Genomic DNA, 144,179 nt, shown 5'->3' with positions numbered 1-144,179 from the left:
CGAAGGGAGAAGTTTTAGGCTTATTTTGCAGCCACAAAGTCCTGACCTCAACTCAACTAAAATACTGTGGCTGGACTTTAAAGGGGTATTCCAGCCAAAGACATCTTATCCCCTATCCAAAGTATAGAGGAGAAGATGTCTGATCGTGGGGGTCCCGCTGCTGGGACCCCCCACGATCTCCATGCAGCACCCGCATTCTATGTGGGGGCGACTGCTCCAGTCTCGAAAACCTCTGTGTTTCCAGGACTGAAGACGTGACGCCACACCACACCCCGTCCATTCATGTCACACCCCACCTCCTCCATTCATGTCACACCCCACCTCCTCCATTCATGTCTATAGTCTAAACCAATGCCACAAACCTCAATGAACTGAAACAACATTGTAAGGAAGAGAGTGACATCATTCCTCCAGGATGATGTGAGAGACTGATAAAGTTATACAGAAAACTATTGCTGCTAATGGTGTTTCTCGAAGCTATTAAACCAAACCATGGGGTGGACTTAGTTCTTTACATGGCTTTTTCATTTTGACTTTATTTTTGTTACATAAATAATGACATGGTGTACTTTTCTGTGTGCCGTTGTACATCTGAGATTGTTTTACCTAGTTTATAGACCTTCTAAGGATCAGATTTTTAGAATTGTCATTATATGTAAAACCACTGCATATTTAATGAGGCTTTTCACTTCTCAATTGACCTTGAACATGACGTGGTTGTTGGAGCCAGACAGACTGGTCTGAGTATTTCAGAAACTGACAATCTACTGAGATTTTCACTCACAAATTGGGCCTAATTAGCTATTTTCCCTTGCGGGCGTTATGTGACTCGTTAGTATTACAAGGTCCCAGGTGTGAATGGGGAGCTGGTGTCTTAATGTTGGTGTTATTGCTCTTACACTCTCTAATACTAAACTCTCTGACAATATGAAAAGAAAAACTGTTGCTCTACATAAAGATGGCCTAGGCTATAAGAAGAATGCCAAGACCCTGAAACTGAGCCGCAGCAAGTTGGGCAAGACCATACAGCAATTTCACACAACAGATTCCACTTAGAACAGGTCTCGTCATAATCGACCAAAGAAATTGAGCGCACATGCTCAGCGCCACATCCAGAGTTTTTCATTGGGAAATAGATGTATGTGTGCTTCCAGCATTACTGCAGAGGTTAAAGGGTTGGGGGGGGGGGTCAGCCTATCAGTGCTCAGACCATACGCTGCACACTGCATCAAATTGGTCTACATGGCTGTCGTCTCAGAAGAAGCCTCTTCTAAAGATGATGCACAAGAAAGACCACAAACAGTTTGCTAAAGAAAAGAAGGCTAAGGACATGGATTGTTGGAATCATCCCCTGTGGTCCTATGAGACCAAGATAAACTTATTTGGTTCAGATGGTATCAAGTGTGTGAGGTAGCAAATCGGTGAGGAGTACAAAGACAAGTGTGTCTTGCCTACAGTCAAGCATGGGGGTGGGAGTGTCATGGTGTGGGGCTGAATGAGTGCTGCTGGCACTGGGGAGCTACAGTTCATTAACCCCTTAAAGGGGTACTCCGCCCCTGCATCTTATCCCCTATCCAAAGGATAGGGGTTAAGATGTCAGATCGCCACGGTCCTGCTGCTGGGGACCCCGGGGATCGCCGCTGCGGCACTGCGCTATCATTACTGCGCAGAGCGAGTTCGCTCTGTGCGTAATGACGGGCGATACAGGGGCCGGAGCAGAGTGACGTCATGGCTCCGCCCCTCATGACATCACGGCCCGTCCCCTTAATGCAAGTCTATGGCAGTCGCCACGCCCCCTTCCCATAGACTTATATTGACGGGGCGGGCCATGACGTCACGAGGGGCGGAGCCGTGATGTAACGATGCTCCAGCCCCTGTATTGCCCGTCATTACGTGCAGAGCGAACTCGCTCTGCGCAGTAATGATAGCGGGGTGCTGCAGCAGCGATCCCCGGGGTCCCCAGCAGCGGGACCCCGGCGATCTGACATCTTATCCACTATCCTTTGGATAGGGGATAAGATGTCTAGGGGCGGAGTACCCCTTTAAGGACGAAGGGTTTTTCTGTTTTTGTATTTTCATTTTTTCCTCATCACTTTCTAAAAATCATAACGCTTTCAATTTTGCACATAACATTCCATATTATGGTTTAGTTCTTGTGCCACCAATTCTACTTTGCAGTGACATCAGTCATTTCACCCAAAAATCCACGGCGATACGGGAAAAAAAAATCCATTGTAGGACAAAATTGAAGAATTTTTTGTTATTTTGTAGCTTTTGGGGGCTTCCGTTTCTACACAGTTCATTATCTTTATTCTGTAGGTCCATACGGTTAAAATGATATCCTACTTATATAGGTTGGATTTTGTCGTACTTTGGAAAAAAATCATAACTACATGCAGGAAAATTTATATGTTAAAAATTGCCATCTTCTAACCCCTATACCTTTTTTATTTTTCCGTGTATGGGCCGATATGAGGGCTCATTTTTTGCGCCGTGTTCTGAAGTTTTTATTGCTACCATTTTTGTATTGATTGGACTTTTTGATCACTTTTTATTAATTTTTTCATGATATAAAAAGGGACCAAAAATACACTATTTTGGACTTTAAATTTTTTTTGCGCGCACGCCATTGACTGTGAGATTTAATTAATGATATATTTTTATAGTTCGGACATTTCCGCACGTGGCGATACCACACATGTTTATTTTTATTTACACAGTTTTTTTTATGGGAAAAGGGGGCTGATTCAAACTTTTATTAGGGAAGGGGTTAAATGACCTTTGTTAACTTTTTTTCCCCTTTTTTTTGCAGTGTTATAGCCTCCATAGGGACCTATAACACTGCACACACTGATAGCTTTGCACGGATCAGTGAGATAGGGGCTTGACTGCTCAAGCCTGTAGCTCAGGCTGGAGCAATCAAACCCTGATCGGACGCTGCGGAGACAGGTAAAGAGACCTCCGCCTGCGTCCCAGATGATCGGAACATCGCGATTTTATCGCGATGTCCCGATCAGCCCGACTGAAGCATTTACTTTCGCTTTCAGACGTGGAGGTCAAATTTGATCGCCGCGACTGAAGGGTTAACAGCATGTGGCACAACGATTGATGCTGAGCGCTGTTAGCCCAGGTTCCCGGCTACGATTTGCAGCCAGGACCGACCCGGTGTGATGTGGGGTCACGGCGTGACCCCGTTTTAAACACCGGGACTGGGCGTACACCCTACGTCCTTAAGGAGTTAAAGGGGTACTCCGGTGGGATTTTTTTTTTTTTAATCAACTGGTGCCAGAAAGTTAAACAGATTTGTAAATTACTTCTATTAAAATAAATCTTAATCCTTCTAGTACTTATTAGCTGCTGAATAATACAGTGGAAATTATTTTCTTTTTGGAACACAGAGCTCTCTGCTGACATCATGACCACAGTGCTCTCTTCTGGCATCTCTGTCCATTTTAAGAACTGTCCAGAGTAGGAGAAAATACCCATAACTGTCACACACAGGTACTATGAACTAAGAGACCAAAAGCAAAATCAAAAATGCATAAATCCAGCTCCCAAAATACGAATAAAAGTCCAAACTTTAATTCAAATCATTAAAAAAGCAAAAATCCACGTGATAAAGAAAAAAGTGAGATTGAAAGATGAGTAGAAACGCCGACGCGTTTCAAACCGTCCGGTTCTTAGTCATGGCACAAGTACTACTGAGCACTGCAAGTCTTATATACAAACTGAGGGTTGAAGACACACCTCTTTATTTATGTCATTTCCCGGAAACAGCATCACCCTGGAGCCGTTCAGAGACACAGTGATTCGATGGTAAATGTCACAAACACAGTGCTCTCTGCTGACATCTCTGTCCATTTTAAGAACTGTCCAGAGTAGGAGAAAATCTCCATAGCAAACATATGCTGCTCTGGACAGTTTCTAAAATGGACAGAGATGTCAGCAGAGAGCACTGTGGTCATGATGTCAGTAGAGAGCACTGTGTTCCAAAAAGAAAAGAATTTCCTCTGTAGTATTCAGCAGCTCATAAGTACTGGAAGGATTAAGATTTTTTAATAATAGTAAATTACAAATCTGTTTAAAGGGGTATTCCAGGATTTTTTTTTTATGTGCCTATGCTACAGGGGCTGTAAAGTTAGTATAGTTCATAATATAACAGAAAAAGAACAATAGAAAAAAACAGCTCACCGCCTTGTGGATGTATGAGGAGGATGATGGTAGTAGTCACGGAGCACAGAGTGAAAGTCCAAGCCGCATCTTGGCAGAATGAGACCAAAAGCAAAATCAAAAATGCAGAACTCCAGCTCCCAAAATACGAATAAAAGTCCAAACTTTAATTCAAATCATTAAAAAAAAAAGCAAAAATCCATGTGATAAAGAAAAAAGTGAGGTTGAAAGATGAGTAGAAACTCCGACGCGTTTCGAACCGTCCGGTTCTTAGTCATCGCACGAGTACTACTGAGCACTGCAAGTCTTATACACAAACTGAGGGTTGAAGACACACCTCTTTATTTATGTCATTTCCCGGAAACAGCATCACCCTGGAGCCATTCAGAGACACAGTGATTCGATGGTAAATGTCTGGTGTGCATGGACACTAGTATGGGTTGCTATGCACATTAAGCGGTTTTTGAATAAAAATTATACATCATTTCACCTAAAAAATGCAAAAAATAAAGATGTTAACAATGTGTGTGTATATATATATATATATATATATATATATATATATATATATATATACTGTATATACCTCATTGCCATCCCAGTCAAGCATAGAGAGAAAAAAATAAAATAAAAATAACAAGAGATACCATCACTGTAACAATCATGTTATTCCACATATTGTTAACCACAGACTATATCTATAAAAAATAAATAGGTTTAGATGGTCATTAATATACGTGAGCAGTGCAGTGATAACATATACCAATGATCAAAGGATACAAAGTAAGTGTTTTGCAAACTTGTATTAGTGAATGAACATACTCACTGTCCATCTGCATCTAACAGAGAAGCAGAAAAGCGCAGAACCGATTGCCGAAGCTTGAGGTGTGTCATATATATCCGCAAGCTGGTATCGCATGCAGTGTGAACAAGATCAAATGGTAACACCAGGTTATACCAAGGTAAGTTTGAGCAATTACCACATCCAGGCTAGGCTGGGGTGAAAAGCTTATTGAAAGATAGATACAGCATCGGCACCAGTTTATGATAAATAAACATGATTTTATAGCTTTTGTGTTTTCTATTATTTATATAGTTTGTTACCGTAAATGTAATTTATAATTATTAGATATAGTTTATAACTTTATTTTTATATTTTTTATTATTTTACTTTTTGTTACTTTTTTTGTAACTTGTTGGATATAGTCTATGGCTTTTATGTTTAATTGTTTTATGATATTACAATCGTGTGTTTATTAATGAATGTTTGCTCTTATTATTATTACAATTTCAACATGCTTGGGCTGCAATTACAATGTAAGGGATAATGAATGAGATTTATTAAGGAGACCTAACGCATGTTAATAACCGCTCAGTGGGAACTTTGTTATACTAAAGTGCAAGGGTAAAAACTCCCTATATTCTGAAAAGTATATGTTGCCGTGTGCGAATGTATGTTATCGCACCCATGCTAGGTGGAACCACCAGATGGACAGGAAAAAAAAAAAAAAAACTGACGAAATAAAAGGCCAGCAAGTTAACTGAAGTGTTACAAATGTAGAATAAACAACAAAAACAAAATAAAAATTGCAATTTTGATTATAAGTAAATTAGTATACAAAAAATGTATGAATGAAAAAATGATGAATGAAAAAAAGTAATGTGAAATCCACACCTATGGAAAAAAAAAACACTTGCAAAACACTTACTTTGTATCCTTTGTTCATTATGTTATGTTACAGTGATGGTGTCTCTTGTTACTTTTTTTTTTTTCCTTTTTCTCTCTATGCTTGGCTGGGATGGCAATGAGGTATATATATACATTATTAACATTTTTATTTATTTTTTGCATTTTTTAGGAGACTAAAAATGATGTATAATTTTTATTCAAAAAATGCTTAATGTGCATGGCAACCCATGCTAGCATCCATGCACACCAGACATTTACCATCGAATCACTGTGTCTCTGAACGGCTCCATGGTGATGCTGTTTCCGGGAAATGACATAAATAAAGAGGTGTGTCTTCAACCCTCAGTTTGTATATAAGACTTGCAGTGCTCAGTAGTACTTGTGCCATGACTAAGAACCGGACGGTTCGAAACGCGTCGGCGTTTCTACTCATCTTTCAACCTCACTTTTTTTCTTTATCACGTGGATTTTTGCTTTTTTAATGATTTGAATCAAAGTTTGGACTTTTATTCGTATTTTGGGAGCTGGAGTTCTGCATTTTTGATTTTGCTTTTGGTCTCTTAGTTCATAGTACATGTGTGTGACGGTTATGGGTATTTTCTCCTACTCTGGACAGTTCTTAAAATGGACAGAGATGTCAGCAGAGAGCACTGTGGTCATGATGTCAGCAGAGAGCTCTGTGTTCCAAAAAGAAAATCATTTTCCTCTGTAGTATTTAGCAGCTAATAAGTTCTGGAAGGATTAAGATTTTTTAATAGAAGTCATTTACAAATTTGTTTAACTTTCTGGCACCAGTTGATTTAAAAATAAAAACGTTTTCCACCGGAGTACCACTTTAAGAACCATGAATGCCAACATGTACTGAGACATACTGACGCAGAGCACGATCCCCTCCATCCAAAGACTGGGCCGCAGGGCAGGCTATACAGGCTGAGCACTCACTACTTTACAAGTAGTGAGTTGTCACATAAAAAGATATAATAAAATATTTACAAAATGTGTGGTGTGTACTCACTTATGTGAGATACTGTATGTAGAGTTTACAAATAAAATATATTAGCGGCAACTTGCTTAGTAAACTAGGAGCGTGGTGCGGGCAGACATCGCCCCTCACACATACACACAATTTCATTTCAAATAACAGCAAAATAAATCTCCGAGCATTGTTTCAATTTGCATACGTTAACAGGCTGGGCTTTAATAGCACATTTTGCTTTTTTATAGCTGAATTTGGCTTTCTTTTATTCCCTCAGGGTTCTTTACTCATAAGGTGCTTGATAACTAAAAAGCTATTATTATTTTTATAATATACTGCTGTCACGAGTGATTTAACTCTGCAGAGAGACATAAACATTCCCATTAAACATGTTGTTTTCTGACTGGCAGGATTGGTTAATTCCTTCTGGCTGTGACTTGTTATAAGTAGAGAAAAGCCGAGACTGTGCTCGGAGTCACTAGTTGTCTGAATAGATATTAAAGGGCTCTTTATGACTGCAGTGTTTGTATACAATGACTTGTAAAAGGGACAACTGCTTCACTTTACTCTGTGAGACTAACAGGTTTAACACCTAGGCACAAAGTACGGAAATAAAGGAGTTTATAAATGATACGAAAGCATCAAATATCACTTTGTGGAATGCTTACAATAGGGCACTAGATAAAAAAAAAAAAAAAAAGTAATAATTTAGCTTTTAAAGGGATTTAGATATAACCCAGGTACTAAAAACAGGGAAAATGTGACCAAAATATAATTTGGCTCCTTTGTAAGAGCAGAAGACATCCATCAGAATGGCAGTGGAGAAAGGAAAGGTAAGTACAGCATATTTTTCTACCATCTGCCTAAGCATAATTATATACACAAGATACTCCAGAAATAACCCTTAAAAAGCTTTATTATTTTAAAAGTATGGATTACGTCCCCTCTACTAGAGCAGGGGTGTCCACGTCATAAATGTATGTGCACGTGGACTGAGAAAAAAATATGGTCTTTTAGATGTTATTACAGGCAATAAGACTCCCACATAAAGGCTTCCCTCTGTGTCTCCATATAGTAGTAGGTCCCCCTACTGGCTCCATTTAGTATTTGGGCCCACCATATTGTATTAGACCCCATATAGTAGTTAAGCCTCCATACTGTCCCCTTATAGTACTTAGGCCACCGATACTGCCCTGTGGGGCAAAAAAACTGTCTTCTCTCAATTGTTCTCCCACAATTCCTGGTGCTCTGCTCCTCATGGCTCATCTTCCCATTGTCATAAAAACAGTGCCTGCGCAGGAAACCCTAGCTCAAGTGACAGGGTGAAACTATTGGCACAAAAAATGTGTAACTGCGTGTGCGCATCTTAAAGACACAGGTACAGTCCAGGGACCTAGTAGATGTGTGCCAAATCCCCATGAGCCGCCCTTCCACTGTAAGCCTGGTTGGCATTGTAAGAGGTGTCACTGGAAGTCCCAGCTCAAGTGACAATACAGGAGCTTTCACTGGTACAGGCTCTGTCCTGTCCTTATGACACACAGTGGAAAGACATGTTTATGCATCCGGGACATGTTTCCTGAATCCCCCTTTGCCCTTAGGGCCTGGTCATTACACCCCTGGGTGTGGTTACCACTGGAGATCTCTGGTGGGCCACATGTTGGACACCTTGGCCACAGAGCACACATCTCTTGTAAATGCTGCTGTCAGTCCACATTCTGGTGTAAAAGCTGTGGTTGATCAATCCCCAGTCTAGTGAAAATGATGCAGTTGGAAAGTCCACAATCTGGTGCAGCAATTTTTCTTCTTTTACTGTTAACCTATTTTGGCAGGAATGACGTTCCCTGTTACGATTCCTTCCCGTGTACAGAACTGAAATCACATCTAATTATTGTGAAGAGTTTAACCACGGGCATCAGTTTACTTTGAGCCTGGAAGTTGGGGCAGGTAGGGTTCTTGCACAACTGTATACAGGCAGAGGTTACAGAAGACAGCTTTTTTGTTCAACAGTACACAGATAGTGATGTCGCGAACATAAAATTTTCGGTTTGTGAACGGCGAACGCGAACTTCTGCAAATGTTTGCGAACCGGGCGAATCGCCATTGACTTCAATGAGCAGGCTAATTTTAAAACCCACAGGGACTCTTTCTGGCCACAATAGTGATTTAAAAGCTGTTTCAAGGGGACTAATACCTGGACTGTGGCGTGCTGGAGGGGGATCCATGCAAAACTCCCATGGAAAATTACATAGTTGATGCAGAGTCTGGTTTTAATCCATAAAGGGCATAAATTACCTATTATTCCTATCACCTATTATTCCCCCCTTTAGGCAGCACATAGATTCCCCCATATTAGGCAGCACATAGTTAGAGCCCCCCTTTATTCAGCACATAGTGGGATTTGAACCCAAGGCCCCAGCGCTGCAAGTCAGCAGTGCTAACCTCTGAGCCACCATGCTACCCTTACCATACATCTAATATGCACGGTTGCTAAAATGGACAAAGATGTCAGCAGAGAGTACCAGAAAAATTAGGCATGTACACATGGCTACAAAATTTGGTATTGTTGCAGCCGCAGCTGTAGCAGCACCCAGAAAAATTGCGGCAGCATAAAAAGTGCAGCACCAGAGGCCAGAAAAATTAGGCATGTACACATGGCTGAAAAATAAGAACAAGCGCATATCCAAGAGTCCAGAAGACTCTATAATGCAGGACGGAGAAACACACAAAGAAATTCTTTTCTAAATAAAAATTTTCATCAAATAAAGAAACAGAGTTCTTCCCTCTCTGTATTTTATTTTTGAAAATGTAAGTTTAAAAATCACATGCAACAAGTGTTCCTTGGTGTAATGGTTAGTACTCTGGAAAATTCAAGTTTAAATTATCAGAAAGTCCAGAAGACTCTATAATGTAGGACGATGAAAATCACAGAGAAATCCTTTTCAAAATAAAATTTTTCATCAAATCAAGATGAAAGCAGCAGCCAGAAAAATTGCAGCAGCAGAAAAAGTGCAGCACCAGAGGCCAGAAAAATTAGGCATGTTCACATGGCTGAAATATAAGAACAAGCGCATATCCAAGAGTCCAGAAGACTCTATAATGCAGTACGGAGAAACAGACACAGAAATTATTTCCTAAATAACATTTTTCATCAAATAAAGAAACAGAGTTTTTCCCTCTCTGTATTTCACTTTTGAAAATTTAAGTTAAAAAAATCACACGCAACAAGCGTTCCTATGTGTAATGGTTAGTACTCTTGAAAATTCTAGTTTAAATCATCATAAAGTCCAGAAGACTCTATAATGCAGGACGGTGAAAAACATGTTGTTTCGCCGCTGGAAATCTGACAAGTGCGCCATGGCCGTGTAGGAACGCCTGAAATGGCCACACACCTTCCTGGACTGCTTCAGGACATCCTGTAAGACTGGGTACTTGAGCACAAAGTGTTGTACAATCAGATTACACACATGTGCCATGCACAGCACATGTGTCAACTTGCCCAACCTCAATGCCGCCAACAAATTTGTTCAGTTGTCACAAACCACTTTGCCGATCTCCAGTTGGTGCGGAATCAGCCACTGGTCCACCTGTGCGTTCAGGGCCGACAGGAGTGCTGGTGCGGTGTGACTCTCCGCTTTGAGGTAAGTCAACCCCAGGATGGCGTGACACTGCCGTATCCGGGATGTGGAATAGCACCTGGGGAGCTGGGGGGGGGGTGCCGGTAATGTGGAGCAAGATGCAGCAGTGGAAGAGGACTCAGCCAAGGATGTTATGGAAGAGGATGGAGTAGGAGGAGTAGAGGAGGTGGCAGCAGGCCTGCCTGCAAGTCGTGGCGGTGTCACCAACTCCTCTGGAGAGCCACGCATTCCATGCAGCCGTCACCAGGTTTACCCAATGCGCAGTGTAGGTGATATACCTGCCCTGACCATATTTTGCAGACCAGGTATCAGTGGTCAGATGGACCCTTGCCCCTACACTCTGTGCCAGACATGCCATAATTTCCTTTTGCACAATGGAGTAAAGGTTGGGGATTGCCTTTTGTGCAAAAAAATTTCATCCGGGTACCTTCCACTGCGGTGTCCCAATGGCTACAAAATTTTTAAAGGCCTCAGACTCCACCAGCTTGTATGGTAAAAGCTGGCGGGCTAGCAGTTCCGACAAGCCAGCTGTCAGATGCCGGGCTAGGGGGTGACTTTGACACATTGGCTTCTTGCGCTCAAACATCTTCTTGACAGACAGTATTTTTTTTTAATTTGCACAACTGTCACACCTAATGGGATTTGCACTAGGGTGACACGATTTGCCATGCAGGCAAAAAAAAAATGGCAACTGTGACGTGAACTGACAGTGACGACTGGTTTTATTTAACCCCTTAAGGACCAAGGACGTACCGGTACGTCCTTGGTCCTGCTCTTCTGATATAACGCGGGGTTACACAGTAACCCCGCGTCATATCATGGCGGGCCCGGCGTCATAGTGAAGCCGGGACCCGCCTCTAATAGCGCGCAGCGCCGATCGCGGCGCCGCGCGCTATTAACCCTTTAGCCGCGCGCTCAAAGCTGAGCCGCGCGGCTAAAAGTGAAAGTGAAAGTTCCCGGCTAGCTCAGTCGGGCTGTTCGGGATAGCCGCGGCTAATCGCGGCATCCCGAACAGCTGACAGGACAGCGGGAGGGCCCCTTCCTGCCTCCTCGCTGTCCGATCGCCGAATGACTGCTCAGTGCCTGAGATCCAGGCATGAGCAGTCATGCGGCAGAATCGTTGATCACTGGTTTCTTATGAGAAACCAGTGATCAACATAGAAGATCAGTGTGTGCAGTGTTATAGGTCCCTATGGGACCTATAACACGGCAAAAAAAAAGTGAAAAAAAAAAGTGAATAAAGATCATTTAACTCCTCCCCTATTAAAAGTTTGAATCACCCCCCTTTTCCAATAAAAAAAAAAACACAGTGTAAATAAAAATAAAAATAAACATATGTGGTATCACCGCGTGCGGAAATGTCCGAATTATAAAAATATATCATTAATTAAACCGCTCGGTCAATGGCGTGCGCGCAAAAAAATGATCAATAAGTCCTATCAATGCAAAAATGGTACCGTTAAAAACTTCAGATCACGGCGCAAAAAATGAGCCCTCATACCGCCCCATACATGGAAAAATAAAAAAGTTATAGGGGTCAGAAGATGACAATTTTAAACGTATTAATTTTCCTGCATGTAGTTATGATTTTTTCCAGAAGTCCGACAAAATCAAACCTATATAAGTAGGGTATCATTTTAATCGTATGGACCTACAGAATACATATCAGGTGTCATTTTTACCGAAAAATGTACTACGTAGAAACGGAAGCCCCCAAAAGTTACAAAACAGCGTTTTTTTTTCAATTTTGTCGCACAATGATTTTTTTTCCCGCTTCACCATAGATTTTTGGGCAAAATGACTGACGTCATTACAAAGTAGAATTGGTGGCGCAAAAAATAAGCCATCATATGGATTTTTAGGTGTAAATTTGAAAGAGGTATGATTTTTTAAAGGCAAGGAGCAAAAAACGAAAATGCAAAAACGGAAAAACCTCCGGTCCTTAAGGGGTTAACAGCCAAAAAAGTTTTTTTTTTATTTGCACAACTGTCACACCAAATGTGATTTGCACTAGTGTGACAATCAGCAAAAAAAGCTTGCCAGCAGAGTTCCCCTTTTAAGCAGTGGTCCCCAGCCAGGGTGCCTCCAGCTGTTGCAAAACACACAGACTGATATCTTTCAGCCATTTGAATACTGTAGTAGTTAGTTGCTTGAAGGAACTTAAAGCGTACCTGTCATAGTGCAAAAAAAAGAAAAGAAAAAAAGTCATATGTTACTCAGGACCGAATCCTGATCATGTGCATATAATTTATATGTGTCTCGGACCTATATATCCAGAGATATAAGCATTTATCTGCTGGTGAGTAACTTTTTCAGTGTGCAGGCTGGAGGGGGCGTGTTAGTCTGTCTCCCTCACTGGAGCAAGCCTATGCAGTCAGCCAATCAGTACTCTCTACTCTGTAACCCTTTCCTCTCTGCACTAGGGTGACACAATTTGCCCTGCAGGCAAAAAAACTGGTAACTTTGACGTGAACTGACAGTGTCGACTGGTTTTATTTACCAGACAAAAAAGTGTTTTTTTTTTTTTTTTAATTTGCACAACTTTCACTCCAAATGTGATTTGCACTAGTGTGACAATGAGCAAAAAAGCTTGCCAGCAGAGTTACCCTTTTAAGCAGTGGTCCCCAACCAGGGTGCCTCCAGCTGTTGCAAAACACACGGACTGATATATTTCAGCCCTTTGAATACAGTAGTAGTTAGTTGCTTTAAAGAAAAAAAGGTTGCCAGCGGAGTTCCCCTTTTATGCAGTGGTCCCCAACCAGGATGCCTCCAGCTGTTGCAAAACACACAGACTGATATCTTTCAATACCTTTGAATACTGTAGTAGTTAGTTGCTTGAAGGAAGTTAAAGCGTACCTGTCATAGTGCAAAAAAAAGAAAAAAAAGTGATATGTTACTCAGGACCCAATCCTGATCATGTGCATATAATTTTTAAGTGTCTCGGACCTATATATGCAGAGATATAAGCATTTATCTGCTGGTGAGTTACTTTTTCACTGTGCAGGCTGGAGGGGGCGTGTCAGTCTGTCTCCCTCACAGAAGCAAGCCTGTGCAGTCAGCCAATCAGTACTCTCTACTCTGTAACCCTTTCCTCTCTGGTTTTATGCTGTGGCATGTGTCAGAGGAAGATACTTGGAGCTTGCCTGCAGTAATCAGAAGACATTATGGTGAATTCATAACAGGATAAAATGTATAAATATAAGAATAGGTCTTTATAAAATTAGTGCAAGGATTTTATAGATAACAGTACAGCATTTTTATGAATAAATGTTCTATCTGTTTTATCTTCTCCTAGTAAAGCTGGATGCTAATCAGCATAGCTGTCACTATGTGTGTCATTCATCTTTCACAGACTCCTGAATGATCAACTTCTTTGTCATTCAGGAGTCCGAGAAAGCTTTGACTATTTCAGCATGCTGGGAGTTATAGTTTAGTAACAACTGAAGCTGCAATGTTTGTAAATAACTGTGTTAGAGCAGTGTTGCCTCCAGCTGTTTTAAAACTACAGCTCCCAGCATGTCCACACATCCTTTATCTATAGTTTTGCATACACAATAGAAATCTCCTATACTGGATACCGGTATGCTTTACGGACGGTATCAAGTATGCTGTAAAATCTAGATTAGTCTGTCCGGCTAAAAGACAGGCGACCCCTAGTGGTGGCTATTTTGAGCTTGAATTTCAGGTGAAAAGTAAAACATTTTTTAACAGGTGTATATTGTGAAATGTCATATTATAATGAGTCCTGCAATATATGAAAAGTTTTTAACAATGACAGTGCCTCTTTAAGTTTTATACTGGAGTACCCCTTTTAACCAGCGGTTCCCTCCCAACCAGGGTGCCTCCAGCTGTTGCAAGACACACGGACCGATCTCTTTCAGCCCTAAAAAGAGCTTTTTTGGGTGCTGTCCATAAAGCAGATGTTACACTAGTGCTTTAGAAGTAAACTGGACCCTGAATACACCACCTAGCAGCAACCTAGCTATCGCTTTCCCTATACAGCAGGAGCAGCTTCTCTGTCCCTCCACTTCCTAAGCCTGCAGCATGCTGAATGAGGGTAAAATGGCGTCCGTGCAAGAGGTAGGAGGGTCTGGAAGGGAGGGACTGATGCTGATTGGCTGTAATGTGTCTGCTGACTCTGACTCACAGGGTCAAAGTTTACTGCAATGTTAAAGTATAGGGGGCGGATCGAACTTCACATATGATCGCCCGGCGATGCGAATGCGAACATGCTAAATTCGCCGGCGAACAATTTGCAACGTCTCTATACACAGGCAAAAGGTTACACAAGGCAGGGAATATGTACACTAGTAAATAGGCAGAAGGTTATGGCAGGAAGAATTCTTGCACAGCGATACACAAAAGTGGGCTGTGGTGGGTAAAAAGCCAGGTCAATGCCAAATGTAAAGGGAACATTAATCCTCTTTTCAAAGTACTGGGACCAAATGTACAATAGTGCACAAGGAATAAGTAATATATATTTTTTAAATCAATGGAATGAGAAAAAGCATCAAAAATGTCTCTTTATGGTCTATTCTGCATTGGCTGTTGAGACAATATCTGACATGTCACTGTATCATAAATAAGCAGGACAACGTGATTGTTTACTTTAGGAAACCGTCTATAATTAGAAGAATAGCTCGAGACAAAAAGGTCAAACATCATCTCTCTGGCCAATACAGATTGGGATTCATCACTAAATCTCACTTTCATCCAATCCACCACACATCCGTATCCTTCTCCTATAACATTGTGTTCTTCTGTTTTTGTGTCTGTGCTGATTTTCTTATGGATTTTCTACATGTACATCCCATTTATACAGCGGATTTCTTTCAGTTCTGTCAACAGACTCTTTTTCCTCCCATTTGTTATGGTGAACGTTTTCTACTTTCAAAGCATATTATTTGCGTTTTCTATTCAGACACTTTAATGTCTTTCACAGCTGATTGGGGACAACCAACATCTTCTGCCACACTCATTGTTGGATTTCCAGCTTAAAAGATTGTTATGATCATTTTTTTGATTTTCAATATTTTTATTCATTTTCCATAATACACAGTGTACACAATAAATAAAACAAGTAATACGTAATATTACTCAACCATTCAAAATATACATTCATTCTCACCTATCCAAAATATCGAACTCTGCCAGCTACTCACTTTCTTATCCCCACTCACTCTTATCCTGACAGAGAGGGGCTACCATATCTATTCCCAGCAAACATAATACTAACATTCTAAACTCTAAGATTCGGAATTCTTACATACCAACATTCTACCATTCTATATCCTTACTTCCAACATTCTTACATTCTGACCTCTCCATCTCCCCCCCCCCCCCCCCTCCCCAATACAGACTTCATTTTGAAATCTGACTTATTTTTAAGTTTCTACTCTTATTAACCTCCCTATGCAGCTCTCCCACATCTCCCGTTTCCTCAATTTATCTTTAGTATTTTCCATTCTTTCTACCAATAATCTTTATGATCGTTATGATCATTTTTTAATTGTTCAAACTGAAGGCTATTTTTGTATTTTTGTGGGTCTGTTTTCTCCTTCCTTGTCATGGGTGGGCTGTAAGCGGTGCTAAGTGGAGTCACTCTTCCACTATTGTCCCAGTCATAATCTTCATGTTGTGGAATGATAGTTCATACAGTGTTGTCATTTCATATGCATAGGTCTCCTATAAACAGCCGTTAATTTAGAGTGTGACTGTGGCCCAGAGTTATCAATGTGTCTAAGAACAAAAACTGTCTAGTTCGTCCATAGCAAACAATGTAACAATTGCACATTTGTGACCACCTGACTGTAATGTTTAGGGTGGACACTACCAACATGAACTGGATTTCTAAACAAAGAACTTGGAGGACAAGGAAGTGGTTACTATACGAAGCATCACTTAATGGGAAAACCTAAAATAGTCTAAAGCAGGCTTGGGCAATGTATGGAGTTGCAGATGCTTTCTCTTACAAAATGTGTGTGTATATATATATATATATATATATATATATATATATATATATATGTATATATATAGTCATATTTTATGTTAGGTGTAAACCATTGTACAGTACTTCTAAGGGAAAACAGGAAGCAGAAGTCTGTTTCAATATGATATTTACTCCTGATATCCTAATTTCACCATCTCTTCACTCCCTTACCTTAAATACATCAGCAGCCACTAGGTGGCATCACAAGATCATTGAAAATACCTTGGATAATAACAGCACAGTAAAAGTGGTAGTTTACAGCGACTGGCAGAAAATCACCTTTGATTTAGAGTGGCATGTCATCTGTGCGCATACCATGGAGTATTCAAGGAATTTATGTAATAAACCTACATAGTAAAAAATTAGCACAATAATTTTGTTTTATTAGTCTTGATGTTAAAAGATAACTTTACCCAAATGCATTACTTGACTATGACTTAGCATTAAGTCCAGCTGTGATCAGATGATCAGGAGATCCATTTATCTTCTATGTTAAATAGTAGCAGTCACCGATAGTTTATTAAGTTGTCACAGCCTTGATCCTATTCTTAGCAATAGTACCTGCATTTTAAAATTGGTCTTTAGGATAAGCAATCAATATGAAATGTTGGTCTGGTTCTCAGCACCAGAAACCAGGTACACCAGATATTGGACGAAACAGACAGGATGACACATACACAAGGAGATCTGTCCGTGGTCAATTTATCAGCTTCGATATTGAGTGAAAATCAGTTACAGGTCTTCTCCGTGGGGCTTAACATAGATGTGATCTATACCAGACCATTAAAGACATTAATAAAATTGTGAGAGCCATTACTGTCAAGAAACATTTTTCCACTTCTGAAATCTGTTTTGGAGGAGCCTGAATGTAACACAAATGACCACATACCCTGTTTGAAGAAAGCGGCCACAAGCTCTCTTCCGCTACATACATTCTTCCAAGATCAGAGTACACTGCTAAATCTCATTGACCTTCAGAACCTATCACAAGAAGATATATCTACAGAACAGAATAGCACTACAGATACATATAGAACATCTAATCCATCATTCTATCCAGTAGGTTCTAGATGTGACGTGATTGACACCTATCAATTGAGAGTGGAACATGACCTAAACGAATTAACGAACATGCATGTCCCTCTTAAACATAATCTGAACCATGCCCAATGGAAGGCTCTGGATGAACTAACCCAAAAAAAACATATAGAAATACAACAAGCGGATAAGGGGGGGGATCCATTGTAATACTTGATAAGAAATTATATGAAAATCTGATAGTGGAACAATTCTGAGATACCACCACTTCGCATCACGAAACCATTGAAGCAGTCGAGTACCACGTGTAAATACAGCAAATATACAGTGGCACTTAGACAGTATATTTTACAGGTTTTACATTTTGTTCTATCCAAAAATGTATTTTCATTTAATGGGCAGTTCTTTCTACAACTGCTCGGTTGCCCGATGGGAGCCAAGTTCTCCCCATCGCTAGCCAACCTTTATATGTCTCACTGGGATGAGGTCTACCTCTATGGGGCCGTCAAACCCCACCATTCTTTCATGGGGTGGTACGGCCGTTATATTGACGACCTCCTCCTTGTGTGGAGAGGCACCACAGCACAAGCAAAGGCTTTTAAAAAATACATTAATAACAATACATTTAACCTAATATTCACTTGCAGTTTAGAGGATAACATCATCAATTTCCTTGATGTCACTCTCATGGGAGACAATGTCTGGCAATACAATATTACATGCACACAGCTGCCATCCGCAACACACTGTCAAAAATCTGCCCATTGGAGAGTTTGTTAGGGCTAGGAGGGAATCCTCCTCCCTGGATATGTATGAAAACACAGCCAAGGAAATTGAAACATGTCTGCAAGATGAGGGAACAAACCCAGTATTCTCACCAGAGCAAAAACAATAGCAGATACGAAGACAAGGAATCAATATTTATCACAAACAACCGAAAAACGAAGAAAACACAGTAACTGCTCCTTTCAAGCAATTCCATTCTCTACACCGTTTTCAGTTGACTTTGATTCTATACGTAACATTATTCAAAATCACCTTCCAGTTCTTCATCAGGAACCCACCGTGGCAAAAATCCTTCAATCAGGTGTGAGATATGCGGCTAGGAGGGCAAGATCTCTTGGAGACCAACTGTCCCCTAGTGAATACCATGGCACACCCACAGAGGACACATGGCTTTCCACCACTGGGTGTTACAAATGCAATCAGCCTCGATGTCCTATGTGCAAGTTTGTGACCACAACTAAGCATTTTTCATCCAAAGTGACAAAGAAAACATTCCCTATAAAATGACTAATAAATTGCACCACCAGTCACGTGGTATACCTGGTCACATGCCATTTACCTTGTGGTTGAGGTAACATGTTAGTTTTATCCTTTAGGCCGCTTGGTTACAGCAATACCAGATTTGTATCGTTTACGTCATGTTTTACTAATTCTGGACTTTTTCTAATTTTTTTCATTGACATTTTTTAACCCCTGTAGCTTTATTTTTTTCCGCATACCAGGCTGTATGAGGGCTCATTTTTTGCGCCATAATCTGTTTTTTGTATCGGTACCATTTTGGTATTGATCTGACTTTTTAACCGCTTTTTAACTTTTTTTCTGGGATATTATAAAAATTGCAATTCTGTGGTTTGGTATTTGTTTTTACATTTACCGTACGGGATACATAATGTTATATTTTCATAGGTTGTACAATTACGCACGAAGCGATACCAAATATGTTTATTTTTATGTTTGCATGTTTTTATATAGGACAAGGGGGGGATTTGAACTTTTAACATGGAAGGGGTTAATGCAGCGGTCTTCAAACTGTGGCCCTCCAGATCTTGCAAAACTACAACTCCCAGCATGCCCGGTCAGCCAACGGCTGTCCTGGCATGCTGGGAATTGCAGTTTTGTAACATCTGGAGGGCCACAGTTTGAAGACCACTGGGTTAATGTGTCTTTCAAACTTTTATTAAAACTTTTTTTTTTCTTTTAACACTTTATTACACTTATATGAGGAATCATTAGATTCCTCATACAGATGAATAGAGTTCTATTGAACTCTATTAATCTGTGTGCTCTGTGATCCATTGATAGAGCCTAGTCCAGCCAGGATCTATCAATGACAGAGCGGGACAGCAGGGAACAGAGGTAAGTCCTCCGGCTACCTCTATAGTGGATCTCCCCCCGCGATCGCGCTGCGAGGGGGGGGGGGGGGCGATCCACCCCACTAGCCCACCAGGGAGCATTCACATGTCCCTTTAGACGCCGCTGTCAGCTTTGACAGCAGCGATCTAAAGGGTTAATAGCCAGCCGCGGCTATTAGCGGCAGCCCCCGGCTACTGAGAACAGCTGGGGGCTGCAGAGTATGGAGCTGGCAGAAATCCCGAGCCTGCTCCATACATACTGCAAAGCGCCGCATGCATCTCCCCGTGCAGACGTGCCTCCTTCCCTCAGCTCTCCGAAGCTACAGCTGGGGGGAGTGAAGGCAGAGGATGCAGGTCTGCACAGGGAGCAAGAAGCCACGCCCCCTCATCTCCCCCCGCACGTCTGCAGAGCAGGGGAGAGAAGACAAATACACAGCTTCTCATCTCCCCTGCTCTGCTTCGGAGGACACAGGTTTTTATAGCTGGGGGCTGCAGAGTATGGAGTGGGCAGCCCGCTCCATACAGACTGCAGAGGTTTGGGCGACTTGTCAGGTCCGGCCCTGCTTGCCCGAAGCAAGGGCCGGACAAATTCACCTGCCCGGCGCCCGGAACTGCTTGTCCCGGGCGTCGGGCGATAGGAATTCCACATCCCTGCAGGAAGCTCAAGACCCGCATAGCGGAACATTTAAGAGGTAGCACATCTACATCTACTATGTTTAACACAAGGTCAGTTTCTGGTCTTTCGAAACACATCCGTGACATACATGGTGGTGACAGCTCCGGCATATGCATTACTGGCATTGAGAGAGTGCAGCAGCCCCGCCGCAGAGGGGATTGGGCATGTCTGGTTTATACACGGGAGGCATTCTTGACCTTGTCTCTGGACTCAATTATAGAAATTATTTAATGTATATTTATTAGTCATTTCCATACTTTACCACACTCTTCTGTGTGGATCATCTGTTTACATTTTTGTACTTTACTCACTCAACTTTCTTCTGTTTGGGTGTAGTTAGGTATTTTTTGGTTACCACCAGCTAATGCAGACCAAGCGTATGTATATACATTTTACAGTTACTAAGGTATTTTCATATTAATATTCTGTTATGCTTTGTCCCCATGCTGTGGTCATACAACTTCCATTTAGAGATGACCCTCTGTCACACAGCATCAGTATTGTTTAACCATTGTTTGGGTATGATCTGCACATCTTTTGGTGTGAATTTCACACACAGACTGTGTGCATTTAATGCTCTATTATTTGGATTGAAGTGACATCTAACGTAATTTAGACACTCACCTTGGGTTCCTGGTTCTCTGCATAGTACATAAGATTATACAGTATATATATATATATATATATATATATATATATATATATATATATATATATATATATATATATATATATATATAACAGCTTATGCACTACCAATACTGTCACTACAATTATCATCTATCACTATTACTACTGTTGAATCCAATTGGTGTAGCCTGCATTTTGCCTCATCTTGATGTGTTTGAATTTCAGGTTATAGATTTACATTATATACATGAGTACTCGAAACCAAATGTTTTATACCATTGACCCAACATCATACTAATAGCAACATGGATATTTCAAAGTGCAGGGTCCCGTTTATTCAGATAAAAGTCATGAGACACAGATAATGGACATAGAATGACGTGTATCAGGCATTGCTGCCCTTAGTCATATGACTAAGGGCAGCAACGGCTGAAACGTGTCATTCTATGTTCACTATCTGTGTCTCATGAATTATCTGGATAAAATGGGACTCTGCACTTTTAAATACGGTATCCACGCTGGCTTGTGCCGTACACCTGTCGTGCTGTGGATGGAATACACCTGCGGTGAGCTGGCTTATCTTCTCTACTAGTAATAGCAACATGTGTTGACACTGATCAGTGTTCACATGATGCGTTCCCAGCCGGTTCGGTACCTCTGCATGTTGATGTGCGGGCCGACATCCATTTCATGTTTTAACAAGGCCTGCTCACTCATACAGCCGAATACTCTGGCTGCTATTGAACGCTGTCTATTCCCTGCACCTACGGCCGATCCGGAGTTATTATGTGTTGCTGTGTGAGCCGAAATCCACCCCGTGCTTTACCAGGCTTGTGCGCTCACATGACCGGATCTGACGTCAGACACTATGCATGACAGGGATACGCTGGTCTGGTAACTATTTCCATTTACACTTAGTGTATATAAACAAGCACTGTCCTCTGTATTATCGCCATGACTAAGGGCTGATCTCTAGCCCGAAATGCGTCGGCACGTGTTTTTATGTACCCAGTAATTTTTGGATTATGCACCCTGTTTTAAGGACCTATTAAAAGTCAAGTTTTAACTGCAAAGGCGCAAGAGATGGACTACCCTTCCTTTCTGCCTACCAAATGCTTGGAGAATGCCAAGACATTGGGAACCATACTGCACAACGCTATACTTTTAGTACTGCCTGTGCCCCCATTTCCCACCAATGTTATATTAATTGACTTACCTATATAATAGAGAAAAAAATACAAGAAAAACTAACCTAAAGCAAAAACAGACTTAAAAGGGGTACACGGGTGGAAAACTTTTTTTTTTAATCAACTGATGCCAGAAAGTTAAACCGATTTGTAAATTACTTCTATTTAAAAATCTTAATCCTTTTAGTACTTATCAGCTGCTGTATGCTTCAGAGAAAGTGGTGTTATTCTTTTCTGTCTGACTACAGTGCTCTCTGCTGACACCTGTCCATTTTAGGAACTGTCCAGAGCAGAAGCAAATCCCCATAGCAAACCTCTCCTGCTCTGGACAGTTCATGACATGGACAGTGGTGTCAGCAGAGAGCACTGTGGCCAGACGGGGGGCCGACTTCCTGTGGAGCATGCAGCAGCTGCCAAGTACTGGAAGGATTAATATCCTTTAGTAGAAGTAATTTCATTTTTTTTTTCCACCGAAGTACCCCTTTAAAATAAGTCTGAAAAAAACTGTGTGTGAACATAGCCATTGCCTTAAGGCAAACTGTAGTTTTTAAGTAAAAACGGTCACCCGTTCACCCACACTAAACCCAATACACCTGCTTATAGTGTGGGTGAACAGGAGACATGCGCTGATTTGTGTGCTGTAGGCGGGCCCTGCCGGCTAGATTTTAATATTCATGAGCACTGGTCATGTGAGCACTTGTGCCTACTGAGCACTCACGTGACCAGCGCCCATGAATAATCAAATCCAGCCAGCAGGCCCGCTTCCAGCACGCAATTCAGTGCAGAAAGAAGAGCATGTTCAGAGGGACCGGGTGCTGGACTGCAGGTATGTTTCCTGTTCACCCGCACTGTAACCCGGTGTATTGGGTTTAGTGTGGGTGAACGGGATGACCGTTTTCCTTTAAAAAACAGGGAGAAAAGTGCGGCTGACCGATACAATCCCATAGATTTACAGATTAAGTTGGTCTCGCTTAGTGAGTTCTTCTACCAGCTACTTCTAGCTATTGGTAATAGTCTGAACACTTCGCCCCAAATGATAATAAAAACGTTTGACATGTCTCTACAACATTTCATATTTTTTCAAGTGACAGTGCCCAATTTAAAAATACTTACAAGCACACAGATTTTTCTAATTTGCATGGAACTGCATTATTGCATATATATATGCAATAAAAAAAGAATGTACACTTTGGAAAGGGTTATCCATGAATAGAAAAAACGATCTAATTTCTTCCAAAAACAGCCCCACACCTACCCTTAGGTTGTGTGTGGTATTACAACTTGGCTCCAGTCACTTAACTGTAATCTGCTGATTATACATATGTAAATTAAATAAGGCAGTGTTTTTTCCCCCCCATGTGTACACATACAGGTACGGTGAACATTGAAATGAAAAGAAAAACTGAAAAATGTCTAGTATAAAAAAAGACAGTATTTTAGGAGTGATCCTTATGGTTATATCAGTGTTTCCCAACCAGGGTGCCTCCAGCTGTGGCAAAACTACAACTCCCAGCATGGCCAGAGAGTTGAAGGCACCCTGGTTGGGCAATAGAGGGTTATATAATGGTTCTGGTGAGCCGATGAAGGTATGACTCCTAAAATTATTTTGTCTTTCTGACTCATTACATCAAAACAAATACTATAGATACACAATTTAGGCTGCATTCACACCTCGTTTTTACATGACGGGTGTCGGATCCGGCTGGGGGAGGGGCAAACCGGGCACTCCCGTACCCCAGCCGGACCAGCTCTGAAATCCATTTACTTTAATGAGCCGACCGGAGTCAAACAGTGACTCCGGTCGGCTCATTTTTGACCGATATCCGGTTTTATGACCGGACCTAAAACCGTAGTATACTACGGTTTTAGGTCCGGTCAGGAAACTGCATACGGGTCAAAAATGAGCCGACCGGAGTCACTGTTTGACTCCGGTCGGCTCTTTAAAGTAAATTGATTTAAGCGCTGGTCCGGCTGGGGTACGGGAGTGCCCGGTTTGCCCCTCCCCAGCCAGATCCGGCACCCGTCATGTAAAAACGAGGTGAGAATGCAGCCTTAGAGGGACAGGACATTGATTCATCAGGGATTTATTCTTCCATATTGGAGTCTGGAAGAAATTTTGCCTCTATCATGGGGCAATTGGCATCAGCCTCATAAGGGTTTCCGGTCTTCCTCTGGATCAACACAGTAGGGACATAGTAAAGCTATAGGCTGAACTTGATGGACTCTAGTCTTCTTTTAGCCTTCTGAACTATTTAATATATTCCATAAAAAAATTTGTACATCCCCCTCAGACCAGGACGGTGTTTCTCATATAAGGTGCCTCAAGCTGGTGCAAAACTACAACTCCCAGCATCCAGGCATGTCTGTAGCCTTAGAGGTGCATTCACCCTGCAATGTAGTTTTGACTGTTTTCTCACAATTCTTCACCCCAATATTTATTTTTAACGGCATACAAAATGACTGTTGTCTCAGATTTTTCCCAGGTTGCAATGCGGCCGAGACCTTACCTCACTAGTCAGCTGATGACAGGGAGCCTGTCTGCTTCATTGGGTGGAGGGATCAATCTGCAACTAATGCAACAGCTGGAGGTACCCTGATTGAAAACCAAATGTCTTTTGAATGGATGCAGCTCATTTATGTTTCAATGGGTGGGGTCGCTGATGTGTGGGAGGGAGGAAAATTGAATTATGGGATTTGTAGGCAAAGAAGAAAAGTCAAACAGGAAATACCAGTTGACAAAAAGCTAGCCACAGTGTTATGGTAATCTTACAACATAGCCATTTAGCCCCAAGACAAGTGTAGATACTTCCTAAGATGTCCATTACTGCCTGCCAGGTACGTATTAAAATCACCTTATGGTGGATAACCCCTTTAAACCCCCACCTCAACCCCCTGCAGTAGCTGTAATATTTATATATTGCTATTGAAGGAAAGTCACAATACCTATCAACAATAGATGGATATTAATAAAATAAAATAGAATAAAAGTTAGGATAGATCAGAGCAATACATAACTAGAAACACTCAGATAAAAACATAAATATTTTATTGCACATAAAAAACACAGTAACAAAGGACTGAGGATATTGCTAATTGTAAAAATGTCACACAGAAGTTGAGAGAAAAAGTCACCCGTATCTGGAGTAACAGAGGAAGAGTCGTATACAGCTCACACGTGCACATTCGACAATGGGTTTTGGCACAGCTGGTGTCAACATTGGCAATAATACATGTGCTTTTTTTTTTTTCTAGGCACATCAATACTGGTTTACATATTTCATGGAAAAGGAACCTACGTCTCTAAAAACAGAAATGGAAGGAGCAATTAAAGGCAGAGAAAAAGTCCCGGTTTTATTTTTTGCCCCTGGTAATGGCTGAACATTGTTCAGATGCCAGTTTAAAATTTCCCTGATATTCTCTTGTTCTCTCAGTTTCCAAAATAAGAGAGCCAAGAGCCCTTAGTTGCCAGATCCCAATGGGGTTTGGCTTCTTACACTAGTCTTTCCTTCCACCCGCTCTATCCTGCTGAAATGGAATTGTGCAGCTGCTTGTGTGATTGTTGAGAAAAACCCACACCCACAGGCTAAAAATTCTCTATTACCCAGTCAGCTTCTGTCAGCTACTTGGCAAGAGATATGAATGTTGGATTTATTTAAAGCAAAGCAATCTGAAAGGTGCACTCGCCTGTGTGCTCTTCTTTATCTGTGAAGCCAGAAGTCCTGGGTTTTGCCCTCCAGTGTCGCTATGTCTTGGCTTTATCAACTCGTGTCCATATATCAAGTCCACAGGGCACAAATAAAGTGAGCATACTTAATAGCAGGGGCTGGAGAGGGAGTGTTGTTTACTCATCCATACTTCTATACGTCCATGGGGACCACCTATACAAGCACACAGCATATAAGTAGTCTTCCCCAAGTCTCCCGCTATGGTTATTCATAGGCTACTCAATTTTGATGCTGTCTTACGGGACAATATATGGCAACAAATACAAAAAGGTATACTTATTAAAGACAAAAATAATAGAAGTGCAAAAGTATACCTAGACCTGGCAGACTATAACACTAACACTAAGTCCAGTGTGGCACTAAACAGGTTTAATCATATGCACAGACTGTAGAGCAGTCTCTTTTTTTCCAAGGCGGCTGTGACAATACATACAAGTCCAGTGTTCGTTTATTCATTTGCTCATTCGCAGCTCTTCCTCCAAACCGCATAAGGCCTCAGTGGCTTCTTCCTATGGCTGCTCTATGTAAGACACAGAGCCGGTGCACTATGATGGCGGTGACCTTGTTTGCCAGTTTTTAGTGTTTTGTTTTTTGTTGTTTTTGATTATTCTTTTGTTCCTAGGTCACCTTAACTGTGGAAGCCCCGTTTATAGACTCCATGACGGCTGTGAAGCGATTGCACAGGTCATACGGGGAGTGAGGTCGTATCTTTGGTGGCTCTTTTAAAACAATGATGTCGCTAGAACAGTCCAGGAGCCGTGGAAGAAACTGCCCGAGCTTCTGCTGTAGGTTATCTGTCACACCAAGAAAAGAACAGACATGTAGTCACCATCATCACCAATCTAAATTATTCTAAAATACTGAAGAGCTATTAACCTTACAATAGTGCTTAAAGGGGTATTCTGGCTTTATACAGCCTATCCCCTATCCAAAGGATAGGGGATAAGATGTATGATTGCAGGGGTCCCGCGGCTCGGGACCCCCACCATGTCTGTGCAGCCCCCAGCATTCTGTGCCGGGCGCTGCCTCAGAGACAGGGATGTAACGCCACGCCCACTAGTGACATCACACCATTTCCCTACATTCATGTCTATGGGAGGGGGCGTGACAACCGTCACGCCCCCTCCCATGGACATGAATGGAGGGGGCATGGCCATGACATTACATTCCTGTCTTGGAGGCAGTTCACGACAAAATGCCAGGGGCTGCACTGAGATCGCGGGGGGTCCCCAGCGGCAGGACCCCTGAGATCATACATCTTATCCCCTATCCTTTAGATAGGGGATAAGATGTATAAAGCCGGAATACCCCTTTAATATCTCAAGGAGCCAACTAGTAATCCCTTCTAAACACATATAAGCAGCAAGCCAAAAGTGTAGTGCCATTTGTGTAAAGGGCTGCAAGGTGGGTACAACTGTACCCACCAACAATTCTTTGTTGAGCCTTTGTTGTGACACAACCTTACCAGGTGAGCACCTGCCTTTGTCCAGCCCTTCTCTCACCTGACATCCATACAGTATTACACTATGAGGCACTGTGCTTTTTTCTTTTTACATGTAAGCATCTAATCTGGTGACGTGTACTCTTTAGCCTGCAAACTTTCATTTCAGTCAGTTCAGTACAATAAAAGGATGAAAGCAGCAATACCCTCACCATGCTCTTAGAACCTCGTGTATAGAACCATTGTGAACGCTTTCGCTCAGCTGCTTTGCTGTAGACGCTTTCTTATTCCTAATTCCCTTACAAGAAGTGGATATTATTGTCTGCCATGTTACAGATATAGTGGAGCTGCAGCCACCACTAGCGGTAAAGGAATTAGTGTCAATGCTGCTGTGATCACAGGACTTAGTTGCTAGAAAGTTTTTTTTGTTTTTTTTTACCAACAGTTTATTATTCCATGTTTGGGTAAAATATTAAAAGTTATTTTGTCTCCATCTTACTTTCAGCAAGGAGGAAGAAAATCAGTATCTTCCTATTATGCCCTATATTGAGATTAATAAAGTGAATATAGTTAATAAACTGCAGCTGTCATTGCTGGCAACAAAATTAAAATATAAAACCAATCACACTCACCAACCTTGGTTCCCTGCAGTTCTTGTTCCAGCAACTTCCGGTTTCCTGCTCATCTCTGCTTGTTGCTACTTTGGTAGAGAATGTGTATAATCCAGTGAACTTCGTGGGTGGCAAGGGATTCTCTGGCGCTGACCGGGACAAAGAGGCTTCAGGTGTGTAGGTTCAGATAAAAAGCTTTATTCAGCCAAGAGGCAACACGTTTCACTGCACAGGCACAGCTTCCTCAGGCTGTCTGGGAAGCTGCGCCATGAAACGCATTGCCTCTTGGCTGAATAAAGCTTTTTATCTGAACCTAAACACCTGAAGCCTCTTTGTCCCGGTCAGCGCCAGAGAATCCCTTGCCACCCACGAAGTTAAAGGACATCTATAGTGCAAATTAACTTATACCCTATTTGAAGAATAGGGGATAAGTTATAGATCGTGGGGGGTCCGAGTGGTGGGGCCCCCAGCGATCTCTGGTACGGGGCCGCGGCAATGTACAGGAAAGGGGGCGTTCCGTCCCAGCATGATGCGGCGGCCGACACGCCCCCTCCATGTACCCCATAGAGATACATGGAGGGGGCGTGTCTGCCGCTGCTTTCTGCTGGGGACGAAACTTCACTTCCTGCAGACTGCCGCGGCCCCGTCCAGGAGATCACGGGGGCCCCAGTGCTCGGACCCCCCGCGATCTATAACTTATCCCCTATCCAAAGGAGTAATTTTGCGCTGGAGTACTCCTTTAACTGGATTATACAAGTTCATATGGGAAGGCTGCAGGAAGGAACCAAGTATCTTCCATTGTCTAACACGTGCTAAGCATTGTTGTGTATGTCGGTACACAACCGGTGCGGGTAAGAGACTACCCTACCCCCGTCCGATATTAGCACATGTGATCCTCCACAAGGAACGCCTCTGCTTTGTGTTTTTAGACTTTGGCTGAGAAGGCCTATTGCTAATCACTGACTGAGGCAGGACGCCGCTGTGGCCAGTAATTGACCTATGGAGAAGACTAATTTCAGAAGTAGCAACAATCAGATATCAGGGGGCAGGAAAGTCACCAGAACAAAGGATGTGGGGAATCAAAGTAGATATGTAGCATTGGCTTTGTATTTTACTCTGTCCACAGCAACATATGAAAAATGCTACTATACTGGAATACCTCTTTAGCTGCATTTACACTGAGAGGTACAAGTGGATAACCCCAAAAATACAGAGAAAAGTATTTGAAAGGGACCAGATGAGGTCAGTGTCTAAAATTGATGGGATTTAGTTTATTTCATCTTGCAAATAGGTAATAACTGGATACAGTAAAGCTAGCAGTCTCATTGTATAAAATGTGCGAATCCATTCTTCCCTAATGGTCAAGTTTTGTGCATCCAGACTGGAGCCCCTTCTTATATTCAGGATAACATTCTATTTAGGTTGAATTGGGACTTGAAAATATACTTACACAAAGAATGACTTTTGTTCAGTTATACCAGACAAGGTATTTTTGGCCATTTTAACATAACAAATGTAAAAGATTAAAACCGATTTTGTTCTGATGTTTGCCCATAAACATGCAGGTGCCCCTTTGTGCATTGTGTTGGGGTGCTGTGACTGTGGCTGGCATTGTACAACAATAAAATAATACATATGAATTCTTCACTGTCTAATAAGTACTGCTCAGTGCTAATTTGTATCCTACCCAGCGTGCCTGAGACTCTTATGTCTGGAATTCATTGCCGGCAGAGACAGATTTCTGACAGCCCATTAATCTCGCTTCGCACGGGCTTGGAGGGACAATGTGTATTCTAATGTGCCATAAACTGAAATCGTTATGCTTTAATCTTCCTTAGGAAGAGAGGAGTGGGGGCCGTCAGTCAATAAATATGCAGGGATGTTAAAAGTGACACGGGTTATTACTGCGTCAACCGCTCGTGCAGCTGAAAAAGGGGGCGATGGTGGAGGGGAATGAAGCTGCGTGAAAGTCAAATAACCAAAGGTCAAAGTTTTGTCTCTGCTGGCTCCTTATTCCTGTGCTGGCTTCTCATATTGTGAACATACAAACTATAGATCACGTATGAGACCATATAATCTCCAGGTATGATGTTTCTTCTTATTAGACCAACTGCCCCTTCAACATTCAAGGACAAGATACAACAGTAACATTACGTAGGGAAATGACACTAACAAAATCCCCAACTTACGTTGTCCCTCCATTTATATTGTAATATTTGTATGTCCAGGCTGATAGTCGAGGGTTAGTAAAGCCAGAGCCATTTATTCAGGCCTATGGGTTCTGGACAAAGCTCATACACTGGATTGTGAATAGTGCAGGCATTGAGAGGGGGCGTGATTTAGGGATTATGTGATTCCTCTGGCCCTTCACTAGGTATTATATCAGTGTTTCCCAACCAGAGTGCCTTCAGCGGTTTCAAAACTACATTTCCCAGCATGCCCGGACAGCCTTTGGCTGTAGTTTTGAAACAGCTGGAGGCACCCTGGTTGGCAAACACTGTATTATACAGTGTATTTGTTATGCAAAGAATGTTTCTGTAAATAATGGGCTAAAGAAGCACATCATACAACATAAGACTAGTGCTGGGCGGTATACCGGTTCATACCGGATTTCTTTTTTCCCCTCACGACATAAATTTTTCCCATACCGCAATACCGGTTGCCCCCCCTCGAATGACAATTATCAGCTGCAGTGCGCTGTCCCCATCGGGGAACCAATCATGTGTGACCTGTGGGCGCTGTTCTGCTTCTCCTCCCCGAACTCCCCCCCCCCCCCCCCCGGTTTATCAGACCAGCGCCCCACTGTCTCCCATATTGAGGAACTAAATCATATGTCTTCTCGTCCTCCTGTAAGTTGCGGGCCACCTGCGCTGGAAATCTGTACTGTACTATCTAACTCACTTTCCCACGTTGCTCCGGTAACAGCCTCGCGCTGGGGATGGGAACGTTACAGAGCAGTCAGCCTATCACCGGCCACAGCGATGTCCCGCCTCAGTCGGTGATAGGCTGAGCGTACTGTCATGTAATAGGCCGGCCAGCTCCTTACATGACAGTGCGCTCAGCCTATCACCGACTGAGGCGGGACATCGCTGTGGCGGTGATAGGCTGACTGCTCTGTAACGTTCCCAACCCCAGCTCGAGGCAGTTACCGGAGCAATGTGGGAAGGCGAGTTAAAGTTGTTTTGTTTATTTTTGCAGCCCGGGCACAAGGAACATGTAGTACAGTACAGATTTACAGCGCAGGCGGACCGCAACTCACAGGAGGACGAGAAGACATATGATTAGTTCCTCGATGTGGGGGACAGTGCAGCACTGGGCTGATAAACCAGGGGGGGGGGGGTGGGGGTTAGAGAAGCAGCGCCCACGGGTCACATGATTGGGGCGGGATGGAAAATACTGTTAAATACCGTGGAACCGCCATAACTTACAAAAATACCGTGATACACCTTTTTGGCCATACCGCTCAGCTCAAATAGAGCACCATCATGGCTTCCCACATCCTTAGCACTCACAGGTGATTTCCATAATATCACTGTACAATGTGTGTAGGTCAGACCCTAAACACAATGGAAGGAGGGGCCGCAATTTATTAAGCCTCTAAGCTTCCTATAGTTTGCTGAACAATTCCTGAGTTTTATTCCACTTCTATTGTCTTTGAGATTGATCCACGTCAACGTTTTTATTTGGATGAAATAAAGGTGAAGTTACTTTTACCACTGGATTCTACACCCTTTGATGCTAGATTTGTAAATTACTTCTATTAAAAAAAATCTTAATCCTTCCAGTACTTATTAGCAACTGTATACTACAGAGGAAATTCTTTTCTTTTGGGATATATTTTCTGTAACGAGCACAGTGCTCTCTGCTGACACCTCGGTCTGTTTTAGGAACTGTCCAGAGCAGCATATGTTTGCTATGGGGATTTTCTCCTGCTCTGGACAATTCCTGACATGGACAGAGGTGTCAGCAGAGAGCAATGTGGTCAGACAGAAAAGAAACCCAAAAAGAAAATAATTTCCTCTGTAGTATACAGCAGTTGATAAGTACTGGAAGGATTAAGATTTTTAATGGAAATAATTTACAAATCTGTAACTTTCTGGCAACAGTTGATTTAAAAAAAAAATCCACTTTAATGAATAGGCCGAATGCTATGGCCACCGAGGCTTTACTAAGGAGTGAAGTATAAAACACCTGTTTTCATAAATTTGCCCCTATGTGCTGCTTTATTAGGACAACAATAACATTACTTATCCTATTGGGAGGCAGAGAAAATGAAATATCTTTGATCATTGTTAATCATTATCTACAGAAATTCTTAGAATGCTGCAAATTTTCTGATACGGTAAAAATAAGTAATCTAAATGGACTGTAATAAGCACGGCACATGGCACAAGAAATAAGCAAGAGAAAGCACATTAGGGGATGATAAACACATTGCCTGTCTCCCCATCACATGACTATCTCATGATTATTAGCTCTGAATGACAGTGTTACCACCTTCCAGAGCTTCGCTCTAATACTGGTTCTTGGATCAGTCATTCAGAACCTTAAATAACCTTAGAGCACTGTGAATACTAATGTGTAGGTGGTGATCGGATGAGAAGAGGACCTGTGCACATATATGAGCCTGGGGTGTTCACAGCGACAGCCAATGTAAAGGGAGGAGAAACCTTAGCAAAATTAAGCTGCCAACCGATAAGAGGGCAGGGCAGTTCTCTGCAAGGTACAGTGGTCCCCGACATACAATGGCCCCGACATACGATCATTTCAACATATGATCGCAAAAACAGCTATCTGGCAGCGCTGACTGCTTCAGCTGCTGCCAAATAGCCGTTTAATGTGCCCCATGTGTCCGGTCCATGCCCGTCATGTCGCCGCTCATCTGCTGCTGCCCTGCGCAGTTGCTCTCCGCCACCATCATTACGTCGCTGCTCACACTGCTCAATAGAGGCTCCGTGAGCGGCGATGGCGCAGGGCAGCAGCAACGTAGTGATATGGCAGCAGAGGTTTGGCAAACTGACGGGCCAGAGCGGCGGGGACATGCGAGTATGATCCATGGTACGAATCCCTCAACATACGATGGTTTCAACAAACGATGATCTGCTTGGAACCAATTACCATTGTATGTTGAGGGACCACTGTATGCTTGATGGAGTAACCTGAGCAGAACAATGGAAGGCAAATAGCTCATGCAAGTAAAGCCACATTCATGATGCGTTATGCAGGCCATACAAACAACATAGCTGGTGATGCACTTGATTTGAGCCATGTGTATGAGTACATTTCGAATGGGAGGGGAGAAAAGTGGTAATTATATGATTTCAGCAATCTATAGAGGAACAAAGGAATCACCCACAATCTACATGGTAAATAATCTACACATAGGTTGTCAAAGTATAAACCAGAATCATCCAATATTTATCTAAGGTGTATGACCAGGTTAAGGGTTCCTTTAAAGTATGTGCATATAAAAACACTCATTTTTTTAAATGGAAATTTAAAATTGAAGGCCTATTCTTAGGATCAGCCAATGATATTAAATCAATGCGGATCTGATGCTCAGCACCCCCAGTGATCAACTCTCTGAAGGGGTCACTGAATTGCATCCCATGCACAGCCGACAGGGTTGTGCAGTACAAAGCAGCGTAAACAATAAAAGGTAACAACTACTTGCCACAGCTTAGATATTGATGGCCTATTAAGAACCAATTTGAATGACCTCCACATGTATGTTAATTAGGGACTTACCATCTATATCTTGGCCAAGGTATGAGCACCAGCGACTCCGCATTTCCTCAATAGCAGCCATGTCTTCCTCCGAGATCTTATTGTTGAATATGAGATGCACGCAGGGGATGATCAAATCATTTATTATGCCGATTCCTTCAGAAATCTGCTCATCTACACGACTCTCAAACATCCTGGCGGCCATATCATTCAAGTCCTTTTAGAGAAGAAAAATAATGTGTTCCGTCACATTTTGTAGAATTAAAGTATTACAATTCTTAAATCCGCCATCTGTAGGTGACTAGACTAAAGAAGCTTGAGTTTTATAACCACATCAAAGACCCAGACTGTCTGTAGACAACACTGTTCTTATTGGTACAATGTAGGGTGAGATGCCATATGGACTGACGCTTGAAGAGGTACATATTCTTCTTGTGGAGATCCAGCTGGAAGCCTTACAGGGCTAGTTCACACTATGGAATGCAGAAAGAAACATTTCCTCACTGAATTCCTCTTTGGAATAGTGTTCCCTTTCTGCTCCATGGTAAATGAAACAAAACTGATGAGAAATCGAAAACCGGAAATCAAAGTCCCATTGACTTATGGTCTTTTACTACTTTTACTGAATTTCGGTAGAAGATCAAGCACGTTCCTTTTTCTGCTGGAAGGTAGATCGTCAGAAATGTCTGCAACAAAATTGCTCATTGAAGTCAATGGGAGTGGGATGCAAGGTGGAATTCTCATGGAATTCCACCTTGCCTTTCTGTGGTGGGAATATACCCAAAGGCAATATTCTGCTGACATTTGGAACTAGATCACCACAACGAGAATCAGCATTTCCTGAGAGGCAGCACACTTGTGATAGCCACCAATAGGCGGCACTAGTAAACCAAATTAATTCCTTTTTTTTGCATGTTTATCATTAACCTTAATCTTTACCTTTCATAGTTATGGTTATTCTGCACTACAGTAGATAAAGTTTGGTTAGGAACCAAGGATTACACAAGCAGAGGGAAGGAATGGAACAAAATACAAAAATGGTCTGGGATAGGCAAAAAGTTTAAAATTCACACCTATAAATTCTATGCTTTGTTAGATTTGCTTTTGCTCGTCATATAGTACAGCCATTTCTGCAGTCACATGCACAACACATGAACAAAGCTTTCTTCACTTTTAGGGATGACATCTTCTTTTTGTTGTATAGATTTGCAATATCTAAAGGAAGTGTGTGTGTGTATCCTAAATCTCTGCTGTGAACAAAAGCTCTCTTCCCCAGTAAAGCCCACCTCTCATTGTCAAATAAAGCAACCATTTCATCTGCCTATGGGGTAAAACTGTATTCATTCCTAGAATGAGGGAGCAAAGGTCACCAATAAGCGACAGCAGATGCTACAGTACTGAATGGGAGCAAAGCGCGTCCTAAGGCTAAAACAGATGATCGATACCTTACACTGGAAGGAAGGAAAGTGAATAATAAGATAGAAAAATACCTTCCTTTTTATTAGCCCACAGTGATAATAAATGTTTTTTTATTATGATTGATCAATCAATAGGATACATAAATTTGTGACAGATTATAGACAGACGGACACTTCACTCATTGATTTACCGGCTCCAATATAAAAAGTGTTTGTGCTGGTGAGATACCCCGATGTAGTCTTTCAGACGTACAATATAAGGAATACGTACCAGGAGGCACTTCCGTCTGTACAGCTCGAGCAGTTTTTCTTCCACCCCACGATTTTCTCCTATGCTCAGAAGGGCACTATTGCTTTGATAAGCATATACCAGGTAGGTGAGGGCTTCCTGACATCTGACAAGAGTAAGAGATATTGTTACTGCAGTTCTGAAACTTACCAGTGTATCTAGATATGAGAGATCATTTATCTTGGATTTATAAAACTACAAGTGTGTCCTTTTACAAACAAATGTTGCCTAAGAGCCAATAGAAGACGTGCAGGAAGTTGTGGTCATCTGCTCGCTGCGTTTGGAAACATGACACTAATATATACATGATTGAGGCCCTGCAGAGAAGGGTTAAATATCCCATTCACAAAAACAAAATTTATTAATTAAAGGGGTTATCCAGGAAAAAACTTTTTTTTTATATATATATCAACTGGCTGCAGAAAGTTAAACAGATTTGTAAATTACTTCTATTAAAAAATCTTAATCCTTAATCTTTCAGTACTTATGAGCTTCTGAAGTTAAGGTTGTTTTTTTCTGTCTAAGTGCTCTTCGATGACACGTGTCTCGGGAACCACCCAGTTTAGAAGCAAATCCCCATAGCAAACCTCTTCTAAACTGGGCGGTTCCTGAGACATGTGTCATCATAGAGCACTTAGACAGAAAAGAACAACCTTAACTTCAGTAGCTCATAAGTACTGAAAGGATTAAGATTTTTTAATAGAAGTAATTTACACATCTGTTTAACTTTCTGGAGCCAGTTGATATATATAAAAAAGTTTTTTCCTGGAATACCCCTTTAACCCCCTCCCCTGTTCCAAATGGAGAATGTGGATTCCTGTTCCAGTGAGCTCACTTCAGCTATTGAGTATTATAATCCCACATCTGAGGCTACACACACCAGAGAAGAGGAACTGTGCAGTGTGGCATGAAAAACTACTAGAAGCAATAGGACAGTGTTTCCCAACAGGGAGCCTGCAGCTGTTGCAAAACTACAACTCCCAGCATGCCTGGACAGGCTTCAGCTGTCCGGGCATGCTGGGCATTGTAGTTTTGCAACAGCTGAAGGCACCCTGGTTGGAAAACACTGCAATAGGAGAACAATGGCAGTACTCCAAACAGCAAATAATACCAGCCTGCCCAGTGCAGAGTGAAAGTCATCACTTTCCCGCTGCTCAAAAACCTCAATTCTAGTGGGTTGGGCAGCATAAAAGGGAAGACGGGTTCCTTTAAAGGACAGGGCAGCTATCTGTTCATAAACTGCAATTTAAAGGGCAGCCATTAGTTAATAATCTTACAGAGCAGTGTTTTCCAAACCAGGGTGCCTCCAGCTGTTGCAAAACTACAACTCCTAGCATGGCCAAACAGCCTTCGGCTGTACAGGCATGCTGAGAGTTGTAGTTTTGCAGCATTTCAGCTACATGCAGCTCTAGCTTTACAAGCAAAATTCCACTTCTATTCACTCGAAAAAGTAGATTTTTTTTTTGCTTACTGTAAAAATCTCTTTCTCGGAGGATCCATTGGGGGACACATTGGGTATATGCTGCTGCCACTAGGCAAAAAAAAAAAGGAAGTTGGCCCCTCCTAGCAGGATCGACAGGGGAAGAAAAACAACAACAGGACAGGCAACCGAACCAAGGATACCAGAATAAATGGGTGGGCGCTGTGTCCCCAATGGATCATCTGAGGAAGAAATTTTACAGTAAGCATAAAAATCTACTTTTCTCGTTCGGCTCCATTGGGGGGAAAAAGACCGTGGGACGTACCAAAGCAGTCCCAAGGGTGGGAGAGAACCCAAGCAACTCAGGTGGAAGGCTGGGCCACAGCCACTTGCAACACCTTGCGACCAAAACCCGCATCAGCGGACACAAAAATGTGCACCTAGTAAAATTTAGTAAAAAAAAGTGTACAAGGACGACCAGGTGGCCACCTTACAGACTTGCAAGGCCAAAGCCCTGTTGCGGAGAGCCCAGGAGGCCCCGACTGAACAAGTGGAATGAGCTGAGACCCAGAAAGGCGGAGTCTTCCCTTTGCAGCGGTAAGCTTCAGAGATGGCAGAACGGATCCACCGCGAAACAGTCGCCTTTGAAGCAGGAAATCTCTTACGATGACCCTCTGTAAGTACAAAGAAAGAGTCACACTGGCTAAAGGATGAAGCGACCGAAAGGTAAAACCTAACGGCCCCTACCACGACAAGGCCATGAAGCAACCGTTCCCTAGGATGGGACAGAGCTGGACAAAAGGACAATATCCTCATTTAGGTGAAAGGCGGAGACAACCTTAGGCAAAAAAGATGGCACCGAACAGAAAACAAACTTTGTTCTTGTGCAAGACCAGGTAGGGGGAGACCAGGTAGGGGGAACTGCAGAGAGCTGCCAGCTCTGAAACTCTCCTAATGGAAGTGACCGCAATGAGGAAGGCCACCTTCCAGGAAAGGACATGAAGAGAAACGTCCCGGAGAGGTTCGAAGGGAGTACCCTGCAAAGCACTGAGAACCAGATTCAGATCCCACAGAGGAGTAGGGGATCTGTACGGTGGAGCCGCGTGAGCTACACCCTGCAGAAAAGTATGGATGCAAGCGTCGGACACCAGGGGGCGCTGAAAGAGAATGGAGAGCGCCGACACCTGACCCTTAACAGGTAGCGCCCTGCTCCTAATCCCCCACCTAAAAACAAGGAAATAAGAAGGAGATAAAAAGCTAAAAATACTTCCCTGAACTAAAAAATGTTAAAAGTAAAAGACCAGGTCTGCCTCCTACGAACACTAAGCTAAAACTGATAGCTCAGAGTCTGTAGGCGGGTTATATCCTGCTAGGAGGGGTCGACTTCCTTTTTGTTGCCTAGTGTCAGCAGCATATACCCCACGGTCTCTGTGTCCCCCAATGGAGCCGAACGAGAAATCACTTTGGCTTTTAGCAAGTCCAAATGAAATAAGGTGCATGGCCAACAGGAGGTCACTTACTTTCCATTCTGGTACAATTCCAGACCAGTCAGAAGGTAAACAGACACCTTACGAAACTGACTGTAATCCTCGTGCCACTTCTGTATTCAGAGAGAAAACAAAATAACATTTATTTTAGATATTACGTAAAACCTTTGGAATCCGTAAGTGTTTGATCTAAATCAACCCTACCGTCATGTTTAATTCCAGAAGCTTTTAAACTAAATAAAAAAAGTCTCATATAATTATTATATAAGATGTATATCTACGAGCTGGTATGTGTTAGCAACATACATGGACACCCAGATCATCATATAATAGCCAAAATATTTTATTACTGTGTATTTTTATCATTTCAGCCGCTCAAGGTCATTAAAGCAGGGTATATTTCTGGCACAGGTTTAACGCTAGCTGCCTGAGAGATCTGGCATAGGAATGTTAGGGCCTGGCACGCTAAAGAGAAGACATAACCAGTTTTCAGCACTCGTCTTCTCTGTTTCCACATACACAGCACTCAATGAGGGCATGTATGGAGGACATGCTTCAGCCTTTATTGCTACTCATTACTCAATCACTGGGATGCCAAAAGGCTGATGCTGTATCTAGACTAGTGTCTCCAAACTGTGGCCTGCTAGCTGTTGTAAAACTACAACTCCCAGCATGCCAAGACAACTGATCTAGACCAAGCTTCCTAACAATTATAATAGTCAACATAGCAGGTCTAATTCTAACTGTAACTAGGGCTGCTGTATAAAGTATATGTAAAGTAATACAGGCCCCCAATGGCATTTTTAAACCCCTGAGAACTAGACTGCACAAGAGAAAAAAATAGAACAGAAAAATAGATTAAAAAAATAAAATAAAAAACACATGAAATAATCTCTACAAAAGACCCTCCCTTACTAACCATTGTGTTACACTAGCCCTGACCCAATTACCTTACACAAACCATACACAATGCTGTGCTCTTCATTCAAATAATTTGCCTATACAGTCTAACAAAAATTATAATAATATTCTACTTTTATTACAAAGAAAACAGCTATACGGTGTCACGTGTTAGGCTTTGTTCACACGCCAGAATTTCTGTATGGAATTCTGCATGAAAATTATGCACAAATTTGTAGCCAATACACTTCAATGGAATTCAGCTGTCCCATTCACACAGCTAAATGTCTGCTACAGAATTTCCGCTGCAGGAATTCCATTAAAGTGAATGGGCAATTAAAGGGGTACTCCGGTTAAAACCTTATTTTTTTTTTTTTTAAATCAATTGGTGCCAGAAAGTTACAGATTTGTAGATGACTTCTATTAAAAAATCTTTCCAGTACTTATTAGCTGCTGAATACTACAGTGGAAATTCTTTTCCGTTTGAAACACAGAGCTGTCTGCTGACATCATGACCACAGTGCTCTCTGCTGACATGTCCATTTTAGGAACTGTCCAGAGTAGGAGAAAATCCCCATAGCAAACATATGCTGCTCTGAACAGTTCCTAAAATGGACAGAGATGTCAGCAGAGAGCACTGTACTCATGAGGTCAGCAGACAGCTCTGTGTTTCAAAAAGTTAAGAATTTCCGCTGTAGTATTCAGCAGCTAATAAGTACTGGAAGGATTAAGATTTTTTAATAGTCATTTACAAATCTGTTTAACTTTCTGGCACCAGTTAATTAAAAAAAATATATAAAAAAAAAAGTTTTCCACCGGAGTACCCCTTGAGTATCTACAGAATTTACTGCATAATTCCGTGCAGAAATTCTGCCGTGTGGACAAAGGCCCAAAATACCCCAGGCCGGAACAGGTTAAGCAAAAATATACCAACAAAGCAGTTTTTCTATCTGTGGAAACCTAACCTGATATTCTCTCATATCCATGTCATTTGGCCCAATCTCTTTCAGTTTAGCTCGAGCCACCTTCATAATACTTATCGATCTGGAAAAGGAGAGGAAAATAGCAACAATAAGATACTGAACATGTAGTTTTGCACACGTATAGCTTTATCACACAAGGCCCAAACATTTCTGTGCCCAGTACTAAGCATCAATATTATTTTATCATTGACACCCAACATTACTATTCACCAGTGGTCTTCAACCTGCGGACCTCCAGATGTTACAAAACTACAATTCCCAGCATGCCCGGACAGCCAACGGCTGTCCGGGCATGCTGGGAGTTGTAGTTTTGCAACATCTGGAGGTCCGCAGGTTGAAGACCACTGCTATACACTATACTATACAATACCTGGTGAGATGGTTTCCATTATGTGTCTGCAATCCTGTGCCCCTCCCCATGGACCCAGATGACATTAGATTTAAGGTGTAATATTTTGCACATAGCGTCACCTTAGTTTCTAGGTGCTGTCCGCTAGGTAGCTTAAGTTTGACAGCAGGGCCATCAATGATGGCCAGTTTAGCATTGATATGAGAATGGAAGAAGATTTCAGTGTTAAATCAATTCTTTCATGAAACAAAATGCATAAACTTTCCACTATAAAGATAGGGACACACATGCCAAATTGTGCTGCATATCTGCTGCTGCATATCTTTCTGACAATTGAAGTGAATGGGTGGCAAAATCAGATGCAGAAAATATGGCGCAAAAAATGGCACGTGACCCTACCCAAAGTCTAGATTTCCCCTTGGCAGTTTTATTTTTTGGGGAAAACTGCCACTGCAGTCTTTGAGCTAAATTCAGAAGTGGATCCATGAGGAAGGGGAAGTATAAGTCTTCCTTTATACTTCCCATTCCTTTTAAATCTGACGTCGGCTCAAAAACTGCCATGGCAGTTAGCCAAAAATCTGCCAAGTGGAAACATAGCCTCAAAGTGTATTCCCTGGAAACCTAGACATCCTCAGAATTCAGGCTGGTTAAAGCACTTTCCCTGAAGTCAGAAAAGCAGAGGTGCAACTAAACTTGCGGACCTTATACTTTAACCTGCACCATTCATACACAAGACTAATGTCAGCCACTGAAATGCTGTAACAAGCTTGCTCCTTACCGCTCATCATAGCTGAGATTTTTATCTGCAAACTGCTCCAATAATGTTCTTTCTATTACACGTTCGGGGGCTCTGTTCTGGAAGAAGTAGACCAGCACATGCTGCAGGCGAGGGTCATTGGACTGGGACGGCTGTTCCTTAGAAAGCTGGTAGAGACGGGAATACTCCTCTCGGAAGGCCTACAGAGAAGTCAACATGTTAGAGGGTTTATTATAAAGGCTAGAAAAATAAAGTGGGGATGCCAGACCAATTCCAGGTTTACCCCGCTGCATATTGTATTTGTATTATGACATAGAAACATAGAATGTGTCGGCAGATAAGAACCATTTGGCCCATCTAGTCTGCTCAATAATCTGAATACTGTCAATAGTTCCTGGCCCTATCTTATATGAAGGATAGCCTTATGTTTATCCTTAAAATGGCCACATGCAGTCAAGTTGGATTCAGGAGGCGGGGACCCAGGAACCATTGCATTTGAATCAGTGGAGAACACAGTTATTCTTCTTTTGTTTTTTTTCTTTTTTAAGTAAATATTTTTTATATTAAAGCTCCTGTGCCCTTTTTCCACCCACCAGACAACCCCTTCTTTACAAGCATTATGACCTATTTTCCCTTAACCCAACCCAACCCCCCACCCCACCCCTACTCCCTCTCATCCTCTTCCTGGTGGATTCAAAGTTACCTAGATCTGAATGAATGAACTAATCGTGTGAAATACTTTCATCTTTACATAGTTGAATGTGCTGACAACAAAATCACACAAAAATTATCAATGGAAATCAAATTTATCAACCCATGGAGGTCTGGATATGGAGTCACACTCACAATCAAAGTGGAAAACCTCAATACAGGCTGATCCAACTTTATGTAATGTCCTTAAAACAAGTCACAATGAGGCTCAGTAGTGTGTGAGGCCTCCACGTGCCTGTATGACCTCCCTACAACGCCTGGGCATTCTCCTGATGAGGTGGCGGATGGTCTCCTGAGGGATGTCCTCCCAGACCTGGACTAAAGCATCTGTCAACTCCTGGACAGTCTGTGGTGCAACGTGGCGTTGGTGGATGGAGCGAGACAAGATGTCCCAGATGTGCTCAATCGGATTCAGGTCTGGGGAACAGGCGGGACAGTCCATAGCATCAATGCCATCCTCCTGCAGGAACTGCTGACACTCCAGCCACATGAGGTCTAGCATTGTCTTTTATTAGGAGGAACCCCGGGCTGACCACACCAGCATATGGTCTCACAAGGGGTCTGAGGATCTCATCTCGGTACCTAATGGCAGTCAGGCTACCGCTGGCAAGCACATGAAGGACTGTGGGTTGTTGGCCTCCTCCACGTCTCCTGATGTACTGGCCTGTCTCCTGGTAGCGCCTCCATGCTCTGGACACTACGCTGACTGACACAGCAAACCTTCTTGCTACAGCTCGCATTGATGTGCCATCCTGGGTGAGCAGCACTATCTGAGCCATTTGTGTGTGTTGCAGACTCAGTCTCATGCTACCACTTGAGTGAAAGCACCGCCAGTGACCAAATCAGCCAAGAAGCATAGGAACTGAGAAGTGGTCTGTGGTCACCACGTGCAGAAACACACCTTTATTGGGGGGGTGTCTTGCTAATTGCCTATAATTTCCACCTGTTGTCTGTTTCATTTGCACAACAGCATGTGAAATTGATTGTCAATATGGTACACCGATATGTACATTTCCTACTTAACTGTTATTTTGTTTAAAAATTCAATAAACATTAGATTTCAAAAACAAAGCAAAACGGGGGAAAAAAAAAAATTACAAGCACATCAAGGAGAACTGTTGTACCCAGTTAGCAGCTCTAAAAGGAATCCACCACTTTTAAGAGAAGGATAAATGCTTTGCAAATACATCGTAAAATTATCCTGTAGTTTTATGCAGTGGCTATATTAAAATAATTTGGAATCTTAAAAAAAACTGGGATAAGAAGAGTGAGATGAGAATTTTATAGGAATGTTAAGATCAGGGGGACCTGCCACTTTCTTATAGGGCATCAAACAGTTACCCTGTGAGGCGCAAGTTACAGAGCAGATCCCCCTGCCACACAAGCTAACTCAACATCCTATATGGCCCATCAGCCTAAATATATATGTGTTCCCCATAAAACAACAATGCTGGAGCATCTTTCTTTAGAACTCTGCACTGTGCCTCTGTCAATCCTCCTGGCAGTGAAAGAATAAACTGATGACTGGGTGACACCATCACCCGTTAACAGGGTTGTCAGTGACCCAGTACGGACAACTGAAATAAAAAAGCACAAACGGATGCGCTTTGTAGTGTAACACCAAAGGTGAGTTGGTAACGCTAAGTGTGAATTGCGCTTACCACATGAAGTTGTACTCCAACCAAGCACAACAATGGAACAGGGTGTATCATCAAAGGGTCTCTGCAGCTTCGTCCCGCTGAAATAAAACCACGATAAAAACAAGCAATCTCCAGGTAGCAGAGCAGGATCAATGGAAGTGCTGAGACCAGATAAGAAGTTAAAAGGATTTATTTCCCATAATGCAACGCGCTTCACGGTCACCCGCTTCCTCAGGCATCCTGAGGAAGTGGGTGACCGTGAAACGCGTTGCATTATGGGAAATAAATCCTTTCAACTTCTTATCTGGTCTCAGCGTTTCCATTGATCCCGCTCGGCTACCTGGAGATTGCTTGTTTTTATCGTGATTCCAGTACGGACAAGACAGTGTCAACATGTAGGGCAGCGTTTTCCCAACCAGTGTCACTCCAGCTGTTGCAAAACTACAACTCCCATCATGCCCGGACAGCCTTCGGCTGTCCGGGCATGGTGGGAGTTGTAGTTTTGCAACAGCTGGAGGCACCCTGGTTGGGAAAACACTGGTGTAGGGACATGCCTCCCTGACAAAGACGGGTAGCACCCAATTGTCTATTTATTCTTACATTTCCACAAGGAAACACAATTCTCTACTTCAGTGATTTTGATCATTTTTAAAATCCCATTCATTACAACGTATCATTTCTCCTCCGCTAGAAATTCCGGTGGCGGTCAAGCTGCAACTAAAAGGTGGTACTCCATAATGATTCAAATGAGAACTACCATTAAAAAGGTCCTCCATTTAGTGTTTTATTGTTTATAACCTATATTAACGTACAAGAATACAAAGGAAGGCTGCAGGATTACAATGGACAGTCAGAACATACAGTAAAACCTTTCATGAAGAATATCAGTAACTAAACAGCCTCTAATCCCACAATGGATTTCATCAATTTCTCTTCCCTGCTGTCCGCAGATGATGGAGTGACGCATTAATAGAAGATGTGCAGCGGGCGGCACATGATCCGAGGACGGCACACTTCAGTGTCTTTAGCTTCGAGGTGTAGCTACTTAATTACCGGGAGCCGGGAATGAATATGTCTGTTTGAAAACGGATTTTGAACCTCAAAGTGAAAGCTGCTTTGAAAAAAAGCTACAGACATCATCTGCTACCTTTTCAGCACTGAAAACCAATTTACGTCAAGCGCAGGATGATTCTGCATGGTACAGCCTAAAATTATCTTGTTGGAACCCAAGCGGCTCTCTGCATATGCATGTGGTGACAAAAATAGATGTTCCACAAGCTCCAAAACAAATTTGCATGTTTTTGCAGATGGAACAATAGTGGCGCTGACAGTGCTTTTCACAGAACAAGAGCAGCTAAAAATTTCAAGCAAATGTAATCGCTTAAAGGTGGCATGAAGCCCACACATGTGCCAGCCTACAAAACCATACTTTTTCTACTACCCTATAGAAGCTGGAAAAAAACTTTGATTGCACCTCCCCCCCAACCCCCTGGAATCTGGGTAGAGTCCCAATGCTGCTCAGTTGGAGGAAAAATACTGGATGTAGGTCTGCATCTGCACAACTACGGGGGAGGGATTGATCTACAACAGTGAAAAACAAAAGGTGCCATCTATAAAAAGTTTGTTTTTACATATAAAAAATGTTTCCTGTTTTTTCAACAATATATAAAGAAAACAAAAACAAGTGCAATATATATATAATATATATATATATATATATATATATATATATATATATATATACACACATATACATACACACATATGTAATGTGTCCCCTTAAAATAACTCAATGAACAGCCATTAAAGGGGTAGTCCAGTGCTGAAAAACGTATTCCCTATCCTAAGGATAGGGGATAAGTTTGAGATCGCGGGGGTCCAACCTCTGGGGCCCCCCGCGATCTCCTGTACGGGGCCCCGACTCACTGGCCAGATAGCGGGTGTCAACCACCAAATAAAGCGGCGGCTGACATGCACCTCAATACATCGCTATGGCAGAGCCGGAAATTGCCGAAGGCAGCACTCCGGCTCTGCCATAGGGTTGTATTGAGGGAGCGTGTCAGCTTCATGCGGTGGTCAACACGCCACCTTGCCACGGGCTTCCGGGGCCCCGTACAGGAGATTGCGGGGGAGCCCCAGCGGTTGGACCCCCCGCGATCTGAAACTTATCCCCTATCCTTAGGATAGGGGATAAGGTTTTCAGCACTGGATAACTCCTTTAATGGAAATGCCCAAATTGGGCTCAGTTAGCCATTCTCTCTGCACAGTGTTATATGGCTTCTTAGTGTTACAAAGTCTCAGGTGTGAATGACGACCTCATGGCAAAAAAAAAAAAATTCAGAAACTGGGGGGGAAAAAAAAAAAAATGTGCAGTTTTACAAGAAAGGTCCTACTTAGAACAGGCCTTGTTGTGGTCGACAAGATGTCCAGTGCACATGCTCAGCATCATATCCAGAGGTTGTCTTTGGGAAATAGATTGCTGCCAGCAATGCTGCAGAGGTTAAAGGGGTGGGGGTCAGCCTGTCAGTGCTCAGACTATACTCCGTGAGTGGGGGTGTTATCTATAGGTATAAGTGATATCTTTTCCTAAAATCCTATCTGTGATAAAGAAGAGACCACTGAAATGTTTTTTTTTCTACAGAATTGTCAGCTTATTATTAGGTAGATGTCAGAGTAAAAACTGCAAGATTTCAGGATCATCTTAAAATATAGCAAGTCAAATTGAACATTAAAGGGGTTATCCACCATAAGGTGATTTTAGTACATACCTGGCAGACGGTGATGGACATGCTTAGGAAGGATCTGCGCTTGTCTTGGGGCTAAATGGCTATGTTGTGAGATTACCATAACACTGTGGCTAGCTTTTTGTGAACTGGTATTTCCTGTTTGACTTATGTTTTTTTGACTACAAATCCCAAATGCCATTTTCCTCCCTCTCACACATCAGCCACCCCACCCATTGAAACAAAAGACCTGTGGTCTTCAATCAGGATGCCTACAGCTGTTGCATTAGTTGCCGATTGATCCCTCCCCCCATTGAAGCAGACAGGCTCCCTGTCATCAGCTGACTAGTGAGTCAGATCTCGGCTGCATTGCAAGCTGGGAAAAATCTGAGACAACAGTCATTTTGTATGCTGGTACAAATAAAGTGGGGTGAAAATCACAGAAGAATTGTGAGAAAACCGTCACACACAGGTATAGACACTACAGTGGTGTGGAAATTTTATAAAAAACTACTTGTCCACGGGACTAAAATGGAGCAAAATCTACTTGTCCCTCATGACGATCTACTTGTCCGGGCCAATTTTCGCTTTTACGCTCTGATTTTTTCCTCCTTGCCCTATAATAGCCATAATTACCTACTATGATGATACCTTTTAATTTTTCAATAACATATATTCTCTGAACCAAAATATATATATATATTAAGGGAAGTGATATTGAAATAGTAAAAGATAATTTTGCAGATTTGGTGGTTTTCTTTTCTGCGCCATTTACCTTGTGGTTGAGGTAACATGTTAGTTTTATACTTTAGGCGCCTGATTACAGCGATACCAGATTTGTATCGTTTACGTCATGTTTTACTAATTCTGAACGTTTTCTAATCTTTTTAATTGCCATTTTTTAACCCCTGTAGCTTTTTTTTTTTTTCCTGCATACCAGGCTGTATGAGGGCTCATGTTTTGCGCCATAATCTGTTTTCTGTATCGGTACCATCTTGGTATTGATCTGACTTTTTAATCGCTTTTTAACTTTTTTTTTATGGGATATTATAAAAATGGCAAGTCTGTGGTTTGGTATTTTTATTACATTTACCGTACGGGATACATAATGTTATATTTTAATAGGTTGTACAATTACGCACAAAGCGATACCAAATATGTTTATTTTTATTATGTTTGCATGTTTTTATATAGGAAAAGGGGGTGATTTGAACTTTTAACATGGAAGGGGTTAATGCAGCGGTCTTCAAACTGTGGCCCTCCAGATGTTGCAAAACTACAACTCCCAGCATGCCCGGACAATTGTAGTTTTGTAACATCTGGAGGGTCACAGTTTGAAGACCACTGGGTTAATGTGTCTTTCAAACTTTTATTAAAACTTTTTTTTTTTTTACACTTTATTACACTTATAGGAGGAATCATTAGATTCCTCATACAGATGAATAGATTCTATTGAACTCTATTAATCTGTGTGCTCTGTGATCCATTGATAGAGCCTGGTCCAGCCAGGATCTATCAATGACAGAGCCGGGACAGGAGGAAGCAGAGGTAAGTCCTCCGGCTACCTCTATAGTGGATCTCCCCCCTGCGATCGCGCTGCGGGGGGGGGGGGGGGGGTGGGCGATCCACCCCACTAGCCCACCAGGGAGCATTCACATCTCCCTTTAGATGCCGCTGTCAGCTTTGACAGCGGCGATCTAAAGGGTTAATAGCCAGCCGTGGCGATCACCGCATGCTGGCTATTAGCGGCGGCCCCCGGCTACTGAAAACAGCCGGGGACTGCAGAGTATGGAGCGGCCAGGAATCCCGAGCCCGCTCCATACAGACTGCAGATCGCCACCGCACTTGTCAGGTCCGGCCCTGCTTGCCCGTAGCCGGGCTAAGGGCCGGACAATTTCACCTGCTCGGCGCCCAAAACTGTTTTTCGGGCCTCGGGCGATAGGAATTCCACATCCCTGTGGGGAGCCCCACCTGATGATGAGATAGGGGTTCCCAATAGGTGTACAGGTCCCCAGATATATATGACCCCTAGGGCAGGGCGGTTTACCTGTTCATACTGAATAATGGTAATTTTATATATAAAATTTTCACCGCCCGCACATAAGGATAATGGGGCATCTTCTATGTGCTGGGACCTGTGTGTCACAGTGGGGGAGTGAGCTGTGACACTCTGTGCAGCCAGTATACCGCTGTTTCTCCAACCAGGGAGCCTCTAGCTGTTGCAAAACTACAACTCCCAGCATGCCCAGACAGCCATTGGCTGTCCGAGCATGCTGGGAGTTGTAGTTTTGCAACAGCTGGAGGCACCACCTGGTTGGGAAACACTGTGCAGCCAGTATACCGCTGTTTCTCCAACCAGGAAGCCTCCAGCTGTTGCAAAACTACAACTCCCAGCATGCCCAGACAGCCACTGGCTGTCTGAGCATGCTGGGAGTTGTAGTTTTGCAACAGCTGGAGGCACCACCTGGTTGGGAAACACTGGGCAGACAGTATACCGCTGTTTCTCCAACCAGGGAGCCTCTAGCTGTTGCAAAACTACAACTCCCAGCATGCCCAGACAGCCATTGGCTGTCCGAGCATGCTGGGAGTTGTAGTTTTGCAACAGCTGGAGGCACCACCTGGTTGGGAAACACTGGGCAGACAGTATACCGCTGTTTCTCCAACCAGGGAGCCTCTAGCTGTTACAAAACTACAACTCCCAGCATGCCCAGACAGCCATTGGCTGTCCGAGCATGCTGGGAGTTGTAGTTTTGCAACTGCTGGAGGCACCACCTGGTTGGGAAACACTGTGCAGACAGTATACCGCTGTTTCTCCAACCAGGAAGCCTCCAGCTGTTGCAAAACTACAACTCCCTGCATGCTCGGACAGCCAATGGCTGTCTGGGCATGCTGGGAGTTGTAGTTTTCCAACAGCTGGAGCCCCACCTGATAAAGAGATAGGGGTTCCCAATTGATGTACAGGCCCCCAGATATACATGATCACCTAGGTAGGGTTCCTATTTAAACAATTATACCCCCTTAAAAATATCTCTATGGACGTTTTACACTTACTGCTGCCTGTAAAGATCGCAGGACCTTGCCGGGGGATGCACGATGCGCGGGCCGAGGGATGCGCGATGCGCGGGCCAGGGGATGCGCGATGCGCGGGCCAGGGGATGCGCGATGCACGGGCCAGGGGATGCGCGATGCACGGGCCAGGGGATGCGCGATGCACGGGCCGGGGAATGCACGATGAGCACGTCAAGTGACGTCATCCCAGGCGCCGCACGGGAAGTCAGCGTCACGCCGCTGCCTATGCGTCCCGGCGTCCTGCGCTTCCTATGACGTCGCGGATAGTGCGCACCGCTTCAGGAAGGAGGCCGCAGGTACAATACACACGCTGCGCACACATTTAAAATTCTTCCGGCATTTAGCGCTGCTTGCCCGAAGCCGGGCTAAATGCTGGAAGAATCCACCTGCCCGGTGCTCAAAACTGCATGTCCCGGGCGTCGGGCTATATCATTTCCACATCCCTGCACTATATTATGAACTACACTAACTTTACAGCCCCTGTAGCATAGTCAAAGGGGTATTCCAGGAATTTTTTATTTAAGTATATCTGACAGCAGCTGGTACTGCCCGATTATGAGTGACACGGATTACAAGGGTCTTAATTTTTTTCCTATGTGGGGCTGTTCCAGAGATGTCCCCAAAAATCCTGATATGTAAATGAGTTGGTGCCCTCAGGGCCCACTGGTAAGCCAGCCTGGCTGGTCCTTGATGCAGGCCCCATAGTAATTATTCATAACATTCCTCTTTTGCACATAGCTGCCGCTGCCGCCGCTGCAGTGCATGCATGGTGATTCGCTGCACTCCAGCTGTGCTGAGGATCTGGGCGCCCATGGGAGCACAGAACAGAGGCCTCATGCTGTGAGATCTGATGTGCCCGATCTTACAGAACGTAGTGGCTATATGTAGAAAAGGACGGTTATGTCTATTAGGGGGCATGCATCAAGGACCAGTTGGGTGGTTGTACCAGTGCCCCAAGGGGCTATGGAAAATCCAGAGAGCACCACAGACACTCATTTAACCCCTTAATGACCACGGACGTATATTTATGTCCGTGGCCGGCTCCCGATCTGTGAAGTGTGCCCAGAAGCTGAGCGTGCTTTGGTTCTGCTGGGTCCTGGTTACTAACAGCAACGAGGACCCGCGGCTAATACCGGACATCGCCGATCGGGCTATTAACCCTTTAGAGCCGCGATCAAAGTTGATTGTGGTGTCTAAAACGAGAGAAATCAATGCCGGTTAGCTCAGCTGAGCTGTTCGGGACCACCGCGGTGAAATCGCTGCGTCCTGAACCGCTGAGAGGACAGCGGGAGGTGCCTTACTGTGCTCTTTGCTGTCTGATCGGTGTTTGATTTCTCCAAGCCTTGAGCAATCAAGCGCAGATAACGATGATCAGTACTATGCTATGGCATAGCAGTGATCAGTGTGTGCAATGTTATAGCCCTCCATGGGGGCTGTAACACTGCAAAAAAATAAAAATAAAAAAGGTTAATTAACGTGATTTAACCCCTTCCCTAATAAAAGTTTGAATCAACCCCCTTTTTCCATTTAAAAAAAAACTGCGTAAATAAAAATAAACATATATGGTATCTCCACATATGTAAATGTCCGAAATATTCGTAAATTAAACCACATGGTCAATGGCGCGCACGGAAAAAAAAAATCAAAAATAGCATATTTTTTGTCACTTTTTATACCATAAAAAAAAAAATGAAATAATGACCAAAAATTCAGATTAAAACAAAAATGATACAGATAACTTCAGATCACGGTGCAAAAAAATGAGCCCTCATACCGCAAAATAATAAAAGTTATAGGGGTCAGAAGAGGAAATTTTCCTGCATGTAGTTATGATTTTTTCCAGAAGTCCGACAAAACCAAACCTATATAAGTAGGGTATCATTTTAATCGTATGGACCTACAGAATAAAGATAAGGTGTCTTTTTTTTACCGGTAAATGTACTGCATAGAAACGGAAGCCTCCAAAACTAACAAAATTGTGTTTTTTTCTTCAATTTTGTCACACAATGATTTTTTAGGTAAAATGACTGATGTCATTACAAAGTAGAATTGGTGGCGCAAAAAAACAAGCCATCACATGGATTTTTAGGTGGAAAATTGAAAGGGTTATGATTTTTACAACGATAAGGAGGAAAAAACTAAAGTGCAAAAACAGAAAAACGCTTGGTCCTAAAGGGGTTAAATATTAGAATTTTTAAGGCTCTCTCATGAACAGCACCATGTAGGAAAAAAAACACATGTAAAGACCCTGTTGATTGGCAAAATCAGGCAGTAAGAGCAGGTTAGAGCGGGTGACATTTCCCCTTTAACATAAAACTTGATATAAATAATAAGTCATTTTCTAATGACATTCTATTATCTTCGGTAGTCTTCCAATCTCTATTGTTTCTAATTCCTGGACAACCCTTTTAAATCTGGAGTACATAGGTGCAATGGGAGCAGTTGTGTAGGTCCCCTCCCCCTTGATGAGCTGTAAGGAAGCCTGACAGTAAGCGTTCATGCTCACAATTTTCCCTTTCACTATACATAAATGTTGTTATACTGTCAAAATAGATTGCATACTATTCACTTTAATAGTCCAAGCGACATCAACTAAGGACTCAAATGGACCTTCTTTAATTACTCTCTAGGAGTCTATTCACACATACAGTATCCTGTGCATATTTGATGTGCAGGATTTTGTTCAAAGTGAAATAACTGAACACAGATTCAATTCTGCAGGTTAAAATCCAGCAACATACATATGCGTAGGGTGCTGTACGTGAGAATACCACCTAATACAGGTAAAGAGGTTATCCAGGAATAGAAAACCAGAGCTAATTTCTTTCAAAAACAGCTCCAAGTCTGTCCCCAGGTTGGGAGTGGTATTACAACTTGGCTCCATTCACTTTAATGGAACTTAGCTGCAGAACCACACCCAACCTGGAGACAAAGGAAGTGTTTTTTTATTTAAGAAATTAGCTCAGTTTTTTATTATTCCTTGGAAAATGGGTGGTCTAACACATCAGACAAACAATGAAAAAATCCCGTTAAAGAATCCCCCTAAAAATAAATAGACAGCACTATATGTTACCAGACCATGTAGCAAGGTTCCCAAAACAGGGCCTCTGGCTCATGCAAGACTACAACTTCAAACTGTGCACACAATCGGGGAGATTTATCCAAAGTATAGTTCGGAAAAATCCAGCTCGCTCCACCAATGCGCCCCCGACACGGATCCGCACCCAGCCCGGTGCACATGGATTCAAACAAGAAGAGGAGATGATCCAGCGTGGGTCAATAGAAATCCAGACTTTGTTGGAACTCACAGTAAAAGCAGTAAAAGCAACCAGCAGATCAGACGCGTTTCAGGCGCATGCGCCCTTCGTCAGTGATGTCATCCATTTGCACAGGTGTCAGTTAAATACCGACCAGGTAGTGGGTGGAGAGTTAACCACCAATTGAACTACACTTGGACCGCTGACAACGGTGCAGAGGAGGATACTAATACAAAACATAGACAAAATGTTAGTAAAAGTACAAGAAGCTAAAACAATGCACTAATATGCAATTTTGCACAAATGGCTTGTACAACACAGGAAAATAACATGGTGATAAATGTACACCAGTTATAATCCGCTGTGAAAGTGGAACAAACGTGTGTGTGTGTGACTGCGGCGCTAATAATGGAACAGCAATGAATCCATGTGCACCGGGCTGGGTGCGGATCCGTGTCGGGGGCGCATTGGTGGAGCGAGCTGGATTTTTCCGAACTATACTTGCCAAGTTCTACAGCCATTCCGTGCTCACCACCTTCCAGAGAACTTCACAGGATCATAAGCAAGGTACTGTGTGCAACCCAGTTCACTATTGCGTTTTGCAGTCATGGCTAATTTGAACCATTCTGCCAAAGCAGCCAATTTATTTGCTGCTACAGGATCCCAGGAACCTAATCTGGTGAACCTTAAAGTATGCATGCATAATCTTGAACGCCTGCAATTCCAGGAAATGAAGTTATGGTGGGATCACACCACTCTCACGAATTATTTAACTAAAGAAATTATTCCGAGAGGTCTACGGATCCGGAAAATTCCTAATGTTGTCTATTGTGATGAAATGCTGAATGAGTGGAATGAGGCTCTTACCATTTGTTCCAAAAGTATCATGAGGACTATCACTAAATTTGAGTCTCTCAGATTGGAGACCCTCACAGAGGACATTGACAAATTTAAGAGTGAAGCTGAATTGTACAAGGATTTACCTGAATATAAAGATTTCTTGGATAAAATAAATGAGCGCATTAATAAAATGGAAACCCACATCATGGAAACCAAAAAAATCAAGTTACAGCGGGACATACGGGACTATGAAACCAATCAAGTCTATGCGTGGGGCAAATGGGAATCAAGTGAACCCAAATCCATTCTCAAAAATAAAAATAAAAATTATAGAAGAAGGAATCGCAACCGCAAACCGAAAGTTACATTCAGCTCATCTGAGTATGAAACGGAAGCCAATGGAGATAGCACAGAATCGGACACTTCACAGTCTTCAGCTGTTCAACAGCGTCATCTTTCAAAAAACTCCAAGCGCAAAGGAAACCCTCCCGGAGGGGGGGGAAGAAAACACAACAGACGTGGCCACTCCCAGATTGAGGAGCCAAGTGACGAGAAATTAACAGTGTTAAATTTATCTAATAGGACACTCACTCCTGACCAAATCAGTGTCCTTAGTAGGGGAATGAATTTCTCCCCATCTAACGATCTGCAAATTTTTAAAATGTTATGTGAAATTAACAAGTTTGTACGAAATTTGACAATCAAAAAACATTTTTTCGCAGATGTTGTTATGGATTATAATGTACCTATCTCTCGTAATAATTATGTTAACGAATTTTGTGGATTACATTTCTCGGAGCAGGTGGCTTTATGCACATTACAAGATTTAGCTGGAGAACAATCAGATGCAGTTACCAATAGCAACCCTGCTCATAGAAATGCTAACCCTTATTTTTATCCTCTTCAATCTAGAACCAATGGTATGGATTTATTCCAAAATGCAGTGGAGGTGGATTTAATTGCATTGGGTAACAGTCGATCAGGACTGCCCAACAAACATCGCAACCTTTCGCACAGTGAAAATGCCGCTCTCAATGAACTTAGTATTGCAGATGATATAGTCATTAAAATGTCTGATAAGGGCGGCACAGTCACTGTGATGGATAAGGCGATTTATATGCAACAAATTAATGATCTACTTTTGGATACAAATGTGTACAAAAAATTGGATTTTGATCCTACCGCCAAGTTTAAAAATGAGTTGGATAAACTACTGAGTGAGGGGGTTAGTTTGGGTGTCATTTCAAATAGGGATAGGGAATACATGCTGGTGGATGAACCCATTATCCCCATCATGTACGGCCTACCCAAAACCCATAAACTAATCTCACCCCCCCCTATGAGACCGATTGTATCTTCTTGCGGTTCCCTTTCAGAAAAACTATCCATATGGACTGATCAAATGCTTCAGCCCATGGTCCAAAGGGTCCCTGGGTATCTTAAAGATTCTAGAGATGTTCTTAGAGCTTTCGAACACCTAACATGGAGGCCAGAGCATAGTTGGTTAACTTGTGATGTTGTCTCATTGTACACCAGTATTCCCTGGCATGTCGCCATGGAGGCACTGATGTACCATTTGGACAACCACAGTGACTATACCTCTGATTTAAAAGAATTTATTAAAATGAGCACATGGTATCTCATGACACATAACTTTTTTTCTTTTGACCGCATGTTCTTCATTCAAACTAGTGGCGTTTCCATGGGCGCTAGACATTCACCATCTTTAGCCAATCTGACTATGTCATATTGGGAATCCAAGTACCTCTTTTCCACATCCAATCCATTTGTTTCCCACGTGCAGTGGTATGGCAGATTCATAGATGATCTCCTCCTGATTTGGAGGGGTGATATGTCTGCCATACCACTGTTCCTGGAATACATTAATGACAATTCCTACAATCTTAAATTCACTCACCATTCACACCCATCCAGCATTTCCTTCCTTGACCTTGAATTCAGCTCAGTACCAGATCATATCATTTCTGTTTCAACGTTCCGCAAACCCACTGCAGGTAACACTATTCTCAGAGCTGATAGTAATCATCCGCCACATACCATCAGGGCTATTCCAGTAGGAGAATTTACACGGATAAAAAGAAATTGTAGTGGTCCCTCTACTTGCGAGTCTCAAATCAGTGAGGCTTCACGTAGGCTCGCGAATAGAGGCTACACTAAACGTACTTTATCCAGAGCTAAAACTATTGTTGCTAAAAAGGACCGTTCTCGTCTAATTTCTCCACCTATTAACTGTTCACAACACAGTCGCTCTAATTTTCTGAACAAACCGGTCATAGCACTTACTTATTCTCCCCAATTTACACAGGTCAAGAATATTATCAATAGACACCTCCATTTCCTGAGACAGGATGAAACTGTAGCAAAAATATTATCGAAAGGTTGTCACATAGTCCCAAAAAAGGCAAAAACCCTGGGAGATATTCTTTCCCCTAGCTTGGTATTGTCCAACACAGTTAACAGAAATAACTGGTTGAGTAATAGAGGATTTTTTAAATGTGGCGGTAGGATTTGTAGAACTTGTAATTATGCTAAATTATGCACACAATTTTCCAATGCAGAGCAAACTAAAAATTATCAGATAAAAGATTATATTAATTGTAACCACCATAATGTAGTCTATGTCATTGAGTGTTCGCAGTGCCAACTTAAATACGTAGGCTCCACTTCCAGGAAACTTCGGGTCAGAGCACTGGAACATCTCAATGACATAACCAGCAATACCGTAAGAAACCGATCGGCAGCATCTTTACATTTTAAAACTGTACATGGTGGCCACATTAATTATTTTCAAATTTATGCTATAGAACGTGTTCACATAGGACCCCGTGGTGGTTGTGTGCGGCGAAAATTGTTGGAACGTGAGGCATTCTGGCAATTCACTTTGGGCACCAGTGCACCGAAGGGTCTGAATTTAAAGAGAGAATTGCTGTTCCATTATTAGCGCCGCAGTCACACACACACGTTTGTTCCACTTTCACAGCGGATTATAACTGGTGTACATTTATCACCATGTTATTTTCCTGTGTTGTACAAGCCATTTGTGCAAAATTGCATATTAGTGCATTGTTTTAGCTTCTTGTACTTTTACTAACATTTTGTCTATGTTTTGTATTAGTATCCTCCTCTGCACCATTGTCAGCGGTCCAAGTGTAGTTCAATTGGTGGTTAACTCTCCACCCACTACCTGGTCGGTATTTAACTGACACCTGTGCAAATGGATGACATCACTGACGAAGGGCGCATGCGCCTGAAACGCGTCTGATCTGCTGGTTGCTTTTACTGCTTTTACTGTGAGTTCCAATAAAGTCTGGATTTCTATTGACCCACGCTGGATCATCTCCTCTTCTTGTTAGATTTATCCAAAGCCATGCAGACAAAGAGTAAAGACATGGCACCCAGCAACCAATCAGATTGCTTCTTTTATTTTTAAAATATTTACGTGGATGGAAAAAAATGTGTCCTTTTTTTATATATTGTATGCACAGACAACCACTTTTCCATACACTTACATAAAGCACACTATGTAAAAAATAGGGATGCAATTTTTACACTATTTTGTGAAAAACATTAAAACAATTAAATACACTGTGTGAACCTAGCCAATGGCAGTCCAGACACGCTGAGAGTTGTGGTTTTGCAAACCTGGTTGGGAAACATTGACCTAGCCTAAAAGAGAAAAAAAAAAAAAAACTCCAAAGAAAGGATTTTTTAAAAATTGCATACAACAATGCTTTTTGGGGTTCCTCTCCCCTCACTAAATAATGCATGCCATATGGGCATGCACAATCTGATGAAGGGGAAGAAACCTCAAAATGCATTATCGTAGAGTACACAATTAGCAAACAGACAGGTAACGTTCTCTGAAACCTTTTCCTTACTTATGGATCAGTTTAACCAACAATTATATGTAATCGTAATGAAGGGCTGAAACAACTAACCTAATAATCGGCAACTAACAGATTATGAAAATAGTTGTCAACTATTTTCATAATCGTTTGGTCGATTAGTTGGTCAGCCAATTTCTAAAGTTCACATACACATAGCGATTATCACAATGTATATCTGCAACTGTGATCCCCTGCAGTCTGTATAGTGAAGAGAAAGTCCAGCACACCCCATCTCCTGCTTCCCGCAGCTCCTTTCTGCAGCTATCGTGAGTCCCCGGGATGTCAGGCTCTGTGCTAAAGGCCAGATTCACAATAGAGAAGATGCAGGAAGATTATGTGTGCTGACCCCTCTTCACTAGATGGGCTGCCGGGGGCATGTAGGCTGGACAACCAGGGAATATGCTGCCCCTCCTATCTGGCCACAGGAAAGAAACAGGGAGGGGGTATAGCCTTAACAAGGGGGAAAAAATTATATTTAAAAGAATTAATATAGGTATTTAAATATAGTAAAAAGCTATTCCTCTCAGCCTCCGCAAAGCTTAGCATTTAGCCGACCCCACAAATTCTTAACACACAATGCATTCCTTACCTGAAATACACAGAAGACCTTCAGTCCGATCCCCTCCCCAATCTAACTCACAAAGTCTCCTCTTCTCCACTATTGTTATTTTTATCAGATAAGTCGATGAACAATAATCGGCCAACTAATCGATTATGAATATAATAGTTGCAGCCCTATAGTCATGTCAGATCCATAGAGATATGTGGCGTTGTCAGCCTAACATTTCAGCAGGTAATTGTTTTGTGTCCAACATCACAACTGATTGTTTTGTACTGGAGTGGTATATAGGTGGGTTTAGTGCCTCGAGCAAAACCAAGATCAGCTCTAAAAAATGCATGACTTATCATAAGAGACATGAAATAGTAAAACCAGTTGCACACAGGTGCTTGCTAATGTAAGAACTAATAAAAAGTGCCCATGTAGTTTAGACCTGTGTTGGCCAAAATCTGCAGTGTCCTAATGCTAGTGACTATTAACTTAGTATTTTGGAGAGTCAATGTTTTATGTTTTTCACAATCTCTCTCTTTTAATCTGCTTGCTCATTGTTCTGCTGGCACATCCAGAACGTGAAGGGCCAAGTATGCAAATTCAATGAAGGAAATGTCCTGGAGCACAGAAAAAAAGACTGGTGCTACCACTGTGTTATAGAGAATGAGAAAAACCTTCCTGTCTTCTAACACAGCCAACACATTGTTCTATGCCAGCACAATCGGAGCTTTGTGCACCAGTGCCTGGTGTTTGTTTTATGCAGATCAATAACCTGCAGCATCCAATGATGTCCACCCAACCATACCTTACACCAGCCATAAAGGATCAAGGCTACATCCCCGACCCCCTTTCACAGTCTAAAAAGTTTTTCCCCTGTACATGTAATTGTGGCAGATCAAGTCAGCAATATGTGATTGTGCACAATAAACGCAGTTAAGTCCTCATTCACATCTTTTTCTTACAATTTAGTGTGTACATTGGAAAAAGCTCCAGACAAATATATTAAAGGGGATCTATCCTTATCTGTGTAGCGTTACTGCTCAACAAATTTGTCACTTAGTCAACTGGGCGGTCACCACTGCTTAATTCTCAATTATGAGTGTTTAACGGGCACTGTCAGAATGAAAAACTTTCTATATATTGTACATATATACCGTAATTTTTCGCCGTATAAGACGCACTTTTTCTTCCCCAAAACTGGGGGGGGGGGAAAGTTGGTGCGTCTTATACGGCAAATACACATTAAAACCCTGTCCTATCGCAGCGGTCCCTGCAGCCATCAACGGCCGGGACCCGCGGCTAATACAGGACATCAACAATCGCGGCGATGCCCTGTATTAACCCTTCAGACGCAGCGATCAAAGCTGACTGCCGCGTTTGAAGTGAAAATAACACTAACCCGGCTGCTCAGTCGGGCTGTTCGGGACCGGCGCGGTGAAATCGCGGCATCCCGAACAGCTTACAGGACACCAGGAGGGACCTTACCTGCCTCCTCGGTGTCTGCTCCGTTCCGGGATCCCCTGCATGGCCGGCGCTCTCCTTAGTCATCATCACGTCGTCGCGCACGCCGTCCCGTCATCCAATAGGAGTGGCGTGCGTAGCGGCGTGATGGCGGTGACGGAGAGCGAGGATACCGGGCAGCAGAGAAGTTCCGGAGCGACAGGGACAGCGATGGTGGGTGACATCCAGGGCAGCGGTGACTAGAGGTGACGGGTCCGGAGCAGCGGGGACACGTGAATACTACCTCCTATACCAGTGGTCTTCAACCTGTGGACCTCCAGATGTTGCAAAACTACAACTCCCGGCATGTCCGGACAGCCAACGGCTGCCCGGGCATGCTGGGAGTTGTAGTTTTGCAACATCTGAAGGTCCGCAGGTTGAAGATCACTGTCCTATACTTTGTATTTGGTTCAGAATCTTTATTTTCTAGATTTTTATCCTTTAAAATTGGGTGCGTCTTATATGCCAGAGCGTCTTATAGGCCGAAAAATACGGTAATTAAAAAAAAAAAGACCACTAGGGGTCCCAATACCATACAGAATAAATGGGGAGATTTATGAAAACCTGTGCAGAGGAAAAGTTGAACAGTTGTCCATAGCAACCAATCAGATTATTTTATTTTTAAAGAGGCCTGTGAAAAATGGAAGAAATTATCCGATTGGTTGCTATGGGCAACTGGCCAACTTTCCCTCTGCACAGGTTTTTATAAATCTCCCCCAGAATCCTGCAGCATCATCTTTGTCCCAGCTGAAACAAAAGTGAGGGCAGGACTAGCACTCCTCTGTACTCACTCCTGTCCTGTTATCAGACTCCTGTCTAAAAACAGAGAGAAGGTCACAACATAGCCTGCAGTGATTGGATGAAGAGATCCAGCACAGCACAGTAAACTCAGGGAGAAAATGAATGCGATTAGGATTAGTGCTTGCCTTGGACACGCCTCTTCCTGAGCAGTGGATGTCAAAATCAGTGAGCAGCAGAACAGAAAGATTTGTGAGCCAAATACAGAAGCTAGACATAAAGATCTGTAAAGCATATGTAGGACCTAATGAGTAACATATATAAGCATTATTTCTACTGCAATATGACTGGTACACTTAAAGGGTCACACCCTGTTGACGGTCTATGGATAGCACTGCAATGTATGAATTATGCTCTCAACAGCACACAAGCTGTGGTGCTCAGGCCATTAGATCTTCTAGGTCAGTGGTCTACAAACTCTGGCCCTCCAGATGTTGCAAAACCACTTTTTCAGTGCTGAAATTAAAAAGTACCTGTCATTAAACCATATTTTCTAAACTAACTCAGAATTATATTCCCTAATTACTCCTAACACCCCTCCTGCCCTTAAAATTTTTCCCAAGCTGTAAAAATCTCTGTATCATATATTTCCCCTTGTTCACATTGTGTGAGCTCCCAGCATGAGAAAGTGGGCGTTCCCCAGCAGGCGCAACGTCACTAAAGCCTATGAGAGCTGTGCCTCGCTATGCCCCACATGCACTTTCTTAGTTTGGTCTCCTGCCAGGCTGGGAGGAGACCAAACTAACTATTGCGCAGGGAACAGAACAGAGCCACCTAGTGGACGTTTTTTCAATCACATTAAAAACATATAAAAGTTTGAAAATTTTAACAGCAATTAAATAGCAAAGTTTCCTATATTAACATAAGAACAATAGATTAAACTTTAGTTTGGTGGCTAGACATAAATAAGAAGTGTCGGGGTATGAGGATCCACATCTTTACATGGCTGATGTTTTAGGAAGAGGCTACAGTTTCTCTTTATATAGGGGCTGTGATGAATGCCATACAGTGCCACCTATTGGCCATAGGCTAATACAAGAAGTGTTCAACAGATCCATTTTGTACAGCATCCCAAATATGGAATAGAGTAGTCTACTACACTATACTTAATTTTTTAGTGTACACCACCCTGATGGAGGCCAAAATTACAATCATCTGACCTCTTTTTGGCAATGTATACCAATATATACCAAATGTAGAAGAAAAATGTGATCCTTAAAAAGGAGTTTTTCAGGATTTGAAAATCAGAGCTGATTTCTTCTAAAAAACAGTGCCACGCCTGTCCTGAGGTTGTATGTAGCATTGCATCTCAGTTCTACTGAAGTGAATAGAGCCAAGTTGTAATACCACACAAAGCCTGAGGACAGGTGTCGTGAATTTTCTCAAGAAATACCTTCTTTAAGTTAAGAATTAGGCTGACCATACCATTTCTTAGTAAAGGAGAAGCCTGAAGTAGTTGCCATTAGCAGCGGATCAGACTTCCCCTTCATCAACCTGTTGGCTCGCCGTAGGTAACTGCTCCACTTTTCCCATATGACCCCAACAGTGGATTGTAAAACCAATCACAACATTAAAGAAGCACTCCAGGGTTTTCCTGTTTTTTGCCCATATCATACACATTCACCATCGCTAGTCATACAGTGCCTTTTGTTTTATTCCAGTAAAGCTACATCTATGCATGTTATTACCCTAACTTTGGCATGTGATTACCAGTCTAACTCCTACAAAAGTTACAATGATTGATGTGTGTCACAGGATGTCAGTCCTGGGTCAGCTGACTTCCTGTATATTATAGGATGGCACCATCACCTACCAGATCCCCCTCCTGCCAGCCCCCAAACCTCTTCCCACCCAGATCTATACACTCTTGCTATTTTTATGGGATCATGATATATAGTAGTTATATACCCCCTAAGACTGGGGAGAGCTACTCCTGTTGTAGTTTTCGCAACATTGTGGAAAAATTATACTGAACCGCATTTGTGCAAATCACAATAAAAATGTGTCATTTTTACTATCAGTTAAAAAGGAATAAGAATTTAACATGTGAATATTTCTCTAAAAAACCCCACTTTCAATAAGAAAACTCATCTAAACGGTACATAATGTGAACTGACTCAACCCACTTGTGCGTCTAATGAGTACAGCTGAATAAACTCCAGCACCAGAAACCATCATAAAACTCCATTCCCAATGCCAGATGATTCATGGGAAATATAGGCTGTATTACAGAAGAAATTCAGTTATGGACTTGCAAACCAACATGGAGCCAATCTTATACCTGCTACATCAGCTAAAACAGGTAAGTCCAAGCAGGGGTGTGGAATTTTTATAAAAAAACTACTTGTCCACGGGACTAAAATGGAGCAAAATCTACTTGTCCCTCATGACGATCCACTTGTCCGGGCCAATTTTCGCTTTTATGCTCTGATTTTTTCCTCCTTGCCCTATAATAGTCATAACTACCTACTATAATGATACCTTTTAATTTTTCAATAACGTATTCTCTGAACCAAAAAAATATATAAATATATATTAAGGGATGTGATATTGAAATAGTAAAAGATAATTTTGCAGATTTGGTCTTTTTCTTTTCTGCGCCATTTACCTTGTGGTTGAGGTAACATGTTAGTTTTATACTTTAGGCCGCCTGATTACGCAATAATAGATTTGTATCGTTTACGTCAGGTTTTACTAATTCTGGACTTTTTCTAATTTTTTTAATTGCTATTTTTTTAACCCCTGTAGCTTTATTCTTTTTCCGCATACCAGGCTGTATGAGGGCTCATTTTTTGCGCCATAATCTGTTTTTTGTATCGGTACCATTTTGGCATTGATCTGACTTTTTAATCGCTTTTTTACTTTTTTTTATGGGATATTATAAAAATTTCAAATCTGTGGTTTGGTATTTTTTTTACATTTACCATACGGGATACTTAATGTTATATTTTAATAGGTTGTACAATTACGCACGAAGCGATAACGAATATGTTTATTTTTATTATGTTTGCATGTTTTTATATAGGAAAAGGGGGTGATTTGAACTTTTAACATGGAAGGGGTTAATGCAGCGGTCTTCAAACTGTGGCCCTCCAGATGTTGCAAAACTACAACTCCCAGCATGCCCGGACAGCCAACGGCTGTCCTGGCATGCTGGGAATTGTAGTTTTGTAACATCTGGAGGGGCACAGTTTGAAGACCACTGGGTTAATATGTGTCTTTCAAACTTTTATTAAAACTTTTATTTATTATTATTTTTTTTTTTTGACACTTTATTAGACTTCTTTTGAACTCTATTAATCTGTGTGCTCTGTGATCCATTGATAGAGCCTGGTCCAGCCAGGATCTATCAATGACAGAGCCGGGACAGGAGGAAGCAGAGGTAAGTCCTCCGGCTACCTCCATAGTGGATCGCCCCCCTGCGATCGCGCTGCGGGGGGGGGGGGTGATCCACCCCACTAGCCCACCAGGGAGCGTTCACATGTCCCTTTAGACGCCGCTGTCAGCTTTGACAGCGGCGATCTAAAGGGTTAATAGCCAGCCGCGGCGATCGCCACATGCTGGCTATTAGCGGCGGCCCCCGGCTACTGAGAACAGCCGGGGGCTGCAGAGTATGGAGCGGGCACGAGTCCCGGGCCCGCTCCATACTCCCCTGTGAGCGCCGCATGCATCTCCCCGTGCAGACGTGCGGGGAGCGAAGGCAGAGGACGCAGGTCTGCACGGGGAGAAAGAAGCCACGCGCCCTCATCTCCCCCCCGCATGTCTGCAGAGCAGGGGAGAGAAGACAAATACTGTACACAGCTTCTCATCTCCCCTGCTCTGCTACACAGGCTGCAGAGTATGGAGCGGGCAGGAGTCGGGTGCCCGCTCCATACAGACTGCAGATCCCCGCGGCACTTGTCAGGTCCGGCCCTGCTTGCCCGAAGCCGGGCTAAGGGCCGGACAAATTCACCTGCCCGGCGCCCAAAACTGCTAGTCCCGGGCGTCGGGCGATAGAAATTCCACATCCCTGGTCCAAGACATACACAAGAACCTCTTCATAATTCTCAAATTATAGCAGCTCTATATAAGCAAATAAAAAACTTCCTGGAGTGCATCTTTAAAAAGAAACACTCATCTAAGCCAAGCTTCAATTCTGGTTAGTTTAAAGTACTACATAATGACAGCAGCACACGTTAGTATTCACAGCAAAGTATTATTCTGTCCAAAACATGAGCTTCACGCTTGTTAGCACACAGCAAACCTTCGAATACCTTAACAAGCCCTGCTTCAGGCCCATCGCGATCAAAGACCTGGCGGGCTTTGAGTATGGCCAGGATTACACCTTGCATGGCAGGGCACAGCATAGTCTAACACCGCAGTCGAATAAAAGAAGAAAATAAAAGACGTCAGAATGTGAAAGAAAAGGGTAGAAAGAAAGCAATCAGAGAACACAGGAATAGTTACCATGTTAGTAGCCCAAACCAGCAGCTTATGTTGTTGAATTAACAATGTATTATGGTCTCAGCCAACAGTGCACCCAAGACAAGGATTGTAATTGAAATAAGTATCATCATTACCCATTATAGAATGTATGTGCCAAGCACTTGTGTTAAAAAGCTGACCCTACTGTGTGACAAATGAATGGAGTTGAGCTCTCATGCTCTGTACCTCCTCATTATATCCGTCAGCGTCCGATCTAACAAGTATCTTTCCCACAGTGGGAATCTCCACTTCGGAAAGCTGGGAGCTGGGCTGCTGCTCCTTCTCTCCGGTCTGATTAGAGAGAACGGCTTCGGACTGATTGGCCTCCTCTGGCTCCGGTTTTGTGGGCTGTGACAGTGGAAAAGGAAAGTATAAAAGGTACAGGTAGGAAAGATAGAAGAATAGCAGGGACATACAAGAGAACAGGTGACAGGAGACTGTGAATCCAGGAAGGTACTATAATGAAGAGCTCCACTACACCATAACACAGTGGCCTCCAACTAGCTGCTCAGTCCCCTGCTGTGTGACTCCCATGGCAGTCCTGGGTTATGTCCAGATGCACTGGCACTATTGCAGACATGGCCTAACCACAGACAAGGGCCAATTTAAATGACATACTACTAGTGTCAATACTAAAATATGTATTAATAGGATATGCTAATTCATGGGTGAATTCACATGGGGCAGAATGTCTTATTTATCTGAAATGTACCCTTTTAGTTGAACTGATTTCTAGTCTCACTGTAAAAATATCTGCTGCGTGTTTATTCACCCAAAGAATGTAGCTCTGGACCATTACGGGGAGTTAAATGTGCTTCACTTTAGACAAAAAGTTCCTGAGGCACTATTGAATAAAGAGAAAATCATTCTATAAGAGTTTTTGGCAGAAGGAAAAAAATAAATAAATAAATAAATTAAGAATTGAATTGGGACTAATGCTTCAGAGTTGGCCTCAATTAACCCTTAAACAAGCTATAACTTTTTTTTTACGCTCCTTAAACTGCCATTTATAATGACAAAAAATACATGTTTCAATGATGCAAAATTTTATTTTTTAAAAGAATGACCCATAGTACCCCTAGAGGGGTAGGGGTATATGGGGTGATGCATTTGATCAAACAAATTTGTCTTCCATGATTAATCCATGAATTGTTTCATTATTAGTGACAGGTTTTTGTAGGAGTGTCAACTGTATGTGGGTACAGAAATATATTTATGCTTATGTAGATTTTTGTTATAAACTATTTTCTTTGCAGGCTTTTGGCACATTGGCATTCCCCAGCGTTACCTCAATGTACTATTTTAAAAGGGGTATGGCGATAGCTAGAGATGAGCGAACTTACAGTAAATTCCATTCGTCACGAACTTCTCGGCTTGGCAGTTGATGACTTTATCCTGCATAAATTAGTTCAGCTTTCAGGTGCTCCGGTGGGCTGGAAAAGGTGGATACATTCCTAGGAAAGAGTCTCCTAGGACTGTATCCACCTTTTCCAGCCCACCGGAGCACCTGAAAGCTGAACTAATTTATGCAGTATAAGTCATCAACTGCCAAGCCGAGAAGTTTGTGACGAATCGAATTTACTGTAAGTTCGCTCATCTCTAGCGATAGCTATAGAAAGCTGTGCACGGAAAGACCAAGGTCTTCCATTAGGTGGTGTCTTAAAAAGGTGCCCAGACTCACCTGCCTGCTGCCACCCACCCAATGCTGAACAGAGCTACTATTTCACTTAGTAAATGAATGGGTTCTATTTAATAAGAAAAGATAGACAGTATGAGAAACATGTCTGTATGGGCAGAGGATACACCAGACAAGACACAGACAGCTATTCTAATGTGGACCCACTACGCTTGTAATTGACTGGAATTTCTGAGAAGTCCAACTTTTACCTCTTCTAGTGCAGCCTCCACTCCGTTTTTCTCATAGGACTCAGCAGTTTTGGTAATGGCAAGAGCAGTCTGTTCTTTGGTGATCATGGCATGTTCTGATGACAAGGATCTATTGAAGTCCCCACAACACAGAGCTGTGCCTACAAGGTTGGTGAAAATAGACTATAATCTAAGAATGAAGAGACTAGAGGATCAGGGAGATGTGCAGAGATTACTTTGATATGGAAAGGATCTAATGATATAGTTACTATTGAAGCCCAGCAATCTACATCCACAGTTCACACCTCCCTACCAGGTAATGATTTTTCTATGTCCTATTACATGAACATTTCATCAGTAATAGCATATGTGGAGTCTTGATATCATTTTATAAAACGAGGCTCCGGTGAGATACCCAGCAAATCTTGAAAATTAAAGTCACAATCTAGAACAGCGTTTCCCAACCAGAGCGCCTCCAGCTGTTGCAAAACTACAACTCCCAACATGCCCGGACAGCCAAAGGCTGTCCGGGCATGTTGGGAGTTGTAGTTTTTCAACAGCTGGAGGCGCTCTGGTTGGGAAACACTAATCTAGAGCTAGTAATAAAGTAGGAGCATCAAAGAAGGGTAATATTTACCATCAGGTAAGACCTCCTCTTCTGAAGTCGCCATAGGCTCTATTTGTGGGATCTTGCAGGAATGAGTCTCCTCCCATTCTTCCACATCGTGCTCAAACCTTTGGTTATCCCCTAAAATACAGTGTGCCAAGGCTGGTGGGAGACTGCTAATTTTATCCTCCAGTTGTCCCGTTTCTAGGTCTGTAAAATAGTTTTAAAGATATAAAACTTAGAAATAGTATTGCATGTTGAGTTGCCCATACATATTAGATAAAAGTTGGCTGAACATGCTGATTTTAGTGGGATGCAATGTGAAGAAGGATCCTCAGATGGCAGATTTTAAAGGGTACCTCTCATCAAAAAAACTTTTGATATATTATAGATTAATGTATGCAGAATAACTTTACAATTGCATGTTATTAAAAAATATGCTTCTTTCTATTTAATTTTCCACTTTGAAGAAATGACCACTAGGGGTCTCCCTACCAGTCCTGGCAGCAAGCATTTCAGACTCATGCCGGAGTCCTAAACACTACGAGCTGCCAGTCTGCTTTGTTCACAAAGGAGAACACTCAGAGCTGCCAGCCTGCATTGTTCACAGCCTGTTTGGCTGTGAACAAAGCAGGCTGGCAGCTCTGAGTGTTTAGGACTCCAGCAGGAGTCAGAAATGCTTGCTGACAGGACTGATCGGGAAAAATACAATAGAAAGAAGCATATTTTTCATTAACATGCTATTGGAAAGTTATTCAACATTCATTAATCTAAAATATATCAAAAGTTTATTTGATGAGAGGTACCCTTTAAACGGAGAGAGCCAAGCCTTTGTTTCCCTTGTTGACAGCCAATTACCCATTGTGTCAGGGAGAGAGTAAGGTCCAGAAAACTGGTATACATCATTATTCAACATGCAACCCCATGTGTGATGCCACTCATCGTTCATATGTATATGGGGGAGGCCCCCCAGCATATACATGGAAACTGATAAAAGCAGGATGAAATCAAATTATCTCGGGCATTTGTGCAAAATAGCTGTACCCCAGTAAAGAGAAAGCGACCTCCTAAGTGCCATCTTTTGTACCTGGTAAATATGATTTTGACGGCTAATATTTCTAGTTGTGTTTAAACACTCATATACAATCAGACATTGACTTACCGGCTAGCTACCTAGAGGAGGCACCAGTAAGCTAGAGTTCCCAATGGAGCATTGCCTATAGGATGCCATACGCAGATGATCTCCTTCATGAAAACCATTATCCCCCACAAACATGAATAGGATGAACTTAAATCTTAAATGTGATGCATGAGAGGGGGGGGGGGGGGGACAAAAAATTTAAATAAAACACTTACCCTTAATAAGATAAGGCAGCTTGTTATTTATGTACATGAGGCAGTAAGCGCTGGCGTTTCTCACCCCTCCATAGGAGTCCCTTTCCAGCTCTTCCCAAGTGGCTTCTGTCACGGATATATCGTTGCACTTCAACCAGCACTGTCTTGAATGGCTGTAAACATACGCCCAGTAGTGTCCAGCATTCGCCTGGCCTTCATGAACCAGCACTGCATGAAGCCTGTATGGAACCTTAAAAAAAATGTATTATTAAATATACATATTCTCACCATTACTCTATAGAAAGAGGGGAAAAAAAAACAATTACTTAAAATCCATACACAGTAACTAATGAAAAGGGCATAAATGGGGTGCATGTGGCACTGAGGACAAATAAAGGAATGTGCCTATCCCCCAAGGGAATATCAAAGGAACAGTATATGAATAAAATACACAGGACAGGGAGACCTAGGTAAATAATATTTATAGAACAAATAAAGAAAATAACGTAAATAAATATTTCTACAGAAGAGAGTAGGAAATCCTGAAAACACACAAACACAATAAGAAAACCAATTCTCCTGAAAATCGTGCTGCATTACTATTCAGTTATAGGCTTGGGGTTCCTGTAAACCAACAGTGGGGATGCAACTTATCCAAAAATAGATCTATTGGATCTATTATTAAACTGTATCAAGGAATTGATATGATGCGGTTCCCTAAACCATATCTTTAGCACAAGAGTTACAAATGTGCAAAGGATATTATTTCAGGCTGGAGAGGATGTGACTGGCAGGTCATGACGCTAGTGATACAGTGGGGTGAGAGGATGGCATGTAATTAGAAAGCCTCGGGGCACTAATAATTGGTAGTCATGTTCCTGCACACTGAGCTGCTTATGTTTTCTGCTGTCATTATATATATATTTAGCTATATAAGCTCACTTCAACAACATGACGGTAGTGCCTCAGATTTAGCCATCTCCAGCGACATTCATCCCCGTCTTACGCAGACAGAATTCTCAGCTGTTGATTCCAGCCTAGACTTCATTCAAGTTTTCCTAAAGCCAACAAACCTCCCTCCTGTGCCCTAGTCCTTGGCTGTGTGTCCAAGCTACTGAACCATGACACAGAACATTTAAAGCCGCTGTCATGACGAACATTGTTATTTTAGGAGTTAATGCACTGCAAAGCTGTACATTAGTGTCACAAAAAACATGCACACAAGACATATTTGCTTAAATATTATCTCTATCTCTATAAAATGTATTGCCGAATGAAAAGATAGATGTCCAGTGGACAAAGACAGCAGTGGTATCAGTGCAAAATAACATGTGGGCCCCTTGCTACTTAAAAGTTTAAAGTTAAGCAACTAGGGAATCATTAAAAGCCATTAAATCCATAGCTCAAGCCCCTGTGTGGCAATAGACCAATGTTTCCCAAGAGTGGCTCAAGCTGTTGCAAAACTACAACTCCCAGCATGCCTGGACAGTCAAAGGCTGTCTGGGCATGCTGGGAGTTATAGTTTTTCAACATCTGGAAGAACTCTGGTAGGGAAACACTGTAATAAGTTGGACGCATGGTACATCTGCCCCTGGGTAAAACCATTTACTATCAACAACAAGCCTACTATGCATTTTTAAATTTAGATGTGTTCACACATTCATTTCAAGGCATTTTATAAAATAGTCTGTAGTCTCAAACCCACTCCGTACAGGCTTCTATGAAGAGCCGTATATGGACAATGGCCCTCATTTACTATTCTAAACCCGACTTCTTTTGGCGCATCTTTGTCTGCAACATGTCGCAGACATCGTGCGCCAGTCTGCGACACAACGCAACATTTTTTCCCGATGGACCCGATGTGGATTCTCCCAAACCCGAAAAAGGGGCGTAACCCGACATTTCTGAGCTTTGCCACGTATTTATAAAGGTTTACAACCCGAATTTGTTGAATTGTTGTGGATTTTTTCCCGAGGAGGAGTTGGAAACCAAAACCAACAAAACCCAGTGCGACAAACAGGATGCGACATAATAATAAATACCGGGGGAAAAAAGCAGTCGGGTAAGAAAGCAACATAGACTTACAACCCGATTTTCTAAGTAAATGAGGGCCAATGTTACACTATTTTGTCCAGTAAAATGCCGGACGCCATATCAATCTATAACTGGTCAACTTTTTAAAATTGTTTTGCTGCAATGATGGAACAGAACAATGGAGAAGGCAACACTGTCGTAAACTGGATTGTGCCTCCTAGTAACAGAAGCCTTTGAGAACATTCTATAGTTTAACCCCTTCCTGCTACAGGACGTATGCATACGTCCTAGTGATCTCCTGCACTGCCGCGGGCAGCGCAGGAGATTGGTGGCGGGACTCAGCTGTCAATCACAACCAGAGTCCCACCCCAGCTGCCGGGGCTGCAATCTCACCGATCCTGGCAGCATTAACCCCATAGATGCCGTGATCAATCCTGATCACGGCATCTATGGTGTTGACAGGAGGAGCGCGCTCCCCCTGTTCACAACGTCGGCACCGCAATACAATCGCGGGTCGCCGTTGGTTGCTATGGCAGCAGGAGGTCAGATTATGACCTCCTGTCTGCCTGCTACAGAAGCTTGTGAGATCCAGCGACAGGCTGGGTCGCACAGGCTGTACTGTGTTCCGCTGATCGGGTCATACTGTGCTTCAGTACAAATGTATTGCAGCATAGTATAACCTGTAAAAAGTGTATATATGTGCCCAATAAAAGCCCTGTATTATCATCAAAGATCAAAAACACTAATTATATACATAATAGGTATTGCCACATCCATAATTGCGTGTACTATAAAGCTATAATGTAAATTATCCTGCATGGGGAACGCCGTAAAAAAATAAAATAAATAAATTTGGTACAATTTTGGTACAAACCGCGGAATAAAAAAAGATCAAAAAGATCAAAAGGTAGAACGTATCGTAAAAATTACACCAATAAAAAGTACCGCTGATCCCGCAAAAAATAAGCCCTTACTCATTGGCGTCAGATGAATTTTGCTCAGAAAAAAAAAAAAAAAAAAAAAAAAAAGACATAGAAAGCTACACTGCTCAAAAAAATAAATAAAAGGGAACACTTAAAACAACACAATGTAACTCCAAGTCAATCACACTTCTGTGAAATCCCACTGTCCACTCAGGAAGCAACACTGATTGACAATTTCACATGATGATGTGCAAATGGAACAGACAACAGGTGGAAATTATAGGCAATTAGCAAGACACCCCCCAATAAAGGAGTGGTTCTGCAGGTGGTGACCACAGACCACTACTTAGTTCCTATGCTTTCTGGCTGATGTTTTGGTCACTTTTGAATTCTGGCAGTGCTTTCACTCGAGTGGTAGCATGAGACAGTCTATAACCCACACAAATGGCTCAGGTAGTGAAGCTCATCCAGGATGGCACATCAATGCCAGCTGTGGCAAGAAGGTTTGCTGTGCTAGCATAGTGTCCAGAGCATGGAGGTGCTACCAGGAGACAGGCCAGTACATTAGGAGACATGGAGGAGGCCGTAGGAGGGCAACAACCTAGCAGCAGGACCGCAACCTCCGCCTTTGTGCAAGGAGGAGGAGGAGGAGCACTGCCAGAGCCCTGCAAAATGACCTCCAGCAAGTCACAAATGTGCATGTGTCCACTCAAACGGTCAGGAACAGACTCCATGAGGGTGGTATGAGGGCCACAGGTGGGGGTTGTGCTTACAGCCCAACACCCTTCAGGACGCTTGGCATTTGCCAGAGAACACCAAGATTGGCAAATTCGCCACTGGCGCCCTGTGCTCTTCACAGATGAAAGCAGGTTCACACTGAGCACATGTGACAGACATGACTGAGTCTGGAAGCACCCTGGAGAACGTTCTGCTGCCTCCAACATCCTCCAGCATGACCTGATTGGCGGTGGGGTCAGTAAAGGTGTGGGATGGCATTTCTTTGGGGGGGGGGGGGGGGGCACAGCCCTCCATGTGCTTGCCAGAGATAGTCTGACTACCATTAGGTACAGAGATGAAATCTTCGGACCCCTTGTGAGACCATATGCTAGTGCAGTTGGCCCTGGGTTCCTCCTAATGCAAGACAATGCGAGACCTCATGTGGCTGGAGTGTGTCAGCAGTTCCTGCAAGAGGAAGGCATTGATGCTATGGACTGGCCCGCCCGTTCCCCTGACCTGAATCCGATTAAGCACATCTGGGACATCATGTCTCGCTCCATCCACCAACACTCGCTCCATGCACCACAGACTGTCCAGGAGTTCCACCTCATCAGGAGCATGGCCAGGCATTGTAGGGAGGTCATACGGGAACACACAAGCCAGAAATTTTCCAGTTTTTCACAATATTTTGGAGTTTTTCACAAAAAATGCTGCATGCGTCAACAAAAATGCAAGTACAATAGGTCACGAAAAAACAATCTCAGAATCGCTCAGCTCAGAAAAAGCGTTCTAAAGTTATTACCATTTGAAAAAGAGACATGTCAAATTTAAAAAATTAAAACATTTAAAAAAAATTACAAAAAAAGAGCCTGGTCATTAAGGTGAAAAATGGGTCCGTCCTTAAGGCCTTAAACTGTAACAACCAATCACAGCTTAACTTCATATCTTAATGAGCTCTAGTAAAATAAAAGTTGGCCTGTGATAGGCTGTTATGGATAAAACCAGATAGTTTTGTTCTCAGGCAGATTGATAATCAGGGACAATATTTAAGAAGACTGCTAGCCATGAAGAAGTCTTTATTAACCCCTTAAGGTCTAATTCCTCCTTGCCTTCAAAAAATCATAACTTTTATATTTTCATCCACAGACTAGTATGAGGGCTTGATTTTCGTGCAACCAGTTGTCCGTTGTAATGCCATCACTCACTTTACCATAAAATGTATGGTGCAACCAAAAAAATACGATTTGTGTGGGGAAATAAAAAAAGAAAACCGCAATTTTGCAAATTCTGGAAGGTTTCGTTTTCATGCCGTACAATTTACGGTAAAAATGACATGTCTTTATTCTTTGGGTCAATACAATTAAAATGATACCCATGATAACATACTTTTCTATTACTGTTGTGCAAAAAACAAACAAAAATCAACAAACAAAAAATACGCAAACTTTTTAACCAAATTAGTACGTTTAACCCGATAATGACCATGGACGAGTATAGACGTCCAGGTTGGTGGGCGTTCCGGCACCTGGACGTCTATACTCGTCCATTATTCTCGTGGGTGCTGCCCAGTGCACCCACGAGATCGCGGCAGGGACTCGGCTGTATCACACAGCAGGGACCCTGCTGCACTGCCGGGACTGAAGCTCCCTCTGTCTCTCCTGCAGCACCCCGGAGCATCGCGGGGTGCTGCTGCACACCTGGGCAGCCGGGGGTCCTACAAAGACCCCCAGGTCTGCCCTGGGTATTGCCTGAAAGGACGTGCCAGAGGCGGATTTGAAGTTGTAAAATCCAGTGGGTGATCCGGTGTGTTAATACGCCCTTAAGAAAAAAAATTTTTTGAATGATGTCAAAATCTTTACCTCTAATAGATGAGGATCATTGTAAATATCTTCAATAGTTTTTCTGATACGTGCAATTGAATTCTTCAAGTCTGAAGGAGAATGGAACAAATATCAATATAATTTTCAAAGCAGATCTCTAGTTATGGATTTACAGAAAGAAAAAAATAGAATGGGTAATCAGTGTTCCTGTTTGAAATTTATTTTTAATTTTTTTTTAATGCCCGAATTAACTACACTAAGTAACAACTATGATCACTGACTGTACAGGTCTCTATTATATGGTCAGTTTAGAACCGCTTAACACATAGTATAAACAAAAACAATTAATACATTTCAATAAAAATTATCACAGAAGACCTGACTGTTTGAACTATAACTAGTAGATCCTAGGCTTAGTTTACACAACTGTTGTGCTCCGACCCGTTCAGCTTTTTTTTTTCCCCCGCTGAACAGACCGCAGCCCAACTGACACTGCCGGGTCCCAATGACTGGAATCGGGTCCGCAGGGTGTCCGATTTACTACAAGAGTTAAGTGTGGGGGGGACTAAATGTGGTTTGTAAAACAGCTAAAGTTTTTCAATCAAGTTTTTAATTTATTATTATTTTCTTTTTTTAGATCAAACCAGGAGTGGATATAAAAGGAATGACTTATTATACATCTCATTTCCGCTGCATCCACTTCTGGCTTTGGCTGAAGAAATGGCATAAAACCTTGAGTGGTGTTTTTTCACTGTTTGTGACACCAGCCGCGCTCACCTTGAATGTCTTGTTCAACCTCAGCTCTCCATCTCTGTAAGCAGGCCCCCACAGACTGCAGTTCTTCCTTGCTAACAGTTCTGGGTGCTGGAGCCATGTAGAGGCACTGCTGAGAAGATGGCAAGGAAGCATTTTCTGCAGATGGGCTGCATACTGTTGAATCATCACTGTCCAAGTGCTCATTGCATCCATTGGCTACAGTACTAGACAAAAACAAAAGGATACTTGTTATACTTTTCAGAAACAAATAGCATGAAACATGCAGAATAAATGTTACATTATCTAAAAATCCATAAAACATGTATGCTGCAATAAAATCAGAAATATAATCAGATTAACAGATTATTTAGACATACAAAGTAATTAAAACAATTACAACTGACCTGCCATTGTCCACCATATCATTTTAGATCAGTGGTCTCCAAGCTGTGGACCTCAAGATGTTGCAAAACTACAACTCCCACTATGCCCGGACAGCCGTTGGCTGTCCGGGCATGCTAGGAGTTGTAGTTTTGCAACATCTGGAGGTTCCCAGTTTGGAGACCACTGTCTTAGACCCATCAAGTATTCTACCCAGTAATCTGGCATGGGATTAGGTTTGCAAATTGACAGATTATCCAAATTTGTGGACCATCAAGTGTCGGATTAAAGGAGTTTTACTGTACTTCTTTTAGGAAAGTGAATTTAGTGACAAACAGTGAAGTGAATGTCAAGTGTTTGATCAAGTAAATGTTTAATCTTTTTCATCAAAAGAAATGCCATATGATGCAGGAGAAACATTTGTTTTACTGTTGAAGAAGCATTTTTAACAATGTAACTCGCATATTGGCCTATTAAAGAAACACAAAATAAAAAACAAAAACAAAAAAACAAAAACAAAACACACACATAAAACAAAAACAGAGAACAAATGAAGATAAGGCTTTGTAATCCGCATCAAATAGCATTAAGAAAATTGCTTTTGGCTGTGCGGCACTTCATTTACAAGGTTAGCTAGAACATCTATTTTATAGGTTTGCATTTTACCATAAATGAAATTACCCATTTTCCTGTGGTTGAGTATCGGAGGAACCAGAGTCATCTGCTGAAAGCACCGAGATATCTGTCACATCCACAGCATGGCTTCCTGCTGCAGACTGTGTGTTTGCAAACTCCAACACATACTGTAGCATGTCGGGAAGGGGACAGCGGCTGGTACCAGAACCGTATTTTAGGTACCTGACGGAAAGAATGATACACAATAAATTAGTGACCTAGACACAATAAAGTAGTGAACCTGGACATGACAAGTTCAAGCATTGAATAAGGATGACCACAATTTTCAGCAAACTCTGCTTCCCTCTAGAGCAGTAAGCATGTAACTAAAGCCTCCTCAATCCTGCAAAGGCCTACGGTATCTTTTTTTTGCAATGACAGACCATCACTAGGTGACAACCTCTTTAAGGGTACGTTCAGACGAGTGGATCCACAGTGTATTTCACGCTGTTAATTCGCCGCCGATGGACCCCTACAGGGTGCCTTTAGATGTGCCTGTTTGGAGAGGCACTACGCCACTACGAGCAGACACACTGCTGCTATGTGCGAGTCCCCACGTATGCGCGGTGTACTCGCACACATCGCGGCCACTCCCCCTGCTCCCTGAGCTAGGCCGAGAGCTGCCGCAATATGCGAGTATACTGCGCATTGCGACTCGCACATTGCGGTGTGTCCGCCCGTAGCAGCATATTGCCACTCCGAGCAGGCACATCTAAGAAGGCACCATGTAGCGGTCCTTCAGTGGCAGATCTGCAGCGTAAAATACGCTGTGGATCTGCTCGTCTGAACATATCCTAAGGCTAGGTTCACAACATTGGGGGCTCCGTTCAGGGCCTCCATCACAGATTCTATTAGGCAGTGACAAATGGATCCAGCCGGCTGTCACGATCTCACCTGATTGGGACACAGGGGAGAGTGTGCTAGTGCAAGGGTTAATGCCACCAGACCTCTGGACATCTACTACTACTAGTCCCAGCAAGTTACAAAATTAACCCTTTTGTAAATATATAGACCCGAGCTTCTTTCAGAAAGGTGAACTCATATTTAGAGATCAAAAACCAGAGCTGAATTGTACAAAATATATTTTGTATGTATGTACAAAAATACAGAAAAAAATTACATACAGGTTACAAAACATAATAAACAAACAATGTACAGACAATTCAGGAAATCAACTTGGATGAACAAGATTCCTTACATATGATCATGGTTTCATAGCAGTCCTTGTGAGATTGTAAGGGCTGGTCCACATCACGTTTTCTCCCATAAGAGAGCACATACGGCAGGGGGAGCTAAAACCTCGCGCTACCGTATGCAATTCATTTTAATGAGCCGGCCGGAGTGAAACGTTCGGTTTGGCTAATTTTTGCGCCATATGCGCTTTTTCCCCGGACCTAAAACTGTGGTCAACCACGGTTTTAGATCTGGTTGTAAAAGCGCATATGGCGCAAAAATGAGCCGACCAGACCGAACATTTCACTGCGGTTGGCTCATTGAAATTAATTACATACGGGAGCACATAGAAAGTCATAGGGGAGCACAAGGTTTTAGCTCCCCCCTGCAGTATTCGCTCCCGTATGGGAGAAAACGTGATGTGAACCAGCCTTAACAAAGGTTTCTCTTTGCTGTTTCCAGGATGTTGTGTCCAGATTTGTAACACAAAACAAACTCTAAGCATCTAAGTTATATAGCTGAATTCATAGGGAAAAATCCTCCCTCCTAGTTTTATCAGGTGGGGGTCAGGACTATCATAGTTCTCCAAAGTTTCTTTAGGCATGGTTTCCATGGCAACCCCCTGTTGTGCGCTGCCATTGGTCAGAACTCAGCACTGCAATCTCGCTCCGATCATCCCTATTTTCTGGGTGATTGGGTCACCAGAGACCTGGTCAGCCCAGAATAGGAGAAAACTGCATGTCTGAATTGACATGCGATTTTCTCAGATTGCCGACATTGGGGGGGGGGGGTCTCAGGACCCCCCCTCGGCGATGTGCCGGGATACCTGCTGAATGATTTCAGCAGACATCACGGTCCGGTCCCCAACCGGCTAGCGGCGGGGACCGGAATTCCCACGGGCATATCCATACGCCCTCAGTCCTTAAGAACTTTAAAACGGGGGCGTATGGATACGCCCGCCGTCCTTAACAGGTTAAACATTATACACAAATACATAGAAGGATCTCTCTCAAGCTCAGGCCTTGGGCTTGACACCGGCCATGAATGGTGCCGGACAGGCTTTAACCCCTTGGGGACTCAGGTTTTTCCGTTTTTGTACTTTCGTTTTTCCTCCTCACCTTTTAAAAATCATAACCCTTTCAATTTTGCACCTACAGACCCAAATGATGGCTTATTTTTTGCGGGACCAATTCTACTTTGTAATAACCCAAAATTACCCAAAAAACAACAGCAAACTAGGAAAAAAATTATTGTGCGACGAAATTGAAGAAAAATAACGCCATTTTGTACATTTTGGGGGCTGCCGTTTCTACACAGTGCATTTTTTGTAAAAAACGCCACCTTATCTTTACTCGGTAGATCCATACGATTAAAATGATACCCAGCTTATATAGGTTTGATTTTGTCTCGAGTTAAATCAATGGAGCGAGGTTAATGTGGTCTGTAGGGTATTCCCATTTTGCATGAGTGTAATGGGGGAAAACATACTGCATTCAGTGTTCTTTTGTCTTGTTATTCAAACAGAGGCCCCAAACAGAGCCTCACGTGTCTAACACCACCTTTGCCATATACACAGTTCGAATTATAGAACCAATAAATGAGGCAAAAGTTTAATTTCTGTACTCACCGTAAAATCTCTCTTGTAGCCTTCATGTGGCGACACCGCACCCACCCTTTCTTCATGTCTTTTCCGGATAATAATTTGCGGTTCTGTTTTTTTTTTGTTTTTTTTATTAGAGTTTTCCTTTCTGGGGTCCTTTGGAAACATCTCTTGTTGGCTTCTCCTACTGCTTTGTGACAAAACTGATTACCTCACTTCCAGTGGGAGGGTATATCCTGCCATGGAGGAGCCAACTTTTTTTCCTTAGTGTCAGTGCCTCCTAGTGGCAAGAGCATATACCCATCAGTATCTGTGTCCCTCAATGAAGGCTACGAGAAAGATTTTTGGGGGAGTAAAAAAAAAAAAAAAAATGAAAACTACTTTTCTCGGTCGCTCTTCATTGGGGGACACAGATACTGATGGGATGTATGAAAGCAGGGGAAAGCAGTGGGAAAAACTGCCAGAGAGAGAGAGAGATAGAGTCAGTCCAGAGACTGAACCACAACCGCCGCAAAGCCTGTGGGCAAAGCCCTGGGCTGAGAGGCAACAGGAGCAAGAATGAGCATCTGGAAGCCCCCACAACCCATGGAATGGGCAGGAAGCCAGGGAAGAAACCATTCTGTGCACAGACCAAAGACCCGATGGCCGCATAGAGGAACAATAATTGTCGTCTGTCGCACACCATCCTGGAAGGCAGGAAGAAGCCAGGTCCCAGAAAACCCTGGAACCAGCCAGAGAACTATCCTGGCAGGAAAACGCAGTGGAAAGTGAGAATGACAAGAGAACTTCAGCCAGAGAAACAACTAATACAAGAGAATCTGGCAAGAAAACACGAGGGAAATCTGCATGCACTTGGGAAGTAGTAAGGTGGAGGCTCGAACCTCTGGAAAACAGGGCCATCTGCTGAGAGGTACAGTGAATACTAAAATAAAGAGAACCAAAAGGCTTCAGGTACCAGAACCACCATCCCATGAACACACCATGGGACCTGGGAGGAAAAGTCTCAGAGAACATGATCCAGAGCCAAAACCATAGTCAAGAGCAGGACGAGGGAAACACGTCCACACAAACTGAAATCTGGCCAGACTGGTGTAATTCAGCTGAACAGAACACCATCCGTGCTTGGTGACACTGACCCCGAAGGAGGAGAAGGGGGGAAAATGGCCAACAAGAACTGGAATGCCTTGAGAAGGGGCATCCCTGAGCACCGGGGCGGAAGACATGGGAACTAAAAGGTTCCCAGGACTCCGGAAGGTCCCACACCTGAAGTGTGCGAGCAAAGCCAGCCACAGCGAAAAGCACCGGGGAATGTACTTCTGAGACAAGACTAGAAGTAACGCGGTTCAGCAAGACCACCCCCAGGGAAGGAGGAAAGGAGCTGGGCAGGAGTGCCACAGATGCCCCAGGTTCCAGCCCCCACTACGGCTCCAAGAACAGGAAATCTAAAAAAAAATTAAAAAAAAATCAGAGCGCTCCATTAGTGCAATTAAACACGGGGGCATAAAAATGAAGGCGATAATATCAAACCGCTCGCCCTTAAATGTTGTGCAGCCCAATACACAACAATGGTAATGCATATAATATAAAAGTCCGCTGCCCTCTGGCTAGATGAGGTATATAAAATCAAGGTAGCTTCAACAAGGATGCCGGCTCAGCTTGGCGCAGGAACAACTCGCAGTATAGTCAATGGGTAGAGATAAAACCTTTATTACCAAGATGCAACACGTTTCACTGCGATTGTGCAACTTCTTCAGGCTCTATAGAGGCCGACAGCAGCAGACGTGATCGCAGCAATAGTGATAGCGGGGCGCTCCGAGACCATGGTGATAGAAGTAACAAAACCAAAAGTGCCCAAAGGTGGGAGAGGGTGTATATAACTAAATACACCAAACCCCAGTCACCGAGTTACCTAGGCAACGTGGTAAAAAAAACAAAAAAAAACATTTTAGAAAATAGCCCGCCTTATTAGTGTTTATTATTAAAACTTCACTTTTATTGAAAATACTGTTATAAAAAGGTCCCAAAACAATAATGAACACTCCTATATGGAATAATTTTGACTGCCAGTGTCTGCAGTACGCTGTATACTGTGGGAACTAGGCTGCGGTGATAGAACTACTCTGACGGCAGCTAGGGAGGACCCGGGTCCCTCCAGTACAGAGAGGCTGTATTTTTTTTTTTTTTTAATATATACACATTTAGTAGCTGCTGAGGCACGCCCATGTGTTGACAGCAGAGCAGAGCATGAACCATTCCTTGCAGCATGCCAGGGCCGCTCTGAGTAGGCACCTTTTAAGCCCCCAAAAGATGACAACAGAGGAGGGTGTTCAAACCCTCAGTTTGCAGGCTGCGGGGGGGGGGGGGGGGAGAGAATAGAAGAAGGGGGCAGGGCCTAATGCCAACAGTGTGCGGTGCAAAATGGCGCAGAATTAACTACCCGGAAACCAAAAACCATCTCCGCTGAGCAGGCAAGGGGAAGGAAAGGGGCCACTGGCAAAACGCCCTTGCAGCACAACAGGCCTAACTTGGTGTGGGTGCACAGAGGTGAGGTGATGGCAGCTCCAGGCACATACTAGGAGCGCAGGGAGAGCCGCAGGGATTGCAGCAGACCTGTGCACATGCAAGCGGCTCCGGCGCTGACTAAGAACGCGGAGCTGCAGAAGTGAAGTGCTGGCGGCTCTAGGCGCCGCCTGACAGCGCGGAGACATAGGGGGCTGTCAGGAAAATAAAAACTTGCAGAGAGCCGCTGGGGGAAACGTTGGGAGTAGCTACCCCTTAACCCCTAGGCCACCACTGCTGCTGAAGTCAGGAGATGCAGCAGAAGCTGCATGAACAACATAGCGAGGGTTAACCCCTTACTGCCCAGACCCCATGAACCACACCTCCAGAAGCAGGGGACTACTACCACTGCTCGTTCGTTTGGGGGGGGGGGGGGGGACATACTCACCTCAGCTGTCCCCACATATTCACCCCTTAAGGTCTTCAGCCAGCATTAGGCCATGCTGCATCATGCCAGGCTGTCATAGCAGGGCAAGCATACTCACCTCAGCTGTCCCCACATATTCACCCCTTAAGGTCTTCAGCCAGCATTAGGCCACGCTGCATCATGCCAGGCTGTCATAGCAGGGCAAGCAGGGGCAGTGGAGTACCCGGACCCAGGGTACAACTTCCAGTCGCTGTCCGTTGGCGATAAGGGGTTGACGGCCCATACTGTTATGTTCCGTGCCCCTTTTTCGCATGCACGAGATCAAGTAGCGCCATGCTCCTGCCGCCCATCCTAGAAAAATAAAAGGAAAAAGAACCTAACTATACGTACTTAACTAGAAAATAATAAAATAATAGACCAGGTCTGTGGAACTCTCAGACCTGTGTCTTGCCTCCAGCTACCACTAGCTAAAACTGATTACCTCACTTCCAGTGAGCAGACTTTTTTTTCCTTAGTGTCAGCGCCTCCTTGTGGCAAGAGCATATACCCATCAGTATTCGTGTCCCCCAATGAAGAGCGACCGAGAAATGAATATTTAAGAGCACATCCACTTAAATGTATTGCTTAGAGATGCTTACTATAGCAACCTGATATAAGGGATGGCATGGTGGATTGCTGCCAAGCCTTTTTCCTATCCTCTCCTGTAGGCACAGTGCCAGTTCAGCTTTAGAGAGAGGCATAAATATAACCAGCATGTTATGGCAGTTTGTTTGATCTAATTGGAAAGACTAGATTTTTTTTTATTTTTATTTATCAGCAACAAAGTAATATCTAGGTGGATAAGTCAACTATCTAGGGGAAAAAGATTGAGTTAACGGGTTGAGTTAACTCTTAAAACTTGCTTATTTCTTACATATAAGGGTATTATAGTAAATAGCTGAAGAACTGATCACAGCATCTAAAGTGTGTTTGGGAGCATACAGACACTCATCGGACCACCTGCAGTGCAATCTCGGGGGTTCGATCAGGAAAAAATGCTGCCGGAGCTCCTCTCACTTGCTCTCAGGTGTCTACTGCATTCTTCAAGAGTTCATCCACGGTTCAACGAATAAGCTGCTTCTCTCCTAATAAAAAATTAATTCCATATTTTTCCCCATAAAAAAAAAAAAATCTACATTTGGTATTGCTGCATGCTGAAACGTCCGATCTATAAAAATATTCTCAATGATCTAGAACAGCGCAAACATTAAGAAAAAAAAAAAAAACTAAGTAAATTGCAATTACTAAAGATGTGCCCTTATACAGCCCTGTACACGAAGAAATTAAGTAATAGGAGTCAGAATAGGGTAATAAACATACTTTTGTAAAAGTTTTTATTTTTATATGGAGTACAATAATAGAAAAGCATGTATACATGGGTATCATTTTAAACATATAGACCCACAGAAGAAAACATTTAAGTTTTATTGTAAAGTGCACTAAACAAAAACTAAACTGCCCCAAATTTGCTAAATTGCTGTTTTCTTTTTCATTTCCGACCATAAATAATATTTTTTTGTTGCACAGTACATTTTATGGTAAAATGAAAAGGCGACACAAAGTACAAATAGTCACACAACAAAACAAGCCCTGTTAATAAAAAGAGTAAGATAGTTATGGCTCTTAGAAAGCAAGGAGGAAAAAACAAAAATGCAAAAATGCAAAAAATACTCAAGTGCAAAATGGGCTGTCCCCTTAAAGGGTAAGACTGGTATCTTAAGACATACAGGTAAGGGAATATTTCCACTATTCTTAAAGTGTACCTGTCGTTGACAAAAATATAGTTTTATATAATGTAGATAATGCCATTATGTGTGTGTATATTTTTATATATATTATATATATATATATATATATATATATATAAACCAGATACAGGCGCAGCACTCCAACAAAATAAGTGATTTAATGTCTCATGTCAGCATTATTTCGTAATGCTGACATGAGACATTAAATCACTTATTTTGTTGTGCTGCGCCTGTATCTGGTTTTTATCTTGGATGGACTCTGATCAAGTCCTTTGGGACGCTGGCACCAATTTTTTGGTTGGACTGGATAAGTAGTGCTGCTTTATTTTGGGAATATATATATATATATATATATATATATATATATATATATATATATGTGCAGACAAGGTAAGGCTGCTCACCACTCTCGCGTTTGCTGCACGATCTCGTGCTACGGACACCGGTACCGCTCCCGGCTTAATAGAAGTCACACAAGAAAACGTCCGGCACTCGGGAAGATGCAGGTAAAACTTGTCAATGGCTTTATTCACACGCTTAAAGGCAGGACACAAGCTCCTGCCTTTAAGCGTGTGAATAAAGCCATTGACAAGTTTTACCTGCATCTTCCCGAGTGCCGGACGTTTTCTTGTGTCATATATATATATCAGTGCACAGAGCCCCGCTTGTCCTCAGTGCACAGAGCCCCGCTTGTCCTCAGTGCACAGAGCCCTGCTTGCCCTCAGTGTACAGAGCCCTGCTTGCCCTCAGTGCACAGAGCCTTGCTTGTCCACCCACACTTCCTGTATTTGGTCTCATCACAGAGACACACAGGCAGTAGCTGCAGGGACAAAAATATTTACCCATTTTTAACCAATGAATATTACAAAAATACACATGTTATTTTCTACATTATATAAAAAGTTTTTGGTAATGACAGGTACACTTTAATATGATCACACCAAGTCACAAAGTTTAGTGCAGGAAATTGTTATTGACCTTAGTTTACCTTTCCAGCTTTTGTTGCAGAAGGTCAATGTCTCTATTAAGTTTCTTGATCATCTCCCGCTTCTTCCTAATAAGCCCTTTATTTACATATAGAAATCTGAAACAAAGACTCGGGTCAATCATCAAATTTCAACAATATGAACAGGTAAATAATAAATCATAATAAAATGCACATGGGTCTCTTTAGACTAATTAATATGTTGGGTGAATACAACTCATCTATGCCACATACAAATAAGTAAGTCTGTTTTTGAGATATAGGGCAACTTAAAAGCGCAACCGTCATGAACTTGGGGCTATATAACTTACACACAGCCTTTGTACTGTGTGCAGATTGTGTCTACATTATTGTTTTTACCTTAGTTCTCTCTGCTTTTATCACCCCAAAAAAAGTTTTTGATTGATAGCAGCCGCACACAAACCTTGCGCACACGGATAGGCGTGGCGCAAGGTTCACTATGCCCCGCCGCTGACACGCCTATCCCCTGTACGTCAGCACTGGGAAGGCTGTGTGATTAACATGCCTGCGCTCTCTGCCTCTAGCACTGCGCAGGCGCACGAGGAGTCAGGCGACGGGAGAGAGTGCTTTCCAAGATAACACGCTGTGGCGTGCACAGGGGATGAGCTAAGATGTGCATGCGCGGGGATCTGTGTGTCAATCACACAGCGGCCTTAACGATGACATACAGGGGAAAGGCATGTTAGCGCGGGGCATAGCGAACCTTGCGCCACGCCTATTCGACTATGTGCGGCTGCTATCAAAAACGTTTTTTTTGGGGTGATAAAAGCAGAGAGAACTAAAAAGGTAAAAAAAACACTACTGTAGACACAATCTGCACACAGTACAAAGGCTGTGTGTAGGTTATCTAGCCCCAAGTTCATGACAGTTGCGCTTTAAAGGGAATCTGTCTGCTGACACTGTTAGGGTGCGTTCACACTGAGTAATTCAAGAGGAGTTTACTCGAGTGATTCCTCTTGAATTCTCTGCTTAGAAAAAATTTACATCTGCTTTGCCATTGACTTAAATGTATTTCTGCACTGCACTGTTCACACTGTAAATTCCACTCGCGGAATTCCATTCCGCTAGAAGAACGAACATGTTCATTCTTCTTGTGGAATACGCGAGCAAAGTCCATTGAAGTCAATGGTAAAAAAAATTCCGCTTGAAATAGTTTCCGCACTGAATTTGCGTGAAAATTGTTCATGAAAAAAAAAATTTCAATAAATAAATAGGGAAATCCCAATTGGTGGTTGTAGTTCAGCAAAAGACCCAGTTTCCTCCTATATTGCTTCAAAAAACAAAAAAAAAATGCAAATTCCGCTGCGGAATTTTTACATGAGAATTACTCTCCTATTACTCAGTTTAAATGCACCCTTAAAGAGAACCTGTCCCTAAACATGGGGAGCATGAGACAGGTGCAGAGAGCGCAATCCCAACATACTATGATTTCCTCTGAAACTCCTGGGTGTTTAAAAAACAAAACAAAACAATACATTTTTAATAAGGGTGCGTTCACACATACAGGATCCTGCACAGATTTGATGCGCAGGATGCTCAGTCATTTAGTTTACATTGAAATATGCAGCAGAAAATCCTGTGCATCAAATCCTGTGCATCAAATCCTGAGCATCAAATCTGCAGACGTGTGAACGTACTCTAAAAAGAAAAGAAAAAAAAAGCTGCTGGGACCTCGGTAACTAGCCAGGGGGCTCTGTGCCCCACCAGCACTAAATGACGCTCCACCACAGATTTAGTCCAATTGATATACAGGCCAGAAAAGCAGCAAAACCGGTCCATCAATTGGATAACATATGGTAAAGTCACATGAGGCTTAGACATAAATAGAATTGTGTCATCGGCATACAGGCCTACACACTCCTCCCCTCCAATGTTCATCCACGTATACTGCCGATCCTGACTTATGAGCAGTGCCAGGGGTTCCACCACTACTGCGAACAACAACGGGGACAGTTGGCACCAGTCGCGTGCCCTGCCCCAAGGCAAAAGGAAGAGCACAATCCATTCACCAGCACCCTAGGCTCACAATAGAGGATGGATATCCATTTGAGAAAATTTGGCCCAAAGCCAAATCTGTTAAGGACCTCCGGTAAAAAACACTATATAGAGTCAAAGGCCTTGGCTGCATCCACAGACTCCAAGGCCCGGTTGCCCCTGAGCACCGCACCTGCCAGCACCGTCACCTGTACTCTCAGAATATTATCAGAGGTGGACTTTCTAGGCATGAAGCCAGTCTTGGTCCGGGTGAATTATGGACAATATAGCTTGATTGAGTCTGTTAGGAAGGACCTTAATGACAATTTTGTAATCCAAGTTCAATAGGGATATTGGTCTGTAGGAGCCATAGTCTAACAGGTCATTGTCAGGTTTAAGAATAACTACTATAGTGGCATTGTACAAGGAAGAGGGCAGAACCCCCTCCCTAAATGCCAAAGAGTACATGTTTTGAAGAACTGGTAGCAATAGTTCTGCCTAACAATGTGGGTCACAAGTTAACTGGATTGATTTCCATGTTCAAAATACATCTATTTAGTTAAAAAAAAAAAAAAAAGTTTTCTATTCATTTTCTCATTGACATGTAGCATATACTGGCAATTTATTGTAGTACAGTAAGAATATACTCGGAGGCCAGGGATTCCTCACACAGAAAGAATCAAGCAGAAGCCAGTTTGGCAGCCCAAGGCGCTGTCCTCATACTATGCCTATCTATAGACGGGTCCAGTACCATATTGTAGAGATCCATACATCTAGTCTTAGCTGTAGGGTAACTAGCCACAAAAGTAACTGCTAAGTGGACAATCTGAAGGGGGGCTTGTGGAGGAATATAGAGAAACAGGCGCACATACGGGGGGTTATTTATAAAGGCATACATAAATATAAACCTCCCATGTGGGTCTTTATGGACACATACAGGTCCCCAGCGAACAGATTTATGGATGAGAAATGCCGATGTTTTAGCAGCATAGGTGTTGACACTGTTAGATAGCCGTTAGGACAAGGAGACATAGGATCTTTCATATATCTCTCTTCTCTGCTTCTATAATGTAGAAAATTGCTTCTATTCTCTGGTGGCAAGCACCCAGTGCTGAGGGCTGGAACACTTCCTCACTCTCCCTCCCAACCCTGACTGACTGACTGCTTTGAGTGTCGAAACCTGTTTTTTTAAATCCAGTTTCTGCCTTGTGCAGACAAATTGTGTGCACGTGAGAGATTTGGAAACAGGGCTTGGCTTCTGACTATCAATCAAGCAGGGATAGTGATGGGAATAGAGAAAAGAGTTCCAGCCCTTAACAGTTTAGGGGCTTGGGAATGCCTCTGACTCTTTGTACAAGAGAACAAAATCCCTTAGAGTAGGGTCACACGTAACAGATCTGCATCGTATTTTACGCTGCAGATCCGCTGATGACCCAACCCATACTGGAGGCACAATATGGGACGGAACACGGGTGGATACGCAGGGTAAAATACAATGCAGATCCATAAAGTGTGACTCTACCCTTAAAGTTATCAACAAAGATAGTGGCAATTTTAATATCCAACAGTCAACAAGTATGGTCAGTAAGTAACAAACTACACTTCTAGAGATACTGTATACAGCAACATTACTACACACTGACACGTTTCAAATCCTTTGCCATGTTTGTACCTGTCCATATAAATGATCTCCGGGAATTCAAGCTTATTGTGAATTTTTTCTGGCTGTCCCAGCGATTGGTTATACTCAAACCGTGACAGTTCAAAGGTCAACACTGGAGGTAGTTTTGTAAACCAGCGCTGCAAAGAGGAAGAGACACAATGTAATGTGAAGACCAAAGTACCTAAAAAAAGCCTGCTAAGTAAACCACAATAAGGGTACATTCACATGTCCTGTACATATTGCAGATCTTATGCTGTGTAATAAATAGTAGAACACAGTATAAAATATGCAGCATACAAAGTACATGTGAACATATCCTAAAACATATCGATGATCCGTACATTTATTACTGATAATTATATGCTAAGTATTTTTAAAATAGGATGCAAAACCCATTAGCAGAGTTACAAATCCACAGTAGTTCTGGCACACTATCCCCTCCCCTCAATGCAAGTGTATGGGAGGGGGAGTGACAGCCATCACACCCCCTCCCATAGACTTGCATTGAGAGGGTGGTGCGTGACGTTGTATGGGGGCGGAGTCGTGATGTCACGATACTCCGGCCCTGTAGTCATGAGGCTTCAGACTCAGCCTCCAGCGCTGGCGTGCAGCTCACACAGGTGGGTGCTGCATGAGAGATTGAAGGGATACAATGTCTTAGGGCCAGTGTAACCCTTTAATAATTACAAATAGTTTTGAAAACCTTGATACAGTAAAAAAATATCTTAGACATCTTTCTAAAGTAACTACGCTGCAAACATACAAAAAAAAAAAAATGAAATACCAATTGCAAATGCTGTTTATTGTCAGGTGCGTTTTCCTAATGTCTGCAATGGAAATGCCTGATAGTGAGTAGATCAAGTCAGCAAGAGTTTCAGGCATGTGGTCAGATCCGCACCAAGATGCTGTGGGTGGGGTTTTAAACAGAAGGTTAACAGGACACAATTTAGGCCATGCTTAATTTGTGAAATGTCCACCCAGAAAACAAATTGCAACGGATAGGGGATAAGTTTAAGATTGCGGGGGATCCAACTGCTCTCTCACAGAGATACATGGAGGGGGCATGTTGGCCACAGCTTCCCCTGCCGGGTCGACACGTCCTGTTCCCAGGGAGAGCCAGGATCCCGTGCAGGTTCCCATCGGACAAACCCCGCGCCATCTAAAACTTATCCCCTATCCTTTGGATGGGCGATACATTTTGCTACATAATAGTTCTCCTTTAAACAGCAACATAAATTTATATTGTCATACATTTACCTTGATTGGTAAAGTTATATCAGATTTTCCAATCACTAATGACAAAGCACAAAGGCACAAATGACAAACTAACCTCTTGCCTGTATTGCACGGTTTTGCCATTCTGAGTGTGCTCAATCTCTCCCTCCGACACAGCTCCTTCTAGACATTCATTTAAGTTGTTGAACCCGTTTACTTGGAGGGGATATTGGCCAAAAGTTTCAATATTGGAGAATATTTTATCTGGTAAAAAATAAATTGCAGTTACAATGTAATCATACACATCTGAGCATTTGTAATAGACACCTAGTGGGAAGATGGGGGCAAACTACTTGTCTCAAGCTACAGCTACTGACTAGAACAGTGTGTCTCCAGCTATTGCAAAACTACAACTCCCAGCATGCCCGGACAGCCAAAGGCCATCCAGGCAGTAGTTTTGCAATAGCCTTAGACACACCGTTTGGAAAACATTGGACTATAAGGCAAGATTCACACTGAGGAATTTCCATCTGGAATTCTGCTTCGGAATTCCGGGTGAAAATTCCCCTACATGAAGAGAAAATGAGAGTGAATAGGTTTTCAGTTCATCCACTAACACTGCAGAATTTTCAAGGTGGAATTTCTGCCCGAAAAAATCCTCTTGAAAAATTCTGCCAGAACATTGAACTTGCTGCGGATGTTATGGCCGATTTCCAATGCAGAATCCCTTTAAAGTCAATGGGAATCGGATTTTAAGGTGGAATTTACTCTTGAGCAGAATAAAGGTGGATTTGCAACATATTTTCCGTCCAGATTCTGTGCGGGAATTAAACATTGTCCAGCCCACTGGTTGTGGTCAGGTGAACATTTGGTCAAACAGGAGTAGACCTTGGTCCCTCTCTGCACTCCCACTGATTTCTAGGCATAAAATTCCATGAGGAAATTCTGTGCAGAATCCGCATGCAAATGCTAACATTCCGCATGGAGCAAACAAGGAACTGATTCTAAGCAGACAGGGGAAATTCCACAGTGTGAACCTATCCTTAGGCGGAATTTCCTCTACTTCTTCAAGTAAAATCCAAGGCAAACAAGTAATGTGAGGCAAATCAAGCAGGATTTCCATGTGAAAATTCTGCCAGGAATCAAAGCCCCATTGATGTCAAAAGGAAAGTCCTGATGAGGATTATTTTCAGTGAGGAAATTCTGCTGTTTGAATCCGGTCTTAATGATAAATTTTACATGAATGAAACTCATTAACAGGAAGAAGTTAATAACACGTTATCTGATTCAGCTCTTGTGTAAATTTTTTTTTATTGAGTGCCTTAAAGCGTAAATTTGTAAAAACACTTGTTTAGACTGCAACGGGTCTCAGTCCAGATTGCAAGTGCATTGAATTGTGCAGCAAACCTGCTTTACTGCCGGGCCAACAACACTCCATTACAGTCCATAGTGAATGAGTTGGGCTTAAGTGACAACTGCCGCGCACTTCACCCAGTTATAAACTCAGGATTGCAGCTGGTTTTAGGACTGAGACCCAGTGTGATTTAACATTTTGACACATCTGGGCATGTCAAAAGTATGTACAAGTGACAGTAATGCTTTAAAGCAAATGGTTACTTTATCAAGTCAAAAAAGATACATCTCCTTCAATCAGCGATAACATTAGGTGAAAAGAATAGCATTGAATATCCTGTGACAATAGTGTATGTCAAGGGATGGGATAAATTAGAAGTATATGAAGTCCGTTCTTGAAGGTAATGTGTCAGAAGCAGGAAAAATAAGCAGATTAAGGATCTGGGTGACATAAAAGGGGTTTGCCCACAAATAGAAGATACACCCACCCAGCCATCTCCAGTCTGTTTAACCCCTTAAGGACTCAGGGTTTTTCCGTTTTTTGCACTTTCGTTTTTTCCTCCTTATCTTTTAAAAATCATAACCCTTTCAATTTTCCACCTAAAAATCCATATGGCTTATTTTTTGCCTCACCAATTCTACTTTGCAGTGACATTAGTCATTTTACCAAAAAAATCACTGCGAAACGGGAAAAAAAAAAATCATTGTGCGACAAAAATCGAAGAAAAAACTCCATTTTGTAACTTTTGGGGGCTTCCGTTTCTACGCAGTGCATATTTCTGTAAAAATGACACCTTATCATTATTCTGTAGGTCCATACGGTTAAAATGATACCCTACTTATATAGGTTGGATATTGTCGTGCTTCGGAAAAAAATCATAACTACATGCAGGAAAATTTATACGTTTAAAAAAAAATTTCCACGTACAGGGCAGTATGAGGACTCATTTTTTGCGCCGTGATCGGATGTTTTTATGGGTACCATTTTTGTTTTGATCAGACTTTTTGATCGCTATTTATTCATTTTTTAATGGTATAAAAAGTGACCAAAAATACGCTTTTTTGGACTTTGGAATTTTTTTGCGCATACGCCATTGACCGTGCGGTTTAATTAACGATATATTTTTATAGTTCGGACATTTACGCACGCGGTGATACCACATATGTTTATTTACACTGTTTTATTTATTTTTTATAGGAAAAGGGGGGTAATTCAAACTTTTATTAGGGAAGGGGTTAAATGACCTTTATTAACACTTTTTTTTTGCAGTGTTATAGGTCCCATAGGGACCTATAACACTGCACACACTGATCTCTCATCCTGATCACTGGCGTGTATTAACACGCCTGTGATCAGTGTTATCGGTGCTTGACTGCTCCTGCCTGGATCTCAGGCACGGAGCAGTCATTCGTCGATTGGACACCGAGGAGGCAAGTAAGGGCTCTCCCGGTGTCCTGTAAGCTGTTCGGGACGCCGCGATTTCACCGCGGTGATCCCGAACAGCCCGACTGAGCCGGGTTACTTTCACTTTCATTTCAGACACGGCGGTCAGCTGTGATCGCCGCGTCTGAAGGGTTAATACAGTGTATCACCGCGATCGGTGATGTCCTGTATTAGCCGTGGGTCCCAGGCGTTGATAGCCGCCGGGACCGACCCGATATGACGTGGGGACACCGCGTGACCCCGCGGGAGCCGGCGGAGGATGTACATATACGTCCTTTGTCGTTAAGGGGTTAATGGCTTGTCCTTCAGACGTTCTGCCGATAGAATTCCACTTGCAGCAGAGTCCCAATGTTTTCAATGGGATGGGACTCTGCTGCAATCAATGGGATGGGACTCTGCTGCAATCAATGGGATGGGACTCTGCTGCAATCAATGGGATGGGACTCTGCTGCAATCAATGGGATGGGACTCTGCTGCAATCAATGGGATGGGACTCTGCTGCAATCAATGGGATGGGACTCTGCTGCAATCAATGGGATGGGACTCTGCTGCAATCAATGGGATGGGACTCTGCTGCAATCAATGGGATGGGACTCTGCTGCAATCAATGGGATGGGACTCTGCTGCAATCAATGGGATGTAGCACCTCCAGGATTGTGGACAAATTTAAAAATAACCACAAGTAGGTAGAGGTCTCAGCAACAACACTGATAAAGAATATAACAAAGTGTGTACTTGTGTAAGAACATACCTTCCAGATATCCCTCATTCAGAAATGTGCCATAAAAAAGCTGCACCATTGGGTTTTCAGTCTTGTCTCTAGGACTCCTATATACAAATCATGAAGAGAATTCATAAAGTTATTGTTAAATATTATACTCCTTTTAAATGCAGGCACTATCCACTTCAGCTACCCTTTAGCATATATATTCTTGGGACATACAGAATTAACTAAAACGTTTCCTGCTCAGGGTCCTCTGACAAAGACATGGACTTTAATGGGCACTGTGTAATTCTGTAAACACTGCAGCTATGCCTGGTAACACAGAAACTGCACCCGTTGCCCAAGTGCTGGGCACCATCATTCAGCTGACAGGTAGGAGTGCCGGAATATCACTGATCTGATAATTAAGGTCCATCCTCAGGTTAGGCCATCAATATTAAAAACCCTGGAAAACAAAACAGAAGGGAACAGCTGGAAGGAGGGCAGCCTGGTAGTGCTGACCTCTGGACAAGGGGGAAAATTCAACTAATTGGCTTAAAAGGCGCACTACCAGAGACTTCAGATTTGCAAATCAATGAAGTCTTTATTGGGTTAAGAACGGCAGTTTACAGCATGGACAACGCGTTTCAAAGGTTATATCCTTCTTCAGGTCCAGTTACATGTTGTACATAATACACACTATATATACACAAAGTAAAATTCAAAAATGAATTATATATATATATATATATATATTCATTTTTGAATTTTACTTTGTGTATATATAGTGTGTATTATGTACAACATGTAACTGGACCTGAAGAAGAAGGATATAACCTTTGAAACGTGTTGTCCATGTTGTAAACTTCCATTCTTAACCCAATAACGACGGCATGGATTTACATATCTGAAGTCTCGGGGAGTGCGCCTTTTGAGAAAATTAGTCAGATTTTCCCCCTGGCCCAGAGGTCAGCACTGCCAGGCTGTCCTCCTTCAAGCTGTTCCCTTCTGCATTTGCACCGCTGCCTCCTGACATTGTAATACTTTCCCAAGCGCTAATCAGTGTTGTGTCAGCCCGCACAACACTAAAAGGTGAGCAAAATCTACCTATATCCTAACTTGTATCCCACATCATCTGGGAATAACTGCACTATCAGCGCCATTCTGCTTTTTTCTCTCTCTCTTGATGGAAAACAAAACAGGGATTCATGTCAGCACCAGTAATGAGGTGCTTTGCTTCTAAGGAAGCTACAGTATCCACCATGAGATGCTCCCTTTATTCACCATATATTGCCAGTACAACATTTCAGTATATTTTAAAGGCATGGAAAGGAGTCTCTAAGGTGAGATATTGCTTGGGCAAAAACTAGGAAAATAAGAGAAACTTTGGTATCTGATTGCAGATGCTGCAGCCTCTTTCTCATTGCTAGGAGGATAATATAGCGGAGCTTTAGTCACTGCTCATAGATCTGTCCTAATGGAGAACATTTCTTAAGCCTTACGAACTATCATTAAAATAAGATTAAAGGTAACAATTCCACCAGAAAAAGAATAAGGCACTGCAGATTACACAAATCAATAGTACATCTGTGTAAGGTAACTTAAGGTAAAACTAAGAAGACATTACAAAGAGGTTTGCTTATCCTATGCAAGTGAATGGTATATAGATTAACATTAAGCCGTCCTAGTCTACTCTATCCTGTAGTGCACGACGTGCATGTATCTCATCTATAGTATGTTGTATGCAATGAACAGATGGACATGCCAGCTCTTTGGAAACATTTTCTCAGTTGTTTCCTTTCTATTGGCTTATTAAAGGGGTACTCCGGTGGAAATTTTTATTTATTTATTTATTTATTTTTTATGAACTGGTGCCAGAAAGTTAAACAGATTTGTAAATTACTTTTATTAAAAAATCTTCACCCTTCCTGTATTTTTTTGCAGCTGTATGCTACAGAGGAAATTCTGCTCTTTTTTAATTTCTTTTTTGTCTTGTCCACAGTGCTCTCTGCTGACATCTGCTGCCCGTATCAGGAACTGTCCAGAGCAGGAGAAAATCCCCATAGCAAACCTATGCTGCTCTGGACAGTTCCTGACATGGACAGGGGTGTCAGCAGAGAGCACTTTGGACAAGACAAAAAAGAAATTCAAAAAGAACAGAATTTTCTCTGTAGCATACAGCTGCTAAAAAGTACTGGAAGGGTAAAGATTTTTTAATACATGTAATTTACAAATCTGTTTAACTTTCTGGCACCAGTTGACTTATAAAGACCTAAAAAAAAAAATGTTTTCGACCAGAGTACCCCTGTAAGGCCCAAACATGGCAGAAAATATCAATGCCTGTGTAGAGGAAGAGTGGTGCAGTTGCCCATGGCAACCAGTTTGCTTCTTTCATTTTTTAGAGGCCTTTTAAAAATGAAAGAAGCAATCTGGCTGGTTGCTATTGGCAACTGCACCACTCTTCCTATACACCAGTGTTTACCAAGAAGCGTGCCTGCAGCTGTTTTAAAACTACAACTCCCAGCATGCCCAGACAGCCGAAGGCTGTCCGGGCATGCTGGGAGTTGTAGTTTTGCAACAGCTGAAGACACACTACTGGCTGGGAAACACTGCTATACACAGGTGATAAATCTCATTGACGGCAATGAATATCAGAGCAGATTCTGCCAAAAGAATGAACAACAACGTCCAGATTTTGAAATTCTGGAGTGTGCACGATGCAGCAGAATCTTATTAAAACAATGGGAGGCTGGTGCATTGTAATTTTCGACCTTGTTAATTCTGCCATGTGAATGTGCCTTACGGTGAGCACAGTAAAGAAAAGACAAGTAGGAACTTACTCTCCATTTACAGCCAGTTGGAAAGCGTCTTCCAGCCAGTCCAGTAACTTATGGGAAAACTCACTGACATCTTGCTAGCAAGCAAAAAAACATAATCAGTTTATACCACGTTAAAACATTTATTGAGAATAGTGCATGCTTGCTTCTCTCACAGATATACATCAGTGGTGCTTTCAATCACTTGACCCAGAGAAGAGCCCTTCACACAACTGCTGACTCAAGAGTTATAATAGGAAGTGAGACAGAACAGATGTCTCGCTGCTGCCTAAAATAGCATAAGTAACCTCGTATAACCATGGCGCATGCAAGCCTCCAGGGGCAGACTTGTAAAATATGGCAAACTAGGCTTTCTAAAGCACTAAAGGGGTACTCCGGTGGAAAACATTTTTTTTTTTTTTTAAATCCACTGGTGCCAGAAAGTTGAACAGATTTGTAAATTACTTCTATTAAAAATTCTTAATCCTTCCAGTACTTCTTAGCAGCTGTATACTACAGACGAAATTCTTTTCTTTTTGCAATTCTTTTCTGTCGTGATCACAGTGCTCTCTGCTGACACCTCTCTCCAGTTTAGGAACTGTCCAGAGCAGTATTTGTTTGCTATGGGGATTTTCTCCTGTTCTGGACAGTTCCTGATATGGACAGAGGTGTCAGCAGAGAGCACTGTGGTCGTGACAGAAAAGATATCCAAAAAGAAGAAGAAAAAAAAAAAAGTTTCCTCTGTAGTATACAGCCTGGAATAAGTACTGGAAGGATTATGATTTTTTTAATAGAAGTAATGTACAAATCTGTTTCACTTTCTGGCATCAGTTGAAAAAAAATTTCAATTAAAATAAAAAGATAGTTTTCCACCGGAGTACCCCTTTAAAAAGCTATTTTATCTAGCATTTAAAAAGGGGTGTCTGATAGGAGGAAGCCCCAGCAATGGGGGGCAGCGTTTCTAGGTATATTGACAAACCCTCTTTGCAGTAAGATTCTGTCTGCTTACATCAGTAGTCTGCAGTCATGACATCCTCTTCTGCCTAGACTATAAGCGTCATCTTGTTATCAGCCACTTTATTATGCCAAATAATTGACAAGGTTGAATTTAAGTATGGAGACCCCCATACAGAGTCACTTTAATACAGGTCATCTTTTTACGTCAGCTACTATAGAGTTTCCATTCCTATGCCTGTCACTATCAGTACTCACACAGATTAGAATACGCTTTAACAGCCATTAGTGCCGCGCACATCCTTACCTGCTGTGCTTCCTCTGACAGAAACGCATCTTTCAACAGCTCCAGGGCAGCAGAAGGATCAACAAATTTTCTATTGGATCCAACCATTAGGGCAAAGAGGTACTGGAGTTCTTGCATAAAGGCAATGTTTCTCTTTTCCTGAAACAACACATGACCCAGAATGATCGCCTGCAGTCAGTTTACCATAAGGTGCACGCACAGGGGCTGGAGATGACAGGAGTCATGATCTAGATGTAGACTCCTGGAAGTTTAAGGGATTTAGTGGAATGATAAATGCAAGGTTAAAAGCATGGGGTTATCATTTATTAACCTGGTGTCAATTCAGGGAAAATTTACAAATCTGTACTACATACAGGGGTCTGCACTGGTGCCCCTGCAGCTTTGTGCCACTATCACCTCTTCAGGAGTAAATCTCAATACACTGCAGTTAGGGCTGGGCGGTATACCGGTTCATACAGAATTTTTTGGGCTGCACGATATGAATTTTCCCCCATACCGCAATACCGGTTGGGCCCCTCCCCCTCGGGAATGTATTATCAGCCCAGCGCAGCGCTGTCCCCACATCGGAGAACTAATCCTATGTTACCCGCCAGCGCTGTTCTGCCCCCCCCCCCCCCAAATTATTGATCAGCCCAGCGGGGTACTACTCACAGATGTCACCTTCCAACACTAACCTCCTCCTCTTTGTTGGGGGCCGCCAGCGATGGAACTCACTGTACGCCAGTGGTCTCCAACCTGCGGACCTCCAGTTGATGCAAAACTACAACTCCCAGCATGCCCGGACAGCCGTTGGCTGTCCGGGCATGCTGGGAGTTATAGTTTTGCAACAGCTGGAGGTCCGCAGGTTGGAGACCACTGCTGTACGCTGTATCCCTATGCCCGGGCTGCAAAAGATATATAAAAAAAAAAAACGTTTTGGCCTGGAATATCCCTTTAAAGTTTATTTTCTGTATCAACTAGCTCCGGAAAGTTAAACAGATTTGTAATTTACTTCTATTAAAAAATCTTAATCCTTCCAATAGTTATTAGCTTTTGAAGTTGAGTTGTTGTTTTCTGTCTAACTGCTCTCTGATGACTCACGTCCAGGGAGCTGTGCAGTTCCTATGGGGATATTCTCCCATCATGCACAGTTCCCGGGACGTGACATCATCATTGAGCAGTTAGACAGGAAACTTCAGAAGCTAATAACTATTGGAAGGATTTTGCCTGGAATACCCCTTTAAACTCACCTATGTCGGCCACACGCTGGGGACTGGAACGTCGGACAGCCGCCAGTCTATCACCGGCCGGAGTGATGTCCCGCCCCGGCCAGTCATAGGCTGAGCCCACTGTCATGTAAGAAGCCATGTAAGAAGCCGTTATATACCGTGGAACCGCCGCAAGTTAAAAAAAAATACTGTGATACACATATTTGGTCATACCGCCCAGCCCTAACTGCAGTACAGCATTCTGTATCTTTTCAGTAAATTTCGTTTCTAGCCCTCTCTATGCCAAGGATTAGGGATCGACCGATTATCTGTTTGGCCAATATTACCGGCCGATAATCACGGCCGATAATCACGATTTGGGCATTATCGGTATCGCCAATTACCTTTCCGATAAGCCGATAATGCCCCGCCCCACAGAAAAGGATTGCAGTAACACGTTTTGCTAGACACATGTTTATTTCCTTTGTGTGTATTGGAACTAACACAGAAAAGGGAGGGAAAAAAAGCAAATTGGACATAATGTCACAACATACTCCAAAAATGGCTGGACAAAATTTATTGGTACCCTTTCAAAATTGTGGAAAAATAAAGATTGTTTTAAGCATGTGATGCTCCTTTAAACTCACCTGGGGCAATTAACAGGTGTGGGCAATATAAAAATCACACCTGAAAGCAGATAAAAAGGAGAGAAGTTCACTTAGTCTTTGCTTTGTGTGTCTGTGTGCCACACTAAGCATTGACAACAGAAAGAGGAGAAGAGAACTGTCTGAGGACTTGAGAACCAAAATTGTGGAAAAATATCAACAATATAAGAGGCTACAAGTCCATCTCCAGAGATCTAGATTTGCCATTGTCCACAGTGCGCAACATTATCAAGAAGTTTGCAACCCATGGCCATGTAGCTAATCTCCCCAGGCGTGAACGGAAGAAAAAAATGTATGAAAAGGTGTCAACGCAGGATTGTCTGGATGGTGGATAAGCAGCCCCAAACAAGTTCCAAAGATATTCAAGCTGTCCTGCAGGCTCAGGGAGCATCAGTGTCAGCACAAACTATCCGTCGACATTTAAATGAATTGAAACGCTATGGCAGGAGACCCAGGAGGACCCCACTGCTGACACAGAGACATAAAAAAGCAAGACTACATTTTGAAGCACTTCTTTGACATTGTGGACAAGTGTTTCAGTAACCTCACGGGAGGCTATAGGAGTTTTTTTTTTTTTTTTTTATCATTCTAACATTCCCTTTAACAATCTGAGAGGATACTGTGTTCTGAGATTTCCTGTGTGATTAGTTCCAAATATGTAACCGAAAGTCTCCAGTGTTTACAGTAGCAGCAAAGGTGGCTGGGGCTTTAACAAATAGTTATGTGCTGCAGGAAAAATCTGGTCAAAATCTATGCGGAAACTGACCTACAGTACAGATTTTACAGTCACAGGATATCAAATTATGTTGGGGGTAAGCTAAGGATTTTCCCCATTATCTTTAATGGGAAAGTCAGAATCTTGAGATTTGATGAAGCAGATTCTGCTGTGGAAATGCTGAGTTTCTGAAAAGAAAAGCTGCTAATGCATATTTTGAACATATCATAGGATAACATAGGAAGATTTATCAATAAGAATTCCCCTCAACTTTGGAGAATTTTCAACTAAAACACATTTAATAGTTTTAGTTTATAACTACATAAATAAAGCCGAATCATGGATTTTTATTTCGTTTTTTTATACGATGAGCGCTAAAACCCAAAGCATTTCTGTCCCATGTGGTCAGAAGATGAGCAGTTGTATAGCTTAACATGGCACATAGTCTAATATGTCAAACAGTTAACGGTATATGCATTGGCCCTCATTTACTATTGCAAACCTGACATGTTTTGTCGGGTTGTCCGCCAGAAATTCTGTCCGTCAGATTTTGCGCCACAATTGAAAAAACAAACAAAAAAAAAAACGACTAACTCTCCATTTTGCTAAGAAAACCCGAAACGGGTGCGTGGCCACCGGGGAAAGGTTTCCACATAAAATGTGGTGGATTTGAGCTGAGGAAAACCCGACAGAGCAGAACATGTGTAATAAAAGCAAAGTGTAAGGAAAGTGGAAAATGTAAGGAAATCTTAGTAAATACCGTGGAAAATAAATTGTAGGGAATTAAAATCCACAAAGAAACCTACACAACAATCTTAGTAAATAAGGGCCATTGTATTTTTGTGACATGTATAAATGACCTAAACCTTTTATTTGCAAAATGTTTGTAACTTTTAGGTTCTGGCTGGATCAGACTTAACTTCAAATATGTCTTTTTTTTTTTGTTTTTTGTCTGTCAGGCAAAAGGGATCTGATAATGGACAACTGCACATCAGGGCCAAAAACATTTCACATACTAGTTTAGTTGTATCATGGAATTATACTTAAAATAATATTATACGGATATTAATGATAATATAAATGTTAAAGGAGATTAAAGAATTACATTTCCTTTGAATTATAATTTTTTTTAATTTTATTTATTTTTTAATACTTACACTGCGACTTCGACACCTTTCGACCATGCTTTGGGAAATTCTGTAGCTGTGGACTAGTCTTCGGAATTCAGGTAGGTGAAAGAGCGACTGATAAAACACACACACACACATATATATATATATATTAGCACACAATGGAAAAGATGCAGATCATTCTACACAAGGTTAGTAAAGACTCTTTAACCATTGAAGCCCCTCCGCAGCACAGCCTGCCTCTACGGGCCAGACTTTTCTGTAGCTCAGGCTTTAAGTAAACCTCACCATTTTAAATAAAGAAAACAAGCGTTAGTTTTAATTGGTAGTTTAGGTTTCCACTTTATTGCAGCTCTGAAAGGAGCTCTGTGGAATACTCAGCTGGGAACCAATCAAACTGAAGGGGTTATTTCTATCTCTGAGTCACGCTAATAAACAGCAAGAAACCAATCAAGTTGCAGACCGTATTTCTAACTATGGCTTATTCTCATCACACGCACCCAGGAAACCTAGTAAAATGCTTGTTTTTAATTGTGCGCCACTAACGCCAACCAACCAGTATAACACAGTCTTTCAATTTAAGAAGCAAACTGGAGAGCTCAGTGCCAAGCCCCAGTCACTCAGCACCCCCACACCGTGGCGCTCCCTGGCTTCTCCGTTTAGCAATCAAATAGTGTAAACACAACAATTGAACAGTCAGTGTTAAGAATTCAATCTCGGAGGAATTAGAAGAATAGCGCGGAACCTAAACTTTAAATGTTCCCTGCCTTCCCTCAGTTAATGTCCCGCTCCAACTAAGTAACGTAATTAGCAATTAGGAGAGTCATACATTTTAAGGGATCTTTAATAGTCGCACAACTGTAGACACTGAGCGGATCTCTCAATAAAAGGGACATGTAAAAAAATAAATGAAAAAAACCCCAAACAACTCTGTTTCATTTGCAGGGACTGAACCGTAACAACCAACACTTAAAATACAGTTCATTGGTCTGGCACCAGGTAATACGGTACTGCCAAAACACAATGGGGAAAATGTACTAAAACAGGACAGACTTTAGTTAAAGCCTCCTATTGAATCAGATGCTGCCCCAAACGCCATGCTTTGTAATCTACTCAGAGCTGGTGTGAATTCAGCTAAAATATATTACATTCTATAGGCTGCAGTCACATCACTTTTGGGGCATACAGCAGCCAGAGCCGACAGGAGAATTTCAAAACCACCTACTGCCCGACCCCATTCATTTCAATGAAGTCCCCGGAGTCAGCTAGTGACCGGTCGGCTTATTTTCATACCGTATGCAGTTTTTGCGCCGGAGTGAAAACTGGTCTGCTGCATATACAACATTATATGGTGGCAAACTGATGCTGACTGGTGTCACTACCTCACTCGGCCGCTCACTGAAATGAATGGGGTACAGCACAGGTGCAGCAGGGGGTGGTTTTGAAATTCCCCTGTCAAATTCAGCAGCAGCATGCCCCAAATGTGATGTGAATGCAACCAAAGGACATGCTGGGAATAGGAGTTTTGTAACAACTGAAGGCACACTGGTTGGGAAATACTAATATAATATATGAAGATAAAATCTATGGCACCTGTATGACTGCACTGAACCAGCAGGTGTTCCCGATGTTCTTCAGCCCTACAGGCCAGTCACCATTCCTCCTCAAATCACTAGGGTTGGGGACATCGCCCCACGCCTCACAGCGTTTCCTCTTAGATCGGCTTTTATTTTCATGAATGTGGTGGTCACTAGATCTAAAATGAATGTATAAGTTATATAGACATTTAATAAAAGTATAACAAGTGGATACGTAGCCAACAAACAATGTCCAATCTATACTTCTCCCTCAGCAGTTTTGCACAGATTTGTGTATCTCAGTAAATAGTAAGCATGTACACCTGGCAAATATCATGGGATTTATCAAAACTGGAGAAGGTGGAGGAGCAGTTCACAGCAACCAAAGCCCAGCTCTCATCTAAAGCCCTTGTGAAATGTTAGCAGCGGATAGTGGTCAGGGAGGTGAGATCTTGGAGGACAACTAGCTAGAAAGAGACAGGATAGAAGATCTACTACAGTTTACACAAGTAATTGGTGCATGCACACTATAGGGGGAAATCTAAGCTAACTTACAGTTAGTGTAGATTTACATTCAGTTGTAATGTTACAGCCAAAGTGCCAGATTCTGTCAAATCCAACAGCAGTGGGATTTTGTGAAAGATCGGTGTGCGGGTACGTTTACTCCGGTGGATTTGCTTGTGAACTCACAACGTGTTTCCCGCTGTGAGTGTGAACGACGACAAGCTCTCCGGAGCAGATTTGTTGCTGTGGAAAATCCACCGCAGACCCTATTGACTTGCTGTGGAGAGTTCATCCCCATTCAAACTCGCAGCAGAAAACATGCAGTGAATTTCCAAGCAAACTCGCAGTCAGATACCATAAGCAGTCATTTAGACAATCTTACTCAGCAATTGACAGCTCTCTCTATGCCCACTTATATAAAAATAGCTGTCAGTCTTTCCTGGATAACCCTGGCTCCAGAAAGTTAAACAGATTTGTAAATTACTTAAAAATATTAATCCTTTCAGTACTTATGAGCTGCTGAAGTTGAGTTGTTCTTTTCTGTCTAAGTGCTCTCTGATGACACCTGTCTCGGGAACTGTCCAGAGTAGAAGCAAATCCCCATAGCAAACCTCTTCTACGCTGTGCAGTTCCGGAGACAAGCAGAGATGTCAGCAGAGAGCACTGTTGCCAGACTGAAAAGAACAACTCGACTTCAGCAACTGATAATTATTGGAAGGATTAAGATTTTTTTTTAATAGAAGTAAATTTACAAATCTGTTTAACTTTCTGGAGCCAGTTGGTATATATAAAAACTTTTTTTCCTGGAATACCCCTTTAAAGACCCTTTTAGATGTAATGTGGACAAAGAATGAAGATTGATTTCTGCAAAAACAAAAAATCTGGGTACAGATATGCATTCGAAATTCGCTTCTTGTTGTACCCTCTGTTTATAACCACGATCGTGGTAGAGTTGTCCGAGAAGACCTTTACATTGCTTTGATATAATAGATGCTGAGCCTGTAATAGGCTGATAGACAGCTGGCCGTTCTTTTGCTATTTGTTGACCGACTTTTCTTGAAATTCTCAGGGACCCTGAAGATTTAGATTTTCTATGTGAGCCCCAGGTGCTGGCATCTGTGGTCAGGATCCTTGGATCTTTTGTTAACCAGTCCAGACCTTTTGTAAGATTTGTTTCTATTAGCCACATTTCTCCATAAGGGATGTTACCGCTTTTTGGAAAGCAAGAAAACCTAAAAAGGACCTGAATGGCTTACAGTGACCTTTAGTCCAGCTGGGGCGGGGGGGGTTGGGGAGACTGAGGAATTCTAGAGAAAGCCTTTTTATTTATTTTTTTTTTACAGTGTTTAACCCCTTAAGGACCAATAAAAAAGTAAGCCTGTACGTCCCTGAAAGGCCAGGCCTTTTTTTTTTTCAAATCGGGGATGTCTGACTTCTTTAGAAAATAACTCTGGTAACGTTTTGCCAATCACGATAATTCTGACATTGTCTTTTTGTCACAAGTTGTCCTTTATGTACATAGTAAAAGAAAGCTGATATCATTTGTATTTATTTTTTTTTTTAAAGTGCAAAAAAATTATTTTAACACTAATAGGTTGCAAATATTTATACTTTCTGACCAAATAATTTATGAAACTTATACTTTCAGATGTCTACTTTATATTGAAAGCATTTCTTTTGTTTTTAATTAACATTTTAAATGAATTAGAAGCCTAACAATTTTACCTGAAATTTTCAAAATTAGAAAAGTAAATTTTTTTCATGTGCTATGCAAGGTTTGCAGAAATTTGAAGGTGGTATAACTTAGGAACCGCCCCCAAATGACACTATTTTAAAAACTAGACCTCTCACGGTATTCACTAGGGGGTACAGTGAGTATTTTAAACACCATAGTTTTTTTGGCAGGAATTACAAAATCAGTGTTAAAAATGCAAAATTAGCTTTTTTTCACAAATGAATCATTTGTGGAACATATTTTTTGTACATCACTTTTGATACTGAAAGAAATGCACCCTATATTTTATTGAGCTGCTCGGCCCATGTTTGGAAATACCCCCGCTTAGGCCATATTTGGTTCCTTGGCCCCGTGGAAGGACCCAGAAGGAGAGGAGCCCCCTTCGACTTTCTGGGCATCATTGTATGAATAGTCCCCATTCATACTGCATTTCTGCAGTATCGGTGTCATGTCAAAAAAAGAGATGCCAATGTATACTGTAGCAGTCTCATTCAGAAATTAATGGAGCTGCTACAGTATACGTCAGCATCACTCTTTTTGACGCGACGCTGACTGATACCTCTAACATACTGCTGAAACGCAGTATGAAAGGAACGCAGTGTAGGGTCACAGAGGACATCCTCAGCATATTTCACACCGTGATTGCCCCCCAGCAGTCACAAGGGCGAGATCACTGCTGCGGCTGGGTAGCTTAGTGTGTCCGCTCATGACTGCCGGCGGGAAATCCGCCGCTATGAGTGCTCACACAAAGCTAACCAGCCGCAGCAGGGAGCTCATTATTGGGACTCCTGGTGGGCATGTAATACGCTGCGGATGTGCGCCGTGTGATCCTACACATTATGCATTTTTATATTTCATTATATTTATTTAATAAATGTATTTTTAATTTTATTTGTTATCGAAACATTTTTACACTTTTCTTTTTACACTTATATTCATTTTATATATAAATTTTAATTTTTTATTTATTTTTTTTACACTTTTTTTTTTTAATGCTTTGGAATACTTCATACTCCAAAGCATTGCAGTTATATGCTGCCTGCCAGTTTTACACTAGCAGGCAGCATAGCAGGACATGCCTCTGGCACCTCCTAACAGGCAAGAACTGGGGCAGACCTGGGGGGGGGGGGGGGGGGGGGGGGTGCTACAGGAGAGAGACAGAGGGAGCCTCCTCCCTCTGTCAAAACTCCTTACAGCTCGCAGTCGCTTCCGACCTCGGCTGTAAGGATTAAACTGCCGGGACCGAAGTTTACTTTCCCCGCCCGCTGGGGATCACAGACACAGCACCCCGCAATTGCCAAAACTCTTACAGCCCGCGGTCACTTCCGACCATGGCTGTAAGGGTCCCTGCCGCAATCTCGTGGGTGCACTGGGCAGCACCCACGAGAACCATGGGCGTGTATACTGGTCCTGGTACAGAAACGTGCATCCTGCCTGGACGTGTATACACATCCATGGTCGTTAAGGTGTTAAGACCCAAGAGCTGTTTGAAATCTGCTCCCACTCTGAAAAGAAAAGAACTTTCTCAGCCTGCTGCCGACGAACTAAATCGTCACTGCTGACCTGTTTTTTTTTCAGCTGTAGAGGACGGCTGATTAAACACGCATCCTTTAGATTTCTTGGGAATTCGCCAACTAGAGGATTCCCCAGATTTGTGGATCTGACCTCTGGTTTTCCTATTTGAGAAATAGGGTCTATCAGGTCTGAAGGGAGGAGGACTAAGGAAATTTCTCTTCCTGTCACCGGCCTTCCCTAAGATCTGATAGAGGGGGACTGAACAGAGGATTACCTTCACAAGGCCAACTAACCTCCCCTGACCTATTTTTTAACCAGAGGGCCCTACAACCAGAGTCGGACATTGCCTCAGAACTGGCAGACAGCCTTAAAAGAATCAGAAGAGGAGTCTATAAAATATGCTGCAGATTTTTTGATTAATGGGACAGAAGACGACAATTGCTCATGAGGAACATTATTTTGAATGCCCATAGACAACTGGTCAATCCAGATTAGCATAGATCTACCCAGGAGGCTGCGACATTAGGTTTAAAGGAAGCCGTAGCAGCTTCACATGCACGCTTCAAAAAAGAATCTTTCAGAAGCCCAAGATCATTCATTGGAAATGCTCCTTTTCTAGATAGTTTAGATATAGAGGCATCAATTTTCGGAACCTTCTCCCAGGAAACTAGATCTGTGTCAAACGGGTATTTTCTTTTAAATTCCTTTGGTAAAAAAGATTTTCTATCTGGATTACCGCATTCTTTTTTAATTAGAGAAATAAAACTTCTATGTACTGGAAACAACCTTTCGCTTTTTTGGCTCCAAACCCTCAAACATGATATCCTGCACAGATTTGATTTGTTTGGGGTCCTCAATATTCATGGTATGTCTTATGCTTTTGATAAGGCTATCAGTGTCCTCTGCTAGAAAAAAAAATGTAGAATCTTCTGCAGATGAGGACTCGTCATCTGAGTCCACACAGCCCCGGATAATTCTCTCTTCCGAGCCTGCACCGGGTGAAGCATCACCCACAGTAGCATCAGGAGCAGTCACAGAAGTGGGTGCAGAGGTATTCATAGATTTAAAAGGATTCTGAATTAGGGCTGGGCGGTATGACCAAATATGTGGATCATGTTTTTTTTTTTTTTTACTTACGGCGGTTCCACGGTATATAGCTGTATTTTCTCACCCCCCCCCCAAATCATATGACCCGCCAGCGCTGTTCTGTCCCCAGCCAACTGCTGACCGAGCATGCTGGGAGTTGTAGTTTTGCAACAGCTGGAGGTCCGCAGGTTTGAGACCACTGCTGTACGCTGTATACCTATGCCAGGGCTGCAAAAGATACAGGAAATTAACTTAACTCACCCACCACGGCCGCACACAGGTGACTGGAACGTGGACAGCCGTCAGCCTATAACCGGCCGGAGCGATGTTCCACCCCGGCCAGGGATAGGTTAAACGCACGTTAAACATCATGTAAGAAGCCGGCCAGAGCTCCTTACATGACAGTTGGCTCAGCCTATCACTGGCCGGGGCGGGACATCTCTCCGGCCGGTGATAGGCTGACGGCTGTCCACGTTCCAGTCCCCTGCATGCGGCCGAGGTGGGCGAGTTAAAAGTTTATTTTCTGTTTCTTTTGCAGCCCGGGCATAGGTATATAGCATACAGCAGTGGTCTCAAACCTGCGGACCTCCAGCTGTTGCAAAACTACAACTCCCAGCATGCGTTGGAGACCACTGGCGTACAGTATAGAGTTCCAGCTCCCCAGCGGCCCCCAACAAAGAGGAGGAGGGCAGTGCTTGACATCTGTGAGTAGTACCCCGCTGGGCTGATCCTTAATTTGGGGGGGGGGGCAGAACAGTGCTGGCGGGTAAACATAGGATTAGTTCCCCGATGTGGGGACAGCGCTGCGCTGATAATACATTCCCGAGGGGAAGGGGCCCAACCGGTATTGCGGTATGGGGGGAAATTCATATTGTGCAGCCTAAAAAAATTGGGTATTCGGTATGAACCGGCATACCGCCCAGCCCTATTCTGAATCTCTACTCTTATTATCTCCTGCATTGAAGATAGCAGAGACGGCACCTCAGTAGAAAAAAAACTTTAACTACACAGGAAGAACAAGTCTGTTTATCATATCCCTGTGGCAGCTTAGTCCTACATGTATTACATTCTGCATGCTTCAATTTTTTTTGGTAGATTTTTTGTAGTAACATCACCCTACAAAAAACAGAAATAAACCAGATTAAGCATATGAACCCCAAAAGGAAGGAATAGGTACACTTAGGACGGGGTCTTTGCTGTAACTTCAGCCTATTCCCATTGGGGTTCCTCTTTGTTAGAGCTCATGATGTAGATGAGTCTCCCACTTGCCAACACTTCTTTAGCTGGCTGAGACCACTTTGCACAGAGGCCTCCTATATACTATTGCGGAAGCACTTCCGTACCACTGCACCGGCGTCTGACATCAGATCCAGGTCCCGATCACCGAACCCCTACGACGTCAGATCCGCCCAGCAGCATCACGGCCCTGTATCCCGTCAGATAGGATGTAGCGAGGTGCGTGCGCGGAGGAACAGGAACTACCAGCTGTTCCTCCACTCTCTGCTCCAGCCCGAGTCGCGTGCACCGGCAACCAATGCTCCCCACCTGAAGGCCGCACCGGAACAAGTAAGTGGCCGCAGGCTCCGCAACCTCACCACGCCAGGGAGGTATATAGGGGAAAGGAGAAACCCCAAAACTAGGGGGAATTACTATCCCACCCTCAGCTTCTTCCACTACCTGAGAAAGGGACTCCTGCCCAGTCAGGCTTCCATAGGGACAGAAAACACACTGAGGCTGGAGAGGAGGGCTCTTTTTATTCTCAGGTTTCCTGTCCCTAGGGGCAGAGTCCCTCAGGTGGTGCTGTCATGGCGAAGGGGAACAGTGAGTTTGTCAGGGATCCATCGCAATGTCAAGAACAGCAGGTTGAGAGTCTCCTGTCTGAATGATGGAGGCCATGGATGTGAACTGATAATCTGTTTAGTGTCTATGGGAGCTGCCAGTAATAGCTATCTTCATCAGTGTTATAGACAGTAAATGGAAAGCCAACGCAGATGTATCCGCTTCTCAAGACTTCCGCTCCTGCGCTCAAGGTCGCAGGAAATCCTAGTTGTCAGATCCCCTCCCATGATCATACACTCTTATCCCATATCTACAGAAAATAAGTTAAGAGTTGAAGGCGCTATCCAGGATTAGAAATAACAGCGACTTTCATCCTAAAACAGCACCACTTTTGTCTGTATGTGGTATTACAACTCTGCTCCATTTACTTCAACAGAACTTAAAGGGGTAATCTAGAAATAGAAAAACAGATCATTCCTTCCAAAATGGGCATCGTACCTGTCCTCAGGTTGTGTATGGTATTACAACTAGATCCCATTTACTTCAATGGAACTAAACTGCACTACCACACACAACCTGAGGACATGTGCTTTAGAAAAAAAAAAAAGAAAAAAAAAATTAGCTCTGTTTTTTTAATCCTGGATAACCCCTTTAACTGCAAAACAATACAAACTAAAGGACAAGAGTGGCGCAGTTTCTGGAAAAATCAGCAATTTTCTTTGTAATCCTGGATACCCTTTTAAATGTGGGACAAGACCACTAAAAAGTGCCACTTTATAAAAGCAAATCCTAAATTTGCATTAACAAAAACCCTTTAGGTTCACTACCATACCTGTTGGGATCTCTCGCCTCCAGATGATTTGTGGCTTCTTGTAAACTAAGAGCGATTGCTGCCTGAAGGTCATCTTTATTATCCACTGGGTCAACCATACCTGAAAAACAAGGCGTTCAATCTACTATTGTAATATACAGAATAAAATCTCAGGTGGGTTAATGGAAAAAGCTTCAGAGCCTGGTGCAACGAAAGGTGATAAGAAATGGCAGGTATGACGAATTTTCTAATGCCATTTTATATAGTAACATGTGGCCTATAGGAAACTTTCACGCTTGCCTTGCAGAACCATAGCAGCATGCAGGGCACTCTATAGTTTATCAATGGACTTGTGGTACCGGTCGATATAAAACATCCTAATATTGCCAATGGCTCTGCAGCACGATAACAAGTCATCCACATCCCACAGCTCTACAGCTTATTGACAGGACGCTGCCACAGTCAGGACGGAGGGGGAGGGGAGCTTCTTTAATACCAATAAGGGATTGTTAACTAAGCATTTACCTAATATGCAGAAGCGGATATAGATATAGATAGATAGATAGATAGATAGATAGAGAGAGAGATGATTGATAGAGAGAGAGAGAGGATTGATAGAGAGAGAGATGATTGATAGAGAGAGAGAGAGAGAGATGATTGATAGAGAGAGAGAGAGAGATGATTGATAGAGAGAGAGAGAGAGAGAGAGAGATGATTGATAGCGAGAGAGAGAGAGAGAGAGATGATTGATAGAGAGAGAGAGAGAGAGAGAGAGAGAGAGATGATTGATAGAGAGAGAGAGAGATGATTGATAGAGAGAGAGAGAGAGAGAGAGAGAGATGATTGATAGAGAGAGAGAGAGAGAGATGATTGATAGAGAGAGAGAGAGAGAGATGATTGATAGAGAGAGAGAGAGAGAGATGATTGATAGAGAGAGAGAGAGAGAGAGAGAGAGAGAGAGAGAGAGAGAGAGAGAGATGATTGATAGCGAGAGAGAGAGAGAGAGAGAGAGATGATTGATAGCGAGAGAGAGAGAGAGAGATGATTGATAGAGAGAGAGAGAGAGAGAGAGAGAGATGATTGATAGAGAGAGAGAGAGAGAGAGAGAGATGATTGATAGAGAGAGAGAGAGAGAGAGAGAGAGATGATTGATAGCGAGAGAGAGAGAGAGAGATGATTGATAGCGAGAGAGAGAGAGAGATGATTGATAGAGAGAGAGAGAGAGATGATTGATAGCGAGAGAGAGAGAGAGAGAGATGATTGATAGCGAGAGAGAGAGAGAGAGAGAGATGATTGATAGCGAGAGAGAGAGAGAGAGAGAGAGAGAGAGAGAGAGAGAGAGAGATGATTGATAGCGAGAGAGAGAGAGAGAGAGAGAGATGATTGATAGCGAGAGAGAGAGAGAGAGATGATTGATAGAGAGAGAGAGAGAGAGAGAGAGAGATGATTGATAGAGAGAGAGAGAGAGAGAGAGAGATGATTGATAGAGAGAGAGAGAGAGAGAGAGATGATTGATAGCGAGAGAGAGAGAGAGAGATGATTGATAGCGAGAGAGAGAGAGAGATGATTGATAGCGAGAGAGAGAGAGAGATGATTGATAGCGAGAGAGAGAGAGAGAGAGATGATTGATAGCGAGAGAGAGAGAGAGAGAGATGATTGATAGCGAGAGAGAGAGAGAGAGAGAGATGATTGATAGCGAGAGAGAGAGAGAGAGAGATGATTGATAGCGAGAGAGAGATGATTGATAGCGAGAGAGAGATAGAGAGATCGAGATAGAGATAGAGATAGAGATAGAGATAGAGATATATATATATATATATATATATATATATATATATATATATATATATATATATATATATATATAGACAGCTGAAATTATATTTTCTATAAAGGCCAATAGACCAAAAACAGCAATCTGTTAGTGACCATCTAGAATCTCATAAAACATTGTTGTGCCATGTCTGCTACAGTGTTTCCCAACCAGGGTGCCTCCAGCTGTTGCAAAACTACAATTCCAAGTATGCCCAGACGGGCATACTTGGAATTGTAGTTTTGCAACAGCTGGAGGCACCCTGGTTGGGAAACACTGGTCTACTAGGAAGAGAACGTACCATTTGCTCCTTGAATTACTGTAGCACTTTCATCAGCATTAGATGGCTCCGTAGCTAGTTCCCTGGAATCTGGCTCCTTTGTACATTCATCGGTGAGAAGACCCACAGCCTGTTCAATGTTATTATTACTGGCCTAAAGTATTGGGGGGGGAAATGTGATTAGAAAAAGGTCAACGTAACATTTATATATACAATGAAGTCTCTGGGAGACACTAATAAACATTCAGTCAAAGGGGGTTGTATAGGATTAGAAATATGGGGCTGCTTATGTTTATGTCTGGAATGGCAGCTCAGCTTCAGTGTAGTTAACAGGGGTAAGCTGGAAAAATATTGTCCATATATAACTCCTCCTGTTACTACGGCTCTATCAGACCTATGGTCTGAACATTAATTAAAATAACCAGGGAGTGTAAAAGAGGGTAATACCTTTTGGGCAATATAGAGGTCTCCAAAACCGCAACTCACATATCTCACAAGTCCAAAATGTTAATTTATTCATAAGATATGTGCTACGATAAAGAGGTCTCCAAAAGAATAAGAGGACGGAGCCCTCGGAACACCACAGCAGTTGGGAGGAACGCCGTCCTGCTCTCAGTTAAAGCAGACACAGCCGATTCCAAAATACGGTTTGTCCCAGCGTTCCTCCCAACTGCTGTGGTGTTCCGAGGGCTCCGTCCTCTTATTCTTTTGGAGACATCTTTATCGTCCAGAAGTTATGACCTTCTTTTATACTCTGCTTTTATTTTGATTCATGTTGGAAGAACACAGCCACGTTTTTCATAACCTGTCTTTTCATTTCTGAGCAGTGTTGGCGAGTGTCAAGGGGGTGGAGCAGAGCTGCTCAAGTGCCACAGCCGGTCACACTCCTCACTTGACCCAACCTCCCAAATCCCCCCTTTATCGATGTACACAGCTCTGCACATCAGTCAAGGAAGGGCTGGGAGATGAGGCTATGGAGGAGGTGTGCAAGGTTGTGGCACTTGAGCACCTTGGCTCCACCTCCTTGACACTTGGTTGAGAAATAAAGACAATTTTCTACAAAAGGAACAGCTTGCTTTTATACAGCTTTCAAATGGTGTCTGCTGCTCTTAGAAGTAAACACAGCTGACATTTCCCATTTGAAAACTATATTTTTCTGATCTGTTGCAGTGTTTCACAGCGAATCCCCACACATTACTATGTGGAAGCTTGTGCTTGTTTTATGTCGTCTGTGGTTCTGGTGGCATAAATAAAGAGGCAGGCTTACTTTAAAGACCTGGGTGGAGAGTTATCAAAACCTGTCCAGAGGAAAAAATGCTGAGTTGCCCATAGCAACCAAATTGCTTCTTTAATTTTTCAGAGACCTTTTCACAAATTACAGAAGCGATCTGATTGGTTGCTATGGGCAACTCAGCAACTTTTCCTCTGGACAGGTTTTGATAACTCTCCCCCATGGAAACATAGAATATTGTAGACAAAAAAAGACCCCCTGGTCTCTCTAGTCTGTTATATCATCAATAAAATAGATATCTTCTTATTCCATGCAGATTTAAATTCGCTTACTGGGGATTTACCAACCACATCAGCTGGTAGTTTGTTCCACACATCTACTACTCTTTTAGTAAAATAATATTTTCTCACATGGCTCCTGATCTTTCAACCAACTAACCTCAAATTATCTCCCTGTGGGTGAAGATTAATCAAAACCTGTGTATAGCAAATGTTGACCAGTTGCCCACAGCAAATGGTTTCTTTTATTTTTCTAAAGGCCTCTGAAAAATGAAAGAAGCGATCTGATTGGTTGCTATGGCTCAACTTTTCCTCTGCACAGGTGTTGGTAAAATTGCCCCTCTGTTCAATTTACTAAATGTATTTATTATATACTCTTCCGTTCTGAAACTTACTTAACCCTTTAACATATTTAAAGGTTTCAAGTCAGACTATTGATAAGACTACTTATACTACTAAATAACTCAAAAAGTCATTTCTTGTCTCCCCTCAAATCAAGTCACAAAATCAAATTCTAATGTGGCTAAATTATACACAGTGGTCCCTCAAGTTACAATATTAATTGGTTCCAGGATGACCATTGTATGTTGAGACCAAAGAATGTTGAGACCATAACTATGGAAACCTAGTATTTGGTTCTGAAGCCCCCGAAATGTCATCCAAAAATAGGGAAAAGTGAGGATTGAAGAAATATAAATAGATAACTAATACAGATAAAGCAAATCCCTACATATAAAAGAAAAAGATCTGCTGGGAGCTGTAATCACTGTCTAGAGGACAGGAGCTTCTTCAGGGTCCTGTACAGTACACAGTGTCTCAAAAAAAAGTAACATGGAGCCGCCCTCACCTAGAGCAGCTATCCCTGGCACAGGTAAAGAGTAGTACAGAACTTTTAATACCTTCCTGTACTGTAGGGGGCGCTAACAGACAGCCAGTCAGTGCAGGTACTTTAGGAATACAGGGGTTTTACCAGTGAAATGCCCATTCCCATTGGACAGTTCTTCCGGCCATTGACACGTATCACAGATCTGAACTGTCTGTAGCATTGTATGTCGAGTCTTGTTTCAACTTACAATGGTCCAGAAAAGATTGTATGTTGAGGCCACTGTAAGTTGGGGGATCACTGTATAAACATTAAAAATGACTAACCTACCTTAAGTGCCTCACTGAGAAAGGCTACATCTTGAATCCCTGTGATCTCCTTCAGTTGGTTTATCAGCATCTGACTTTCCTGGAACAAGGAAAATTATCAAATAAAATGTAAAAAAATAAAAAATAAAAATAAAAAAATAAAAAACATATACATATACATATTATATATATATATATATATACACACATATATACATATATATATATACATACATATATATATGTGTGTGCATATATTTATTTATTTTATTTTTTTATTTATTCGGGGAGATTTATCAAAACCGGTGTAGAGGAAGAGTAGTGCAGTTGCCCATAGCAACACATATTTGATTTATATAGATCAAATATGTGTGTGTTGCTATGGGCACTGCACCACTCTTCCTAAAAAAAATAATAATAATAATAATAAATAAAATAAATAAATAAATAAAATAATAATACCGTAATAATAATAATAATAATAATAATAATAATAATAATAATACACACACACACACAGTGGGGCAAAAAAAGTATTTAGTCAGCCACGGATTGTGCAAGTTCTCTCACTTAAAAAGATGAGAGAGGCCAGTAATTTTCATCAACTATGAGAAACCTAATGTGAAAAAAAATTTCAAAATAAAATCACACTGTCTAATTTTTAAAGAATGTATTTGCAAATTATGGTGGAAAATAAGTATTTGGTCAATAACAAAAGTTAATCTCAATATTTTGCTATATACCCTTTGTTGGGGAGGTCAAACATTTTCTTTAAATCTTCAAGGTTTTCACACACTGTTGCTGGTATTTTGGCCCATTCCTCCATGCAGATCTCCTCTAGAGCAGTGATGTTTTGGGGCTATCACTGGGCAACACGGACTTTCAACTCCCTCCAAAGGTTTTCTATGGGGTTGAGATCTAGAGACTGGCTAGGCCACTCCAGGACCTTGAAATGCTTTGTTTGAAGCCACTCCTTTGTTGCCAGGGCGGTGTGTTTGGGATCATTGTCATGCTGAAAGACCCAGCCACGTTTCATCTTCAATGTCCTTGCTGATGGAAGGAGGTTTTCACTCAAAATCTCACAATACATGGCCTATTCATTCTTTCCTTTACATGGATCAGTCGTCCTGGTCCCTTTGCAGAAAAACAGCCCCAAAGCATGATGTTTCCACTCCCATGCTTCACAGTAGGTATGGTGTGCTTTGGATGCAACTCCGCATTGTTTCTCTTTCAAACACGAGTTGAGTTTTTACCAAATAGTTCTACTTTGGTTTCATCTGACCATATGACATTCTCCCAATCCTCTTCTGGATCAAACTTCAGACGGACCCGGACAGGTACTGGCTTAAGCAGGGGGGGACACCTCTGGCACTGTATGATTTGAGTCCCTGGAGGCGTAGTGCGTTACTGATGGTAGCCTTTGTTACTTTGGACCCAGCTCTCTGCAGGTCATTCACCAGGTCCCCCGTGTGGTTCTGGGATTTTTGCTCACCCATTCGTGAAATAATTTTGACACCACGGGGTGAGATCTTGCGTGGAGCACCAGATCGAGGGAGATTATCAGTGTTCTTGTATGTCTTCCATTTTCTAATAATTGCTCCCACAGTTGATTTCTTCACACCAAGCAGTTTGCCTAATGCAAACTCAGTCTTCACAGCCTGGTGCAGGTCTACAATTTTGTTTCTGGTGTCCTTTGACAGCTCTTTGGTCTTGGCCATAGTGGAGTTTGGAGTGTGACTGTTTGAGGTTGTGGACAGGTGTCTTTTATATTGATAAGTTCAAACAGATGCCATTAATACAGGTAACAAGTGGAGGACAGAGGAGACTCTTAGTGCGTTCACACGGTGTAAATGAAGAGTAAATGAAGAGTAATTCACGCCGAAAAATTTACGAGCGCAAAAAATAATTTTATTTTTGCGGGAAATTTGCGCGCAATTCGCGTGGAAAGAAGTGAAGGGGTTTTCAGCCATTTCCGCGCAAATTGCGCGCGAATTCCGCACAAATTGTGCGCGAAAACGATGTCGGGTGTTTTTTTTTTTTACCATTGACATCAATTGATTTCTGCTAGCGGATTCTGCTTGAAGAATGAACATGTCCTTTCTTCAAGCGGAACGGAATTTAGCGTCTGAATTCTGCTAGCAGAATTTCCGCAGTGTGAACAGGCCAGCAGAAATAACATTAAAGTCAATGGGCAGAGCAGATGTGCATTAATTTAGAGCGGAGAATTCAAGAGGAATTACTTGAGTAAATTCCTCTTGAATTACTCCGTGTGAACGCACCCTTAAAGAAAAAGTTACAGGTCTGTGAGAGCCAGAAATCTTGCTTGTTTGTAGGTGACCAAATACGGTACTTATTTTCCACCATAATTTGCAAATGAATTCTTTAAAAATTCGACAATGTGATTTTATGGATTTATTTTTCTCATTATGTCCCTCATAGTTGTGGTATAGCTATGATGAAAATTACAGGCCTCATCTTTTTAAGTGGGAGAACCTGCACAATTGGTTGCTGACAATACTTTTTGCCCCAATGTATGTATGTGTGTATATAATATATAACAGAATAATAAATTATTAATAATAATAATAATAATAATAATACAAATACTGCAATAGTTTTTCCCCATTCATTCAAAGTGATTATTGTTTCACTCGGTCCTTGTGCGTTTTTGTGTATATGTGAAGTATACATATAATTATATATACGCACACAGACTATTATTTCTAATTCAGGACAGGTTGTATTTGCACTGGTGACGGCACAGAATCACCACAGGAATGGTGCGGCTTGTGAGGATGTCAGAGACTAGGACCGTCCTGGGCTGTTATGTGCACTGGGACATATAAGGAGGCGAGGGAATGCAAATGAGCCTGATGGGCTATTTTAAGGTTGGTTACACATGCCATTTGTGTTTGTCATTACTGCCTCACAATGAGGTGCCAGCCTCTCGTCACTAACACTGCAGCCATGATATTGAGCAGAACTCATCCATCTTCTTTCGGATGGGCAGATGCTGTGTTCTGCTGCTCATTCCTATTTAAATGGCCTGGCAGGGTTGGGGGGCACTGTACAATATGGAAATGAAAAAATATTGAGATTTTATACCATGTGAACCTTAAAATCCAATGTACTTAAGAAAATAGAAAACACAAGACATCATAATGAAATTGTCCAGTAATACAGATGAAATAGAGAAGAAAAAAAAACCTTACAGCCTGAAGTGGATTTTAGGCACCCTGCAGATTTTTACGATAAATAAAATCTATAGTGAACATTAGCAAGTGAGTGCTGGGAGGCACCCTGGTTGGGAAACACTGCATTACCCTATGAAGTATTGTACTGAATAATGAAAGATTTGTGCTACAGTTTTTACACTTACGGTAGCTTTTTCTGCACTAAATATACACACACACACATATATATATATATATATATATATATATATATATATATATATATACACACACACACAGAATTTCCAAATTCTGCTACATGAGACACCGTCACACAGGATAATCCGGGGGTTAGCTGCCATATGAATACATGGTTTTCCATCATCCTTGATCTTACTATAGATACTTGGTTAATACCAAGAAATTATTTTATCATCATTTTTATTAATTTATTATTATTATAACAAGAAGCTCAAGCTAGAAGCTGTGGATTATACTGATATTTGAAGAAAAGCTTAGGCCAGGAAGGACTCCTCTTAATCCCACTTTACACCCTAAGGCCATGTTCACACAATATTTACAGTGTTCTCATAATACATTTTTTTTTTTCAGTCATAAAATTAATGGGTGCGCACACTAATGCCTATTACTCAAAAACCTATGGGTGTTTTACAGCACAAACAAAATGTGCAAAAATACATTGTGCGAGCATGGCCTAAGGAAGACACTTCTTTTTGATGATTATTATTACAGGTTTGGGAATTGCAAATATAGCAATCGCCTAATATCTACCAACTATTAACCAAACAAATCCCATCCTCTAATCCCAACTTCTTCTGGTTCCAGTGATGTGCTGCAGGTGGAGCCTGGCTGAGCGGACAGTTCCTGTGGGGATGACATCACAGAAACTAGAAAGAAACAGGAACTGGGAGCTGATGTAACAGCAGCTGTGAGGGAACTAGGGCAGGTGAGGATCACTTTTTTTTTTTTTTTATTTATTTAATTTATTTTTTTTAAAGGGGTTATCCAGGAAAAAAAAAATGTTTTCTTATATCAACTGGCTCCAGAGAGTTAAACAGTTTTGTAAATAACTTCTATTTAAAAATCTTAATCCTTTCAGTACTTATGAGCTGCTGAAGTTGAGTTGTTCTTTTCTATCCAAGTGCTCTCTGATTACACGTGTCTCGGGAACTGCCCAGTTTAGAAGCAAATCCCCATAGCAAACCTCTTCTACTCTGCAGTTCCCGAGACAAGCAGATATGTCAGCAGAGAGCACTGTTGCCAGACAGAAATCAACAACTCAACTTAAGCAGCTGTTAATTATTTGAAGTTTTAAGATTTTTTAATAGAAGTAATATACAAATCTGTTTAACTTTCTGGAGCCAGTTGATAAAAGAAAAAAAGTTTTTTCCTGGAATACCCCTTTAAGCACATCTCATCCACATTATATAAGAAGTGCACCACAGTAAGAGTTAAGGCATTCAAGTCAAGTATATCTGACAGGTAGATGATAATTGCTCAGTTTGGGTGGCTATGTGTAAGTTACTGTCAGCTGGAATTCTTGATAGCCTCCAGGAAATTTCAAGAGTAGAATTAGTCCATGTTAACATGGCAGAAATTTTGCGGAATGTCCAAACTGGTGGATATTCTGCAAATAGCTGCCACTGACCTGAACATGGCAGCTCTTCAGTGGACATCAGTATTGGAATTTCTGCAGCAGAAACATCTGCAGTGTAATTGCCGCCGTGTCATTGAGCAGCAGAATCTCATTAAAAACAATGGGACTTTGCTGCAACAAAATTTCTGAGCTGAGTTTTTCCACTGGATTCTGCTCAGAAATTCCACTATGTGAATATTACCTTATAGGTATTTTGTGTATTACAAACAATAAAAGAATCCCTTCCTGGACACAATAAGGAGATTTCTCAAAACCTGTGCAGAGAAAAAGTGGTGCATATTTGATAGTTTTTATTTTTATATATAAATGAAATAAGCAATCCAATTGGTTACTAAGGTTAAAGGGGTACTCCGGTGGAAAAACATTTTTTTTTCTTTTTTAAATCAACTGGTGCAAGAAAGTTAAACATATTTGTAAATTACGTCTATTAAAAAATCTTAATCCTTCCAGTACTTATTAGCTGCTAAATGCTACAGAGAAAATTCCTTTCTTTTTGGAACACTGATGACATCATGACCACAGTGCTCTCTGCTGACATCTCTGTCCATTTTAGCAACCGTGCATAGCAGATGTATGCTAAGGGTAGCATGGTGGCTTAGTGGTTAGCACTGCTGCCTTGCAGTGCTGGGGCCTTGGGTTCAAATCCCACTAAGGACAACAATAAATAAAGACTTATTATTATTATAACGTCAGCAGAGAGCAGTGTGTTCGTGATGTCATCAGAGAGCATTCCAAAAAGAAAAGAATTTCCTCTGTAGTATTCAGCAGCTAATAAATACAGGAAGGTTTAAGATTTTTTTAATAGAAGTAATTTACAAATATGTTTAACTTTCTGGCACCAGTTGATTTAAAAAATAAAAAAAAATAATTGTTTTTCCACCGGAGTACCCCTTTAAGTACTCCACTCTTCATCTACACACGTTTTGATAAATCTCCTCCAGTGAGCACAAGTAGGCTTATCCAGTTTAATTAACAACAACGCGTTTCATGGTTCACCCAACCCACCTTTCTCACATTTTTTGTTTCTTCTAATTTAAGGAGAAGGGTCCGCTTAACCACAAAACATGTTTTTATTGAGACTTATAAAAAAATTTAAATTATTAAAAAAAAAAAAAAAAAAATTATATATATATATATATATATATATATTAACAATAATAATAATCATAATAATAATAATCCCTACATGTGGTTGTTTTACAAAGCTTATTGCTCTGTGGAAAGTTCTCTTCTTAAGCAGAATTCAGTGCTGTTTGTAATACACAAAGTACCTATGAAACTTCCCCTGATAAAGAGATTCATACAATATTCTCTATGTCTTATACTGTAATCTGCATATTTATCAAACCTCCTACATATCCTCATATTAAATGGATCAACTTCACATCCAAAATCAGCAGCCACAAACCAATCTAATGAAGAAATGATTACTAAACTGAATAGTGAAGATGTCTGCATGTTGTACTGCCTGATCCCCATGAATCACAAGACTCTACTCTTCATCTGTCACTACTATACACTTCCTACCTGCGCCCTGGCCTTTCTCAGATGTGTCAAAGGTATGAGCTGCGCCAGTCCCTCTAACAGCTCAGCGTTGTTCAGATGTATCATCAGGTCTGGCCTGCATCAGAAAGAGTGGTGGAAGGGTTCATAAACCGGGTACAAATACATTCACAGACCTCCCCATTGTTTAAATCCACATGGTCATTCCCCAATTTTCCAGCGTGCTTCCAGACCCTTGAAGGGAATCTGCTGCCAAGAGCTGCAGATACCACTACATAGCTGTAAGAGGAGGGTCAAACATGTATTTCACACTGCGGATGCGCTGACGCAGTCACAGGGGGACTGAAGAGCAAGTTACGGGCTGTGGCCGGATAGCTGTGTGTCCACTTAGTGGCGGATTTCTGCAGCAGAATATCCACCCCTACGAGCAGACACAGTTACCCAGGAGCTCACCCTGCGTCAGCACATGTGTGAGCCTGCCTTAAAGGGGTACTCCGGTGGTCAACGTGTTTTTCTGTTTTTTTACTTACCCTATTTGTTTTGTTTCATTTCTATTCTTGTTGTTTAGCCTACTCTATTTCCGTTCTTTGTTGTCTTTTTATCCCCCACTTTGTTTTCCTATCTTTGCTTCTATTTCCTGTTTCTTGCTGTGCTGAAAACTACAAATCCCAGCATGCCACATGCCTTGCTGGTTTGGGGAGGCTTTTTTTTGTTCCGCCCTTTACCCATTCTACTATTTTCCAGTCGGCCCCCTTATACACAGCACACTAATATAATCAGCCCTGGTTGGGATACACTTTCATACACACACAAAAGGGACTACCCCCCCCTCCCCCTTCACATATAGGGGGAGATTTATCAAAACTTGTGCAGAGGAAAACTTGTCCAGTTGCCCATAGCAACCAATCAGCTTGCTGCTTTCATTTTCATTAAGGCCTGTGAAAAATGAAAGAAGCGATCTGATTGGTTGCTATGGGCAACTGGGCAAGTTTTCCTCTGCACAGGTTTTGATAAATCTCCTCCATAGAGATCATTCCCAGAATGAGATTTATTCCCCCAGGGCATGCACCTTGTTATCCTCCCCTTCAGATAACACTTATCTTCTCTGTGTTCCTTCTCCTGTGTAGACCTGTGTCCTTAGAATACAGAGCAGGGAGGAGGGGAGGAGCTGTGTACTCAGCTGGATGAGATGAGGGGGTGTGGCTTATTCCTCTCATGCAGACAGAGAGGGAAAAAAAAAAAAAAAGCTGTGACATCTTGTCCACAACTGACTCAGAACTGTGGACAACAGTAAAAGAAAACGCACTGAACTACAGAACTTCCTGCCCAACAAACAGGTAAGAAAAACACATACATGCTGCCAAAACATATAACACAAGTATATTGCAAAAAAACAAAACAACTTACAAAGAAGATGCCATATAGTCAAAAAAAAAATAACCACCGGAGTACCCCTTTAAGGTTAATTAAGCAATTTGTGCCTTTCCTTGAGCTGATAGTGGTTGTCAAACTTGTAAAATTGCCTTTTGGGAGAGGCGGAGGTTCAGCGTTCCCCTCCGCAATCTCCTTACGGGGCCTCGGCAGTGAGCAGTAAGGGGACGTGTTATCCCATAGATGATACATGGACAACGCTCCCTTCATGCAGATGACCGAGGACCCGTACAGGAGATCACTGGGGGGGGGGGTCCCAGCAGTCGGACCCCCACAATCTATAAGTTATATACCACTTGTTTTCCTTTATCTCTTAGCCCTACTAGGTAGACCCCAAAGCAGCGATACACGAGGTTCCAGGGCAGGCTGATTGAAGAGCCAGACCAATACAAGATTAAAAGAAAAAGTTCAAGCAAACCTCAGGTGAGTAACAATGTGGATCCAAACAAGGTACATATGAAAACACTGCAGAAGTGCACAGCAGACAGGAAGTGTTGTCATGAGGACAGAAGAGTATAAAAAAGGCAGATATAAGGCCCAATGCTTTCAAAGACAAATACTGTTAAGCCCCCCCCCCCCAAAAAAAAAAAAAAAAATCAGTATAGTGATAAAATTGGAAAGGCTCTTGTCAGACTAGTCACCACAAAGACCTGAGACGCCCAACTGACACTTATACCCACTTTGTCCAGAAACTATAGAAATAAATATATGGATTTGGGGCTCCAGGTCATGGATATTACATATATATTTCAATAAAATCTATTGTATTTTATACTGTATCCCTCTCCTTATTCACTTGTATGGTACATACTAGGGATCGGCCGATTATCGGTTTGGCCGATATTATCGGCTGATATTCACGATTTTGGACATTATCGGTATTGCCAATTACCTTGCCGATATTTCCCCGCCCCCCCCCGGCCAGAGACCGCCACCGCCCCATTGCCTCCCCCATCCCCGGTTTTATAATTACCTGTTCCAGGGGTCCGCACTACTTCTGGCTCCTGCAGCGTCCTGCGCTATTTCTGTGCGCTGTGCAATGACGTGCAACGTCCTCAACGCAACGTCACCATCAGTGCGCACAGCGACAGCTCAGGACGCCGCCGGAGCCAGAAGTAGCGCAGACCCCGGGAACAGGTAATTATAAAACCGGGGATGGGGGAGGCAATGAAGCAGCGGTGGTTGTTGGACGCAGGGGGAGAGAAGCGGGTGGCTGCCTCTGGCCAGAGGATAGGCAGGGGGGCAGCGGCGGTGGTGGTTGGACTAGGGAGGACCCCCAAGACAGGCAGGGGGAGAGAAGCGGATGGCGGCTGTAGTCTCTGGCCCTGCAAAAGCCACTGCAGTTCATTGATTTAAAGCGCCCGCTTTAAAAGCATTGATCTGCTGTGGCTTCTGCGGGGCCAGGAATAGCCGATAACTTATTCCAACATTCTTGTATAAGTTATTGGCTATCAGCCTCAAAGTTCACTGATTATTGGTATCGGCCCTAAAAAAAAATCTATATCGGCCGATCCCTAGTACATACCAATATTTTATAGAAATATATATAAATATCCATGACCTTGAGCCCCAAATCCATATATTAGTTTCTGTATAGGCCAAAGGGCCTCATATACAAAAGGCACACTATTACATGGCTAGGAACAACACTGTAGAATCCAGATCTGATTCACTAGTCTGAATTTATAGACACTGCTCACTGCCCCATATCTCTGGCATTTGACATAGTCTATTTGTAAGCATGAGATCAATCTTTCTAGTGCTAAAAAGTATTCCAGTTAGAAGATTTTTTTTCTCCCCACCTATCCACTGAATTGAGGATAGGTGCCCCCGCCGATCACCAGAAGGGAGGAACCCTGATCCCTTATTCCACTTAAAGGGGTACTCCGCTGCTCAGCGTTTAGAACAAACTGTTCCGAACGCTGGAGCCGGGAGCTCATGATGTAATAGCCCCACCCCCTCAATGCAAGTCTATGGGAGGAGACGTGTCATCCGTCATGCCCCTCACAGACTTGCATTGAGGGGGCGGGGCTATGATGTCACAAGCTTCCGGTGCCGGCTCCAGCGTTCGGAACAGTTTGTTCCAAATGCTGAGCAGCGGAGCACCCCTTTAACCATAGCGTAGAGGATAACAGATGGAGTGTGGTTACTCTCAGGCACAAACAAAAAAATAGTGGAAGGCATGTTATTCTAGCTTCCGGTGCAGTTACCTGCTATGGAGCAATAAAGGAGAAGTTTTTTGGCTATATGCTGCTCTCGTGTGCCATTCATAATTCTTCTTGGTGTCCTTTAAAGGGGTGATCCGCCCCTAGACATCTTATCCCCTATCCAAAGATGTCAGATCGCCGGGGTCCCGCTGCTGTGGACTCCGGGGATCGCTGCTGCAGCACCCCGCTATCATTACTGCGCAGAGCGAGATCGCTCTGCACGCAATGATGGGCAATACAGAGGCCAGAGCATCGTTACATCACGGCTCCGCCCCTGGTGACATCACGGCCCGCCCCCGTCAATACAAGTCTATGGGAGGGGGCGCGGCGGTCATCACGCCCCCTGCCATAGACTTGCATTAAGGGGACGGGCCATGAAGTCACGCTGCTCTGGCCCCTGTATCGCCCGTCATTACGCACAGAGCGAACTCGCTCTGTGCAGTAATGATAGCGGGCTGCCGCAGCGGCGATCCCAGGGTCCCCAGCAGCTGGACCGCGGCGATCTAACATACATGTATTAAAATGACCTTTCTTACAGCAGTGTTGTGGGTCCTGTAAAATACACCCAGGAAGAGGACTAGACATGGCGTCAGTCATGTGACCCTGTGGTATGGAGTCAGTAAGGGGGTTCCACGACATCCAGAATGGTGGATTTATTAATGGCTATTGCAACACCTACATCACTATCTACTGCAGTGTTTTCCAAGGCACACTGCTTCCCTGGACAGCTGGAGGCACACTGTTTGGGAAAATACTGATCTACTGGTATGTGATGGCTGCCAGTCTCTAGGTAATGGTGTCACGGTGTTATGGGTATTGAAAACAATGAGATTTAAATTTCATGTGGATTCTAACACAGATTCCTGTGTGAACATAACCTGTGGGTATGTTCACTCACGATGGATACTCTGATTGCTCTGTCTAGATTTTAAACTGGCCAGCAGAAAATACATTTTTGGTAATTTTTTCTGTTACTATCTATTTTGAAATCAAGCAGTATTGATTCTCAATCCAAGGCCTAAAACTAAGCTGGATCCTTCTGTTCTGTCTGTAAGAATCTGTACATCATTGCAGCGAAAGGTGACACAGTAGATAGAGAATACAATAGAAACTCAGCCTCCCCTCCCCCTATGGAATGACCTCTGCTCTTGTCAGAGTATGCTTAATGTATCCCATAAGAATAGGGTCTAGACTAGTGTTTTTTTATTTTTAAAGTGTGTCTCCAGCTGTTGCAAAACTACAGTCTTGCAACAGCTGGAGACATACTGTGACCATGGGTCATGCTGTAAGGCATATCACTAAATGCTGTTAACAAAAAGTTCAAGCAAGATGGTATGCCCCATTATAATATACTTAAAAAAAAATAAAAAATAAAAAAATAAAAAAAAATTACAAACAGAAAATAGAAAAAGATTTTTTTTTAAAGTAACACGGTCATTCTTTTATCGGGTCGATAACCATTGCAGAATTTCCACCACTGAAATTTCATAGTCAATGGAAGACCCATTTATCCTACTGTTAGTTTTGAGCAGTGGAATCTCTGAGCCTAAGCATAAGTAAGTGCAAAGATTCTGTAGTGTGAACTAATTATTAAGAAAACAAGGCGCAGAGGGGAGAGGAATGTAAGAGTTGCTCCTACCCACACACTGACAGTCATACTGTACACAAATGGCTACCTTAAGAGCGAAAGCTAAACACAATACTCCCGCCCTGTGGTCGTCACGCTGCACACTCTGAGCATCCAGCGCTGCGGAGAACTAGCAAAAAGGTGGGTGCTGAATGATAGATTGCGGGGGTCCCCAGCGTCAATTTGGATAGGGGATAAGATGCATTAGGGCCGGAGAACCCCTTTAAGTACTAGAAAAGTGGAGGATTTATATATTAAAGAGGCTGTAGGGCTTGTGCAGCACCGTAGCCCATACAATTTGCTGATCAGGGGGGTGTCAGGAGTTTGGACCATGCTGATCTAACATTAAGGGGGTACTCCGCCCCTAGATATCTTATCCCCTATCCAAAGGATAGGGAATAACATGTCTGTGGGGTTCCCAGCAGCGGGACCCCCACGATCAGACATCTTATGCTTTTGATACGGGATAAGATGTCTAGGGGCAGAGTACCCCCTTAATGGCCTATTTTTGGGGATAAGTATTAAGGCTAACATGTTATCCTGGATTTGTGGGAGGAGCGGGAGTTCCTTAAGAACCCGTGGCTCGTCCTTACTTCACGCCACAGGTTCTTCACTGACAGCCGTTCAGCTGACTAGTCGAGTCAGCTGACCGGAAGTCAGATCGCGCAGTCAGCGGGAACGGGTAAGTGGCCGGGACTGATTGGGGGTTGTGTAGCCTTGTATCCCCTTGCTCCGGAGGTAAGCTGGCTATTTTTTAATTCAGGTGGAGCGAGTGGCCGACTCGGGCCACACTATTTAAACATGAGGTCAATATCCAGCAGACCAATATATGGCGGGTGGACTTAATCTCAATTACTTATAGATCAGCACGGTGATCCAACAATACCCTATTTCCCATATATAAAAACTTTGTACTTTATTAGTTGTTTCTCACACTTAGGACAAACAGCTTAAAAATGCAGTGCCATTCTCTCCATCTAGTGATCCTTAGATACAAGCGGTGCCAGCCGGGCTACCTGACACTAATTATATGAACATCGCATGCACCTGCAGTGTGCTATGCGAATGGAGACAGCACTATGTTTTAAAATCCGTTCTCAGCCCCCCTCGACATGTTTTGCTGCTAGACGCAGCTTTGTCAAGAGGACAACAGGCCCGTTTTGTACAAGATTATGGAGTTCTAGCACAAATATGGGGGCTATACATTTTATGATTATCATAAATCTTTCTCTGCCAAAAGCAGCAGCTGCTCTGAGCCAGTTCAATTACGTATTTAATTGAGCAGTGTAATCATTTTGCGGGTATCAAAGCCCTGGTATGCGCTAGATGCCAATCTAGCACACATTCGACGGAATGGTGTCATTTGGGGAATTCTAGTATGTTGGGTCCTAGTCAAACAAAGAGCAACAAAGTATCGGGTTTAGTGGACAAGCTTGGACGACCTATCAGTTTTCTGGGTAAATGGCAGATTTGTAATAATTATAATTACACAGCATGCAACTATGTCCAGTGCAGATTGTTGCATATCTGCACGATTTGTTTCCGGGCACACCCCAAAACTGCTTGTTCCCAGAAAATGGAAAAATCTTAACTAGGCGTGGTGGACGGTAGAGTTCCCCGGCTTGTTTTTGGAGGACCACCCTGATCAGCGATTCGTTCAATTTCTGCTCAACGGCTTCAAGTCAGGTTTCCATGTTGGTCTTGTGGCTCTTCCAGAGGCAACTCATGAATGCAAAAATCTGTTATCAGCCTCTGCAGACCCACATATGGTATCGGCACTTATCCAGGTAGATTTGGACAAGAGGTTTATTATAGGCCCCTTTTTGCAGCCCCCGTTTGATACATGGAGGGTGAATCCCATTGGTTTGGTCACTGGAAAATGTTCCAATAAAAAAAAAAAGATTGATTTATGATTTGTCCGCACCCTATTCTTCGCAAGTGCCTAGTCTTAACTCCCTCATACCTGCAGAAGAATTTGCTCTAAAGTATGCTTCAATCGACAGTGCTATTGCCATTATCCTCAGCACGGGGCTTGGCTTGCTAAAGCTGACATAACAGATGCATTCAAGCTATTGCCCATACAGCCTCAGCTCTGGAAGTGGCATGGTATTAAATGGTTGAACAGTTATTACTTCGCTGTTAAATTGACATTCTGGGCCAGGAGTAACCCGTGGCTATTCAACAGGTTTGCTGACGCATTACACTGGATATTGGAGAATAGGTTCTCATGTGGGCATGTTATACATTACCTTGACGATTTTTTGCTTATTGAGCCTGCGCATAAGTTTTCTCGAGACCTAGATATCCTGCTTGCAGTTTTTGAGCAGCTGGCAGTCCCGGTCTCCCCTAAGAAAGTAGAAGGTCTGACAAAAGTTATCACGTTCTTAGGTGTGGGGCTTGATTCGCAAAAAATGGAAGCGAGGTTACCACTGGAAAAGCTGAAGATGGTCAGAGCGGCTATTCTTAAAGTAAAGAACAATCCCCACATACCTAAAGTAGTATTACAATCTATTTTGGGCATGCTGAATTTTGCAATGTGCATTATTCCACAAGGCCATACGTTTATTTCACGACTCTTAGAACTTTTTCCACAGCACCCGATCAGACCAGTATCATCCAGTTAGATCGGGAAGCTTTAGCTGACTTAAAAATGTGGGAATTGTTCTTGCGCAATTGGAATGGTATTTCATTTTTCATTCCGAAAGTAGGTGACCAATCCCCCAGTCTTTTCTGACGCCTCCTCAATATCGGGTTTCGCAACTATTCGGGGTAATCAGTGATTGGCGAGTCCGTGGCCCCCAGAGGTTAGTCAAATGCCAGGAATTCAGCGTAACTAAGCATTGTTTGAGTTATACCCAATTGTAGCGGCTGCTCAAGTTTGGGGCCACAACTGGAAGAAATCCACGGTATTATTTGTATCTGACAATGCAGCCATAGTAGAAGTGTTAATGAAAGGTAGATCTAAATGTCCTCAGATAAAGTCTTTTGCCAGGAAGTTAGTGTGGTTGTCGCTGCATCATAATTTCAATTTCACATGCGCGCACATAAATGATATACAGAACGTAGCAGCAGATGCTCTGTCTAGAAGAAATTTCTCACTTTTCTTTCAGGTGATGCCAGAGGCAGAGCTAGCAGAGGCCAAGATCCCAGCGCTACGTTCACCGATCCTCGATTAGTGGAGCATTGGCAAGTAGTTAAAAAAAACTTTTCATCAATTCGTTATCATCCAATACACAAAAGGTTTACAATTCAGTCTGGAAAGTGTTCTTGAAATGTCAAAGAGATTTTCCAGAAGGAGATGTTAGATCGGTAGCATTTGTGTTGGCCTTCATCAGGTTTTGCCATACTAATCTACACTTAACCCATAACACTATCAAGGTTTATTTGGCAGGCATACAGCATCACTTGTCCTTAACCGACCCAAACAGAGACAATTTTCTTCACGGATGGTGATAGTTCAACTCTGAAGGCAGCAATGTACTTGGGCTATTACAGATTTCTTAGGCCCGGGGAATTCACCAGTCGTAATGCCCAGAGTCCATTTATGAAATTATGCCAGTTAGAGCGGAAAGCAGACCACTTCATGTTATCCTTAAAGGAGTGCTCTGGACCAAAGTTATTTTATGGCATTGCGCAGCTAGCACGAAGTTAGATAATAAAGTCAATTACCTCAGTAGTCTCACTTGCACGCATCCTTGACTTTTCCTATATCCGGAAGTACAGCCTGTCTGCCAGAATTATGAATTTCGTTCCCCGACCATCTTGGTAACGAAACGTCACCGCTCTCAAAGTCTTCTCTCTAAGCCTGCCCCCCTTGCCGCGATCCAGTCACTCCCATCCTTTGCATATTCATATAGTCTTCGTTTGCACAGCAGTCATTGGCTGGGCTGTGCAAACATGTCAGAATATCCTCCGCCAATCATCGCGACCCGGCCGCGCATGCGCACATACCATCTCCTTGGGACAGGACATGTGATAACTGTAGGCTACCCACGCCTATCAGTGCGATACAACCGCGTGTGCGCACATACAATCTCGCCGGGACCGAACATGTGATAATTGTAAGCCAACGATATCCCTGATAGTTACGCTGGCGTAACTAACAGGGATATTCTACAAACGACTTAGTAACTTTTTTAAGCGTATCCTCAATTCAGAGCGCATGCGTGTGCTCGCATAGCTATATTTACGCTGGGAGTGCAGCGGTGGAGCTCCCGTTCATTGGTGCAGGGGAATGGAGGGGGAGTGGTGTGGGGTGTGAAGATGAAAGGGGTGTGAAGATGAAAGGGGTGTGTTTAGGGGTATGGGCGGCAGCGGGGGGGGGGTGTTTTTATTAAAATTATTAGGTAAGAGAGAGGGGAGGGGTTGAGGAGGAGGGAGGCACAGGAAATTGTAGCAATGCAGCATGGGGGATGACAATTTTTACATCATCCTCCACACCACCATAACCAGGAAGTGGCAGAAAATACGTGGCCCCGCAGCGGGAGAATGGCTGGACCGATTTCAGAAATAAGTACATGCGCAGAGAGGTACAGCCAAGGGGAACATTTGGGGGGTATACATTTTTAAATCAGAGTACTCCTTTAACTAACACCAAGACATCCTTACTATGACTGGTCGTAGTGATTCATTATTTTGCCACATCCCACAAGTAATGCCCAGTGAAGGTCTTTGATGTGTTGTTAGAACGGTGTCAGCAAAGTAGACCTGATGTTCCTCTCCTGTTAAATAATTGTTCATTGACTACTTCTGTATTCATCAAGCAGTTACATGTTCTAATCAGGTCTATTGGAGGTGATCCGGCCTCTCTATCGGGTCATTCATTCATTCATCACACAATGGAGTCCCGATACACGTTATTCAGCAACTTGGTCACTGGAAGTCCGGCAGTTATAAGAGATATATCCCTAAGGGTACGTTCACACGAGCGGATGTACAGCGTATTTTACGCTGCGGATCCGCTGGTGAAGGCCCGCTCTATGCTGTCCTTACATGTACCTGCTCATAGCAATACACCGCAGCGATGTGTGCGGCGTACTCGCACATCGCGGCCACTCTCCCTGCTCTGAGCTAAGCAGAGAGCTCCCGCGATGTGCGAGTATACTGTAACTCGCACATCGCAGTGTGTCTGCTCGTAGCGGTGTATTGCCGCTACGAGCAGGCACATGTAAAGACAGCTTAGAGCGGGCCTTCACCAGCTGATCCTAGAGCGGGCCTTCACCAGCTGATCCGCAGCATAAAATATGTTGTAAATCCGCTCGTGTGAACGTACCCTTAAGCTGGAATTCCACTGAGGTTTTTTTTTTTTCAAAAACGCCAATTTTCCCACATGGAAAATCTGCCACGTCCAGATGTTAGCTGCAAGTCAATAGTAAACTGCAAAATGCCAGATCCACTTGGCGTTTTTCAGTTTGGCGTTTATTTTAATCCTTTTGGTGTTTTTGAGCAATTTTGGGCTCAGAAACTGTTTTTTCAAAACGCCGAACAAAACCTAGTTTGTCGTTTTTTTTGCATAGAAATTGTGGCGTTTTCCTCCCATAGAAGTCTATGGGAGAGCAAAAACGCCATGTTGGTTTTAACTGTCGTTTTTGGCGGCGGTTTTTATTCTTTTTTGGACTTTAGTGAAAAAAGTGATGGAGATACATTTTGTTTATTAATTTTTATTAAAATTTCGTAGGGTACCATTAAAAAAATAAGTAAATAAAAAAAGATACAGTAGTGATGGAAAAAATGGTATTTAACGAAATGTATCTTTTTTATTACAAAAGTTTTATTAATCTTTTAAAACTGATCAGTTTATGTGGGTAAAGCACTAAAAATGTAGTGTGTGTGTTTTCACTTTTTTTTCAATTTTTTTTAGGTAGTACTACTACTCCCAGCATGGAACACACTGTTCCATGATGGGAGTAGTACCTGTACTAATAGACAGATCGCCTGTTGCGATCCCTCTGTATAATGTATGGATGCAGCGGCCGCTCTTCTATGGTCCCCTGCACTGCCGTATATATACACACACCTATTCATATTTTCCGCAGAGAGCTGTGATTGGCCAGATGGTTCCAGCCAATCACAACTGTGTGGGAAATATGATTAGGTGTATATATACGGCAGTGCAGGGGACCATAGAAGAGTGCCCGGCCACATCTATACATTATACTGGAGGATCACAGCGGGTGTCAGTAGTGATACCCACTGTGATCTGTTCTTAACTACAAGTACTACTACTCCCAAAATGGAACACACTCTTCTCCATGCTGGGAGCTGTAGTACCTGCATTAATAGAGAGATCGCAACAGGTGTTAGAAGTTACACTCGCTGCGATCTGTCTATTAATGCAGGTACTACAGCTCCTAGCATGGTGTGTGCTCCATGTTGGGAGTAGTAGTACTCGCAGTTAAGGACACATCACAGTGGATGTCACTCCTGACATCCGCTGTGATCATCCTATCTATTGCAGAGACTCATTCATATTTCCCTCAGAGCTGTGATTGGCTGCAACCATCCGGCCAATCACCACTCTGGGCGGAAAATATGAATGAGAGATGTTCTATTCACATGACTGGCCGGAGTATAGTGCAGAGATGCGAGCGCTGTATAGAGCCGCTCTGCATCTCTGCTATATTATGGACAATCGCATCGGGTGTCACGACTGACACGCGGGGCAATAGGTCTATTAGTACAGGTACTACTACTCCCATCATGGAACAGTGTGTTCCATGCTAGGAGTAGTAGTACTATCTAAAAAATGTACAAAAAAAAGGGAAAAAAGTTAAAAACACAAACATTTAATTAAATAAATGTTTTACATCCCTACTGCAAGGCAAATTCCATACTAAGGTAAAAACGCAAGAAAAAATTGCCAAAACGCAGGGAAAAACAGTGGCAGATTTTCTGGCGTTTTTAAGCCAAAAAAACGCAGGGCAAAAACCTCAGTGTATTTCTAGCCTAATCCTCGCAAGGAGATGGCAGACGCCTTTCAGTCTCTAACATGTGATGTTTTGTATTTCAAATAAAGTGTTTTGATTTATATTTTGAGTTTTGCCCTCATTTATTCAGGCCTCATCTAACGCAGCAGTATGGGCACAAATCCGACTGCACAGTATATGGGTAATAGTTAGGGTTTCATAGGTCGTGCTTCGACAACGAGTATTAAAGGGGTACTCTGCCCCTAGACATCTTATCCCCTATCCAAAGGATAGGGGATAAGATGTCAGATCGCCGGGGTCTCGCCGCTGGGGACCCCCGCAATATAGCAAGCAGCACCCACCTGTAACTGCTTCCGGAAGCGCAGGAGGCTCTCAGGCTAATTATTCCTGACCACGGGGACGGAAGATCGTGATGTCACGGCTCCGCCCCCGTGTGGAGTCATGCCCCGCCCACTCAATGACAGTCTATGGGAGGGGACATGATTAAAAATCTTACATTATGGATACAAGAACAGAACGTCCGGTCGTATTCCAAGAACAACCTTCATACCTGTATCCATCAGTTTTATCTCATTCTAAAACTGGTATCCAACACTAATGGATACAGCAGTGCTTCCCAACCAGGGTGCCTCCAGCTGTTGCAAAACTACCCTGATTGGGAAACACTGGAATACAGAAACAGAGTTGGCTCACGCATTTCGAGTCTCTATGTAAGTGTGCAACCTGGAAACCCATCAGCCCGCTCTGCTCCCGTATCGATTGGTCATCTATGCCAATTTTAGAAAGAGAGAACACCAATGAATACAGGAGCAGACTGGGCTAACGCGTTTCGAGGTTGCACACTTTTGCATAGATGCTCGAAAGGCGTCTGGTCTTCTGTTCTTGTGTCCATTTGGTATTACGTACCTGTCTTAAAGTGAAATAAAGATTTTAAGTCCCAATTCAGCACTGACACCCCTAAAGCCTACACCTCCAGCAGTTGCAAAACAACAACTCCCAGCATGCCCGGACCGCCAATGGCGGTCCGGGCATGCTGGGAGTTGTTGTTTTGCAACAGTTAGAGGGCAGTTTGTAGAGAATTGCCCCATATTTTCCATTGTTATTGTCTCCTAGTGAATACAGGAAATAATAGGGGAGGGGTGCACAAACTTATCTAAACTCTCTCCAACTAGTGCAAAACTACAACTCCCAGCATGGGCACGATGGGAGTAGCAGTTCTGGGACAGCTGCAGAGTCACAAGTCTGAGGTCCCTGCTGTAAACCTTATGCTGCCCCTGTATACAGGTCACCCCTAATAATAGACTTTACATTGTAGTCCAGGCCCGGCTCACACGTGCCCGGACTCCTACAGGGGATGCTGGGAAATGTAGTTTACAACAGGTAGCGGCGCTCACTGTACAAAATAACGGGAAGAGCCTCCGGTCACAGGAATAACGCGGCTCCCGGCAGCACTACTCCCCCCCTCCTCCTCATTTCCGTCCGCCCCTAACCCTCACCGTGCAGCGAGCAGAGCGGCTCTCCCCGTCAGTGTCCCCTTCCTCTTCTCCGCCTTCTTCATCCTCGTCGTCCGGTTCCCGCTCCGCACTTACGTTATTACCGGTCATTATCACTCCCGAGACCCCGCGTGTCCCCGTCCTGACTGACATCTCCCGAGCGCTCACCGCACGGCACCGCCCACTGCCCGGGACCCCGCCCACTCCCATAGACTTGCATGGCGGGCTCCTTGTACGGGTCACGGCGTGACGTCACGAGGTCCAGCTGTCTGCTCCCCTGTAGGGCTGAAAGGGGAATTCCAGGTCATGTTCTCGGGATCATCTCGGGGCGGAGTCTATATACTCATCACTGTGATTAGATACATAGATATTAGATACATAGATCACCCCAGGCTGAGGGTGCTGGAATTATACGGGTCTATATACTCATCACTGTGAGATTAGATACATAGATATGAGATACATAGATCACCCCGGGGCGGAGGGTGCTGGAATTATACGGGTCTATATAATCATCACTGTTAGATTAGATACATAGATATTAGATACATAGATCACCCCGGGGCGGAGGGCGCCGGATTATATGGGTCTATATAATCATCACTGTGAGATTAGATACATAGATATTAGATACATAGATCACCCCGGGGCGGAGGGCGCCGGATTATATGGGTCTATATAATCATCACTGTGAGATTAGATACATAGATATTAGATACATAGATCACCCCGGGGCTGAGGGCGCTGGAATTATACGGGTCTATATACTCATCACTGTGAGATTAGATACATAGATATGAGATACATAGATCACCCCGGGGCGGAGGGCGCTGGAATTATACGGGTCTATATACTCATCACTGTCAGATTAGATACATAGATATTAGATACATAGATCACCCCGGGGCGGAGGGGGCTGGAATTATACGGGTCTATATAATCATCACTGTGAGATTAGATACATAGATATTAGATACATAGATCACCCCGGGGTGGAGTGCGCCGGATTTATACGGGTCTATATAATCATCACTGTGAGATTAGATACATAGATATTAGATACATAGATCACCCCGGGGCGGAGGGCGCTGGAATTATACGGGTCTATATAATCATCACTGTGAGATTAGATACATAGATATTAGATACATAGATCACCCCGGGGTGGAGTGCGCCGGATTTATACGGGTCTATATAATCATCACTGTGAGATTAGATACATAGATATTAGATACATAGATCACCCCGGGGCGGAGGGCGCTGGAATTATACGGGTCTATATACTCATCACTGTGAGATTAGATACATAGATATTAGATACATAGATCACCCTGGGGTGGAGGGCGCCGGATTTATACGGGTCTACATACTCATCACTGTGATTAGATACATAGATATGAGATACATAGATCACCCCGGGGCGGAGGGCGCTGGAATTATACGGGTCTATATACTCATCACTGTCAGATTAGATACATAGATATGAGATACATAGATCACCCCGGGGCGGAGGGGGCTGGAATTATACGGGTCTATGTAATCATCATTGTGAGATTAGATACATAGATATTAGATACATAGATCACCCTGGGGCTGAGGGGGCTGGAATTATACGGGTCTATGTAATCATCACTGTGAGATTAGATACATAGATATTAGATACATAGATCACCCCGGGGCGGAGGGCGCTGGAATTATACGGGTCTATATAATCATCACTGTGAGATTAGATACATAGCTATGAGATACATAGATCACCCTGGGGCTGAGGGCGCTGGAATTATACGGGTCTATGTAATCATCACTGTGAGATTAGATACATAGATATTAGATACATAGATCACCCCGGGGCGGAGGGCGCTGGAATTATACGGGTCTATATAATCATCACTGTGAGATTAGATACATAGATATGAGATACATAGATCACCCCGGGGCTGAGGGCGCTGGAATTATACGGGTCTATATACTAATCACTGTGAGATTAGATACATAGATATTAGATACACAGATCACCCCGGGGCTGAGGGCGCTGGAATTATACGGGTCTATATACTCATCACTGTGAGATTAGATACATAGATATGAGATACACAGATCAACCCAGGGCGGAGGGCGCTGGAATTATACGGGTCTATATAATCATCACTGTGAGATTAGATACATAGTTATGAGATACATAGATCACCCCGGGGCGGAGGGCGCTGGAATTATACGGGTCTATATAATCATCACTGTGAGATTAGATACATAGATATTATATACACAGATCACCCTGGGGCGGAGGGCGCCGGATTTATACGGGTCTATATACTCATCACTGTGAGATTAGATACATAGATATTAGATACATAGATCACCTCGGGGCGGAGGGCGCTGGAATTATACGGGTCTATATACTCATCACTGTGAAATTAGATACATAGTTATTAGATACATAGATCACCTCGGGGCGGAGGGCGCTGGAATTATACGGGTCTATATAATCATCACTGTGATTAGATACATAGATATTAGATACATAGATCACCCCAGGCTGAGGGTGCTGGAATTATACGGGTCTATATACTCATCACTGCGAGATTAGATACATAGATATGAGATACATAGATCACCCCGGGGCTGAGGGCGCTGGAATTATATGGGTCTATATACTCATCACTGTGAGATTAGATACATAGATATTAGATACATCATACCTCCCAACTTTTGCTTAGAGCAGAGGGACAAGCCACACCCATAGATGCAACATTAACCACGCCCTTGGCCACACCCCCTAACCACACCCAGCTTCCTTAAATATTCTCCCACCACTGTATATAACACATCGTACATGCAGATGGGAATATCTCTTTAACAACAAGTCTGTCACCTGAGTTTAGGAGGACAACAACCCCCATCATCATCAGACAGACCATATAAGTGACTACATACTGTACATTGGGTGTCTTACGGGTGACGTCTTCTCTAATTGGAGTCGTTCACTTTACTTTTTCTTCTCCATCTGGCCCAGACCATCCTGACGATCTCCAGGGAACCAGACAAACATTTTAGGCTCTACACTTGTTTAGCACCTATAGCGCTTTATGCAGTAACAATAACCCTCTTGGTATCCCATATAGTAGAGTGGGTAGGTAAGTGGGTTGGGGAAGAGTCGGTAGGTCCCTGCCATTGGATAGTTATGTTGGTCCTGTAGGTAGACAGGCCCCTTCCTTTAGTTTCCCCCATCACATAGGTGTCCTACGAAGGTAGCCCCCCTAGATAGCTGCCCCCTGTATGTATCCAAGGTCGATTTTTAGGCAGCACACCAGTTCAGGTTCAAGTAAAGTGCGGTTTATTTTCCCATATCCAGATACAACGTTTCAGCAGTATCACATTGCCTTTCTCAAGCATGTGTGATACTGCAGTGTAATTCAGCAGTGTGATACTGCAGTGTAATTCAGCAGTGTGATACTGCAGTGTGATTCAGCAGTGTGATGCTGCAGTGTGATGCTGCAGTGTGATGCTGCAGTGTGATGCTGCAGTGTGATGCTGCTGAAACGTATCTGGATATGGGAAAATAAAACGCACTTTACTTGAATTTGAACTGGTATGCTGCCTAAAAATCGACTTTGGATATTCACTATACAGTCTACGACTGGGACTGTCTATCTTGGCCTGCACCCACCTACTGTCTACCTCGGTGTGCTGTCTCCGTGCTTTGTTGTGTGCCCCCTGTATGTAAATGCCCCCCACAGATATCTGCCCCCTGTATGTAGACCTCCCCCACAGATAGCTGCCCCTTGTATGTAGACCTCCCCCACAGATATCTGCCCCCTGTATGTAGACCTCCCCCACAGATAGCTGCCCCCTGTATGTAGACCTCCCCCACAGATAGCTGCCCCTTGTATGTAGACCTCCCCCACAGATATCTGCCCTCTGTATGTAGACCTCCCCCACCTATAGCTGCCCCCTGTATGTAGATGTCCCCCACCTATAGCTGCCCCCTGTATGTAGATGTCCCCCACAGATAGCTGCCCTCTGTATGTAGACCTCCCCCACAGATAGCTGCCCTCTGTATGTAGACCTCCCCCACAGATAGCTGCCCCCTGTATGTAGACCTCCCCCACAGATAGCTGCCCCCTGTATGTAGACCTCCCCCACATATAGCTACCCCTGTATGTAGACCTCCCCCACAGATAGCTGTCCCCTGTATGTAGACCTCCCCCACATATAGCTACCCCTGTATGTAGACCTCCCCCACAGATAGCTGTCCCCTCTATGTAGACATCCCCCACAGATAGCTGTCCCCTTTATGTAGACCTCCCCCACAGATAGCTTCCCCCTTTATGTAGACCTCCCCCACAGATAGCTGTCCCCTGTATGTAGACCTCCCCCACAGATAGCTGTCCCCTTTATGTAGACCTCCCCCACAGATCAGATAGCTGCCCCCTGTATGTAGACCTCCCCCACAGATAGCTGCCCCCTGTATGTAGACCTCCCCCACAGATATCTGCCCCCTGTATGTAGACCTCCCCCACAGATAGCTGCCACCTGGATGGAGACCTCCCCCACATATAGATGCCCTCTGTATGTAGACCTTCCCCACAGATAGCTGCCCCCTGTATGTAGACCTCCCCCACTGATAGCTGTCCCCTGTATGTAGACCTCCCCACAGATATCTGCCCCCTGCATGTAGACCTCCCCCACAGATAGCTGCTTCCTGTATGTAGTCCTCCCCCACAGATAGCTGTCCCCTGTATGTAGACCTCCCCAACAGATAGCTGCCCCCTGTATGTAGACCTCCCCCACATATAGCTACCCCTGTATGTAGACCTCCCCCACAGATAGCTGTCCCCTGTATGTAGACCTCCCCCACAGATAGCTGCCCCCTGTATGTAGACCTCCCCCACATATAGCTACCCCTGTATGTAGACCTCCCCCACAGATAGCTGCCCCCTGTATGTAGACCTCCCCCACATATAGCTACCCCTGTATGTAGACCTCCCCCACAGATAGCTGTCCCCTGTATGTAGACCTCCCCCACAGATAGCTGTCCCCTGTATGTAGACCTCCCCCACAGATAGCTATCCCCTTTATATAGACGTCCCCCACAGATCAGATAGCTGTCCCCTGTATGTAGACGTCCCCCACAAATCAGATAGCTGTCCCCTGTATGTAGACCACCCCCACAGATAGCTGCTTAATGTATGTAGTCCTCCCCCACAGATAGCTGTCCCCTGTATGTAGACCTCCCCAACAGATAGCTGTCCCCTGTATGTAGACCTCCCCCACAGATAGCTGTCCCCTGTATGTAGACCTCCCCCACAGATAGCTGTCCCCTGTATGTAGACCTCCCCAACAGATAGCTACCCCCTGTATGTAGACCTCCCCCACATATAGCTACCCCTGTATGTAGACCTCCCCCACAGATAGCTGTCCCCTGTATGTAGACCTCCCCCACAGATAGCTGTCCCCTGTATGTAGACCTCCCCCACATATAGCTACCCTTGTATGTAGAGCTCCCCCACAGATAGCTGTCCCCTGTATGTAGACCTCCCCCACATAAAGCTACCCCTGTATGTAGACCTCCCCCACAGATAGCTGTCCCCTGTATGTAGACCTCCCCCACAGATAGCTGTCCCCTGTATGTAGACCTCCCCCACAGATAGCTGTCCCCTGTATGTAGACCTCCCCCACAGATAGCTGTCCCCTGTATGTAGACCTCCCCCACAGATAGCTGTCCCCTGTATGTAGACCTCCCCCACAGATAGCTGTCCCCTGTATGTAGACCTCCCCCACAGATAGCTGTCCCCTGTATGTAGGCCTCCCCCACAGATAGCTATCCCCTTTATGTAGACATCCCCCAAAGATCAGATAGCTGTCCCCTGTATGTAGACGTCCCCCACAGATCAGATATCTGTCCCCTGTATGTAGACGTCCCCCACAGATCAGATAGCTATCCCCTTTATGTAGACATCCCCCAAAGATCAGATAGCTGTCCCCTGTATGTAGACGTCACCCACAGATAAGATAGCTGTCCCCTGTATGTAGACGTCCCCCACAGATCAGATAGCTGTCCCTTGTATGTAGACGTCCCCCATAGATCAGATAGCTGTCCCCTGTATGTAGACGTCCCCCATAGATCAGATAGCTGTCCCCTGTATGTAGACCTCCCCCACAGATAGCTGCCCCCTGTATGTAGACCTCCCCCACAGATAGCTGTCCCCTGTATGTAGACCTCCCACACAGATAGCTGCCCCCTGTATGTAGACCTCCCCCACAGATAGCTATCCCCTTTATGTAGACGTCCCTCACAGATCAGATAGCTGTCCCCTGTATGTAGACGTCCCCCACAAATCAGATAGCTGTCCCCTGTATGTTGACTTCCCCCACAGATAAGATAGCTGTCCCTTGTATGTAGACGTCCCCCATAGATCAGATAGCTGTCCCCTGTATGTAGACGTCCCCCCATAGATCAGATAGCTGTCCCCTGTATGTAGACATCCCCCACAGATCAGATAGCTGTCCCTTGTATGTAGACGTCCCCCATAGATCAGATAGCTGTCCCCTGTATGTAGACGTCCCCCACAGATCAGATAGCTGTCCCCTGTATGTAGACGTCCCCCACAGATCAGATAGCTGTCCCTTGTATGTAGACGTCCCCCACAGATCAGATAGCTGTCCCCTGTATGTAGACATCCCCCACAGATCAGATAGCTGTCCCCTGTATGTAGACATCCCCCACAGATCAGATAGCTGTCCCCTGTATGTAGACATCCCCCACAGATCAGATAGCTGTCCCCTGTATGTAGACACATAAGTACATTAGACACATAAGTATATTACATACAGTACAGTACATTACATATACATACATTAGACACATAGTTATATTACATACAGTACATTACATATATTTATATACATTACAGACAGATAGGTACAGTGGGGATCAAAAGTTTGGGCACCTCAGGTAAAAATTTGTATTAATGTGCATAAAGAAGCCAAGGAAAGAGGGAAAAATCTCCAAAAGGCATCAAATTACAGATTAGACATTCTTATAATATGTCAACAAAAGTTAGATTTTATTTCCATCATTTACACTTTCAAAAAAACAGAAAACAAATAAAATGGCATCTGCAAAAGTTTGGGCACCCTGCAGAGTTAATATCTTGCACTGCCCCCTTTGGCAAGTAACACAGCTTGTAAACGCTTTTTGTAGCCAGCCAAGAGTCTTTCAATTCTCTTTTGAGGTATCTTTGCCCATTCTTCCTTACAAAAGTCTTCCAGTTCTTTGAGATTTCTGGGCTGTCTATCACACACTGCTCTTTTAAGGTCTATCCGGAGATTTCCAATTATGTTGAGGTCAGGAGATTGTGAATCCATGGCAAAACCTTCAGTTTACGCCTCTTGATGTAATCCCCCGTGGATTTCGAGGTGTGTTTAGGATCATTATCCATTTGTAGAAGCCATCCTCTCTTTAACTTCAGCTTTTTCACAGATGGCATCAAGTTAGCATCCAAAATTTACTGAAATTGTATTGAATCCATTTTTTCCTCTACTTGTGTGATGTTCCCTGTGCCACTGGCTGCAATACAACCCCAAAGCATGATTGATCCACCCCCATGCTTAACTGTTGGACAGAGGTTCTTTTCATTAAATTCTGTTCCCCTTCTTCTCCAAACGTACCTTTGCTCATTCTGGCCAAAAAGTTAAATTTTAACCTCATCGGTCCACAGGAATTGTTTCCAAAATGCATCAGGCTTGTCTATATGTTCATTTGCAAAGTTCAATCGCTGATTTTTGTGGTGAGGACGTAAAAGAGGTTTTCTTCTGATGACTCTTCCATGAAGACCATATTTGTACAAGTATATCTTTATAGTGGAATAGTGTACCACAACTCCAGTGTCTGGCAGATCTTTCTGGAAGGATTGTGCAGTCAAACTTGGGTTTTGAATTGTTTTTCTCACAATCCTGCGAGCTGTTCTGTCTGATATTTTTCTTGGTCTTACAGATCTTGCTTTAACTTCCACTGTTCCTGATGACTGCCATTTCTTAAATACATTTGAACAGAAGATATTGACATCTAAAAACGTTTTGCTATCTTCTTATAGCCTTCTCCAGCTTTGTGAGCGTCAACTATTTTCAGTTTCAGATTTCTAGACAACTGCTTAGAAGAACCCATGGTGCTGATTGTTGGGGCAAGGTCAGATGAGTCTGGGCATTTAAAACCTTTGAGATTGACATCACCTGCTCTTCCCAGATGATGATTGAGAACAATCCATGACACTGGCAGGTCTCAGCTTTTTTTTATTTTCTGTTATTTTGAATGTGTAAATGGTGGAAATAAAATCTAACTTTTGTTGACATATTATAAGAATGTCTAATCTGTAATTTGATGCCTTTTGGAGATTTTTCCATCTTTCCTTGGCTTCTTTATGCACATTAACCTGTTGGGGACGAAGGGCGTATGCATATGCCCTTGCATCCTGGTACTTGAGGACGAAGGGCGTATCCATACGCCCAAGGTAATTTCGGTCCCCGCCGGGCGGGGACCGGACCGGGGTGACTGCTGATATCTATCAGCAGGCACCCCGTGCAAATGCCCAGGGGGGTCATTAGACCCCCCCATGTCGGCGATCGGCGCAAATCGCAAGTGAATTCACACTTGCGATTTGCGCCGATTCCGGGTCATTACGGGTCTATGGTGACCCGGAATATAAGGGGGATCGCGGTTGTCTAAGACACCCACGATCCCCTTGAAGCAATAGGAGTGAGGTGGCACGGGTGCCACCCCTCCTATCCCTGCTATTGGTGGTCTAGACGCGACCACCAATAGCAGATCGGGGGAGGGGGGGCTTTACTTTTGTTTTCCCCGTCCTGCCCACCGACAATAGGCCAGGCAGAACAGGGAAAACGAAGAGGAGCGGCGCCGGAGTCCACTTACCCGTCCGGAGGCAGCGGAGCGCCGGCGATCGGCGGGCGGCGACGGAGATCTGCGGGCGGCGTGCGGCAGAAGAGGACGGCTCCCTGGATGCGACGGAAGCCGGTGAGTTGCCTAGCAACATCTAGAGGGCTACAGTCTGAGACCACTATAGTGGTATCTAGACTGTAGCCCTCCAGATGTTGCAAAACTACAACTCCCAGCATGCCCAGACAGCTGTTTGCTGTCTGGGCATGCTGGGATTTGTAGTTTTGCAACAGCTGGAGGTCTACAGTTTAGAAACCACTGCACAGTGATCTCTATACTGCCCTCTAGATCTTGCAAAACTACAACTCCTAGCATGCCCACACAGCTATTTGCTGTCTGGGCATGCTGGGAGTTGTAGTTTTGCAACATCTGGAGGTCCACAGTTTGGAAATCACTGTTCAGTGGTCTCTAAATTGTAGCACTCCAGATGTTGCAAAACTGCAAATCGCAGCATGCCCAAACAGCAAACAGCTGTCTCGGCATGCTGGGAGTTGTAGTTGCAGACCTCCAGCTGTTGCATAACTACATCTCCCAGCATGCCCTTCTGTGATCAGTACATGCTGGAAATTGTAGTTTTGCAACTGCTGGAGGCACACTGGTTGGAAAACCTTCAGTTTGGTTGGAAAACCTTCAGTTAGAACCTGTGTGCCAACTGCTGTTGCAAAACTACAACTCCCAGCATGCACGGTCTGTCAGTACATGCTGGGAGTTGTAGTTTTGCAACAGCTGGAGGCACATTGGTTGGAAAATACTGAGTTAGGTAACAGAACCTAACTGAAGGTTTTCCAACATGTGTGCCTCCAGCTGTTGCAAAACTACAACTCCCAGCATGCACGGTCTGTCAGTACATGCTGGGAGTTTTAGTTTTGAAACAGCTGGAGGTTTGCCCCCCCCCCCCCCATGTGAACGTACAGGGTACATTCACATAGGCGGGTTTACAGTAAGTTTCCTGCTTCAAGTATGAGTTGCGGCAAATTTTTCGCCGCAGCGCAAATTCCTAGCGGGAAACTCACCGTA

General features: G+C 42.9%; 1 protein-coding gene across 2 annotated transcripts; it reads right to left on the bottom strand.

Annotated features, from left to right (window-relative positions):
* Positions 1 to 26,297: 26,297 nt before the first annotated feature.
* USP28 (ubiquitin specific peptidase 28) lies at positions 26,298 to 134,377 on the bottom strand. Of its 2 annotated transcripts, XM_056544188.1 has the most exons (25): positions 134,213 to 134,366; positions 120,550 to 120,643; positions 114,194 to 114,271; positions 111,553 to 111,685; positions 109,460 to 109,559; positions 102,025 to 102,187; positions 100,459 to 100,545; positions 96,735 to 96,872; positions 95,498 to 95,571; positions 92,706 to 92,782; positions 89,273 to 89,421; positions 87,952 to 88,079; positions 84,288 to 84,383; positions 75,820 to 75,996; positions 74,779 to 74,981; positions 74,041 to 74,111; positions 68,529 to 68,757; positions 67,203 to 67,382; positions 66,587 to 66,726; positions 41,261 to 41,439; positions 40,116 to 40,194; positions 38,284 to 38,363; positions 35,326 to 35,449; positions 33,658 to 33,853; positions 26,298 to 26,651 (listed from the first exon to the last, which is right to left on the bottom strand). In XM_056544188.1, the coding sequence occupies exons 1-25, from the start codon at positions 134,272 to 134,274 to the stop codon at positions 26,476 to 26,478; spliced, it is 3,213 nt and encodes a 1,070-aa protein (XP_056400163.1). In that variant the 5' UTR covers positions 134,275 to 134,366; the 3' UTR covers positions 26,298 to 26,475. The 2 variants fall into 2 exon arrangements, with proteins under 2 accessions (XP_056400163.1, XP_056400162.1); XM_056544187.1 differs by lacking the exon at positions 120,550 to 120,643 and having other exon boundaries at positions 134,213 to 134,377.
* Positions 134,378 to 144,179: the final 9,802 nt, after the last annotated feature.

Source organism: Hyla sarda, chromosome 10, assembly GCF_029499605.1.
Source record: "Hyla sarda isolate aHylSar1 chromosome 10, aHylSar1.hap1, whole genome shotgun sequence".
Taxonomy (NCBI): domain Eukaryota; kingdom Metazoa; phylum Chordata; class Amphibia; order Anura; family Hylidae; genus Hyla; species Hyla sarda.
This window is presented reverse-complemented; position numbering and strand designations above follow the sequence as displayed.

What these genes read in the sequence shown, in the direction of transcription:
- USP28 (XM_056544188.1), bottom strand. Translation starts at nt 134,274, where the DNA reads ATGAAGAAGGCGGAGAAGAGGAAGGGGACACTGACGGGGAGAGCCGCT. An exon ending in AAAGGTGTCGAAGTCGCAGT is followed by an intron (nt 96,873 to 100,458) that starts GTAAGTATTAAA and finishes GTGTTGTTTCAG; the next exon opens with GAAAAGAGAAACATTGCCTT. An exon ending in ACTCAACCACAGGAAAATGG is followed by an intron (nt 74,982 to 75,819) that starts GTAATTTCATTT and finishes GTTTTTGTCTAG; the next exon opens with TACTGTAGCCAATGGATGCA.